The 125,442-nt window shown below is 44.3% G+C and overlaps 1 protein-coding gene across 1 annotated transcript; it reads left to right on the top strand.

The window, feature by feature from the left end:
- Positions 1-4,419: 4,419 nt before the first annotated feature.
- Positions 4,420-72,351, top strand: FRK (fyn related Src family tyrosine kinase). Its single transcript, XM_030199224.1, is given in 10 exon segments — positions 4,420-5,602; positions 40,848-40,969; positions 49,370-49,533; positions 50,942-51,110; positions 57,532-57,690; positions 68,494-68,675; positions 70,231-70,396; positions 71,658-71,734; positions 71,736-71,834; positions 71,837-72,351. Coding segments are annotated over 10 exon segments (1,581 nt in total). The 5' UTR covers positions 4,420-5,195; the 3' UTR covers positions 71,873-72,351.
- Positions 72,352-125,442: the final 53,091 nt, after the last annotated feature.

The following is a 125,442-nucleotide window of genomic DNA, read 5'->3' as shown; positions in this document are numbered from 1 at the left end:
CCGAGTGGGTGCACACCTGGGAAGCAGTGACCATCAAACGGTTTGGTTTGATATGACGGCTGAAGTGGAGGGCGGCCACTCTAAACTGAAAGTCCTGGATTTCAAGCGAGCTGACTTCAATAAAATGGGGAATACCTGAGGAAGGAGCTGATGGGCTGGGAGGACGTACGAGAAGTGGAAGGACAGTGGTCCAGGCTGAAAGAAGTAATAAATAGGGCCACAGACCGTTATGTAAGGAGAGTAAATATAAGCAAGAGAAAAAGGAAACCGATATGGTTCTCCAAGCAAGTGGCTGAGAAAATAAAGATTAAAGAGTTAGCGTTCCAGAAATATAGAAAATCTCAAGAAGAGGAACACAAGGAGGAATACCGGATGAAACTGAAAGAAGCCAAGAGAGAGGTACATCTGACGAAGGCGCAAGCGGAAGAACAAATGGCTAGAAATGTAAGAACGGGAGACAAAAACTTCTTCAGGTATATTAGTGAAAGGAGAAAGACAAAAAAGGGAATTGTAAGACTAAAAGATACAGCGAAACGCTATGTAGATAATGATGAAGAAAAAGCCAATTTGCTAAATAGATACTTTTGTTCTGTTTTCACTGAAGAAAATCCTGGAGAAGGACCGCGAGGGACTGGCAAATGTACACTTGAGAATGGAGTGGATAAAGCACCATTCACGGAAGACAGTGTGTATCAACAACTTGGACAGCTAAAGGTGGACAAAGCCATGGGACCGGACGGGATCCACCCCAGAATACTGAGGGAGCTCAGAGAGGTTCTGGCAGGTCCTCTTAAAGATTTGTTTAATAAATCCTTGGAGACGGGAGAGGTTCCGAGGGATTGGAGAACAGCGGAGGTGGTCCCTCTTCACAAAAGTGATGATAGGGAAGAAGCTGAAAACTACAGGCCAGTAAGCCTCACTTCGGTTATTGGAAAAGTAATGGAAACGATGCTGAAGGAAAGGATAGTGAATTTCCTGGAAGCCAATAAGTTGCAAGATCCGAGACAACATTGTTTCACCAAAGGGAAATCGTGCCAAACGAATCTCATTGAATTCTTTGACTGGGTGACAGGAGAATTAAATCAAGGATGTGCTATGGACGTAATCTACTTAGATTTCAGCAAGGCTTTTGACACGGTTCCCCACAGGAGGCTCTTGAATAAACTAGACAGGCTGAAGATAGGACACGAAGTGGTGAACTGGATTAGGAACTGGTTGACGGGCAGACGCCAGAGGGTGGTGGTAAATGGAGTTCGCTCGGAGGAGGGAAAGGTGAGTAGTGGAGTGCCTCAGGGATCGGTGCTGGGGCCGATTCTGTTCAATATATTTGTGAGTGACATTACCGAAGGGTTACAAGGTAAAGTTTGCCTTTTTGCGGATGACACCAAGATTTGCAACAGAGTGGACACCCCGGAGGGAGTAGAAAACATGAAAAAAGATCTGAAGAAGCTGGAAGAATGGTCTAACGTTTGGCAATTAAAATTCAATGCGAAGAAATGCAAAGTGATGCACTTAGGGAGTAGAAATCCAAGGGAGACGTATGTGTTAGGCGGGGAGAGTCTGATAGACACGGACGGGGAGAGGGATCTTGGGGTGATAGTATCTGAGGACCTGAAGGCGACGAAACAGTGCAACAAGGTTGTGGCCGCAGCTAGAAGATTGCTAGGCTGTATAGAGAGAGGTGTGACCAGCAGAAAAAAGGAGGTTTTAATGCCCCTGTATAAGACGTTGGTGAGGCCCCACCTGGAGTATTGTGATCAGTTTTGGAGGCCGTACCTTGCGAAGGATGTTAAAAAAATGGAAGCGGTGCAAAGAAAAGCTACGAGAATGGTATGGGATTTGCGTTCCAAGACGTATGAAGAGAGACTTGCTGACCTGAACATGTATACCCTGGAGGAAAGGAGGAACAGGGGTGATATGATACAGACGTTCAAATATTTGAAAGGTATTAATCCGCAAACGAATCTTTTCCGGAGATGGGAAGGCGGTAAAACGAGAGGACATGAAATGAGATTGAAGGGGGGGGCAGACTCAGGAAAGATGTCAGGAAGTATTTTTTCACGGAGAGGGTGGTGGATGCTTGGAATGCCCTCCCGCGGGAGGTGGTGGAGATGAAAACGGTAACGGAATTCAAACATGCGTGGGATATGCATAAAGGAATCCTGTGCAGAAGGAATGGATCCTCAGAACCTTAGCTAAAATTGGGTGGCGGAGCAGGTGGGGGGAAGAGGGGTTGGTGGTTGGGAGGTGTGGATAGTGGAGGGCAGACTTATACGGTCTGTGCCAGAGCCGGTGATGGGAGACGGAACTGGTGGTTGGGAGGCGGGGAATACTGCTGGGCAGACTTATACGGTCTGTGCCCTGAAAAAGAGAGGTACAAATCAAGGTAAGGTTTACACATATGAGTTTATCTTGGGCAGACTGGATGGACCGTGTAGGTCTTTTTCTGCCGTCATCTACTATGTTACTATGTTTATGTTAGAAATAGAGAAGTCCGAGGAGAAAAGTGAGTGGAGAGAAGGGGAGTCCTCAGGATCTTGAAAGAGAAATATACTAGTCACCAGTGAGGACACCAGTGAGGAAGAAGCAAACGATAGTCCTTGAAGAAGGAGAGAAGATGTCACAAGGAAATGATCCAATTAAAGAAAGGAAAAAGAGCAAGAACTAGTGACAGTAAAAGATGTAGAACGTGACAGAAGAAGGTCAAGAGTATGGCCACCCACATGCATTGGGGAATGAACAGACTGTGCAAGATCAAGATCAGAAAGAAAAAACTGGAAAGTAGATGTATAAGGGTGATGAGGAAACTCCATGTGGAATTTGAAATCACCAATTATAAGAAGATTAGGAAAGCTAATAGTAGCATCCGCTAGGGATTGCGTTAAAAGGACTCAATTATGAGAAGACAATGGCATTCAATATTGGGGCCTAATCATTGACCGCCGCTTGCTAAATATTGACTGGCCAATTGTTTGGCAGCCTGTGAGATTCTTGCTCAGAGACTAAAGGGTTGCTCATGTGTCCTCTAGACCCAGGCATCCTGCAGTAAATGCTGAGTGGCAAAGGAGAGGTTGAGGACCAGAAGCAACCCTACATTAAAGTCATTGATTGGGGTTCATTTAAAAAAAAAATGGCCATTGGGAATATGGAGGTGGGGAAGACCAGTGGAACCTTACATTAAAAATTAGGCTTGAGGAGTTTGTGTGTGTGTGTGTGTGTGTGTGTGTGTCTGCCGGGGGGGGGGAGGGGGGTCAGTTGAGAGGGGCTTTGGTTTCAAAAATAGGAATCGCAGAAATATAAAAAATTTCTAATTATCATGGCTTAGGTGGGGGGTAGGGAGAGACACACTTTTTTTTCATATGGCTCGGGTGTTGGGGGTGGGGTGGTGAAAGCTATTATTTTTATATTGGAACCCCTTTAACTTCCTCCCTAAAGCATCAGTTTACACATTCAGGGGCTCAGTGCTCCCAGGGGAAAGTTAACAATACCTGTTGCTTTATTCTTTCTGCATAATAATGAGCTGCTTTGTATGCTTTTGAGGTTTATTTATTTATTGCATTTGTATCCCACATTTTCCCACCTCTTTGCAGGCTCAATGTGGCTTACAATACATCATGAGTAGTGAAAAGTATATAAGAAGATTGACATTTGGTATTGCAAAAGGATCTTGGGTAACATGATAATGATAAAACATGATAGTAGTGTAACAAGTAAATATTGTAAGACAATTCTGAATATGTGTGTAGGAGTTCACATTTATTGATCTTTGTGGTATGCCTTGTTAAAGAGATGGGTCTTCAGTAGTTTGCGGAAGTTGGTTAGTTCGTAGATCGTTTTTAGGTTGCGCGGTAATGCGTTCCATAACTGTGTGCTCAGGTAGGTAAAGTTAGACGCATGCATTAGTTTGTATTTTAGGCCTTTGCAGTTGGGGAAGTGCAGATTAAGGAATGTGCGGGATGATCTTTTAGGTTATTATTATTTAATCTGCATTGTAGTTAAACACATTCGTGCCATAATCCATCTTAGTGAACAGGCTCAGTAAGCTTGTGCTGGGGTGAAGAGAGGGTGAAGTGACTTGCCCAAGGCGACAAGAAGTGTCAGTGTCTTGTTGGTGTCTCTTAAGCACGGAAAAGGACCTTTCTCTGTATCTGTACAGTGCCGTGTACACTGTGGTGCTCTACACAGAAAGGAAGAAGCTTTGCATTGGTGTAATAATGAGTAAAAGTCACTTTACCAGAAGGATTCCTCTTCTACCCTGTCATCAACAGCTCTCTCAGTGCCAAGAGACTGTCAGGTTTCTGCCAGGTGAGGCCAGAGGGTAAACACTTCCATCTAATCACTGCGAAGGGAGTTACAAAGTACAAAGAGGAATGTAAACCAGGAAGTTAAAGAAGCATACAATCAGTGCCTGCTTGTCCTTCCTGTACTAAAACAAACCACAGCTCTCAGGATTAGCAAGGCAGGACTGACAGCTCCTCCAGGACTGAGGAGACAGAGGGCACCTGAGACTGTAGCAGACACCGGCCCTTCAGGACTGAAGAGGGGGAGAGAGAGGACCTGAGACGAGACTCACCAGCCCTTCAGGACTGAAGAAAGGGAGAGAGAGAACCTGAGAGGAGAGACTCACCAGTCCTTCAGGACTGAAGAGAGGGAGAGTGACAGGACCTGAGAGGAGAGACTCACCAGCCCTTCAGGACTGAAGAGAGGGAGAGTGACAGGACCTGAGAGGAGAGACTCACCAGCCCTTCAGGACTGAAGAGAGACAGGATTTGAGATGGACCTCTCAGAACTTCGTCAGACTGGGCACCTTTCAATCCTCAGAAGATAAAGGGGGGATAGTCCTCAGAGCTAAGAGGGGGAACAGACTCCCTCAGCATTCAGGAGACTGTCCAATCCACCTGGGATTTTCTATATTGTGTCTTTTGCTGTAGATAAAGGAACTGATCCAAGAGGTGATGTTTCTCTTCACCTTCAGTCATGTCCTGCAATGAAAATCTTACTAGGACTGAGTTTTAGACTACAAATATATCAGTTTTCTTAGACTGTCAGTGCTGATCTCTCCTTAGTTATCCTGTCCAACAGCAAGAAGCTTCAGACATCTCCTGAGAAGATCAAAAGCATCTTCCCACAGACAGCACAAGAGGGGAAAGAAAGGATACATGTGAAAAGAGGCTTCCTGGGAAGGAGACCGAAGGATGGGGAACTACTGCCAGAAGCACTGTGGGACCCTACAGCCCTATGTGCCTTGCTGCTACCCCTCCACCTCCGAGGATAAGAGAACCTCTTACATTGCTGACAGCATCGTCATCAGTAACCCGATGGTGCAGCCTCCGGTTAACCTGCAACCATCTCAGCCGGTGGCCCGTGCCCCGGCCCAGAGAGCATCACTGTCTTCCAAGTTCTATGTGGCGCTCTACGATTACCAGGCCCGCACTACTGAGGATCTGAGCTTCAAGGCTGGAGAACTGCTGGAGGTGATTAATGGAGAAGACACCCAGCACTCGGGCTGGTGGCATGCCAGAGCCCTGGGATCTGCACACAGAAAGGAGGGCTACATCCCCAGCAACTTCGTGGCCCCCTTTAAGAGCATCGAAGCAGAACCGTAAGTTTCTTTCTATGGTGCAGGTCTGAAGGGAATGAATGAACAGATCCTCTTACTGGGTGGGGGCAGGGGGGGAAGAAATGAAAAGTGTTAAAGAAGATCTGGATGCATTATACTGTATTGGGTCCTGTGCTGGGTATTACAGGAGGGGGTCTGAAAGCTGTGGGCTCCAGGTCCTGTGCTATACACTGTCTATACTGTGCCAGAGGTGAAGGTGAGGACTGAGAGCTTTGGGTGCTGGGTCCCATGCCAGGTGCTGTCTATATGGTGTTGAGGGAGGGGGGTAAATAACTTTTGGTGTCTGAGAAAGAAAACGCTCAACGATATCCCTATTAATGAGCAAGTGAAATGGAGACGCAAACCCAAGAACTGTTCCAGCTGTTAGGGCTGAGCCGCTGAAGAGTGATATCTCCGGCTACCAGTGAATTTCAGTTTGGAAACAAGAGGCTGAAAAGCATAAATTGGAAGTTTCCTAGTTCAAGAGTTATTGACAAGGAATGGGAATAATATAAAAAGAAAATCTTTCCATTGGACTAACATTGCATTTTTTAAACTAGCTTTTGAGAGTTAAAACCTCCTTCCTCAGATCAAAAGACAACAGTGAAATACAGAACTGAATGCTAAAAGCCTTCCGGTGACAGTCCTTATCCCCCTGAGACAGTCATTGGAGGGCTTTTATCATTCACTTATATATTCTGGGATTATCATTTATTTTTTGTTGCATTTGTACCCCGCACTTTCCCACTCATGGCAGGCTCAATGCAGCAGGCAATGGAGGGTTAAGTGACTTGCCCAGAGTCACAAGGAGCTGCCTGTGCCAGGAATCAAACTCAGTTCCTCAGTTCCCCAGGACCAAAGTCCACCACCCTAACCACTAGGCCACTTCTCCACATCCTTTGCTAATCCTGTCCTGATCAGAGGAATAAGGTTTTAGACTCTGAAATCTAGTCAAAAATATGTATGAAGATAAGTCTACTGAAAGATATCACTTTATTTTCCATTTATTTTTATTTATTAACCTGTTCGGGGCATTTGCATGGGAACCTCAGTACTTTTTCCAAAGCAAGAGAAAAAACAACTCACTTCCTGTTATTTTAGCTTTCTTAGATCCAGGTCTCCTGCCGTCCTAAAGAAATCTTTCCACACGGAGAAACCAGCATCTAATTCTGTTTCTATGCCTACTTTCTCATGAATGCAGGCTTGAAGGAAGTCCAGTGACTTCTCCAGGGTACAAGTCCGCTTTTAAGCTCTCCAAAGACGCGGGAGTAATATAGTAACATAACATCTTAGTTTACAAAATGACGACAGATAAAGACCTGACCAGTCCATCCAGTCTGCCCAGCAGTCACACTCATGATTAAACCAACAATCCAAGAATGTAACTAACAACATTTTACTTGCTAAATACTTCCCGTCTCCCACTGAGATGCACAGCACTCACACTCCTACGCGCAATATGAATGTGGTATAAAATACGACAGACTCGATCCTGCTCTATCTTTGCCGTTTTCCGGACACTGATCTTAAAATTACTGGAGCTGCCATGGAAGCTCAGTGCAGCCCATCCTGATCTGTCCTTGCCATATACAGGACACAGACCGTAGAAATCTCCTTCCCATGGTAACATTGCCATGAGGGCCTTTAAGGCAGCCTCTGATCCTGTCTGTCTGTAACACTGTCCACCCCTTTGTTTGTTTGATGCTGAGTACAATGATTTTGTTGTTGCTAACATGTAACATTGGAACCATGTTCCTTTGGTTTGATACTAGGAATTCTACCTGCTGTGATAACCGCTTAGATATTCTATTGATGATTGTATATCAGATAAAGTGACCCCCAGGCTTACTACATGACATACAGTATTGCGTTAGCTATTGATTAGATATTGTAAAACACATTGAGTTCTATATAGCCCACACTGAAAATCCATTGCATTGCTGCTCCTTCTTATACTGTGCTGTTACATAACTGAGGTAAGGTTTTCCACTTACCAGACCTTAACTGTAAAAACTATGGTGCAGTTGGTACAAAGGCAGTGTGGTAAACGTTGAAGGACGATGAGGCGACACAAGCAATGAGGGCCCTAGTGCTGCAATAAGAAAGAAGGCAGCTGCTGCACTGAACTCACCTCCAAACATTACCCCTCATTCCGTTCCCCCCTATCATCCTCAATCTGCTCCTCCCCTGATCAGTTCCCCCCCTCCTCAATCAGCAATCCTGGATCAGACAATCAAACCCCCTAAGGTTAACCTCCCACAAAATAACCCCCTGGGTTCACCCCAACTAGACCCCCCCCCTCCGAGAAGTCAGGAAAGAGCAGCTCCCTGAGTCACCCGCCCTCCCCCACACTTACACAAGAGTTTCCTTGGTAGTGTAGTGGAGAAGCTTTGGGGTGATCCCCCCCCCCTCTGTTATGCCCCTCAAACAAATGGATTCAAAATGGTACCCATGACCCTTAATGTCATTGTACTACCACAAGGGGGCATTACTCCATATAAGGATTATCAATAGAAATCAAACAAAATAAAACATGGAAAAGAAAATAAGATGATACCTTTTTTATTGGACATAACTTAATACATGAGGAAGAAGGGCAACCTTCGAAAGCTAATCAAGAAATGTATTAAGTTATGTCCAATAAAAAAGGTATCATCTTATTTTCTTTTCCATGTTTTATTTTGTTTGATTTCTATTGATAACCTTTAAGAGAGGACTAACATGGCTACCACACCTCTCTCCATATAAGGAGCAATTAACATAGTAACATAGTAGATGACGGCAGAAAAAGACCTGCACGGTCCATCCAGTCTGCCCAACAAGATAAATTCATATGTGCTACTTTTTTATTTGTACTGTCCTCTTCAGGGCACAGACTCTATAAGTCTGCCCAGCACTATCCCCACCTCCCAACTACCAGTTATTTATTAGATGTTATTTATTTATCACACATTATATACAGGTATTTTGTTCCTAAAACACTCACAATCTAAGTTTTTTGTACCTGGGGCAATGGAAGAATAAGTGAATTGCCCAAGATCACAAGGATCTGCACTGGGAACTGAACCCAATTCACCTGGTTCTCAGCCTGCTGCATGAACCATAGGCTACTCCTCCACTCCTGAAAAAAAAAAATCACCCATGGCAGTGTGAAGCAATGTAGGTATTAATATTCTGATTATATAATGATATGCACAATATGTAGGATAACCATAAAGCCTACTGAGATCATGATTACTGACAAATCATTTTTTTCAGGCTTATACGTATAGAAATATTTTGCTGATACATTTGTTGAGACTAATGTTGAGCCATATAGTACATAAGTGTTGCCATACTGGGACAGACCAAAGGTCCATCAAGCCCAGCATCCTGTTTCCAACAGCGGCCAATCCAGGTCACAATATACCTGGCAAGATCCCCCAAAAGTACAAAACATTTTATATTGCTTATCCCCAGACCAAGACAATTCAGGAATTTACAATTATAAAGCTAAAACGACTCAGCAACCATTGATGTTTGTTCGAAGCTGGTATCGGCATTGAGCCAGTATCGGCTTCGAGGAATCATATTGTTGAGCAGTGCATCTTGCATTGCTCCAGTAGCCTCGGCATCGTGGAGTTATCATGTTGTTGAGCAGTGCATTCTGCATGGCTCCAGTAGGCTCATGTCATGGTTGGCGCCGGACTTAGTGATTATTGTAGGAGGAACCGGATTCTGAACCTCGGGCGTTAGAGCAGAAGGGTAAACAATCAGTAAGTGGCACTGTCACTTTAAAAGGTGAACTCCAAAAGTCTTTGATGTTTGCTCGAAGTCAGTATCGGCATCGAGCTGGTTAGTCTGCTGGGTCCCTGCAGTACTATCAGAGCCCACAGAAGCATCCGATTTTCACTGTCTTTCGGGAATACCCTGATCCTGTCCCCCGGGCATAGCAGCAGGGGAGAATACAGAATCTGCAGGCATATCAGTGATGTCGAGCACTACAACCTGCATGGCTCCAGTAGCCTCCATGTCGATGGCGTGCACGGCGCCGGACATACTGTATATTGCATGAAAAACCTGATCCTGACCCCCAGGCGTTAAGAGCGAGAGGGTGAACAGAATCGGTAGAGTGGCAAAGCCAGTGCAGGAGGAACCTAATCCTGACCCCCAGGCATTACAGCGGGGGGGGGGGGGGGGGGGGGGGGAGGGGTTAACACAATGTTTTACATTCATTAGTTTAATAGGATATTTAAAAAGTAAAAAAAGATAGGTACTCAAAAGAACGGTTCATGGTAGCATCGAGGACAATACATTCCAGCAACAGCACCATGGGATTGCTTTAGATTGTAAGCTCTCTTGAGCAGGGACTGTCCTCCCCATGTTTAAACTTGTACAGCGCTGCGTAACCCTGGCAGCGCTATAGAAATGCTAAGTAGTAGTAGTAGTAGATATGGACTACCAGTGGTGGAAGGAGTAAAACATCTTTTGAGAAATGAATGGAAGGCAGCCTCTATGAAAGAACTTTAAAGCTGGAGTATGAGGTCAACAGTGGGGTAGTGGATGAGGATTTGCAGTTATCGTTGTACTGCAGTAGGAAGGTATTTTTATTGTATTAGGCAGGATACATTGAAATGTTTGGATGTGTGTGTTTTTTATAGCTGATTTATCTTTGGAATTTGATTTAAAACATTTTGATATAAAGTGCAATTTAGTGATAGTTGTTGAATGATTTATAAGTGTGATACAATTTACAACTATAAGTGTTTTTTTTTACCCAGTGTTGTGATTTGCATTTCATTTTCTGGAGAGGAACCTTTCGTAAGCGGTGAAAAGTTGTAAAGTTTGAAATGAAGTCCAATTATAGGAAGTTGTGGGCTCAGAGATAGATTCCACCTTATGTGTTTACACTTTTGTGGACTGAGGTAACTTATGACAAGCTTATGCAAAATAATACAGCACATTTGTCTAATCTCCACAGTTCATATCATGACTCTCAACCTTAAATTCCTTTCATTCCACATCCCAGAGTAATGTGTTTCTCTTCTCCCACAGTAAAAACATCGATACCGGGATTTCTCCCATTACTCAGCAGCAGACAAATTAGAATGATACATAAATAAATACAAACATTCATTAATTACATCCTAAGAAAGCAAACTGCTAACCACACCCAAGCGATTGGCACAATGCAGATGCGACTCCTGCAGGCTTTCAGACCGCTCACCTCTGAGTTGCTCACTGATACTATCATGCCACCCAGAGGACAAGGCCTAATGAAATGTGAGTCTGGTGCATGTGGCACATGGACTAGAGGTACAGTCAATACTCTAGAATCTTCTACCGCACATCCACTGTGACACCTGTTTGGAAATGCGATTTTTAAAATCCCAGCAAACTTCCATTTCAATTTGCCATTTCTAGTCTGCTTAACCCTCAAGGAACATAAGAATAACCATACTGGGTCAGACCAATGGTTCATTTAGCCCAGTATCCTGTTTCCAACAGTGGATGAGCCAGGTCACAAGTACCTGGCAGAAACCCAAATAGTAGCAACATTTCATGCTACCAATCCCGGGACAAGCAGTGGATTCTCCCATGTATATCTCAATAGCAGACTATGGACTTTTCCTCCAGGAACTTGTCCAAACCTTTTTCAAACCCAGATATGCTGACCGCTGTTACCACATCCTCTTGCAGCGAGTTCCAGAGTAGAGAATGACACGGGGACCTATGGTAACCAGGAGGGGATGGGGACACGGACAGATCCCAAGGAAGTACTAAAATAAGGGCCATAATGCAGTTTTGTGCATTTCTCAACAAATTTAGTTCTGCAAACAAACATAGGTAATGAGCTGCATTACATAATTATCATCTACACTGCCTAATTTTGTATAGATTTTGCATTGCACTTTAAAAGTGGGACAACTTCCCTATGAGGAAAAGCTAAAGTGGCTAGGGCTCGGGAGATATGATAGAGGTCTATAAAATAATGAGTGGAGTTGAACGGATAGACGTGAATCGCTTGCTTACTCTTTCCAGAAATACTAGGACTAGGGGGAATGCAATGAAGCTACAGAGTAGTAAATTTAAAACGAATCGGAGAAATTTTTTCTTCACTCAACACATAATTAAACTCTGGAATTTGTTGCCAGAGAATGTGGTAAAAGCAGTTAGCTTAGCAGGGTTTAAAAAGGTTTGGATAATTTCCTGAAAGAAAAGTCCATAAGCCATTATTAAAATAGACTTGGGGAAAATCTGTTGCTTATTTCTAGAATAAGCAGCATAAAATCTGTTTTGCTGTTCTGGGATCTTGCCAGGTACTTGTGACCTGGATTGGCCACTGTTGGAAACAGGATGCTGGGCTTGATGGACCTTCGGTCTGTCCCAGTATGGCAATACTTATGTTTTTATGTTCTTAAGTTACTTTATCCATAGAGACTGCAAATAGCTCACGGGAAAATTAGGAAAAAGCAAAATTAGGCAGGTTATCAGGTGATAACAATTGGAAGAAAAAGTCTAGTGGGCAAATTCATTAACAGCCATGAGCCAGACAGACTTGGGAAGGTCACATCTTATTGCCAGGAGCCAGAGGTGAATCGACTGGTTAACACCTTCCACGGACCTTCAGTCTTTGCCTGCATGACTTATGCTTCATATCTATAAGTGGAAAAGAAGTGAAGGGAACAGCAGAGACTATTTGTAAAAGAATGTAAACACCTGTGAGTAGCTGAGGTTTGGTGTTCCTGTCTTTCTCTGTAATAGCATCCACGTGAAGCAGCTGTGGGATGATGGAAGGCTTGTGAAATCCAGGCTTTGAGCAAATAGATACGTGTGATCTGTTATTGAAATTGTTTAAGCCGGGTGACTCCCAGCAAACTGAGCAGCAACCGGCTCCTCTAATAGACCGGCCTTTCCAGTCACCATTAGCTAAAAATAGCTGAGCACTCCAGGAGCAAGGAGAAGACAACCCTGATCTCCTCTCTCATTATTCTGCTAATTGAGGTCAAATCTCTAGGGCTGTGCTGGTGCTCTAGGTGATGGAGCAATTGGGGGTCACAGTGCACAGATATCTTCCTGGTGTCAGTTCACTTTCAGAAACTTCATGTGCCTGGCTGTGTGCACCTGCTGCTCCCCTGGCACAGGGCGAGGGATTACAGAAGGGAGTGTACAGTCTTGCGTAAACTGCTGTAAAACTGTATTTAAACAGTAAACTTCCTTTACTGTTTAAATGCTTGGGTGCATAAAGAGCGGCATGACCAGCAGGAAAAAGGAGGTGAGAGTGCCGTTGTATAAGTCTCTGGTGAGGCCTCATTTGGAGTACTGCGTGCAGTTCTGGAGATCACACCTATGGAAAGATATAAACAGGATGGAGTCGGTCCAGAGGGCTGCTATGAAATTAGTAAGTGGTCTTGAACGCAAAAATGATAGGGACAGGCTTATGAACCTCAACATGTATACGCTGGGAGAGAGGAGACATGATAGAAACGTTTAAATATCTCAAGGGCATTTATGTACAGGAAGAGAGCCTTTTTCAAATGAAGGAGAGCTCTGGAATGAGGGGGCATATGACAAAGTTAAGAGAGAATAGGCTTAGGAGGAGTAACCTAAGGACGTATTATTTCACAGAAAGGATGGTGGAGTTGTGGAATAGCCTCCCGGTGGAGGTGGTGGAGTCGAGGACTGTTCCAGAATTTAAAAAGGCATGCGATAAGCATGTGGGATCGCTTAGGAACAGGAAGCATTAGGGGTTACAAAGGATGGGCAGACTGGATGGGTCACATGGCCTTTATCTGCCATCATGTTTCCCTGTTTGCCTCTTATAAGCTGGGGGGGGGGGGGGGGGTGGAGAACAGACAGAAGAGGCGTAAGACTTGCACTTATGCATATATTAAGTAAACGCACAGATTTCTAATAGTCGCAGGTGATTGGACCTGCCAGGCATTCCCTGCATTAAATGAATGCTAAATGCATCTCTCTGCCCTTCCTGCCTTTGTAAAATTACTCTACATCGAACAAAAGACAAAGAACAGCCTCCCTGGACACTTCGTGTTCTGCTGTTTCACTTCTGTATTCACTCACTGATGCGCTGGTATATTTTGGCTCACACCTCTTTCGACTGTAGTGCAAGGCAAGCTACATTCAGGTACAACAGGAATTTCCCTGTCCCGGGAGGACTCATAGTCAAGAAGAGGAGCCAGTTCTGCATGTAAATTATACAATAGAGTACGTATCATTGGTGCCACTGAATCCAACTTTCACAATTGAGTGCTGGAGCGATTCTATAAGATATGTGGCCAAATCGCTTAATACGTAAGTGAAGGAGGAGCAGTATGGGTGGGTTATGGGCATGTCATGGGCGTGTCTCGGAGATATACTAAGTTCTGTGCATTGCAGGGCAATATTAGGCACTCAAAGTGCCACTGACTTGATGTAACTTTTCATGAGCCAACGCCAACTCACAGTCATTTCTGTAAGTTTGTACCCGAGACGCTGGAGGGTTCCATGACTTCCCATGATCACAAGGAGCCACAATGGGGTTTGAACTGGGCTTCTCTGGTTCTTGTTCTGCTGCCCTAAGCTTTACTCCCTCCACTCCTGCATTTCTATGCAATGTGACAAGACCTGAGTTGGATCAGCACATTTGCAAAATGGAGCCAGTTGATAAGGAAGGAATATTCCCTCCAGTAGTGACCGAATTCTGCTCTTTGAAGGTTGTACAGACAGAGAGTTCCAGGTTATAGAAGTTGAGATATAAGCAGGTACCTTTTGGAAGCCTTCAGCCCCATTTAGAAGAGAATAGTAGATTTCCAGATACATAGAAGAGTGGCAAGTGCAGAGACTTAAAGGAAGCATATTGTGGCCATGGTTTGGATGGTCGTTCAGGACTCAGTTTCAGAACAGCAAAACCATGTCAACAGTGGATCAAAGATGCCGATGCTATACCTATCTCAGTAAGGTAACATAGCACCCAGAGCCAAACCCAGCTCTGCACAACTACTCTAGAGAAGGTGTTGATGTGAGTATGTGCTCTAGTCATCATTCACTCAGCTGTGCCCTGAGATGCCAACCTCTACCCCACCAACACCTGTGGACAGTGTCTGAAAAAGTAACAGATATAAATATGTACTTTTCATGCTTGTACATGTCTGTGCGATTTCAGAAGAGCCCCACTCCATGTGTAAAACAAGACGCCCTTTCTAGTCCCAATTCACTCTCAAGCAGACACTGTGGGGGAAAACTCTACAAACTCATTATAGTCTACTCAGACTTGATTGGCATCTTTCTGGAGTTGGGGCTCAGAATATTCCTCCTGCAACATCTCTGTCTTTCTTCTTTTTGGAAGGCCGTCTTGAATGGAAAAGAAATGGGCCTAGAGGTATAGACTTGGATTCTAATCTTCACAGAGATTCTGGAGGACTAACTAGCTAAATCTACTGTCGCATCAGGAGTCCCTCTTTAGTGGGCTGTGACTGTATGAACAGAGGTCCATTTTGCAGTTCTGATCTCATGGGTTACTAACATCACCATAGCTCTGACCTTCTGACCTATGACATAACCCTCAGGCGTCAAACCTGCCTGGGCATAAGTGAAGCAAATGCAGCCTGCTAGCCAATTGCTAGGGTCAAAAGAAGCAAAAGGTTGAGTGAACTTTCTAAGGATTTTAGTCCATTGAAATAGAAGGTCAAAGCGCTTTTGCAACGCAATGTATTCAATGCAGTTTTTACCTTTGTGGGCATGAGGCCTAAGAAAAATATTGGTAGGATGATGGGTTGGTTGAGAGGAAACTCAACTATGACCTTTGTAAAGAACTTAGGATGAATGTGCAGAACCACTGTGACGTAAAATGTAGTCTAAGGCGGATTAGTTACAAAGAACCTGGAGCTCACTCAGTCTGTGGACTACAGTTACCACCACCAAAAGCACTTCAGTTAAGTATTAAGTGGGTTAAGTGGCTCAAGACAATGTTGAGGTCCCATCACACTGCAGGAGGCTCGATGGGAGTCTTCAACAGAAGTAAATGCAAATAAAGAAAACAAAGGCTGTACAGGGTTGGGGGGTTACCTTTTACATGATGGCGATTCTAAGGAGTAGCCTAATGAGGTTGGCTTTCAAATCTGACTCAGACAGATATAGAAAGTATTCAAGCAGTTGTTATGGGACAGAAGAAAAGGTTTATGGCCTTCCTCTCACAGTCAAAAGAGCAACGGGACTTGTGATCGTATGTAATGATCATAAAGTGGCCAAGCAGGTAGAAAAGGCGTCAGTGAACGCTAGAAGGATGCTTGGGTGCATAGGGAGAGGAATGTCCAGTAGCAAAAAGGAGGTGATGATACCCCTGTATAAGACTCTGATGAGACCTTATTTAGAATACTGTGTAGAATTCTAGAGATGCACCTTCAAAAAGATATAAATAGGATGGAGTAGGTCCAAAGGGTGGCTACTAAAATGGTCAGTGGTCTTTGTCATAAAGCGCATAGTGACCCACTTTGTATACTTTAGAAGAAAGGCGGGAGAGGAAAGCTATAATACAGGCACTTAAATACCTATGCGGCATAAATGCACTGAGGTAAGTCTTTTTCAGTTGAAAGGAAGCTCTGGAATGAGGGGGCTTAGGATGAAGGTGAAAGGGGATAGAAGTAACCTGAGGAAATACTTTTTCATGGAAAGGGTGGTGCATTCGTGGAACGGTCTCCCAGTGGAAACAGTATCTGAATTCCAAAGAGCTTGAGACAAGTACAAAGAATCACTAAGGGAGAGGAAGAAATGGGCATACTGGATAAACCATATAATCTTTATCTGGGGTAAAGGGTTGTAGATTTGATAAACTCCCTTTCTGTGATACAACCAAGGCAGTTTTACATTTGCCTTCATTTTTCTGTGGTTCTTCTATAGTTTGGTGAGAGATATGATGTCACGGAGCTTGTGCGAGGCCTGTGTATACCTCTGTGCAATACGTGCTCAAGGTCCATTGAGATTATCTTTTTTTGAGACATGCCAGGGGAGTTGTATGCATCGTTGAAGTCATGTGGCCTAACATCCTCAACAAGTTCCATGTTGATGTCTGCTGACTCATCTGAATTTTTTTCCTCTACAGACATTAGATTGAAGATTCTTTGTTGTGGCAAAAAGGCTTTTGTATGAGTCACTTCTAGCAGAGCTTCTATGAATTCCAATTGTTGTGACATGTTCAGCTGAGACTTCTGGTAGTTTATGTTAAACCCTAGTAACTCCAGCACCCAGAAGGTTATGCACATTGGTTCTTCTGTTTATTTTTGAGATGTGGTCTTGAATAGCCAATAATTCAAATAGAAAAAAATTGCACCCCCAGTCTGCATAAGAACTTACTAGGTAAGAACAATGGTTCATCTAGCCCAGTATTCTGCTTCCAACAGTGGCTGATCAAGGTCACAAGTACCTGGCAGAAACCCAAATAGTAGCAACATTCCATGTAGAACCCCAAAGAGTAGCAACATTCTGGAATCCTAAAGAGTAACAAGATTCCATGCAGAATCTCAAAGGATAGCAACATTCCATGTAGAACCCCAAAGAACAGCAACATTCTGGAATCCGAAAGATTAATACGATTCCATGCAAGATCTCAAAGAATAGCAACATTCCATGCTAACAATCCCAGGGCAAACAGTGGTTTCCTCCGTGCCTATCTCAATAACAGACTATGGACTTTTCCTCCAGAAACTTGTCCAAACCTTTTTTTAAACCCAGATTCACTAACTGCTGTTATTACATCCTCTGGCAGTGATTTCAGAGCTTAACTATTTTTTGAGTGAGCAAATATTTCCCCCTATTCTTTTTAAAAGTATTACCATACAATTTCATTGAATGTCCCCTAGTCCCCCTATATTGATATACTGCTATGAACAAAAGGCATTTTTTGAATACCCAAGGAGCTGACACAAGGCCAAGGACAGAATGGGGCTCATTTTCAAAGAACCTAGACTTACCAAGTTCCATAGGTTACTATCGTAACTTTGTAATAGTGGTAGTGGTGTTTCCCTGTGATGAATTTGTGACTGGGATGTATCTAAGAACATAAGCATCGCCATGCTGGGACAGACCGAAGGTCCATCAAACCCAGTATCCTGTTTCACAAGTACCTGGAAAGATCCCACAAGCTGCTTATTCTAGAAATAACATAGTAAATGATGGAAGATAAAGAACTGGGTGGTTCATTCCATCTGACAAACAAGGCAGATCCCTGTTTAAAACGCTAAGATTATTTAAATTTTGCATTGATTCCATCCTCTTCCCCTACAGGGATCCTCTGTGTTTATTCCACATTTTAAAATTCTGTCACTGTTTCTGCTCCTACCACCTCCACTTGGAGAGGATTCCAGGCATCCACCTCCTTCACCCTGTAACCTCAATTCATATTCTCTACTTCCACTGTTTCCCCGTCTCTGAAAATAAAAGATTAGTTTGTATACTAATACCGTTCAAGAATTTAAATGACTGCATCGTAGAATAGACATATTCAGGTCTTTAAGTTCTTTTCCATATATTTTTTGGTACAAACCCTACACCATTTTTGTCACCTTCCTCTGAACTGCTTTAAGACTTTTTATGGTCTTGGTGAGATAGGACCTCCCACGCTGTACACAGTACTCCAAGTGGGGCCTCACCAATGACCAGTAACGAGGCATCAACACTTCCTTTTTTTCTGCTGGTTAGTTCTCTTGGTATTGCAGCCTAGCATCCTTCTTCATTTGGCCACAGCCTCGTCACATTGTTTCACCATCCTCAGATACTACCACCTCAGTGCTCCCATTTCCATGCCTATCAGCCTTTCTCCTTCAATTGCATTCAGTTGCTTTGAATTTCTACTCTCCAAGTACATCACTTTGCATTTTGTTGCATTAAATTTTAACTGCCAAGGATTAGACCATTCTTCCAGTATTTGTAGATCACTTCTCATGTTCTCGGCACCCTACTACTATTTAGCATTTCTATAGCGCTACAAAGCGTACGCAGCACTGCACAAACATAGAAGAAAGACAGTCCCTGCTCAAAGAGTTTACAATCTAGTAGACAAGAAATAAAGCAAACAAATCAATTAATGTGTAGAGGAAAGAGGAGAGGAGGGTAGGTGGAGGCGAGTGGATACAAGTGGTTACGAGTCAAAAGCAATGTTAAAGAGGTGGGCTTTCAATCTAGATTTAAAGATGGTCAAGGATGGGGCAAGACGTAGGGGCTCAGGAAGTCTATTCCAGGCATAGGGCGCAGCAAGACAGAAGGAGCGAAGTCTGGAGTTGGCAGTAGTGGAGAAGGGAACAGATAAGAAGGATTTATCCAGGGAACGGAGTGTGGAGAGATACTGGGGAGCAGCAGAGCGAGTACATTAATAGGTTAGTAGAAGAAGTTTGAACAGGATGCGAAAACGGATAGGGAGCCAGTGAAGCGACATGAGGAGAGAGGTAGTATGAGTAAAGCGACCCTGGCGGAAGACGAGACGGGCAGCACAGTTTTGAACCGACTGGAGAGGGGAGAGGTGACTAAGTGGAAGGCCAGCAAGAAGCAGATTGCAGTAGTCCAAATGAGAGGTGACAAGGGTGTGGATGCGGGTTTTGGTAGAGTGCTCAGAAAGAAAGGGGCGGATTTTATGGATGTTGTAAAGAAAGAAATGACAGGTCTTGGCGGTCTGCTGGATATGAGCAGAGAAGGAGAGAGAAGAGTCAAAGATAACCCCAAGGTTTCGAGCTGAAGAGACAGGGAGAATGAGAGAGCCATCAACAGAAATAGAAAACGGGGGGAGCGGGGAGGTGGGATTTCGGGGGGGGGGGGGGAATGAGAAGCTTGGTTTTGGTCATATTTAATTTCAGGTGGCGTTGAGACATCCAGACAGCAATGTCAGATAAGCACGCTGAAACTTTGGTTTGGATGCAAGGTGAGATATCAGGGGTAGAAAGGTAGATTTGGGAGTCATCAGCATAGAGATGGTAGGAAAAGCCATGGGATGAGATTAATGAACCAAGGGAAGAAGTGTAGATAGAAAAGAGGAGGGGACTAAGAACAGAACCCTGAGGTACGCCGACAGGCAGAGGGATAGAAGTAGAAGAGGATCCACCAGAGTGAACACTAAAGGTGCAGAGGGAGAGGTAGGAAGAGAACCAGGAAAGCCCTGGAATCCAAGTGAGGACAGGGTATCGAGAAGTATGCTGTGATCGACAGTGTCAAAAGCAGCGGAAAGATCAAGAAGAATGAGGATGGAATATTGACCTCTGGATTTAGCCAGTAATAGGTCATTGGAGACTTTAGTAAGCACAGTTTTGGTTGCGTGGAGAGGGCGAAAACCAGATTGTAGTGGGTCAAGAATAGCATGCCCACTGTATTACAAATCTTGGTGTCATCTGCAAAAAGACAATCTTTTCCTTCCAACCAATGTGGACAGTAGTGCATGTATGTGAGATAGTTTACACATGCACATTGGTGCATGCAAACAAAATGGCTTATGCATGCATAATACACATGCACAGTGGTGCATGCATGCAACATGGTTTACACATGCACAGTAATGTGTTCATGTGAGATGGTTTACACATGTGCAGTGGTGCATGCATGAAAGATGCTTTACACATGCACAGTGGTGTGTGAGCATGTGGGATGATTTACACATGTACAGTGGTATGTGTATGTGAGATGGTTTAAGCATGCACAATGGTGACTGCAAGATGGTTTAGACATGCACAGTGGTGTGTGCATGCGATACGGTTTACATATACGCAATGATGCATGCATGCAAGATGGTTTTCACATGCACAGTGTTGTGTCTGTGTGAAATGGTTTACGCATGTGCAGTGATGCGTGTGAGATGGTTTACACATGTGCATTGGTGCATGCATGAAAGATGCTTTACACATGCACAGTGGTGTGTGAGCGTGTGGGATGATTTACACATGCTGTTTATAGTGAAGTCTTAGGGAAGGCCATAATATGGTCCTCCCCTAATGACTACCCAGTCACAGAGAAGGCCGTAACATTCTTCCCTCTTATCCTTCCACTTATAAGGAATATAATAATTTGGACAGGTGAGGCAATAGGGTTTCTGTCTCCCAACACTTACCCCAAGATACAGTGGACCAGCCATTCCCAAAATATAGTGTGACAGAATAGACAGAAAGAAATTAGAGAAGACAGAGACTATGTTTCATCTAAAGGAAAAGTCTTTATTACTTACCAATTATAGATGATAACAAGGCAATAAGGCAATAAGGCAATAAAGCAATTAGGCAAAATAAGTCAGGCGAAGTAATTAGAGTAATCAGAATAATCAAGTAATAACAAAGCAATCAAATCAGGTAACAGCAATTTGTTACGAGAGGGAGACCTCTGTGATGAAGAATCACTCGGTTGATCATCTCAGCCCTCCCGACTAGATATAACACAACAGTGCCTTATATACAGTAGATTGGGCATCAATCCCCTCCCAATTTGCAATTTCAGCTAATTTCTGTCTTACTTTATTGTTCCATAGGTAAGAGATCTTGTAAATGGGCATCAGTGAAACTGAGAATGTTATGTCACGGTGAATGGGACATCTTGCCTTACAGATAAAACCCAGAAACAAAAAGGCATATATGAGATTGTTTACACATGCGAAGTGCTGCATTGTGTTAGATGGTTTAAGCATGTGCAATGGGGACTGCAAGATGGTTTACACATGCACAGTGATGTGTCTGTGTGAAATGGTTTACGCATGTGCAGTGATGCATGTGAGAAGGTTTAGACATGTGCATTGGTGCATGCATGTGAGATGGTTTACACGTGCATAGTGGTGTGTGCATGCAACATGGTTTACACATGTGCAATGGTGTGTGAATGTGAGATGGAGATGTTTACACAAGCACAGTGGTGCATGCATGTTAGATGGTTTACACACACTATGCATATTTATCAGATTGTTTACACATATGCAGTGGTTCATGCATGTGAGATGGTTAACACATGTGCAGGGGTGCATAAGTGCGAGATGGTTTATACATGTGCAATTCTGCATGCATGTGAGATGCATTACATAAGCGCCATGGTGCGTGCATCTGAGATGGTTTACATATGCACAGTGGTGCTAGCATATTATATAGTTAACACATGCGCAATGGTGCATGAAAGTGAGATGGTTTACACATGTACAATGATGCGTGCCTGCTAGATGGTTTACACATACTCCATGGTACATGCAGGTGAGATGGTTTACATGTGCAGTAGTGTGTGCATGTGAGATGGTTTACACATGTGCAGTGGTGCACATATATTAGATGGTTTACATACATGCAATGGTGCAGACATGTGAGATGGTTTACACATGCGCAGTGGTGCATGCATATGTACATAAGTATTGCCACACTGGGACAGACCAAAGGTCCATCAAGCCCAACATCCTGTTTCCAACAGCGGCCAATCTAGGTCACAAATACCTGGCAACATCCTAAAAAAGTTCAATACATTTTATGCTGCTTATCCCAGAAATAAGCAGTGGATTTTCCCCAAGTCATTTTAATAATGGTCTATGGACTTTTCCTTTAGGAAGCTGTCCAAACATTTTTTAAACCCTGCTAAGCTAATCACCTTTACCACATTCTCTGGCAACAAATTCCAGAGTTTAATTACATGTTGAGTGAAGAAAACTTTTCTCCGATTCGTTTTATATTTACTACATTGTGGCTTCATCGCATGCCCCCTAGTCCAAGTATTTTTGGAAAGCGTGAACAGAGGCTTCACATCTACCCGTTCAACTCCACTCATTATTTTATAGACCTCTATCATATCCCCCCTCAGCCGCCTTTTCTCCAAGCTGAAGAGCCCTAGCCACTTTAGCCTTTCCTCATAGAGAAGTCGTCCCACTCCCTTTATCATTTTCGTCGCCCTTCTCTGCACTTTTTCTAATTCCACTATATCTGGGATAAGCAGTAAAAAATGTTTTTTACTTTTTTGGGATCTTGCCAGGTATTTGTGACCTGGATTGGCCACTGTTGGAAACAGGATGCTGGGCTTGATGGACCTTTGATCTGTCCCAGTATGGCAATAATGTACTTATATATATGAGTTTCTAATTTCTTCAGGAGTCTTTCATGAGGTACTTTCTCAATCGCCTTTTGAAAATCCAGATACACATGTGCAATGGTGCATGCATGTGAGATGGTTTACATGTGAGCAGTGGCGCGTGCATGTTACATGTAAAATTTACCCCCTAAATTCTCACAAACACCTCATCTGATTACCCTGGAAATCAAGACACATAGGGGCTGATATTTAGTGAGAGCTATCCAGGTCGGAGCGACTCCTATCCACTCGATCCAGATCTGTATTTTCAGTGCCACTATATGGGGCATGTTGGAGGCCCGGGGAATTTTGTCCCCCCTGCCCCCCCTCTCGGCGGCTATGAGTAAGAGAGTAGGAAGAATTAGAAAGTAAGGTGATTGATTTGAAGAAAGTTGCACATGAGGTCAGAGAGATGGTTAAATATTATCTCAGCTAGTTAGGGTTACCATATGGCTCCAGAAAAAGGAGGACGGATTGAGCCAGCCGGGTTTTACTTCCATTGCTTTGAAAGCAATGGAAGTAAAACCCGGCTGGCTCAATTACTTCCATTGAAAGCAATGGAAGTAAAACCCGGCTGGCTCAATTACTTCCATTGAAAGCAATGGAAGTAAAACCCAGCTGGCTTAATCCGTCCTCCTTTTTCTGGAGCCATATGGTAACCCTAGGCATGTGGGGCAGAGTTTCTACTTCTCAGGTAACTGCCCTGATAAAGTTAGGATAGCAAGAAGGCTGTCCTGAACTTCATCTAGTTACTAATCAGTGGCTGAGTTATATCCAGCAGTGAGTATCCGTCTATACAATAAGCACCGTGACTACAAGCCATTGTGGCTGAATATGGAGGGTAGGGGGGGATGGAATTGTTAATAAATATAAAAACATAGACAAAATAAAATAATGGCACCTGAGGTTGTGCAAAAAAAGAGCAAGGAAACCAGCACTGGCCCCTTGAAGTCTGATTCCCACTGCAGCTCCTTGTGACTCTGGGCAAGTCACTTAACCTCCATTGCCCCAGGTACAAAATAAGTACCTGAATATATGTAAACCACTTTGAATGTAGTTGCAAAAACCTCAGAAAGGCAGTATATCAAGTTCCATTTCCCCTTTCCCCCTTTCCCCCTTTCCCTTATGACATCACAATATCAGAAGTGAGCCAAGTATTGGGCAATCAAGCCATTGTGACATCACTGATGAGGTTGGCTCTTATTGGTGGAATGAGTGGAGGCGTAGCCTAGTGGTTAGTGCAATGGACTTTAAGCCATTGTGACATCACTGATGAGGTTTGCTCTTATTGGTGGAATGAGTGGAGGAGTAGCCTAGTGGTTAGTGCAGTGGACTTTGATCCTGGGGAACTGGGTTCGATTCCCACTGCAGCTCCTTGTGACTCTGGGTGAGTCACTTAACCCTGCATTGCCCCTGGTACAAAATAAGTACCTGAACACATGTAAACCGCTTTGAATGTAGTTGCAAAAACCTCAGAAAGGCAGTATATCAAGTTCCATTTCCCTTCCCTTTCCCTTCCAGCACCATGTCCCTCACCATTCCCTGTGTTCCAGTTCCCAAACCCAGAACTACAATGTTGTGCAGTAATTTGAAGGGGGGGGGGGGGGAGAGGGTATGAGTACAGTTACTGTTCTTAAACCCTACCCCCCCCCCCCCCACACTTCTCACAGACCTCACTGGCCCTCCTCCTCTCTTGGGTCCAGTGGAACAGCCCTTTCTCAACATCTGCACCATTTCACACAGTCTCTGTTTTAAGCCCCCAGTGATGCATTTACCGCACTCATGTAAGCTCCTGACAGCTCAGTGGAAAACCTGGGCTGGATTACAAAAGAGGGCCTGATTCTAGACCAGGAACTTTCTCCCTGTTAAACTTTGCTGTATTTATTATCTGCATTCAGTAGTTATTATGCTTGGAAACTTTTTCTGAACAATGCATACTCCCTTCTGGCCTCACCCTCTTGATACTATTATGTGTAGTGATACCAGAAGGTTATACGACTTTGGACTTTGATATCTTGAGACACAATAGAACAATATTAAAGTAGAGGAGTGGCCTAGTGGTTACAGCAGCAAGCTACAACCCAAGAAAATCTGAGTTCAAACCCCTCATCTGACTATTGTGATCTGATTGATTTATTAGGAGTTATTTACCACCTTTTTGAAGGAATTCTCCCAAGGTACTGAGCTCATCTTTATCTGGACAAGCCCATCACTCAATCCTCAGTTGCCTCCAGGGTCGGGAAAATACTTATTCTACCTGAATGTTACTCACCTTTCCAAAAGAGAAGAATCCAGTGTGTATTTTTTGTTTGGTATTTTTTATTTTGATTGTTATGAGGGTCATTACCATTGGTAAATCTTGATTTACATATGGAAAAGGGTCTTTAAGGAAACTGATGAACCACATAAAGATATGCGCAGTGGCTGGAAGGCTTGTACTGTCATGCCATGCATGTGTAGATATGTTCCAGGATTGTACCGTGGGCAGAGTCACATGTTAATCAACGTACCTTATCTGCTTCTTCTCCCAAATGGGTGTATATGTTAGGAATTATTAGGAATGAATGGAAAAGAAAAATGAAGACGTTATAATGCCTTTGTATCGCTCCATGGTGCGACTGCACCTCAAATATTGTGTACAATTCTGGTCACCGCATCTCAAAAAAGATATAATGGAATTTGAAAAGAGCAATGAAAATGATAAAGGGGATGGGACGACTTCCCTATGAGGAAAGGCTAAGGCAGCTAGGGTTCTTCAGCTTGCAGAAAAGTCAACTGAGGGGAGATTATAATAGAGGTACATAAAATAATGAGTAGAGTGGAACGGGTAGACATGAATCGCTTGTTTGCTCTTTCCAAAAATACGCCTTTTTGAAGGAATTCACTCAAGGCAGTGTACAGTAAGAATAGATCAAACATGAGCAATCGGCAATTACAGCAGTAAAAATATTCAAATAATACAAAGGAAATTGGATATTTTGCCAGAAGGATAATATAAATTGGACACTAATAATTTTGGAGAAATCTCACAGACTGTGAAAACTTCAAGAGATTGTACCTTCGTTGGAACAAATTTGGATGTTTTGAGCTAAGTAAAGTTCACTTCCTGTTAGAAATAGGAATCCATTCATTAGTAAGGATGGAAGTTTGAGCAATTTTGGGAACGTTATGAGACTTTTTGTTCTATATTGAGGTGTCTTTACTTCAAGGAAGGTTTTTTCTTTTGAATGAAGATTTCAGTCCAGTGAGTGACGATTAATTAGTGTTTGGCTAGGTGATTTATATTCATAGCGTGATTTAGTGTCATGGGTATTTAGATCTGTATCTTGTTAAATTTTGTTATCCTCCCTTCCGTTTTTTAAACACAGATTTTTCTCCCATTTCTTCATAAATTTTGAAATATTTTGGGAGTTTTTCTCTGTGTTTTTTTTTCGGAAGGTGGTGGAAGCCAGTGATGGTAATATTTATGGTGGAGCATAAAAGTCAGGCTCCCTGATATACTGAGGCTATTTTTTAAAATTTGGATATACTCTATTTTTCAGATCTGAATCCCCACTGTGACACTATATTTGAGTGATGTGTTTGATAGTTTCTTTATAATATACTACTTACAATGTCAATACAATACGTAAAAGAACATTTTAATTGACAGCGAAGGGTAAAGCAAAGATGGAACATATAGACAGGTAAGAGAGTATGAAGAGTTAGAAAGTAAGGTGATTCATGTTTATAGTGGAGTCCGTTCCCTCCCCCCCTCCCCATTAACTACCTAGTCCACAGGGAAGAGCTATAATATATGGGAATTCCTTCTCTGATATATTTCTACTTACCATAGGAAATATGCCATTTGGAAATGAGGGGCAAATAGGGTTTCTGCCTCCTTACACCCACCCCAAGATACAGTGGACAGAGAAGACAGAAAAGACAGAAGCTATTTTCTTTTTAGAGGGATAGTCGTTATTCCAATATAGATGATAACAAAGCAATCAGGCAATAAAGCAATTAGGCAATAAAGCAATTGGGCAAAGTAATCAGGCAGAGTAATCAGGCTAAGTAATTAGGTAAAGCAATCAGACCATAACAATTATGAGAGGAACAGATATCACTGTGGTAAATATGTACTCAGTTGATTATCTCCGCCTCTGTCTAATACAATACAGCAGTGCCTTATATACAACTAGCCGTTAAGCCCGTTAAAACGGGCGAGTTTTTTAAATTTCACCTCCATGTGTAGCAAGTCTGCTCTGTCCCCTGTCCTCCCCCCATGTCCAGCAACCCTCCTCTGTCCTCTTCCCTCACCCCATGTCAAGCCACAGTCCTCTGTTCCCTGCCCTCCCAAAGAGACAGTGAGTGTGAGAGTGAGCAGCTAGTGTGTGTGTGCTTGGGTGTCTCTGTGTGTGTGTGTGTGTGTGTGTATGTGTGTGTGTGTGTGAGTGAGTGAGTGAGTGAGAGAGAGTGTGTGAGTGAGTGAGAGAGAGTGCTTGTGAGCTGTTAGTACTCCCTGTCTCAGTGGAGGTTCAGTGTCTCCTTGTAGTCAGCTGTTGGAGCTGTGTGTCAGTGGAGGTTCAGGGTCTCCTTGTAGTCAGTTGTTGGAGCTGTGTGGCAGTGGAGGTTCAGTGTCTCCTTGTAGTCAGTTGTTGGAGCTGTGTGTCAGTGGAGGTTCAGTGTCTCCTTGTAGTCAGTTGTTGGAGCTGTGTGGCAGTGGAGGTTCAGTGTCTCCTTGTAGTCAGTTGTTGGAGCTGTGTGGCAGTGGAGGTTCAGTGTCTCCTTGTAGTCAGTTGTTGGAGCTGTGTGGCAGTGGAGGTTCAGTGTCTCCTTGTTGTCAGTTGTTGGAGCTGTGTGTCAGTGGAGGTTCAGTGTCTCCTTGTAGTCAGTTGTTGGAGCTGTGTGGCAGTGGAGGTTCAGTGTCTCCTTGTACTCAGTTGTTGGAGCTGTGTGGCAGTGGAGGTTCAGTGTCTCCTTGTACTCAGTTGTTGGAGCTGTGTGGCAGTGGAGGTTCAGTGTCTCCTTGTACTCAGTTGTTGGAGCTGTGTGTCAGTGGAGGTTCAGTGTCTCCTTGTAGTCAGTTGTTGGAGATGTGTGGCAGTGGAGGTTCAGTGTCTCCTTGTAGTCAGTTGTTGGAGCTGTGTGGCAGTGGAGGTTCAGTGTCTCCTTGTAGTCAGTTGTTAGAGCTGTGTGGCAGTGGAGGTTCAGTGTCTCCTTGTACTCAGTTGTTGGAGCTGTGTGGCAGTGGAGGTTCAGTGTCTCCTTGTACTCAGTTGTTGGAGCTGTGTGGCAGTGGAGGTTCAGTGTCTCCTTGTAGTCAGTTGTTGGAGCTGTGTGGCAGTGGAGGTTCAGTGTCTCCTTGTAGTCAGTTGTTGGAGCTGTGTGGCAGTGGAGGTTCAGTGTCTCCTTGTACTCAGTTGTTGGAGCTGTGTGGCAGTGGAGGTTCAGTGTCTCTTTGTAGTCAGTTGTTGGAGCTGTGTGTCAGTGGAGGTTCAGTGTCTCCTTCTAGTCAGTTGTTGGAGCTGTGTGGCAGTGGAGGTTCAGTGTCTCCTTGTAGTCAGTTGTTGGAGCTGTGTGGCAGTGGAGGTTCAGTGTCTCCTCGTAGTCAGTTGTTGGAGCTGTGTGGCAGTGGAGGTTCAGTGTCTCCTTGTAGTCAGTTGTTGGAGCTGTGTGGCAGTGGAGGTTCAGTGTCTCCTGGTAGTCAGTTGTTGGAGCTGTGTGGCAGTGGAGGTTCAGTGTCTCCTCGTAGTCAGTTGTTGGAGCTGTGTGGCAGTGGAGGTTCAGTGTCTCCTTGTAGTCAGTTGTTGGAGCTGTGTGGCAGTGGAGGTTCAGTGTCTCCTTGTAGTCAGTTGTTGGAGCTGTGTGGCAGTGGAGGTTCAGTGTCTCCTTGTACTCAGTTGTTGGAGCTGTGTGGCAGTGGAGGTTCAGTGTCTCCTTGTAGTCAGTTGTTGGAGCTGTGTGGCAGTGGAGGTTCAGTGTCTCCTTGTACTCAGTTGTTGGAGCTGTGTGGCAGTGGAGGTTCAGTGTCTCCTTGTAGTCAGTTGTTGGAGCTGTGTGTCAGTGGAGGTTCAGTGTCTCCTTGTAGTCAGTTGTTGGAGCTGTGTGGCAGTGGAGGTTCAGTGTCTCTTTGTAGTCAGTTGTTGGAGCTGTGTGTCAGTGGAGGTTCAGTGTCTCCTTCTAGTCAGTTGTTGGAGCTGTGTGGCAGTGGAGGTTCAGTGTCTCCTTCTAGTCAGTTGTTGGAGCTGTGTGGCAGTGGAGGTTCAGTGTCTCCTCGTAGTCAGTTGTTGGAGCTGTGTGGCAGTGGAGGTTCAGTGTCTCCTTGTAGTCAGTTGTTGGAGCTGTGTGGCAGTGGAGGTTCAGTGTCTCCTGGTAGTCAGTTGTTGGAGCTGTGTGGCAGTGGAGGTTCAGTGTCTCCTCGTAGTCAGTTGTTGGAGCTGTGTGGCAGTGGAGGTTCAGTGTCTCCTGGTAGTCAGTTGTTGGAGCTGTGTGGCAGTGGAGGTTCAGTGTCTCCTCGTAGTCAGTTGTTGGAGCTGTGTGGCAGTGGAGGTTCAGTGTCTCCTGGTAGTCAGTTGTTGGAGCTGTGTGGCAGTGGAGGTTCAGTGTCTCCTCGTAGTCAGTTGTTGGAGCTGTGTGGCAGTGGATGTTCAGTGTCTCCTTTTAGGCAGTTGTTAGAGCAGTTTGAAACGCAGGCTCATTTTTCAATCGTGTGCCGGTCTCCCTCCCCCCTTCCCCCCTCCCCGCATACATGTTGTTGTTCCGCTCCTTCTGCTGACTCCTGCTGTTCAGTGAGCCAAAGGGGCGGGACAGCTATGTCTTTGCTTCATGCTGCAAAGCAGGACTTGTGTGTGTGTGTGCTGTGAGTGAATGTACCTGTTTACCTTTTTCTGTTGGCCCCAGAACGTTTTTTGATCCCTGCTTGGTTTCTGCTGCGGGTTTTTTTAGTTGCCTCGGCCACTTCGTCGTTCCTGCTGTGCCCTTGTACATGGTGGTTCTCTTCTCCATCCTCCCTCCCCAGGGTTGCCAGGTGGAAATTTTTTTTCCAGCCCACTGGAGCCCAAAAAACAGCCCAAAAACCGCCCAAACACAAACCCCGCCCCTGACACCCCCACCCCCGCGTCATCACCCCCGCCCCCGCCGTCATAAACCCCGCCCCCGCCGTCACCGGCCCCGCCTCCCACGTCACCGGCCCCGCCTCCCCGTCATCGGCCCCGCCTCTTACATCATCGGCCCCGCCTCCCCGTCATCGGCCCCGCCTCCCCGTCATCGGCCCCGCCTCCCACGTCATCGGCCCCGCCTCCCACGTCACTAACCCCGCCCAAAACGTCATTAACCCCACCCAAAAACGTCACTAACCCCGCCCCCCCGCGGCCGAAAAAACCGCCCGAAGCACAAAAACCAGCCCAAAAAACCGCAACCCGCCGCGGGCAAAAATTTCCCGCGGCGGGTCGCGGAAAACCGCCCAATTGGGCGGTAAAACCGCCCACCTGGCAACACTGTCCCTCCCTCCCTCCCCCATTGATGTCCACGCCCCCTCCTTCCCTCCCTATTGGCTGCATTACGTCCTCCTTCAATTTCCACGCCCCCTCCCCTCCATATTGGCTGCATTATGTCCTCCTCCGATTTCCACGCCTCCCTCCCCTCCCTATTGGCTGCATTACGTCCTCCTCCGATTTCCACGCCCCCTCCCTATTGGCTGCATTACATCTTCCTCCGTTTTCCACGCCCCCTCCCCTCCCTATTGGCTGCATTACGTCCTCCTCCAATTTCCACGCCCCCTCCTTCCCTCCCTATTGGCTGCATTATGTCCTCCTTCGTTTTCCACGCCCCCTCCCCTCCCTATTAGCTGCATTACGTCCTCTTCCGTTTTCCACGCCCCCTCCCCTCCCTATTGGCTGCATTATGTCCTCCTCCGATTTCCACGCCCCCTCCTCCCCTCCCTATTGGCTGCATTACGTCCTCCTTCATTTTCCACGCCCCCTCCCCTCCCTATTGGCTGCATTATGTCCTCCTCCGATTTCCACGCCCCTCCCCTCCCTATTGGCTGCATTACGTCCTCCTCCAATTTCCACGCCCCCTCCTTCCCTCCCTATTGGCTGCATTACGTTCGGTACAGGAGCTGCTGGTGGAGGCGGGGTTTGGAGTGTTGCTCCTTGAATGTTCGGTCTCTACTGCGCATTTGCGGGTGAGTACGGTCACTCGCAATTTATATGTTTGATGGACTGAGCATCAATCCAGTGGCGTAGCCAGAAGGCAATTTTTGGGTGGGCCAACAGGTCAGATGGGTGGGCACCAGGGTTGCCAACTTTTTTTGAAATTGAAAAACTTGCCACCTGATACCCCACCCCATGCTCCAGCTCTACCCCACTCCCAATAACTTCAATAAGGGTAGCAGTGCAGGCTTCAGGGGGAAGTACAAGAGATTGCACTCTTCCGCCTCCATTGAGCCTCGGGTTCCTAACACACATACTTAGCCTGTATAGCAAGACCAAACACTTTTCAACATATCTTTCCAGTTACACGCTATAGAAATAATCTCAGAAAGTATAGTCTAGTATTAAAGGCAAATAAATTCTGTATCCACAGAACCCCCTGTCCCTCCCCCAATGGGTACAGAGCAGAGTTAGGACATTTCCCCATAAAACTCACCGTAATCTCAACAGCCGCCATATGGTAAATAAAACAATCTTTAAAACAAAATGTCACTCATAACCTAGAGCAAATTTACAATGCCAGCACTAACTTCCAAAAGAAGGATCCTACCTATGAAAAAGGAATTGCCCTACATATTACAGTGGGGCCGTAAAATATTAATACATAAGTACATAAGAAATGCCACACTGGGAAAAGACCAAGGGTCCATCGAGCCCAGCATCCTGTCCACGACAGCGGCCAATCCAGGCCAAGGGCAAAGGGTCCATCGAGCCCAGCGTCCTGTCCTCAACAGCGGCCAATCCAGGCCAAGGGCAAAGGGTCCATCGAGCCCAGCGTCCTGTCCACAACAGCGGCCAATCCAGGCCAAGGGCACCTGGCAAGCTTCCCAAACGTACAAACATTCTATACATGTTATTCCTGGGATTGTGGATTTTTCCCAAGTCCATTTAGTAGCGGTTTATGGACTTGTCCTTTAGAAAACCGTCTAACCCCTTTTTAAACTCTGCCAAGCTAACTGCCTTCACCACATTCTCCGGCAACGAATTCCAGAGTTTAATTATGCGTTGGGTGAAGAAAACGTTTCTCCTATTTGTTTTAAATTTACTACACTGTAGTTTAATCGCATCTATTGGGAAAACTAAACAAACCAAACTTACTACAGAAGGCTACATAGATAATTCATGCTAACAGAATACCTCGATCACACACACATGAATAAAAATGCCAAATATAGAATAATTGACTAAAAATTATAAAGATAAATATAACCAAAACCCCAAAAAGCCAGACCTTGCATGTAATACAATACCAGAGATACAGAAAGAAATGCATTTCCTCCTGTGCAAAATATAAGCATAGTATGTGACAGGGATGGTGTTGGAGTGCAACTAGAGCAATTGCTCTTGGTCCCCTGGCCAGAGAGAGCCACAAGCATGATGGAAGTTGAAGGCAGTGCAGTCTGGTGATGGGCTTTGGGGTTCCCTCCAAAATTTATGGCCTGGGCTCCAGCCATGTCTAACACCAGCTCTGGCAAGATGTACATTCCAAATGTGACATATTCTAATCACAAAATTGAAAATTAATTTTTCTACCTTTTGATGTCTGGCTATTTTATTTTTCAAATCAGCTTGGTTCTAGTCGCTGGTTTCTGCTTTCTTCTGTCTTAATTCACTTACCAGGGTCTCCTGTCTATCTGTCATTTCTTCTCTCTCCATGTCCACCATCCTTCTCCCATCTCTGTGTCTCTAGTCTATAGTTCCTTGTCCAGTATCTCCACTATGTTCAAATTCCTGCATGCATCACCCCTTGTGTCCCTATGCCCTCACGTGTCCAGTATCTCCCTTTTGAGTTCCTATTGTCCCCTATGTGTAGTATGTCTCCCCTGTGACCATATACCCCTCCCTCCCAGTGTCCAGCATAGTCTCTCTATTCCCATATCCTCCCCTCTCTGTCAGGCATTACCCTTCTGTGTTCATATGCCATTCCAATACAGCATCTCACGTCTGTTTCTGTATCTCCCCTTTCTTCCTCACTCACACCAATGTCTCTCTCTCCTCTCCGATCCCACCTATCCAGCTACTCTGCTTCTCTCTTCCAGGTTTTGGCTCTTTCTCCCACTGTGGGTTAAACAATTTGTCTCCCTCTTCCTTCATCCCCTTGATCCGTCATCTCTGTCCTTTCCCTCTAATCTCTCCTCCTGGTACAGCACCTCTCTCCCTTCCCTCAAGCCTCCCCTGCAGGCCTTCCCTCCAGCCTCTAGCCCCCCTTCCCACAGGTCCAGCACCTCTCTCCCTTCCTTCCAGCTTGCCCCCCTTGGAGGTCTAACAACTCTCTTCCTTTCCTCCAGCCCCCAGCCTCTCTCCCATTCAGGTCCAGCACCTCTCTCCCTTGCCTTTTTCCCTTGCCTCCAGCCAGCCCCCCCCCCCCCATTGCAGGTCTAGAACCTCCCTTCCTTCCAGCTAGCCACCACCCCCTTTGCAGATCCAAAACTCTCTCCCTTCCTTCCAGCCAGCAACCTCTCCCCTTGCAGGTCCCAAACCTGACTCCCTTCCCTCTAGCCAGCCACCCCCCCTTGCAGGTCCAGAATCACTCTACCTTTTCTCCAGCCAACCCCTCCCCCCTTTGAAGGTCCAGAACTTCTCCCATCCCTTCCCTATGGCCTCAAGCCCCCCCCCCACACACACACGCAGGTGAAGCCACTGTCTCCCAGCCTGTCCCTCTCCCACCCTGCAGTTAGAGCCACTCACTCCTTTTTCCTCCCACTCATTCCTTTTTCCTCCCTCACTCTCGCTTTGCTGCTTCTAGCTTAAATTAAGCGCACCGTTTGACAGTGATTCACAGATGAAGACCTACTTCAGGGCCTTCCCTCCGCCGTGATCCGCTCTCTTCAGCGCAACTTCCTGTTTCCGAGAGGGCAGATCGCGGCAGAAGGAAGGCTCCGGAGTATTTCTCAGCGAATCACTGCTGGTCGCGCCCTTAATTTAAACTAGACGCTTTATGGCAGGGGTGAGGGAGGGAAAAGAAGATTCATCTCAGCCACAGAGGAAGGCTCCAGACTTGTTCTCTGTGAAACGCTGCCGGCCGGCGCCCTTAAACTAGATGCTTTGTGGTGGGGGTGAGGGAGGGAAAAGAAGACTCAGCCACAACTGAAGTTGCGATCCATTATTTTTGGGTGGGCCTTGGGTAGAAATGGGTGGGCCTGGGCCCACCCTTGGCTACGCCCCCTGCACCAATCCCCCTCCCATTCAGTCTACAACTTGCAATTTCAGCTACTTTTTGTCTCACTCTATTGTTTACATAGAATGCATCACAGTATTTGAGTGTTCTGGAACACAGAACACAATATCTGAATGTTTATGAAACACAGCAGCTTATAATAAGTCCAAGGTTCTTTTACAAGAGATTGTAGTCGCCATTTTGTTATAGGAATTTTCCTAGGACCTAGGTCTTATTATTGCTTTGACTAGTAACCTCAACACATCTTCACGTTCAAACTGTGTATAGAAAGATAGCGTCCTTGTGGTGTAGAGACAGTGGCACCAGCTCTATTAGCTCTGTCAGGGAGGGGAAGAGTGCTCCTTGCAGAGTCAGCTTGACCTTCAAAGCTTTTACAGAAAGTACAGAGAAATGCAGCTTTCAGGCATCTCTAAGTCTTAACATTTAGCTATGCAGTTCATAGGTCATAACTAACTTGTCAGTGGTCAGAAAAGTGCAAATCAATTCATTCATTTAAAGAAAGTTGCACATGAGGTCAGAGTCCATTCAAAACTCTGCTGCACGTCTTATCTTCCACCAGAACCGGTACACTCATATCACCCCTCTCCTCAAGTCACTTCACTGGCTTCCGATCAGGTACCGCATACAGTTTAAGCTTCTCCTTTTAACCTACAAATGCACTCGATCTACAGCCCCTCCCTACCTCTCTACCCTCATCTCGCCTTACATTCCTACCCGTAACCTCCGTTCTCAAGACAAATCTCTCCTGTCGGTACCCTTCTCCACCACCGCCAACTCCAGGCTCCGCCCTTTCTGCCTCGCCTCACCCCATACCTGGAATAAAACTCCCTGAACCCATACGCCAGGCCCCCTCCCTGCCCATCTTCAAAGCCTTGCTAAAAGCCCACCTCTTCAATGTCGCCTTCGGCACCTAACCATCATACCTCTATTCAGGAAGTCTAGACTGCCCCTACTTGACATTTCGCCCATTAGATTGTAAGCTCCTTGGAGCAGGGACTGTCCTTTTTGTTAATCTGTACAGCACTGCGTAACCCCAGTAGCGCTCTAGAAATGTTAAGTAGTAGTAGTAGATGGTTAAATATTATCTCAGCTAGGGTAGGAGTGGATAAACATGTCCCGCTGCAGTATGTGCAGCCCAAGTCAATCCTTGTATGTGTGAGTGAGACTAACAAGTTTGTTAGTTCTTCCATTAAAGGCTTGGTTGAAGAGCCAAGCTTTCACCTGCTTCCTGAAGTAAAGGTAGTCTTGTGTTAAGCGGAACCTTTCAGGCAATGCATTCCAGAGTGTGGGGGCTACTCAGGAGAAGGCTCGCTTGCAGGTATCACATCATGTAATGTCTTTTGGAGAAGGTGTGGTTAGTGATGGTCCTTGAGAGGACCTTAGTGTCCTTGAAGGTGTGTAGAGGATCATCCCATTCTTCAGGTACTCAGGACCATTTCCTTTAAGGGCCTTAAAGATCAGAAATAGAGTTTTAAATTTAGCCATATATTGTACTGGTAGCCAATATGTATACCTTAGAGGAAAGGAAGGAGGAAGGGATATGATACAGATATTTTCATACTTAAAAGGGATTAATATGCAAATTAAACTTTTTTTTTAGAGACAGGGAAGCAGTAGAACTAGAGGTCACGAGTTGAGGTTGCAGGGTGGGAGATTTAGGAGCAACGTTAGGAAATGTCCTCTTGCGGGAGGAGGTTGATATGATAAAAATGGTGACAGAATTTAAGAATGTGTGGGATAAACACATAGAAACACTATATAGGAAAAGGATGGAATCCAGTTAAAGGAAAATTTAAATGACCTCATAACTGTAGTGAGCTTTGACGGAAGCTCACTACAGTTGGGAAGTAAAATCAATGTCGGGGAGACTTTTAGGGTCTGGGTCTTATAAATAGCAAAAATAGATCAGGATCAAGACTGGAGTGGACTTCAACGACAACTCCAGTAGTTGGGAAGGAAGACTGGTGTTGGAAAGACTTCTACGGTCTGTGCCCCAAAATTGACAGGGAGAAAGAGAGATTTTCAAAGGACACACAAATCGGGAGATGGCCGGCGATCTCCTGAACCTGGCCAAAATGGTATAATCGAAAGCTGAATTTGGCCGGTGCCAACTGCTTTCCATCGCAGAGCCGGCCAAACTTCAAGAGGGCGTGTCGGTAGGGTAGCGAAGGCGGGACGGGGGCGTGGTCATGAAATGGCCGGCTTCGCCTGATAATGGAAAAAAGAAAGCTGGCCCTGACGAGCATTTCGTCGGCTTCATTTGGTCCCTTTTTTTTCAGGACCAAGCTTCAAAAAGGTGCCCCAACTGACCACCGGAGGGAATCAGGGATGATCCCCCCTTACGCCCCCAGTGGTCACCAACCCCCTCCCACCCAAAAAAAAAAAAGAAAAATATTTTTTTGCCAGCCTCTATGCCAGCCTGAAATGTCATACCCAGCTTCCTGACAGCAGTAAGCAGATCCATGGAGCAGTTTTTTGTGGGTGCAGTGCACTTCAGGCAGGTGGACCCAGGCCCATCCTCCTCCTACCTGTTACATTTGTGGTGGTAAATGGGAGCCCTCCAAACCTCCCCCCCAAAACCCACTGCACCCACATGTAGGTGCCCCCTTCACTCATAAGGGCTATGGTAACGGTGTAGAGTTGTGGGGAGTGGGTTTTGGGGGATTTGGGAGGCTCAGCACACAAGGTAAGGGAGGTATGCACCTGAGAGCAATTTTGAAGTCCACTGCAGTGCCCCCTAGGGTGCCGGGTTGGTGTCCTGGCATGTGAGGGGGACCAGTGCACTACAAATGCTGGCCCCTCCCACGACCAAATGCCTTGGATTTGTCCGGGTTTGAGATGACCGGCATCGGTTTCCATTATCGGCGAAAACCGATGCCGGCCATCTGAAATCCAGCCATCTCTGACATTTGGCCGGCCCCAACCGTATTATCAAAATGAAAGATGGGCGGCCATCATTTTCGATAATACGGTTCAGGACTGCTCTTTGTGGCGCTGGCCATATAGATGGCCGGCGCCGTTCGATTATGCCCCTCCACGTATACCAGTGTTTAATCATGAAGAAGTACTGTGCGGAGTGCCAGATTCAAATCTGGCCCCCTTGTTGGGCAGACTGGATGGACCATGCAGGTCTTTTTCTGCAATCATGTTTTATGTTGGTGAAGATGAAAATGGTAACGGAATTCAAAAATGCGTGGGATAAACATAAAGGAATCCTGTTCAGAAGGAATGAATCCTCAGAAGCTTAGTGGAGACTGGGTGGCAGCACCGGTGGTTGGGAGGTGGGGCAAGTACTGGGCAGACTTCTACAGTCTATGCCCCGAAAATGGCAAGGATAAATCAAGGTCAGGTATACATATAAAGTAGCACATATGAGTTTATCTTGTTGGGCAGACTGGATGGACCATACAGGTCTTTATCTGCTGTCATCTACTATGTTATTATGTATGTTACTGTGTTGTGCCCCCTACTGAAAAGAGCTCCTGTATGCAGTACAAGCTCAGAAACTTCTGACCAGTTTCTAACATTCCTTTCCTGGCAAAACGGACAGTCTGTATTCAACTCAGTGACTGGCTAATTGAAAATAATTGGCTAGACCCATGTCAATCTGGCTTCAGACCTGGGTACTGACCAGAGACAGTTCTTGTGTCCCTTCTTGATCTGCACAGAAACCATGACAAACAGCACATCATTATCTTGGGCGCTGAACGTCAAGCTCCATCTCTGGCCGTCTTCAAATCTAAGCTAAAAGCCCACCTTTTTGATGCTGCTTTTAACCCTTATTCATTTGTTCAGAACCCTTATTTTATCATCTTCACTTTAATATTCCCTTATCTCTTGTTTGTCCTGTTTGTCTGTCCTAATTAGATTGTAAGTTCTGTAGAGCAGGGACTGTCTCTTCATGTTCAAGTGTACAGTGCTGCGTACGTCTAGTAGTGCTTTAGAAATGATAAGTAGTAGTAGTAGTCTTTGGGATTCCGGAATCTTGCTACTCTTTGGGATTCCGGAATCTTGCTACTCTTTGTCCTTATCCCTTATTTGTCCTGTTTGTCTGTCCTAATTAGATTGTAAGCTCTGTCGAGCAGGGACTGTCTCTTCATGTTTATTTATTTATTTATTTATTTGTTTGTTTGTTGCATTTGTATCCCACATTTTCCCACCTATTTGCAGACTCAATGTGGCTTACAATAATACATCATAGCAAGTGGCAATCAAGGTAGATAAACAATTGGTTACATAAAGAACAGGTGTAACATAATGGGTATAATCAATTCAAAAAAACATATCAAAAACAATTAGATTATCAAGTAATTGGTGATGTGTTAGAGTTCCTATTGTTGATCACTATGGTAAGTCTTGTTAAAAAGAAAAGTTTTTAGTGATTTTCAAAAGTTGATGAGGCCATGAATAGATTTCAGATGACGTGGCAATCCATTCCACAGCTGTGCGCTAATGTAGGAAAAGCAGGACGCATGTACTAGTTTGTATTTTAGGCCTTTACAGCTAAGGAAGTGAAGTCCCAGGAATGTGCGTGCTGATCTTTTAGCGTTCCTGGGTGGTAAATCAATAAGGTCTGACATGTATGCCGGATCGTTTCCATGAATGACCTTAAGAACCAGAGTGCAAACTTTGAAAACAGAACGTTCCTTAACTGGGAGCCAGTGGAGCTTGTTCAAGTGTACAGCGCTGCGTACGTCTAGTAGCGCTTTAGAAATGATAAGTAGTAGTAGCAGTGAACTGTGAGAACCCACAGGGATCCATACTGTCTCCCATTTCATTCAATATGTACCTCAAGCCTCTGGCTGAGCTGCTTCGGTCAATGGACATCAAATTCTACATCTATGCTGATGATGTGCAACTACTCATACCCATTGAACCAGATCTACCCACAGCTCTGAGTAAACTGAATGCCTGCCTAACCCCTAACTGCAACTCAGGAATGGGCAAACAACAACAAACTCCGCCTGAACCCAAGCAAAACAGAGATTCTTTGGGTACCAAACACAAGTGATCAGACTTCAAAATATCATTTGGGTATTTTTATTGATTTTTGTACATCTTATTTAGAGGTCTTAATGTACGTGATTCATGAACTTTTGCAGATTATAGGGCTGGGACTTGTGGAGAAAAAAGGATTGGATAGGGGAGTATCGAGAACAGGTTGGTTGCAATGTGTATGAATGTATTTTGTGCAATTTTACGAAGGTTCATCTCATGCTTCGATTTATTAGTGCTTCTATGTCACATTGTACAACCATGTCATTACAAAGTTGCTTACATAGTTTAGGGAAAGATATACAGGTTATATCATCTTGAGAAACATATGCTAGGTTGATAGATCGATCCTATAGAATTTGTTTAAGTACAAAGGTTATTGTATACACAAGATTATTATATCCTAATATAGCTTTGAGGGAAATTACAAACTTGGTAGTTTTGAAAGAGATATACAAGGATTAATAGATCCAAGGTGGAAAATAAGGACAGTGTGTAGGGTGATGGGTGGAATAGATATAAGATATATGAGGGGGTTTATAGAACCCTTAAGAACAGTCCCTTAGACAGTCCCTTAGACAGCCTGACCGGGAGGAGAGGTGGAGCCTAGACCAGGAAGTATATAAATTGGGGCTGACTGAGGTTAAGAAGGCCCAGAGAGAAGAAGGAATCAAAGCCCCAGTGTATGTCACCACCACCTATGGCTGAAGTAGTTCGCTTTCGCTGTTTGAGACTGACAAGCCTTGCTCTGAGGTCCTAGTACTCGGAGAAGAACCAAGAAAGACTCCCAGACAGTGTTTGGGGCAGGACTGCCCTACCAGCCACAGACTGTGTTCAGGCCTTGCCAGCCTGAGGCCTTCTTAAGACTGCTTATTGAACTACAGAGGCATTCTATCTTTTATTTCTGGTCCTGTGACGTAACAGGCCTCAGGATTCAATTAAATAAACACTTGTTTTCATTTATATCCCTTTGTCACAGGCCCACTCTCAACCAGTGGCGTAGCTACGTGGGGCCATGGGGACCCGGGCCCCTGGTTTTGCTGGCGGGGGTCCCCAACCTCCGCCAGCTGAAGCCTTGTCCAGCGCCGGTCTTTGGTGCCACCGCGTTGCCTGCCCTGCTCTGTCTTCCCCTCACGTCCGGCATGCTCCCTTTAGTGAAACTGAGCATGCTCACTGCCACTAAAAGGCATATGCAGGGCGTGAGTGGAAGAGAGAGCAGGGCAGGCAATGCGGCGGTGGCGCTGGAGACCGACGCTGGACAAGGCTTCAGCTGGCGGGGGTTGGGGACTCCCGCCAGCCAAAGTATTTGCTGCGGCAGTGGGTGTGGAGTGACAGGGCAGTGAGGTGGCAGGGGGGGGGAGCAGCGGCGAGGCGGCAGCAGGGTGGCAGACCAAAATGGGCCTCCCCACCTCAGCTCTGGCCCTCTCCCACCGTGAGGTCTGCTCTCAACCCTCACTTGGGGCATCAAAAGATGGTTCAAACAAGGCTATGCTTGGTACTGGATGTGAAAGCAATGGTCGTATGTGAAGAGGGGGGTCTGGGAGACATACAGTAGTGGAAATATTGGAATGTAAACCAATATCCAAGTGTAATATTGCTGATCCCTTTAATCTGCAACAAGCTCTGAACCTCTCAAGGTGTGATATAAGCCCCTGACAAAGCAAAGTAAAAAGATTTGAGTTGATGGTTTAACCGTTCTCTGTTAGGTATATCGTAAAGTTGTTAGTCTTTGTCAGAAGTGAAGATAATCTATTATGATATGTCTAGAAATAATGCGATAGTTCAAATATAATAGGAAGAAATAAACCTGAAATGATAACACAACTTTGTGAATTTTATCCAGATGGTTCTTTCGGGATCTGAAGCGAATGGATGCTGAGAAGCAGCTGCTTTATCCTGGAGTAGAAGCTGGAGCCTTTTTGATTCGAGACAGTGAAACTCAGAGAGGAGATTATTCACTATCAGGTATTAATACTCTGTTGTTGAATGAATAGTATGTTACCAAGGAGAGCCAGGGAAGGGATTACTCACTGGTACTAATATTCTCTTGTGAGGAAGCAGTATATTGCAATGGACAAGGAGGGGATTTCTCACTGTTAGGTATTAATACTCTGTTGTGAGGGAGAAGTTTATAACAAAGGAGAGCAAGTGAAAGGATTACTCAGTGTCAGGTATTTATACTCTATTGGGAGGGAGTAGTATATTATGAAGGAGATCCAGTGAGAGGATTAGCCACTGTTAAGTATTAATACTCTGTTGTGAGGGAGCAGTATTTTATAAAGGAGAAACAGTGAGAGTATTACTCATTGTCAGGTATTAATACTCTGTTGTGAGGGAGGATCATATTATGAAGGAGAGCCAGTGAGGGGATTATTCACTGACAGGTATTAATACTCTGTTGTGAGGGAGCATTATATTATGAAGGAGAGCCAGTGAGGGGATTATTCACTGTCAGGTATTAATACTCTGTTGTGAGGGAGGATTATATTATGAAGGAGAGCCAGTGAGGGGATTATTCACTGACAGGTATTAATACTCTGTTGTGAGGGAGCATTATATTATGAAGGAGAGCCAGTGAGGGGATTATTCACTGTCAGATATTAATACTCTGTTGTGAGGGAGGATTATATTATGAAGGAGAGCCAGTGAGGGGATTATTCACTGACAGGTATTAATACTCTGTTGTGAGGGAGCATTATATTATGAAAAATGAGCCAGCGGTTGAAATGGCAGGAGAGGCTCTTACTACCACTATTAATCATTTCTATAGCTCTGCTGGACGTACGCAGTGCTGTACATGTCATATGCAGGTACTTTCTCTGTCCCCAGAGGGCTCACAATCTACGTGTTTGTACCTGGGGCAATGGAGGGTTAAGTGACTTGCCCAGTTCACAAGGAGCTGCAGTGGGAATTGAACCCAGGTCATGAGGCTCCAAGCCCACTGCACTAACCATTAGGCTACTCCTCTGCTCTTGGCTGTTTTTTGGAAAACTTTTTAATCATCATCTTTATTTGGATGTCACATCGTTACAGCGAAGAAACACTTTCCAGAACAGTACACCGTTCAACAAAAAGACATTAATCATTGTGTCTCCCACACTACAACCCCAGTAGTGATACATAACATACCCAAGGGCATTATTCATCATCTTGTCAAAACTCAAGAGACACCCATCACATTTTATCATATATATCCCCCCCCTTATCTCCCTCCCCCCACCCTCCCATTTCCTAGCCCCAAAACAGAAGAACAAAAAAATCGTATTACCATAGTAATCATTAGGAGGATGTAAATATATATCAAGTCCCATTAATTTAATTTATACCAGGTGCTGTACTAAATTCAGAAAGATCATAATACAAAATAAGCACTCAATATGTAGAGAACCCCTCCAACATACCCCTTATACAGTCAAAAGCAAGCTACGTTTCTTGTCGGTAAGTATAGACCAATAAGGTTCCCATACATCCTGTACAAGTTTCCACTGAGACTCAGGTCTATTACCCACTAGCTTACGTTTGAAGAGAGACATATCAAACAACAATGTACGCCATACTGATCTGGGGGATTCTGTGCATTCACCACTGGGTCAGGATGATCTTTTTGGCCAAAAGTATGGCTTTTGCCAGAAAACAAGCTCTGCGCATCCGACTCCACCTGCAATTGTGTCCCATCTCGAAATAGAAAACCCACAGAATTTAGCACAATCTTCCTTCCCAAACATCGGGACATAAAACTTCTTACCCCCTCCCAAAAGACCTGAGTCTTTGCACAAGTCCAGAACATATGACCTAACGTAGCCCCATCCTTCCCACATTTGGGACACCTGCCTCATTCAGCCACCCGGGCTTTAAACGCCCTCCAAGGAGCAATATATGTACGTAATAGAAATTTATATTCCTGCTGTCTATGAAGCATATTTATAGAAATTTTAGCAATAGTATTAAGAAAGTTCTGAAGCACTGTTATTGAAACACTACAATTCAATTCCCCCGACCAAGCCTCCGCCACACTCTGCAAAGAGAGGCCAGGTTGAGTATCATAGAGGTCCCTTAGATATCGGCTGAGGCGAGGGTGCTCCGGCTGTTCCAATCTCAAACACAACGTAACCTGTTGGGCAAAGGAAGCCCCAAGGGTGGTCACCGGCAAGGAGGAAATATAGTGCCTCATCTGCAAAAACATGAAAATATCAGAGTCCACCGGTCCATATCTCTCTCTCAAAGTAGAGAAGGGAAGCAGATATTACTGTTGGCCCATTCCAACTCTTTGTAAGATTTGCCAAAAGTTTACCAGGTTTATTTCCAAATCTAAAAAGATGGAACTTATAAAAAGCGTTTTTCTGGGCCTGCTCTTGAAAGAGGTTGTTCAGAGCTACAGTATCTATGTTTGCTCTAAAGAGTGCCTACATGCCCCAGTTGGATGTGTCCGCATCTGTCTCTTTAGCATTCAAATTCTCCTCTCTAAATCAACCATACGACTAGCGTGTTGTTTTTTCTGCTTGATAACAAAAGATATAATGTCCCCTCTAATCACTGCCTTTCCTGCTTCCCACATCAAAGCTGGATCTGAAACATGGTCTTTATTATTACTTAGAAAATTCCTCCCACTTTTGGGTGAGGTATGGTCTAAAGACTAGGTTTGTGTAAAGATGAGCCGGAAATCGCCACCTGCCTCTCTTCCCTTCCCTTGGATCCCCTAGATCTACAATTATATGGATAGGTGAATGGTCTGAAATCACTAAGGGTCCAATTTCCACCCCCTCTTTCTTATGGAACATATCCTTAGTAACAAACATATAGTCTATTCGGGACTGTGTTGCGTGGGCCCTGGAGATATGCGTATAATCTCTCGCTTGTGGATGTAACATTCTCTGTGGGTCCACCAAGTCCAGACTATGCAAAAAGACCCCAAGACCTTCTGTAGATCTAGGCCTGGCTCTCTGCATCCCAGCACTAGTATCTAGATGTGAATACAAGATAGCATTGAAGTCACCTAAACGAATTTTAGGCCCAGCAATATCGGACAATTTTGCTATTATATTGCTAAGAAAACTTTTTTGTACAACATTGGGTACATATACTAAAACCAACGTAATATTAAAGTGATTGAGATTCCCCTCCACTATGATAAACCTCCCCTCTGTGTCCTTAGTGACCCAATGGTGAATGAAGGGCACCGATTTGTGAATCAAGAGAGCTCTACCCCCGCTTTATTTTATTTTCCCACGTCCATTCAATAACATTCTATGGCCTTTTCCTCCAGGAAGCCGTCCAACCCTTTTTTAAAGTCTGCTAAGTCAACCGCCTTAACCACTTTTTCCGGCAACGAATTCCACAGTCTAACTACGCGCTGAGTAAAGAAAAATTTTCTCTTTTTAGTTTATCAATAGAAATCAAACAAAATAAAACATGGAAAAGAAAATAAGATGATACCTTTTTTATTGGACATAACTTAATACATTTCTTGATTAGCTTTCGAAGGTTGCCCTTCTTCCTCAGATCGGAAATAAGCAAATGTGCTAGCTGACAGTGTATATAAGTGAAAACATTCAAGCATTACTATGACAGTCTGACAGGGTGGGAGGATGGGGGTGGGTCGGAGGTATGCACGGGGACATCAAAGCATATCATTGATATTCTAACAGGATGGGTGTGGATAGGTGAGGGGTGGGGTGATCAACAGAGACATACAGCTTTATGGAACCCCAGATCCATGTTAAGTCCTTTCTGTTGGGTGTTAAAATATTCAATCATTCTGACTTCAAAGGTCTTACGTTCTTGTATGGTTTTAAAGTTACCTTTCAGGATTCTCACTGTGAAGTCACTGGTACAGTGTCCTGGTCCTGTAAAATGCTGACCAACAGGCGTGGGAACCCTACTGGCACCAGTATTCCAGGAATAACATGTATAGAATGTTTGTACGTTTGGGAAGCTTGCCAGGTGCCCTTGGCCTGGATTGGCCGCTGTCGTGGACAAGATGCTGGGCTCGATGGACCCTTGGTCTTTTCCCAGTATGGCATTACTTATGTACTTATGTACTTATGTCTATGTAAATTGAATCTTGTCTTAAGCATCTGGCCTGTTTCTCCAATATAGCATCCTTCGTTACATTTTTTACACTGAATGATATATACCACATTGGAAGATGAGCAAGTGAAAGATCCCTTTATGTTGAATATCTTTCCTTTGTGGATGACTGTGGGGTCCTGTGAAATATTTTGGCATAGTTTGCAACTGGATAAATTACAGGGAAGTGTGCCCTTCTGTTCCTTTTCAGTCTGTGATGGAAGTTTACTTCTGATTAGCTTGTGTTTTAAGTTGGGTGGCTGTCGGAAGGCCAGTACTGGTGGGGATGGGAATATCTCTTTCAGTAATTCATCCTCCTGGAGTATAGGTTGTAGATCTCTTATGATTTTCCTCAGTTTTTCCAGCTCTGGATTGTATGTCACTACAAGGGGGATTCTGTCTGTGGATTTTTTTCTCCTTGTACTGTAGCAGATTCTCCCTGGGTGTTTTGATGGAGGAGGCAATATTCTTGGAGATTATTTTGGGGTTGTAGCCTTTCTGTTTGAAGGATGCAGTCAGGCTTTTAAGGTGTCTGTGTCTGTCTCTGTCCCCTGGGTCAGAGCAGATACGGTGGTATCTTGTGGCTTGGCTGTAAATGATGGATCTTTTTGTATGTGAAGGATGGAAGCTGGAGTTGTGGAAGTAGCTGCATCTGTCTGTGGGTTTCTTGTATATAGATGTTTGTATACAGCCATCACTGATTGAGACCGTGGTGTCCAAAAAATTGACTTTTTCTGGGGAGTAGCCAATTTTGAATCTGATTGTAGGATGGTATGTATTGAAGGCAGAATAAAATTGTTTCAGAGTTTCTTCACCCTCCGTCCAAATCATAAAAATCTTATTAGTTTGAAACTTACCACACTGCAGCTTCATCGCATGCCCCCTTGTCCTAGTATTTTTGGAAAGCGTAAACAGACGCTCCACATCTACCCGTTCAACTCCACTCATGATTTTATAGACCTCTATCATATCTCCCCTCAGCCGCCTTTTCTCCAAGCTGAAGAGCCCCAGCCTCTTCAGCCTATCCTGATAGGGAAGCCGTCCCTTCCCCTGTATCATCTTTGTTGCCTTTCTCTGCACCTTTTCTAAGTCCTGCATCATTCTATATTTCCTTAAAATTTGTTCTTTATGCGCAAAATTCAGAATCCGTGGCACCACCCCTTCCACAAGTCTTCCCACACGGTGTGTGCGTTCTATCTGGATAGGCCCCATTTTTCTAGGAGCTGCTTAAGATCCTTTTCCTTCACAGCCTCAGGCAGCCCCATCACTCTGATATTGTTGGGGCGTGACCTATTTTCCAAATCATCCAGTTTGTTAGTACACCCTGCCACTTCTTTCCGGAATCTCCCTGTACACCATCTTCCGTGGCGCTGATTCTGGATTCTAGCTCAGTCACTCGTATGTTAAAGTCAGCCATCTAGTCTTGAACCTAGTGCTGATACCACTGCTGTAGAGAGTTTTTCAGTGAGCGCGTCAGAAATCGCGTGGGCTTCCGCTTGCTCATCCGCCATCCCGTTTTCACACACTGAAACGGAGCGAGCCTTAGCGCCATCCTTTTTAGCGCTTTTTGAAGTCATTTCTACCCCAGTTTTCAGAAGAAATTTGTCAATAAGTAGTGGGGCACTGCGTCAGTGGCATTCCTAGGGGGGCTGACACCCGGGGTGGATCGCCGATGCGCCCCGCCCCCCGGGTGCAGCGCCCCCCCCCGGCGAAAGGACACCCCCCCCCACGAAGGACCCCCCCTGGGTGCATGCCGCTGGTGGGGTGCCGCGTGTGCCTGTCCTTCGTTTGTTCCATGCTCCCGCTCTGCCCCGGAACAGGAAGTAACCTGTTCTGGGGCAGAGGGAGCATGGAACGAACGACGGACAGGCGCACGCGGCGTGCACCCGGGGCGGACCACACCCACCGCCCCCCCTAGGAACGCCACTGCACTGCGTCCTTCACCAGGAAAGGAAAAAATAATCATAGCACAGTGATGCTCTGAATGAAAGGGGGGTCGAGGAGCTTGAAGAGAACACAGCCTCCTAGCTCAGCTGCATCACGTGACCTCCGCTCTGGCTGTTTAAACAGCTTGTACAGGGCTATCAGGGATTTAACCGGGGAGTGACAAACTGGCTCGTTTGTTTGGTGAGGAGCAGAAACCTAGCTGGTTTTCAGTATCATCTTTACACTGATGACTCCCAGATCTATCTCTCCACACCAGAAATCTCAGCCGAAATCCAGACCAAAGTATCAGCCTGCCTGTCTGACATTGCTGCCTGGATGTCTCAGCGCCATCTAAAACTAAACATGACCAAGACTGAGCTTCTCATCTTTCCCCCCTAAACCAACCTCTCCTCCTCTCCCATTCTCTATTTCTGTGGATAACACTCTTATCCTTCCTGTCTCATCAGCTGGTAACCTTGGGGTCATCTTCGACTCCTCCCTCTCCTTCTCTGCACATATTCAACAGACTGCTAAAATCTGTAGTTTCTTTCTCTATAATATTAGCAAAATTTGCCCTTTCCTTTCTGAGCACACTACCAGACCCCTCATCCACGCTCTTATCACCTCTCACTTAGACTATTGCAACTTGCTTCTCACAGGTCTCCCACTTAGCCATCTCTCTCCTCTTCAATCTGTTCAAAATTCTGCTGCATGACTAATATTCCGCCAGGGTCGTTATGCTCATATTAGCCCTCTCCTCAAGTCACTTCACTGGCTTCCTATCCGTTTCCACATACAGTTCAAACTTCTTTTATTGACCTATAAGTGCATTCACTCTGCAGCTCCTCAGTACCTCTCCACTCTCATCTCTCCCTACACTCCTCCCCGGGAACTCAGTTCACTGGGTAAATCTCTCTTATCTGCACCCTTCTCCTCCACTGCTTACTCCAGACTCCGTTCCTTTTATCTTGCTGCACCATATGCCTGGAATAGACTTCCTGAGCTGGTACGTCAAGCTCCATCTCTGGTCGTCTTCAAATCTAAGCTAAAAGCCCACCTTTTTGATGCTGCTTTTAACTCCTAACCCTTGTTCAGAACCCTTATTTTATCATCCTCACTGTAATATTCCCTTATCTCTTGTTTGTCCTGTTTGTCTGTCCTAATTAGATTGTAAGCTCTGTGGAGCAGGAACTGTCTCTTACATGTTCAGTGTACAGCGCTGCGTAAGTGTAGTAGTGCTATAGAAATTATAAGTAGTAGTAGTCTTTGGGATTCCGGAATCTTGCTACTTTTTGGGATTCCACATAGAATCTTGCTACTCCTTGGGATTCTGGAATCTTGCTACTCTTTGGGATTCCACACAGAATCTTGCTAATCCTTGGGATTCCGGAATCTTGCTACTCCTTGGGATTCCGGAATCTTGCTACCCTTTGTCCTTATCCCTTATTTGTCCTGTTTGTCTGTCCTAATTAGATTGTAGCGCTTTAGAAATTATAAGTAGTAGCAGAGAGTTTCAGCCAGCTGATCAATCGCTTAAAGTTAGGACTGAAAAAAGGTTAAATTTTCTTTTCGTGGCAAAGTGGCCTTAGCACACTTATATAGGCCTTTCCCATGCACTGAGGCCCCTTTATACCCAGTTAGTAAAAGGACCCTTATTTTAGGAGCATAAATTTAGAGGCTCAGCTTCTTGTGAATTCTGGGTCCTCTGTTTCTTTAGTTCTTCATGTTGTTTACAGGTCCTCTTGTTTTGCTTTGCAGATGACATGATCAATAATACAATGCTATTGTTGAAATGGTGCACCGCACTGCTCACTATTGCTCCATTATTGTGAATAATGTGCATTAATAAGCACTAGTGCACCCTGTTAGTGCTACAAGACATATGCAGTGTACAGTTGAACATGAAGATACAGTCCCTGCTCCACTGAGCTTACAATCTAATTAGGACAGACAAACAGGACAAATAAGAGATAAGGGAATTATTAAGGTGGGAATGATAAAAATACGGGTATTGAACAAGTTAGTAAGGGTTAGGAGTTAAAAGCAACATTAAAAAGGTGGGCTTTTAGCCTAGATTTGAAGACAGCCAGAGATGGAGCTTGACAGAGTATTAAACGACTTTCTATGCTGTCATTCCTGGGTAGATCAAAGTGATGTACAGACTAATAAAACAGACCATCATTGAAAGGTAAGAGACAGAGACAAAAGCAAACTGCTGAACACATTAATTTACAACCTAATACATTTAATCAAAAGAGGCAAACTGACCAATCTAGTTGTCTGAAGCCGTTTTAGTCATAGCTGGGACTACAGTACACGTCCCTGAATACACGCCTCGTGCATTACGATAACACACTCAGTTTTGTTTTTCAGTGTTTGATGGGACATCTGTGAAGCACTACAGAATCAAACGGCTGGACACTGGAGAGTACTTTGTGGCCAGAAAGAAAACGTTCCTCGATGTCACTGCTTTGGTCGAATATTACAAGAGGTACCAAGATGGACTGTGCGTAAGACTGGGACAGCCGTGTGAAAAGGTAACACTAAAGTGCATTTGTTTAGTCTCTGCTACTTGATGAGTGAAAGCAAAGATACTTACCTGTAGCAGATGTTCTCCGAGGACAGCAGGCTGATTATTCTCACACATGGGTCGATGTCCGCGTCGGCCCAGGAACCGGCATTTTGCCATAGCAAAGTTAAAAAACTTAGCTAGAGTCTTCTGGAGTACGTGCAGCGTACACCGCGCATGTGTGGACTCACTTCCCGCCCACCACGCGAGCGCGTACCTCAGCTAAATCAAAAAGCATAACAAATAACCATAACTCCAAGGGTAGGTGGGAGGGAATGTGAGAATAACCAGCCTGCTGTCCTTGGCTCCAGGTTTTTTTTGTTCTTAATTTTTAGGAAAATATTCTCTTGTTCTTTTATGTGTCTATAATCACCACACCTACCCACATAATGAGAGAAACCATATCTCTCCTATTAGTTACTCTGGACACATGGGGGCGCTAAAGAGAAAGCAAGACATTGCTGATCTGCTCTCTGTTCCCCCTGCTGGTTGCATCTGGCAAAGGGATTTTGTTTGTGCAGAACAACTTTAAGCATATGTCATGCAAAGACTTTCACATGTATCTCAGAAGCCAACCAGTGTTGTCGAGGGATTTCTACTCGTCTGATCAATGCACATAGGCTCAGACTCAGTCAAACCAGGGGCGTATCTGCGTGGGGCCACAGGGGCCTGGGCCCCCGCAGATTTCGCCCTGGCCCCCCTCCCGCCGCCAGCCCTCCCCACTGCCGTGGCCGACGTGCTGGAGTTGAGTGGCTGAATCCAGTTCGGAGTCTGACGTCGTGAACGTCGCACGACGTCAGACTCCGAACTGGATTCAGCCGCTCAACTCTAGCACGTCGGCCATGGCGGACGAAGAACTTGAAAGACGTCACCTCGGGGTTGTCTGGCGGGGGTTGGGGTCCCCCGCCAGCTGAAGAAATATTTTTAAAGGCGCAGGAGGAAGCAGACCTCGGCGCAAAAGTAAGAAATGGCAGCGGGGGAGGGCTGGCGGCGGGAGGGGGGGGTGGAGAGAGTCGTTGGTGGCGGTGGGGGGGGGGGGTCCGGTAATGGCGGCGGGGGGGGGGGGGGGTCGGTGGCGGCAGGGTCTAAAATGTGCCTCCTCCCTCTGGCTCTGGCCCCCCCTACCGCCGGAGGCCAGATACGCCTCTGAGTCAAACATACCCGGAAGTTTGTGAAAAGTAGATTATTATCTACTGCTGTACTGTAAGTCAGTTACTGTTTGATGGGTGTAGCAACAATTTTTATTTTTTGTGTCTCTTTTTTTTTTTTTTGCTAGTATAATAACCTTAGTATTGTGACCCTTATCAAAAAGGAGAGAGTTACAGTAAGAATATTTTTATTGATTTTTTTTTTTACATTGTTTATTTTTAATACAGAAGGAAGTTCCGGAGCCTTTTGGCTTATCCTATAAAACACAAGATGAATGGGAAATTGATCGCAATTCTCTGAGGTTGCTGAAGAAACTGGGATCAGGCCAGTTTGGTGATGTGTGGGAAGGAATGTGGAATAACACCACACCAGTTGCTATCAAAACATTAAAGCCAGGTTGGTCCTACCGTCACCAGAATGCTGCGAGGGTCATTGATCACCTTTACAGCCCGAGATACCCTTTAAATGAACACCAGGACACAAGAACTGCAGGTTTCAGGAGGAGGAGAAACTTTGCAGTGCACATTTCTCTTGTTAACGTGTCTTGAAAAACTCACTGAACTAAGGGGTCCATGCAGTAAAGCTTGCGCTAGCGCAGCTTAAAGAGACATCTTACGATAAAATCCCACCTGCTATAAGGAATCCCTGAATTATCTAGCGAGGCATGTCTGGGGTGTGGAGAGTGGGCCTGAGAGCACAAATCAGCACAGCCGTGTTACCACATGCTAACTGATTAGTACGTCAGCCCTCGCCACCTCTGAAATGGGTGATGGTAAGGGTTCACACGCTAATTTTTATAGATGGCAATTAATTGGGGAAAATGGAACATTTTTCTTCACTCAACGTGTAATCAAACTCTGGAATTCATTGCAGAGAATGTGCCATTTTTGCGCGGGAAAAGGCTGCTTGGGGAAGGGGAACTTCAGCACTTCCCGCCCCAGCGTTCAAACACGCCACCACACAGAATCCCACTGAGGAGCATCTGCTACCTCAGCGGGAACAGCTTTCAAATGCCAGCGTTGCCCACATTAAAGCACGGTACCCCCGTGCCGAAAAGAGAAAGGCAGGGACTCACCGAACAGCAGGTGTCTCCAGAAGAGAAGCAGAGTCCCACAGACGCAGCAGCCTGCTGCCTAACCGGCAAACAGACAGAGCACAGCACTAAGACAGGGAAACCCTGTACTGCACGGTCTTGTCAGAAATCTTCAGTTTCTTCTGTTTGTTTGGGTTTTTTTACTGGTGAGGAAGGCTAGAGCTCTAAAGACCGGGAGGCAAGGGGGGAAAGGGTGAAGCAGGGACCCAGAAGACTGAGTATGCTCCCAAAGTCGGCACCTCCAGCCAGACACCCCTAAACTCAATTGGCCCACAGGACCCAGGAGTATCCCCAACAGACAAATCCAGGAGCTGCTGAAGTGCCGTCCACCAGCTGCTGGAGATAGAGATGTACTGAGGTGAAGGAGGAGCTGGCCGTCTGGTATCACTGCCTTCAGCTTTGTAATCTCTATCTGCACTTGCTGGTAGATGGACACAACCCACCACCAGTTCTTGGATTCATCTGCTGCATACGCTAAGGAATTATAGATATTTGGGAATAGTAGGGTCATCGGAGTAGAAAAGCAACACTTCATCTAAAAGAACACATGGTCCAAGCTGGCCTGGTAGCCAACCCCCACTATGAAGCTATCTGGTCCATAACACCTTAGCTGTGGTTGCCTCTGACCTGTGCATCCCAGCTGCCTGGATCAGATAACCCAAGGAGATGGAAGTAGGGAAGAGATCAGAGGGTCTAGGGCACCAATGAATTTTGTAGGATTGTGGAGGGAGAGCCAAGGCTTTTTAGAAAAATATCTACCTTCTTGTCAGTATGTGAGCCAATCCCCACTAATGCACTGACAGGAATATATAGAAACTATTTCTCCCTCATTGAATAGTTCAAATGTTTTGTAGAGGTAGACATGAGAATGGTAGGGGAAGAAGAGAAAAGGTAGTTTATCTTCCTGAGAGACCCAGATTCAGTAGAATCACTAGCATTGATGATCAGAGACCTTGATCTCAGAACCCCTGTAGTCTATCAGCCAAGATATAGAAATATTTTTAAGAAGACACTGCCAGCAGCTATAAAAATTTAGAACATAGGAATAGCTATATTGGGTCAGACCAATGGTCCATCTAGCCCGGTATCCTGCTTCCAACAGTGGCCGATCCAGGTCACAGGTACCTGGCAGAAACCCAAATAGTAGCAACATTCTATGCTACCAATCCCAAGGACAGCCCTTGCTTCCCCAAGTCTGTCTCAATAGCAGACTATGGACTTTTCCTCCAGGAACTTGTCCAATACTTTTTAAAACCCAAATATGTTAACCAATTAACTATTCATTGAGTGAAAAAATATTTCTTCCTATTTGTTTCTAAAGTATTTCTACGTAACTTGCTTGAGCTTCCCCTAGTCTTTGTACTTTTTGAAAGCCTAAAACATCGCTTCATTTTCACCCATTCTACACCACTCAGGATTTTGTAGACCTTAATCATATCCTCCCTCTGCTGTATTCTTTCCAAGCTGAAGAACCCTAACTTCTTAACCCTTTCCTGGTATGAAAGGAGTTCCATCTCCTTTATCATGTTGGTCACCCTTCTTTGAACCCTTTCTAATGCTACAAATTTAAATCAACTCATTTGTCATTCCAATTTCCATATCATTTATAAATATGTTAAATAGCACTGGTCCCTGTACAGATCCCTGTGGCACTCCACTATTCACCTTCCTCCATTGAGAAAAATGGCCATTTAACCCTACCCTTTGTTTTCTGTCCAATGACCAATTCCTAATCTGCAGAAGGACATTGCCTTCTATCCCATGGCTTTTTAATTTTCTCAGGAGTCTCTCATGACAGACTTTGTCAAAAGCTTTCTGAAAATAGATACACTATGGGGCTCATTTTCAAAGCACTTAGACTCACATAGTTCCCTGTTTACTAAGCCGCGCTGAAAGCGGGCTAAAGGTTTAGCGTATGCTAATGATAGAGACACCCATTATATTCCTATGATTGTCTTAGCATTAATGCACGATAAAAGGTTTGCGCGCCTATAACATGGCTTAGTAAACAGGGCCCTATGTAACTTTCCTGCTTATTTTCGAACGAGAAGGCCGGCCATCTTCCGACACAAATCGGGAGATAGCCAGCTATCTCCTGAAGCCAGCCAAATCAGTATAATCGAAAGCCGATTTTGGCCGGCTTCAACTGGGAGGCTCAGCACACAAGGTAATGGAGGTATGCACCTAGGGGCTATTTTTCAAGTCCACTGCAGTGCCCCCTAGGGTGCCCGGTTGGTGTCCTGGCATGTGAGGGGGACCAGTACACTTCAAATGCTGGCTCCTCCCATGACTAAATGCCTTGGATTTGGCCAGGTTTGAGATGGCTGCCATTAGTTTCTATTATCGCTGAAAACCAATGCCGGCCATCTCTAAAGCCTGCCCAAATGTTGAGATTTGGCCGGCTCCGACCGTGTTATCGAAACGAAAGATGGCCGGCCATCTTGTTTCGATAATACGGTCGGGGATGCCGCTTTACGAGGCCGGCCTTGAAGATGGGCCTGCCCATATAGATGGCCTTTTGTAGCATTTATATCCCGCTCTTTCCCGCTCGATAGCAGGTTCAGTGCGGCTTACAGAGTTTGGTACAAAGTATCACACATACAATACGAAGTATGTAACAAAGTATCACAGAGACAGTGCAAAATATGTTACAATGTATCACAGAGGTAATACAAAGTATGGTACAATGTATCACAGAGATAACATACAGTGGTGGAAATAAGTATTTGATCCCTTGCTGATTTTGTAAGTTTGCCCACTGACAAAGACATGAGCAGCCCATAATTGAAGGGTAGGTTATTGGTAACAGTGAGAGATAGCACATCACAAATTAAATCCGGAAAATCACATTGTGGAAAGTATATGAATTTATTTGCATTCTGCAGAGGGAAATAAGTATTTGATCCCCCACCAACCAGTAAGAGATCTGGCCCCTACAGACCAGGTAGATGCTCCAAATCAACTCGTTACCTGCATGACAGACAGCTGTCGGCAATGGTCACCTGTATGAAAGACACCTGTCCACAGACTCAGTGAATCAGTCAGACTCTAACCTCTACAAAATGGCCAAGAGCAAGGAGCTGTCTAAGGATGTCAGGGACAAGATCATACACCTGCACAAGGCTGGAATGGGCTACAAAACCATCAGTAAGACGCTGGGCGAGAAGGAGACAACTGTTGGTGCCATAGTAAGAAAATGGAAGAAGTACAAAATGACTGTCAATCGACAAAGATCTGGGGCTCCACGCAAAATCTCACCTTGTGGGGTATCCTTGATCATGAGGAAGGTTAGAAATCAGCCTACAACTACAAGGGGGGAACTTGTCAATGATCTCAAGGCAGCTGGGACCACTGTCACCACGAAAACCATTGGTAACACATTACGACATAACGGATTGCAATCCTGCAGTGCCCGCAAGGTCCCCCTGCTCCGGAAGGCACATGTGACGGCCCGTCTGAAGTTTGCCAGTGAACACCTGGATGATGCCGAGAGTGATTGGGAGAAGGTGCTGTGGTCAGATGAGACAAAAATTGAGCTCTTGGCATGAACTCAACTCGCCGTGTTTGGAGGAAGAGAAATGCTGCCTATGACCCAAAGAACACCATCCCCACTGTCAAGCATGGAGGTGGAAATGTTATGTTTTGGGGGTGTTTCTCTGCTAAGGGCACAGGACTACTTCACCGCATCAATGGGAGAATGGATGGGGCCATGTACCGTACAATTCTGAGTGACAACCTCCTTCCCTCCGCCAGGGCCTTAAAAATGGGTCGTGGCTGGGTCTTCCAGCACGACAATGACCCAAAACATACAGCCAAGGCAACAAAGGAGTGGCTCAGGAAGAAGCACATTAGGGTCATGGAGTGGCCTAGCCAGTCACCAGACCTTAATCCCATTGAAAACTTATGGAGGGAGCTGAAGCTGCGAGTTGCCAAGCGACAGCCCAGAACTCTTAATGATTTAGAGATGATCTGCAAAGAGGAGTGGACCAAAATTCCTCCTGACATGTGTGCAAACCTCATCATCAACTACAGAAGACGTCTGACCGCTGTGCTTGCCAACAAGGGTTTTGCCACCAAGTATTAGGTCTTGTTTGCCAGAGGGATTAAATACTTATTTCCCTCTGCAGAATGCAAATAAATTCATATACTTTCCACAATGTGATTTTCCGGATTTAATTTGTGATGTGCTATCTCTCACTGTTACCAATAACCTACCCTTCAATTATGGGCTGCTCATGTCTTTGTCAGTGGGCAAACTTACAAAATCAGCAAGGGATCAAATACTTATTTCCACCACTGTAGCTATATAGAGTGGGACAATAGTAAAAGATGTGGGGAAAGAATTGGTGTGGGTAGTACTGGTGGTGTGGTCTAGGTTCGAGGATTAAGTTGGGTCGTTTTGGGTAGGGATATGCCCCTCTTTGTAAGTCTTAAGTGCTTTTAAAATATGCCTCCACGTCAACCGGCTCACCATTATCCATATGTTTTTTCACAACCTTCAAAGAAATGAAGCAAATTGGTGAGGCAAGACTTACCTGGCTGAACCCATGCTGACCCTGTCCCATTAAACCACGATTGTCTATGTGTTCTGTAATTTATTTTTTTGTAATGATTTCCACTATTTTGCCCAGCACTAAGGTTAGGCTTACAAGTCTGTAATTTCCAGGATCCTGGAATCCTTTTTAAAAATTGGTGTTACATGGCCACCTTCCAATCTTCAGTTCTGCAGATGATTTTAATGACAGGTTACAGATCACTAACAGCAGACCAGCAAATTCATGTCTGATACAAATTAACCGACTTCCGCAAACGATTGAAGACTTATCTCTTTGAGAAAATTTATTGCAAGGATCAAAACACATGAAGTCCATACACACTAATAGAAATGCATCAATACACTCTCTTCTGAATTCTCTTCCCCTGTATTCTCTCCACACCTAAAATCTACCCACAAATAAAGTTGTCATACCCTAACGCCCTCTTGCTATTATTCGATCATCCTATCATTTCCCCAATGTCACATTCAATAATTTCCATGCCCCAAAGATGTTTTGACTTGACTTTGTCTTCCATAACTCTTCACAATGTAACCTATAATCGCATTGTAAACAAACTGTATTTCCATCATTCACAATGTATGTAAGCCACACTGAGCCCGCAAATAGGTGGGAAAATGTGGGATACAAATGCAATAAATAATAAAAATAAAAATTCTTTCAGTACCCTGGGTTGTATACCATCTGTTCCAGGTTCTTGAGCAGTATTAGTAACTGGGCTGGTAATGTGAGGAGGGAACTCCCTCCCTCCCTCTTCTCAGTTTTCAGCATAGTTACAGTAGATAACCATCAATAATCCAAGAGAAAGTACAGAACAATTCCACAGGAACTGAGAATAGGAGAGAAAGAAAAAGGTCACCCACTGCTTTTTTTCTGGAAATTAATGACCCATACAACAATGTAGGCCTGTAATTTTATGCCAGTCACTTGGAGTCTTTTCTCCTTCCTCTTCATGTATCTTCTATTATATACAGCTAACACTGTCATTTTGGCAGTCCTGGTAGTCTGAGATGCGTCTGTTTCTCCACTGATGGAGTTACAAGCAGTCCCTTGCATCCTACTTTAGCTTACACAGTTTGATATCTCGCTTCACCAACAAGCCCGAAGTGAGTTACAGAAGAAAACAAGCACTAATTGTCCGGTTTGGTATTTGTTGTTCTCGTTACAGGGTCCATGGAACGCAAAGACTTCCTGAGAGAAGCACAGATCATGAAGAAACTCAGACATCCCAAACTTATCCAGCTCTATGCTGTCTGCAGTTTGGAGGATCCGATTTATATCATCACAGAGCTGATGCGCCATGGAAGCCTCCAGCAGTACCTGCAGAGTAAGTTAAAGGCTGAGGGGCTTCAGACCAAATTGCTCCGAGAAAGAAATTAATGACAAAAGGCAACGCTAAAAGTAGACCCAAGTTTATTTTAGTAGCAAGCTGTGGTCTCACCACAGACTGCATCTGCCCTCTATAACTATGGAAGCAGAAAGTATCCAGCTAAAATACAAAGAGGGTATTCCATGAAAATTATTGGAGTTTGGGACATCTTAGGATGTTTTCAGAGGAGTGGAATGTGAGTTCTTGAGTGCACTCCCCCTTCCCAGTATTCACCTTGATTTACAAAAGAGTTAGAACAAAACTGGACTGCAACACTTTGAAAAATGTCTGCCAGTGGGAGATAGAGGTATAGCCGAGCACATAGGAGTGGAGATTACAAGGAAAACCGTCAATGGACTGATGTCAACAGCATCAGCTTTTCTACCAGTAACATATCTCCCATTCAGTTTTCCAGTGACAACAATAACACTGATTTTGCAAACAGTGCATAGAAATCACTGCTAATGAAGACACAGACCTCAAAACAGAGTCCCTTGCGCTCACTAATGTGGATCTTCTAATAATAACCAAGATCAAAACAAAATATACATATCTACTATAATAAAACGCAGCCTCAACGTTCTGAGGACACTGACATCACTGAAGTCACTCACACACCGGTTCGTGGTTTCATGGTGGTGAAGCCACAACATCTTCATGCCCCGCCCTCGTGTCACACGTGATGACGTCAAGGGCGGAACATGAAAACAAATTAACGCACGGGGAGCAGTAGGGAAACATGCGGAGCGTGTTTCCCTACTCCTCCCCTTCCAACAAATCCCAGCCGCCGCCGCCGTGCACATGAGCCCGGCCCCTTTCACCACATAGCCCCGCCCCTTACAACTTACCCGCCCTGCCCACGGTAGCACACGCTTAACCTCACCAACCTCCCTCCCCCCCTGTCACCTCCCCTCCCCTTACGCGTGTCTCCCTGGTGGTCTAGAGGTACCTGTTCCGTGGGCCCAGGAAAGAAAGAGCCCCCTCTTTCCTCCGTAGTGGTGGCTTCCTTGCTGCATCGTGTGGAGTCCGGCTCTCGGCGTTTTGAAAATGGCAGCCAAGAGTTCAAGCTGCCTCGCGAGACTTCAACTCTCGGCGGCCATTTTGAAACGCCGAGAGCTAGACTCCCACACGATGCAGCAATGAAGCCACCACTACGGGAGGAAAGAGGGGGCTCTTTCCAGTGGCGTACCTAGGGTAGTTGACACCCGGGCTGGTCATTTTTTAACACCCCCCCTCTCCAAAATCTAGTACTAGGCATGCCAAGAATACAAAACACTCAGGACCTATAGAGCAATTCTAGCATACCATAAGCAGTAATTTCTACAAGTCACACAAGGAAAGGAAGCATCTTAAACCTACAGTGAGCAGTAGAACATCAATTCACCTATTGTAAAACGAAACCAGACAGAATATACAGATTGTCGATCCTGCACAGTCAATGCCAACTGAAAGCCATGTCTTTTTCACAAACACAGATACACCCTAATCCACTATAGAATAAGTAGTAATATTTAAACTTTCTATTTAGACAAAATTAACTGAACCCCAAGATGCCAGACTCTGCATACAATGCAACACCACAGAAACAGAAACTGTCCCCTAGTACTGTGCAAAATATAAAGACGCAGATGTAAATTTGAAAAAAACTAACAAATACCAATCACCACTTTACAAATTAACAAATAGAAATAAAACAAATATAGAAAGTAAAATAATACCATTTTATTGGACTAATACATTTAGCTTTCAGAGGCCAAAACATCCTTCCTCAGGTCAATACAGTATAGTGTTGTTACAATATCCTATCCGGACCTGAGGAAGGGGGTTTTGTTCTCCGAAAGTTAGCCAAATGTATTAAAATTAGTCCAATAAAAGATTACCTTGTTTACATGTTCTATTATAAACATTAACACAGCTACAATACTACTTATCCATAAAGCAAAAAAAATTAAAATATATATTTATTTACAGTTTGTTGTCTCTGGTTTCTGCTTTCCTCATCTTCTTTTCACTGTCTTCCTTCCATCCAGCATGTCTGTCTTCTCTCTCTGCCATCCATTGTCTGCCCTCTCTGCTGTCCCCTCCATCCCAATGTCTGCCCTCTCTCCCATCTACATCTGCCCTTCCATTCACTCTGCCCTTTCTATCGCTTCCATCCACTGTCTGCCTTTCTCTCTGTCCGCTCAATCCACCATTTGCCTTCCCTCTCCCATCCATCTAGGGTCTGCCCTCCCTCTCACTCCCCCTTCCATCCAGGATCTGTCCCCTCTCTGCCCCTTTTTTCCAGGCCCCTAGTTCCAGCCCCACTATCCCACCAGTCCCCAGTTTCAGCCCCAGTCCTTGTCTCCCACCAGTCCCGAGCTTTAGCCCCCAGCCACTTCTCCCTGTCCCCTTTTTAGCCCCCAGTTTCAACCCCAGCCCTTTTCTGTCACCAGTCCTGAGCTTCAGCCCAAGCCAACTTCTCGCCCTGTCTCCTTTTCAGCCCCCCAGTCCCCACAATTTCAGCCCCCCTGCTTAGCCTTTCAGCCCCCAGTCCCAGTACTAGCCCCCTTAGTCCCACCTACCCCTCCTTCAGCCCCAGTTTCAGCCACCTTCATCCACATGCCTTGCCCCCTCCTTTTTCAAGCCCGACCCATTCTCCCACCTGACCCAGGCATGCCCCATTTTCCATCATGACCCCTTCTCAGACCCAGTTCCAGCCCCCTTCTCCCATTTGAGAGCCCCTCCTCCTCTGGAGAAACCCTTCCCTCCTCCATCTGAGAACCCCTTCCCCACCCCTCTCCCATCTGAGAACCCCAGAACACCCCTCTCCTCTCCCATTTGAGACCATCCTCCCCACCCCAGTCCCCTTCTCCCCACCCCGTCCCCTTCTCCCATCTGGAAACCCACCTCCCCACCAGTCCCCTTCTCCCATCTGAAACCCCCTCCCCATCTAGAACCCCCAGAACACCCCTCTCCCATCTGAGAACCCCCTCTCCACCCCAGTCCCCCTTCTCCCATCTGGAAACCCCCTCCCCACCAGTCCCCTTTCTCCCATCTGAAAACCCCCTCCCCATCTAAGAACCCCCAGAACACCCCTCTTCCCATCTAAGAACCCCCTCCCCCCCAGTCCCCTTCTCCCATATAAAACCCCCTCCCTTCCCCATGTAGAACCCCTACAACAACCCCTCTCCCATTCTGAGACCCCCCTCCCCACTCATCCCCTTCTCCCATATGAAAACCCCCTCCCCATGTGGAGAACCCCCCACAATACCCCTCTCCCATCTGAGGACCCCGACCCCGACTCTCCTGCTCCCACCCTACCTTAAAAAAATTTTTTTGAAGCGTCGTTGCAGGCAGCGCCTCGCGTCTGGCCCTGCAGAGTAAATCTCTTCCCTTCGAAAGTTCGTCGTCGTCGGGCCTCACTATGTTCCATGCCCTCGCGGAAATGGAAGTTTCTTCAGAGGAGGGCGGGACATAGTGAGGCCCGACGACGACGAACTTCGAAGCGAAGAGATTACTTCTGCAGGGCAGACGCGAGGCGCTGCCTGCAACGACGCTTAAAAAATTTTTTTTTAAGGTAGGGTGGGAGCAGCGGGAGCGAAGCGGATCACCCCCCCACCCACTGACACCCGGGGCGGACCGCCCCCACCCCCCCCCTTGTACGCCACTGGCTATTTCTCTCCTGGGCCCACGGAACAGGTACCGTAAGGGAGGGGAAGGGAGTCCCGTGCCCACTAGCGCCCGTTTCATCGGCACCAGAGACGGGCCATTTTTACTAGTATATACATAAATAAAAATACCCTGAACTTTCTTCAAATTCATAATGACATTGAGAGAATGGAAGCAGTTCAGAAAAAGTAATTCAGAGGAATTTCCAGAAACTGAAATATTAAACATACCAGTTGAAATATAATGCATAGAACTACTGGAAATCAAGCATAAAGCAATAGGAAAACCCTCTCTCAACTCCCAGTGATGGTGCCCTGTTGTAGGACATAAGAATTGCCATATTGAGTCAGAGCAGTGGTCCACTAGCCAGTATCCTGCTTCCAACAGTGGCCAATCCAGGTCATAAGTACCTGCAGAATTTCAAAAAAATAACAAGATTCTAGGATCCCAAGGAGTAACAAGATCTAGAATCCTAAAGAGTAGCAAAACTCCGAAATCCCAAAAGTAATAAGATTCTAGGATCCCAAGGAGTAACAAGATCTAGAATCCTAAAGAGTAGCAAAACTCCGAAATCCCAAAAAGTAATAAGATTCTAGGATCCCAAGGAGTAACAAGATCTAGAATCCAAAAGAGTAGCAAGACTCCGAAATCCCAAAAAGTAATAAGATTATAGGATCCCAAGGAGTAACAAGATCTAGAATCCTAAAGAGTAGCAAAACTCTGAAATCCCAAAAAGTAATAAGATTCTAGGATCCCAAGGAGTAGCAAGATCTAGAATACAAAAGAGTAGCAAGACTCCGAAATCCCAAAAGTAATAAGATTCTAGGATCCCAAGGAGTAACAAGATCTAGAATCCTAAAGAGTAGCAAGACTCCGAAATCCCAAAAAGTAATAAGATTCTAGGATCCCAAGGAGTAACAAGATCTAGAATCCTAAAGAGTAGCAAAACTCCGAAATCCCAAAAAGTAATAAGATTTTAGGATCCTAAGGAGTAACAAGATCTAGAATCCAAAGAGTAGCAAGACTCCGAAATCCCAAAAGTAATAAGATTCTAGGATCCCAAGGAGTAACAAGATCTAGAATCCAAAAGAGTAGCAAGACTCCGAAATACCAAAAAGTAATAAGATTCTAGGATCCCAAGGAGTAACAAGATCTAGAATCCTAAAGAATAGCAAGACTCCGAAATCCCAAAAGTAATAAGATTCTAGGATCCCAAGGAGTAACAAGATCTAGAATCCTAAAGAGTAGCAAAAATCTGAAATCCCAAAAAGATAAGATTCTAGGATCCCAAGGAGTAACAAGATCTAGAATCCAAAAGAGTAGCAAGACTCCGAAATCCCAAAAAGTAATAAGATTCTAGGATCCCAAGGAGTAACAAGATCTAGAATCCTAAAGAATAGCAAGACTCCGAAATCCCCAAAAGTAATAAGATTCTAGGATCCCAAGGAGTAACAAGATCTAGAATCCTAAAGAGTAGCAAAACTCCGAAATCCCAAAAAGTAATGAGATTCTAGGATCCCAAGGAGTAACAAGATCTAGAATCCTAAAGAGTAGCAAAACTCTGAAATCCCAAAAAGTAATAAGATTCTAGGATCCCAATGAGTTGCAAGAATCCATGCTACTGATCTCAGGAATGGCTTTCCCCAGGTCACTATCCTTGCAGCCAAGTTTAGAGTATGTGTAGTCTGTGGGTAACCCAGTGACCGATTTAAGCTCCTAACTCTAAAGTGTGGTAAAATTTGGGCTCATCACATTTTGATTTAATGTGGCACTTTTCAGGGCTTTCTGGTTTTAATGTTATTAGCAGGTTGTGCACTAATGTTCCCATTAGCGCATGAGACCTGCAAATAATAATCGTGGAAGCTCTTACTACTACTACTCATCATTTCTACAGCGCTACAAGGCATACGCAGCGCTGTACACCATACACAAAAAAGTGAGTCCCTGCTCAAAGAACTACAATCTAGATAAGACAGGCAGACAGACAGAACAATTAAGGCTAAGGGGAATAAAGAGGTGAGTGATAAAAAGGACAGGGCAAGTGAGGGTTAGGAGTCAAAAGCAGTGTAAGAGGTGGGCTTTAAGTTTGGACTTGAAAACAGCCAAAGAAGGGGCTAGACGTACAGGCTAGGGAAGTCTATTCCAGGCGTGAGGTGCAGCAAGATAAAAGGAACGGAGTCTGGAATTAGCAGTAGAGGACAAGGGGACAGATAAGAGATACCTCCTATTTAGCAGGTTCTCAGTGCTCCTGTGTTAACCCTGCATTACCAATTAGTGTGCTGATCCTCATGCACTAGCTGGATAATGTGGGAGTACCTCTCTCCACCCAGTCTCTGCCCCTCTCATAAATATATGTTTTAAAATATGTAGTGTGCATGTAATCTTTCAATTTCATCTGGTATTCCTCTCTGTCTTCCTCTTCTTGAGTTTTTCTGTATTTCATGAACTCTTTTGCCTTTATTTTTTCTGCCACTTGCTTGGAGAATCATATCGGTTTCCTTGTAAGTACATAAGTATTGCCATACTGGGAAAGACCAAAGGTCCATCAAGCCCAGCATCCTGTTTCCAACAGTGGCCAATCCAGGTCACAAATGCCTGGCAAGATCCCAAAAAAGTTCAATACATTTTATGCTGCTTATCCCAGAAATAAGCAGTGGATTTTCCCAAGTCCATTTTAATAATGGTCTGTGGACTTTTCCTGGAGGAAGTTGGCGAAACCTTTTTAAAACCCCGCTAAGCTAACCGCCTTTACCACATTCTCTGGCAACGAATTCCAGAGTTTAATTACATGTTGAGTGAAGAAACATTTTCTCTGATTCTTTTTAAATTTACTACTTTGTAGCTTCATTGAATGCCCCCTAGTCCTAGTATTTTTGGAAACAGTAAACAGATGCTTCTTGTCTACCCTTTCCACTCCACTCATTATTTTATAGCCCTCTATCATATCTCCCTCAGTCATCTTTTCTCTAAGCTGAAGACCCTAAGCCACTTTAGCCTTTCCTCATAGGGAAGTCGACCCATCCACTTTATCATTTTTGTTGCCCTTCTCTGCACCTTCTAATTCAACTATATCTTTTTGAGATGTGGCGACTGGGGGGAAGGCCAACAGTCGCTCTAAAGCGCTGGTTGGATAAGGTATCTTTCAAAGATATCACCAAACAGGGAAGATAGGGTATCCTGATAGTGAGGTTGCAAAAGAGACCATAGTAGATCAGGTGTCCTTAAAAAAAATAAAACTCAGACAAAAGATTGCAAATTAATACTGTCAACATACTCTGAAATGTCTATATGCAAATGCCAGGAGCCTAAGAAATAAGATGGGAGAGTTAGAATATATTGCACTAAATGAAAAATTAGATATAATAGGCATCTCTGAGACCTGGTGGAAGGAGGATAACCAGTGGGACACTGTCATACCAGGGTACAAATTATATCGTAGTGATAGGGTGGATCGAATTGGTGGAGGGGTATCATTGTATATTAACGAGAGCCTTGAATCAAATTGAAAATTCTGCAGGAAACAAAACACTTCTTGGAATCACTGTGGATTGAAATTCCATGTGTAAAGGGGAAAAGGATAGTGATAGGAGTGTACTAACCTCCGCCTGGCCAGGATCAACAGACGGATGCAGAAATGTTAAAGGAAATTAGGGACGCAAACAAACTGGGCAACACAATAATAATGGGAGATTTCAATTACCTCGATATTGACTGGGTAAATATACATCGGGGCACGCTAGGGAGGTAAAATTCCTTGATGTAATCAAGGACAGCTTTATGGAGCAGCTGGTATAGGAGCAGACGAGAGAAGTAAAAATTCTAGACCTAGTCCTTAGTGGAGTGCATGATCTGGTGCGGGAGATAATGGTGCTGGGGCCGCTTGATAACAGTGATCATATGATCAGATTTGATATTAGCTTTGAAGTAAGTATACGTGGAGGGGCATAATCGAACGTGAACGCCATCTCCATGGGCGTCTATCTGAGAATGGGTACGTGAAGGGGCGGGACATACCGTATTTTCGGAATAAATGGGCGTCCATCTTTTTTCCAATAATACGGTTTGTGCCAGCCAAAAGCATCGGATTTGTGCGGATTTGAGCTGGGCGCTTTCGTTTTTCAGCGATAATGGAAACTGAAGGCGTCCAGCTCAAAAATGACCAAATCCAAGGCATTGGGTCATGGGAGGGGCCAGGATTCGTAGTGCACTGGTCCCCCTCACATGCCAGGACACCAACCAGGCACCCTAGGGGGCACTTGGAAAAATTAAAAAAAGTTAACTACCTCTGAAGTCCACAGCTTTCTACCCTTGGGTGCTGAGCCCCCCAAATCCCCCCAAAACCCACCCCACAACTCTACACCATTACTATAGCACTTATGGCTGAAGGAGGGCCCCTAGATGTGGGTACAGTGGGTTTTGGGGGCGGTTTGGAGGGCTCCCATTTACCACCACAAGTGTAACAGGTAGGGAGGGATGGGCCTGGGTCCATCTGGCTGACGTCCACTGCACCCACTAACAACTGCTCCAGGGACCTGCATACTGCTGTGATGGAGCTGGGTATGACATTTGAGGCTGGCATACAGGCTGGAAAAAAGGGTTTTAAAGTTGTTTTTTTTGGGTGGGAGGGGGTTAGTGACCACTGGGGGAGTCAGGGGTGGTCATCCCCGTTTACCTCTGGTGGTCATCTGGTCATTTAGGGCACTTTTTTGGGACTTGTTTGTGAAAAAAAAGGGTCCAAAAAAAGTGACCCAAATTTGCGCTAAAAACGCCTTTCTTTTTTCGATTATCGGCCGAGGACGCCCATCTCTCCTTGGCTGATAAACACGCCCCAGTCCCGCCTTCACCACGCCTCCGACATGTCCCTGTCAACTTTGGCCGTTTCCGCGACAGATTGCAGTTGAAGACGCCCAAAATCGGCTTTCAATTATACCGATTTGGGCGCCCACAGGAGAAAGACGCCCATCTCCTGATTTGGGTCGAAATATGGGCATCTTTCTCTTTTGAAAATAAGGCGGATAGGAAATCAAATACATTAGCGTTTAACTTTAAAAAGGAGACTATGATAAAATGAGAAGAACAGTGAAAAAAAACTTAGAGGAGCGGCTGCAAGGGTCAAAAATTTACATCAGGCGTGGATGCTGTTCAAAAACACCATCCTGGAAGTCCAGGCCAAATATATTCGCGCATTAAAAAAGGAAGACGGAAGACGAAACGACAACCGGCATGGTTAAAAAGTGAGGTGAAGGAAGCTATTAGAGCTAAAAGAAAATCCTTCAGAAAATGGAAGAAGGAACCTACTGAAAATAATAAGAAACAGCATAAGGAATGTCAAGTCAAATGCAAAGCGCTGATAAGGAAGGCTAAGAGGGTCTTTGAAAAAAAGATTGCGTTGGAGGCAAAATAGTAAAACATTTTTAGGTATATTAAAAGCAGGAAGCCAAAAACAATCGGTTGGACCTCTAGGTGACTGAGGAGTAAAAGGGGCTATCAGGGAAGACAAAACCGTAGTGGAGAGATTAAATGAATTCTTTGCTTCGGTCTTCACCGAGGAAGATTTGGGTGGGATACTGGTGCTGGAAATGGTATTCGAAGCTGATGAGTGGGAGAAATAATGAATTCTCTGTAAACCTGGAGGATGTAATGGGGCAATTCTACAAACTGAAGAGTAGCAAAGCCGCATTGAGCCTGCCATGAGTGGGAAAGCGCGGGATACAAATGTAACAAAAAAAAAAATAAAAAAAAAATCTCCTGGACCGGATGGTATTCATCCCAGAGTACTGATAGAACTGAAAAATGAGCTTGCGGAGCTATTAGAAATATGTAATTTATCCTTAAAATCGAGCGTGGTACCTGAAGATTAGAGGGTGGCCAATGTAACGCCGATTTTTAAAAAGGTCCCAGAGGAGATCCAGGAAATTATAGACCGGTGAGTCTGACATCGATGCCGGGCAAAATGGTAGAGACTATTATAAAGAACAAAATTACAGAGCATTCAAAAGCATGGATTAATGAGACAAAGTCGACATGGATTTAGTGAAGGGAAATCTTGCCTCACCAATCTACTACATTCTTTGAAGGGGTGAACAAACATGTGGATAAAGGTGAGCTGGTCGACATTGTGTATCTGGATTTTCAGAAGGTGTTTCACAAAGTACCTCATGAAAGACTCCAGAGGAAACTGGAGAGTCATGAGATAGGAGGTAGTGTTCTATTGTCGATGAAAAACTGGTTAAAAGATAGAAAACAGAGAGTAGGGTTAAATGGTCAGTATTCTCAATGGAGAAGGGTAGTTAGTGGGGTTCCCCAGGGGTCTGTGCTCAGACCGCTGCTTTTTAATATATTTATAAATGACCTAGAGATGGGAGTAACTAGTGAGGTAATTAAATTTGACGACACAAAGTTATTCAAAGTCGTTAAATCGCGGGAGGATTGTGAAAAATTACAAGAGGACCTTACAAGACTGGGAGACTGGGCGTCTAAATGGCAGATGTGAGCAAGTGCAAAGTGATGCATGTGGGAAAGAGGAACCCGAATTATAGCTATGTCATGCAAGGTTCCACATTAGGAGTCACAGACCAAGAAAGGGATCTAGGGGTCGTCGTTGATGATACATTGAAACCTTCTGCTCAGTGTGCTGCTGCGGCTAAGAAAGCAAATAGAATGTTAGGTATTATTAGGAAAGGAATGGAAAACAAAAATGGGGATGTTATAATGCTTTTGTATTGCTCCATGGTGCGACCGCACCTCGAATATTGAGTTCAATTCTGGTTGCCGCATCTCAAAAAAGATATAGTGGAATTAGAAAAGGTGCAGAGAAGGGCGACGAAAATGATAAAGGGGATGGAACGACTTCCCTATGAGGAAAGGCTAACGCAGCTCTTTAGTTTGGAGAAAAGGCGGCTGAGGGGAGATTTGATAGAGGTCTATAAAATAATGAGTGGAGTTGAACAGGTAGACATGAAGCGTCTGTTTACGTTTTCCAAAAATACTAGGACTAGGGAGCATGCAATGAAGCTACAAAGCAGTACATTTAAAATGAATTAAGCTAAAGACGAATGTCCATCTCTCGCATTAAACACAATTGCAGCTTTTCTCTTCTTCATTTTGCAGATGATGGAGGGGAAAGTATCAAGGTGCAGCAGCAGGTAGACATGGCTGCTCAGGTCGCTGCTGGAATGGCGTATTTGGAATCACAGAACTATGTCCATCGAGATCTGGCTGCCAGAAATGTTCTTGTGGGTGAACATAATGTTTACAAAGTGGCAGACTTTGGACTGACCAGAATTTTAAAGGTAATTAACAATGCAAATAAGCTATATGGTGGCCCATCAAACTGCAGGAGAGCATTTTAGAGTCGTATCACTTTTACACCCAGAATCATCAAAGTCTAGATAGCGACATGATTATAAGAATATTTAATTACATACAATATACTGGAACAAAGACAATTGGGTTTTAGAGCCATATTTGGCACATTTTTGACTGCAATATTAACTGAATTAAGAATGTTAATTGATAGGGAAATACAGTGCTGAGCAGATTTTTACGGCATGTATCCCGCAAATGACAAGATGGATTCAGAGAGGCTGCAGTGGGCTTTGACGGCAACTCAAGTAGTTGGAACATAAGGACAGAGCCAGACAAACTTCTATGGTCTATGTCCCAGAAACACCAAAGAAAGGACCATGATCAAGTATATAATATCACTTTCAGGGTTGATTTAATTTATTGAGATAAGAATAGTAGGAGTGGGGTTGAACTGGTTTACAGGATTCTGGAGAGTAGAAGGCTTCATGTAATTGGGAGAAACCAAATGATCATGAGAATAGCCTATGCAAGTAGGAGTCCCCCAAACCTCCTTATTATCACCATTTTATTTAATATCTTCGAGTAGTTTAGGCCAGAGATATACAAACACTTGTCCCTCACATTACAGCAATGTAGAGCGTGTGAATTTTGCAGCCAGGGTGAGGAGATTCTGGAATGATGCACACTTATCAGACATTTGAGTCAACATTGGATCATTTTGTGTACTTTCTTCCCGTCCCTTAGCCCTCACAGGGAGGGGGGGAACACAAGAAAAAAAAATAATAAGAAAGAGACTTAGACTCCGTTAGGCGCAACCAGTAATTTCTTATTGGTATCTCACAGAGCCAATACAAAAATAGTCCTCTCCCTGGAGCAGATTGTCAGTCCAGCAACGCGCATCCTGAAAGACAAGGACTGCTCAGCTAACACTGTCCAGGACATTACATATATTTACTGTCATATAAGTTTCACTTCCTAGAAATCATGGACATGTTAGGCTCACACTGTGTCCCCAGCCTGTCAGCAATTGCCAAGCTTACCTTATATGAACATAACATAGTAACATAGTAGATGACGGCAGAAAAAGACCTGCACGGTCCATCCAGTCTGCCCAACAAGACAACTCATGGTGCTAATTTTTGTGTATACTCTACTTTGATTTGTACCTATGCTCTTCAGGGCACAGACCGTATAAGTCTGCCCAAAGGTATGATCTTAGCTCCTGAGAAAACCACTGTATGTTGCAAAGATGCTAACTTCTTAGGCCAAGTTGTAAGAACCAAAGTGAGCAAAGTACAGGCCTCAGTAGCAGTAGTTAGCCCTTAGTAATAGGCCTAACATAGGAAGGAATATACAATTTCTTGAAGTCTAAGGATATTGCTAGAGATGCGGTGTAAGATGTCAGCAGATAATTAGAGAAATGATCTTATTTACGTCTAAGTAATGTGTAACGTTCCATGAACATGGTTTTCAATACTACATTCAGAATTTTGTCTGTTTAATGTGTAGAAGTCTTAAGTTTCTTCTCTTTTTTAACAGGTTGAAAATGAAAATGCTTATGAGCCGGTGGCTGATAAAAAGCTTCCCATTAAATGGACTGCACCTGAGGCTTTACAGTTCAATAAATTCAGTGTTAAATCTGACATTTGGTCATTTGGAGTGCTTCTGTATGAGATTGTGACATATGGAAAGATGCCGTACGTTGGTGAGTAAACCTTCTTTAAAGAAGAAACCAAATCACTGAACCAGAAATCAACAAAATTGGAGAAAATTGTGTCTCTTAAGTGTTTACTGTACAGTGCTGCGGATGTCTAGTAGTGCTATAGAAATGATAAGTAGTAGTAGTTGAGCAGGGACTGTCTCTTATATGTTTAGTGTAGAGCACTGTGTACATTTAGCAGCACTACAGAAATGATAAGTAGTAGTAGTTGAACAGAGAGTGTCTCTTACACATTCAGTGTACAGCGCTGCATATGTCTAGCAGTGCTATAGAAATGATAAGTAGTAGTAATTGAACAGGGAGTGCGTGTTACATGTTCAGTGTACAGCACTGCATATGTCTAGCAGCACTATAGAAATGATAAGTAGTAGTAGTAGTAGTAGTTGAGTAGGGACTGTCTCTTATATGTTTAGTGTAGTGTACATCTAGTAGCATTATAGAAATCTTAATTAGTAGTAGTTGAACAGGGACTGTATCTTACGTGTTTAGTGTGCAGCATTAAATATGTCTAGTAGCACTATAGAAATGATCAGTAGTAGTAGTTGAGCTGGGACTGTCTCTTAAACGTTCAGTGTACAGCGCTGCATATGTCTAGCAGCGCTATAGAAATGATAAGTAGTAGTAGTAGTAGTTGAGCTGGGACTGTGTGTTTAGTGTACAGGGCTCTGTACCTCTAGTAGTTCTATAGAAATAAGCAGTAGTAGTAGTAGTAGTAGTAGTACAGCAAGGACTGTGTCTTACATGTTTAGTGTGCAGCATTATATATGTCTAGTAGCACTATAGAAATGATCAGTAGTAGTAGTAGTAGTTGAGCTGGGACTGTCTCTTATGTGTTTAGTGTACAGGGCTCTGTACCTCTAGTAGCTCTAAAGAAATAAGCAGTAGTAGTAGTAGAGCAAGGACTGTGTCTTATATGTTTAGTGTACACTCTGGGTTATTACTTTCCTGAAACTTGGATACTGTGAACTGCAATGGCCAACACTGAATGGATAACTCAGTCCAGCCCTATGTCTTACACAGTGCCATGAACTCCTGCTGCTCCCAGTAATGGACACTGCACAATGGTCTGATTCAGTTTTAATTAACTAGTAAGCAGAGTCTCCCTGCAATGACTGAGGACAGTTTAGGTTAGAAGGTAAACACTCTGGATTCCTCAGGACATCAGCTGAGTGCAAGCATGATTCTTACTGCTGTCTTAGGGGATGATAGAGAAACTTTTCTCACCTAGTCTTCTCTCTTCCTATAGGTTTAACTGGAGCTCAAGTATTGCAAAAGCTTGAAAAGGGATACAGGATGCCACGACCACCAAATTGTCCCCTGGAATCTCTACCAGATCATGTTAGACTGCTGGAAAAAATCCCCAGAGGAGAGACCAACCTTTGAGACTCTGCGGTGGCAGTTCGATGACTTTTTTGAACAGAATCTGAATCCTATTTTGACTCAAATACATTTGTAGGATGAGCAGTGTGACACATATAATAATACACTATTCTTTGTCCCGTGCACCTGGCTGTGGAGATAATGTGAAATTAATCAGACTGTGAGGATCGAGAAGCAGTCATTTCAGTAGGGACATCTGCATGTCCAGGTATAAATGCTGCGTAGTCTCAGAAGGGATATGGCTGTTCCAGTGATGCAAATGTTTCTTTCTATTTATTAATTACTGGAGAGAAAGAAGAATGAATGGGCTGATCCAGCACTTTTTCCTTTCCTACGTCTGTCTGTTTACACACCCGCCTGCGGTTTCCGGGGTTTCTCACCACGCTCCATGGTGGTTCTCCTTATGAAGGATTCAAGTGCTGGCTGCAGGGCCTGTGCTCCCGATATGAGCTTAATCATGTGTGTCAGGATGAACATCATATTTAATTCCAACTGTACAGAGATTATTAATCAATATTTTCATATGAACATGAAACTGATTAAAATATTTTTCAAGCATACATGTGTGTGTTTATGCAGGTTTACAAGAATTAGCAGAAGTAACTCTAATGAGTGGTAACTCCCTTCATGGGTTGATGATATGAAAGATGGGAACCTCACAGTCCAGTTCACGTAGAAACCTAGAAAACCCATTATCCCAGATCCACGAAAGAGCTCAAGGAAGCTTAAGAAGACAGAGTTAAACTGGAAACAAATTCAGGATTTCTCAGCATCTCCTGGAACTCAGAGATCGACAATAAGCCCAGTGCAAAAAAAAAATCAGCACAGCTGAGCAAAGCCATACAAAATATGGACGTCCAACCCTGATTTCAGAAGGAGCAGGGACATCTATATCCAAAAAGATGGACATTGTTATTTACAACCTGTACTTGTCACATCCAAGTTACAGAAGGATGCTCAAATTGAGCAGCTTTCCACTGATGGCAAGTCACCTTCTTAATTCCCCAGTAGCTGCTGCCCCTCCCTCCCCCAAATATCCATCCAGTAAGCATTTTAGTTGGAGATTTGATCATTAGGCATGTAGATAGTGTCAGCAGGTCTCCCTTCCACTCTTCAGCCCGGGTCAACCCTGCTTAGTGGGAATGCTTCAATGCGGGCTCCTGTCCCCTCTGGCACCTGCTGCTTCTCAGCTCCTACATAGTAACATAGTAGATGACGGCAGAAAAAGACCTGCATGGTCCATCCAGTCTGCCCAACAAGATAAACTCATATGTGTATACCTTACCTTGATTTGTACCTGCCTTTTTCAGGGCACAGACCGTACAAGTCTGCCCAGCAGTATTTCCCGCCTCCCAAACCAGTCCCGCCTCCCATCACCGGCTCTGGCACGGACCGTATAAGTCTGCCCTCCACTATCCTCGCCTCCCAACCACCAACCTCTCTTCCCCACCTGCTCCGCTACCCAATTTCGGCTAAGCTTCTGAGGATCCATTCCTACTGCACAGGATTCCTTTATGTACATCCCACGCATGTTTGAATTCCGTTACCGTTTTCATCTCCACCACCTCCCGCGGGAGGGCATTCCAAGCATCCACCACCCTCTCCGTGAAAAAATACTTCCTGACATCTTTTTTGAGTCTGCCCCCCTTCAATCTCATTTCATGTCCTCTCGTTCTACCGCCTTCCCATCTCCGGAAAAGATTTTTTGCGGATTAATACCTTTCAAGTATTTGAACGTCTGTATCATATCACCCCTGTTCCTCCTTTCCTCCAGGGTATACATGTTCAGGTCAGCAAGTCTTTGTTCATACGTCTTGGAACGCAAATCCCATACCATTCTCGTAGCTTTTCTTTGCTGTCTTCCTCAGTTTCCGTGCTCCCTGAGGTTGCACTTAAGTGGTATTCCAACAAATGACCAGCAACTCCCATCATTTCATAAAAAGGATTTTTCTTTTATTTTCCACAGCTCAGTTATCACCATTTCTGCCTCATCTCAAGTCATTGACATTTGTTCACATTCACAATGCCCAACTGAGGTTCATCTCAAACCTTGCTGAATATAGTTCATTACACTTTAATGCCACCTTATCCCTCTTCAGGTAGCCAGTGGCGTAGACAGACTGCCAATTTTGGGTGGGCCTGAACCCAAAGTGGGTGGGCACAAACTTTGCTCTCTACCCCCCCCCCCCCCCAGCAAAATTTAGTCACACAGATGCATTTGTCACACAGGGTAAAGTGCTGCTTTTCCGTGCATCCAATTTCAGACAATTTATTTAATAGCCTAATCCTTTTCAGTGAGCTTTCAGAGGCCAAAACCTCCTGCCTCAGGTCAGTATAATGCTGTTACGGTATCCTCTCCTGACCTAAGGAAGGAAGTATTGGTCTCTGAAACTTTATTAACACCATATACTTTATCCTAAATTAAAAATACAATTATTTTCTTTACCTTTGTTGTATGGCCCAGGGGCGTAGCTACGGGTGGGCCTGGGTGGGCCCAGGCCCACCCAATTTCAGTCCAGGCCCGCCCAGCACCAGCGCCAGCTCCCATTGCCGGCCACTGCTGCTTTCCTGATGAGCAGCAGGGCCGGCGCTACAAAAAGAAGAAGCGCTCAGCTGACTGAGCTGAGCGCCAACGCGTTGCTAAGGACGAGAAAAATTTTTTTTAAAAATGCGGCACCGCAGGCAGCCTCGAAGCATTGGCTGCTGGCTCTGCAGGCTCCTCCCGTCTCTTACATCACTGCCCCTGTAGCGAAGCAGGGGCAGTGACGTAAGGGACGGAAGGAGCCTGCAGAGCCAGCAGCCAATGCTTCGAGGCTGCGTGCAGTGCCACGTTTTTTTTAAACATTTTTCTCGTTGGGTTAGCGTTGGCGCTCAGCTCAGTCAGCTGAGCGCTTCTTCTTTTTGTAGCGCTGGCCCTGCTGCTCATCAGGAAAAGCAGCAGTGGCCGGCAATGGGAGCTGGGGATGGTGGGCCTGAATGTGGGAGAGGGAAAATGGATGGCAGGATGGGGAGAAAGAGGGAAAATGGAAGGATGGGGAGAGAAAGAGGGAAAACAGATGGGAGGATGGCAGAGAAAGAGGGAAAACGGAAGGATGGGGAGAGAAAGAGGGAAAACAGATGGCAGGATGGGGAGAAAGAGGGAAAATGGAAGGATGGGGAGAGAAAGAGGGAAAACAGATGGGAGGATGCAGAGAAAGAGGGAAAACAGAAGGATGGGGAGAGAAAGAGGGAAAACAGATGGGAGGATGGCAGAGAAAGAGGGGAGATGGATGAAAGGATGCAGAGAAAAAGGGGAGAGATTGGAAGGATGTGGAGAGAGAAGGGACACTAAACAGAAAAGGTAGAGATAGACACTGGTTAGAAGGGGGAGAGAGACATTAGATGGAAGGATCAGGAGAGAGGGTAGATGGGTGGAAGGATGGGGAGAGAAAGAGGGAAGACGCTGGATGGAAGGGTAGGAGAAAGAGGTGACACTGGATGGAAGGATGCAGAAAGAAAGAGGGAGACTATTGGAAGGATGGGGAGAGAGAGGGAGACACTGGAAGGATGGGGAGAGAAAGAGAGAGGCTGCATGGAAAGGGGAGTAGTGAAAGATTGGAGAATAAGAGGAAGGGGCATGGGGAGAACAAGGGTGAGAAAAAGATGAAAAGCCATAAGTAGATGAAGGAAATTAAAGAATGGATAGTAAGAATGAATTAAATCTGGACACAGAGGAGGCAGAAAAATATTGAAGAAAGCAAAGAAAAAGGAGAGAAAATGACAAATGGCCAGGAAACCCTGGCAGAAGAGTTAAGCGAAAACGAAGGAAAGCAGAATCTAGAGACTGGGAGGGCATTCCAAGTATCCACCACTCTCTCCTGACATTTTTCTTGAGTCTGCCCCCTTCAATCTCATTTCATGTCCTCTTGTTCTACCGCCTTCCTATCTCCGGAAAAGGTTAGTTTGCGGATTAATACAACAGACCTGTAATGTGAGGCTGACACATTGGTCCAATCAACTGCAGAGTATCTGAAGGCTTCATTTCGTCTGATATGCATGGATATTTCAGTCCACCTGGGAAAGATGAAGCGAGAGTCTTCTGTCAGGGGACAGCTCCCAGAATCTGATGTGGTAGAATCAGACAGTAGAGAGAAGGATTGATGCTGGGAGACAGGGGGAAGGGTCTGCAGCTTATGTCACAGGCGCTACTGAATGCATCTCAGAGACAGTTTTTAAACAGTCGTTCCCAATGAAAGTGTAGCGCATGTTTCTAACGTAAGATATTCTGGAAGCTTAATGAAGGACTCAGAAATGTTTACCTAATAGATTTCTGACTCCCAAGGGCAAATCTTTACAGCAGTTCAGCAGGACAGGTTTAAAAAAAAGTTTTTAAATGATAGATGAACATTGGAGGCAGACCATTTGTTTTAATAATTGATAATTTTCCCAGATGCAACGGTTACTGCTTGCCCTCAGCAGTTCTGTTTGCAAATTTCTGCTGATATGATGTGCACATGGAGGTTAGAAATGAGATCTTCAGAGTCTCTTGATGTGTAACCCTAGGAATGGGCTGAGGCTCATGAGAACTGAACTCCTGAGAGACCTTTGCACTGTAGAGAAAAGGTCCTTTAGCTCCCTCCCCTCTCAGGTTAATGAGTTGATTAAATATTAAATGGTCTATGTCTCTTGAGCAATTCTCAGAGCTCAACTTTATCTGCCATTGGCCTGTCTCTGATTTCTGATAATAGCGGCAGCAAACTCAGAAATTGCAGTGATATAAAAAGCATTTATATTTGGTGGCTGAGAAATGGAGGGGAGGGAGAGAAAATAGAATATTTTAACCAGACATTCCTGTTCTTTTGAAAGTTATTATTTACATAATCAGTTCAGCCTAGGTGTGCAGCGGAGTTTGGAGCAAATTCTCAAAGTCGCCAGTAATCTGTGACCCTAAGGATTTCAATCTTTACCTTTTCCAAAACTCATAACTGTAAAAAGATGCCATTTAAGCAGTGCTAGTCAATAGCGCTGCCCTGGGGGGACCTTGAGGGTGGTCCTGTAGTAGTCTGTGATTTATTTATTTACTTGTTGCAGTGGAGTCAGAAAACACAGCACAGAGGACCACAAAGTTAGTCGGGGGGGGGGGGGGGGGGGTGTTACGCCCTTGAACATAACAATTAGGCATGAGTGTGTTCTTTTATTTTATATTTTAGTGCTTAACTGCATGAAACAGGGCAATTTTCTTTGCTAAATGATGAGAAAACTGTGCAATTAAGCTGAAAGCTTTTAACTAAGGTGTTGTTAGGACAGCAGAACAGCTGAGAAGGCCACTCACTGTTAATAGCTGGCAAATGCAAACCGGCTTTCTCTTATACTGTACCTTGGAAGCCTTTCTTAAAGGGTCTCTTACTTTAAACATAGGAGCATGCTTCGTCCTCCCCCTTCCCCCTGGCACTTCGTCCTCCCCCTTCCCCCTGGCAGTGGAGAAATGGCCTAATGGTTAGTGCAGCGGGCTTTGATCCTGGTGGCTTGGGTCAAATTCCCACTGCATCTCCTTGTAACCTTGGGCAACTGGTTTAATCCTCCATTGCCCCAGGTACAATAAACTTAGATGGTGAGCCTTCTAGGGACAGAGAAAGTCCCTGCATATAATGTGTACAGGGCTGCCCTCTAGGGACAGAGAAAGTACCTGCATATAATGTGTACAGTGCTGCCCTCTAGGGACAGAGAAAGTACCTGCATATAATGAGTACAGCACTGCCCTCTACAGACAGAGAAAGTACCTGCATATAATGTGTACAGCACTGCCCTCTAGGGACAGAGAAAGTACCTGCATATAATGTGGACAGCACTGCCCTCTAGGGACAGAGAAAGTACCTGCATATAATGTGGACAGAGCTGCCCTCTAGGGACAGAGAAAGTACCTGCATATAATGTGTACAGGGCTGCCCTCTAGGTACAGAGAAAGTACCTGCATATAATGTGTACAGTGCTGCATATATCTAATAGCACTATAGAAATGATTAGTAGTAGTAGCAGTACGATCCCTGGACCTACCTAAGTCAATCTCTGGTGATCAAGAGGGTCTGTGGCAGAAATAATTCTACTCATATGGAAGCATGCCCCCTAGTGGTAGTACCACAAGACTTCTATTAGGGGTAATTGGTGCCATTTTTGAATCCAGAACAGCTCCAGGATGGGACTAGAGGGGAAACATTCCCACCCTTGGTTACTAGGTTACCAGATTCCAGGGTAAGTCTGGAGGGAGGTCAAGGAGATGGAAGCAGAGTTGGGTTTCTACCCGGAGATGAAATTTGTGCTTATCAGCAAGATTATATGCTTTGGGATGGAGGATTGGACTGGGTAGGATATGTGCCTGGGGTTGGAAGGAATTTGGAGGATATATGCATTCAGGGGAATTCCGACAGGGGCGAGTATGTGCCTTATAGGGGAAGAGTGGATGAGAGGAGGGGTTATGTGTCATGGGGGAGTGTGGATTGGATGGGGGAAAGGTCAGCGATGTGCCTCTGCAATACTTTCTGTTGTTCATTGGGCACCACATTACATTTATTTATTTTATTTTCTGCATTTATATCCCACATTTTCCCACCTGTTTGCAGGTTCAATGTGGCTTAGAAATACCGTAGTGGCGATCGCCATTTCCGGAATAAGAAATACAGAAGAATGTTCCAATCAGAGTATATAGAGTACACAGTAAATTAGAAGAAAATCAGTAATCAATACATTTCAGGTGTTGAAATCAAGGGTGGTGAAAAGCGTTCAATAATGACAATGTAATAAAGTAACCAAAGTAAGAATAATTCAATGTTAACTAATTCTGGAACAGTCCTGATGCCATGTTTTTTAAGAAGGATCCTTTTGACAAGTAATGTTTGTACTCCTACAACATCTGAAAATGCATGTAACACGGTGTCTGTGCTTTGAATGTCTTCCCTATGCGATAAATGCAGGGCATACGCTTTGCCCCCCCCCCCCCCCCCCCTGCATTTACTGTGACTTAACTTTTGCACTTAAGGTAAAGGGTCCTGAAAAACAACAAAAAAGTGGTCAAAATAATTTAAAACATTGATAATCACAGAGTTCTTTGCTGTTCCCTCTTACAGTGTGAATGTAGACATTCTCTCACTGATACAAAGCCGGTAGACAAAAGACAGGAAGAGCACGAGTGTGAAGGAGAGGTGTGCGTGGGGATGGAGGCAATAGGAAACCTATGGAAATCCACAGGAATCCACGAGGATTGGGACAAAAAAATCATTACTACCGTAGGGACGAGAGGGGATGGGGACCAGTTATGTCCCCGTGCACACCTCAACTCAGAAATTTGACCCCAATAATAATTAAAAGAGGAGTTCGCCTTGATGAACACTGGCGCATGTGTTCAGCAAACTTTGGCAACAAGGGAAATCTCTGATAAACTGATGAGTATATTTGTCAATTTGTTTCGAACATTTTGGCAGATACCATCTCCACTGAGCTAGTCTCATCAATGCAGCTAATATGAAAGCCGGATTTTGAGAAGAGGTCTGGAGAGGTTGCACACGTCAATCTCAATCTCACACTCTCTCATGGACTCCAGTCATCAAAAACTGAAGCTAAGCGAGCTTTAACATTGTGGAAGGAGGTGGATACACTTACTAGGCGAACAAAAGTCAACTGTTCACTGAAGAAAACGCTCAAGCAGTGCGAGTCAACTTGGTGGAACAGCTTCTGCTGACATTGAAATCCGTGACAGAGAACATGGGGGAGCTGAGTATAATTGTCACAGAATCAGGCAGGGGCGTAGCCAGACAACAGATTTTGGGTGGGCCTAGACAAGAAGTGGGTGGGCACCAAGTGTTCTCCCCTTACCACCAAAAAAATATCTCAGCTGGCGTGAAAACGCTTCTTTCCACCTTAGCACTCTGCAGCAGGCACGTGCTGAAAACTGAGAATGCGCAGGTGCCGGTATCGTGGAGAGTAGCGTTTTTGTTACCATCAGGGGAAAGACTTCAGCTGGTGGAGTTTGGAATCCCCATCAGCTACTGCTAAACGTGTGTTACTGTTGGGTGGGCTTGAGCCCTAAGTGGGTGGGCCCTGGCCCACCCAGGCCCACCTGTGGCTACGCCACTGGAATCAGGTGCAAACAAGCAGTTCCTGACCAAACTGTCCGCAATTGATGACTCCTTGTTGGCAGAAGCTGTCATGGTGTTGGAACCATTTGACAGGGCTACAAAAGAACTGTTGACACATACTAACCCTTCACTACATCTGATGGTCCCAAGAAAATATCAGATAGATCAGAATCTGACAGTTGCAAGCTCAGACAGCCATATGATTGTATCCTTAAAGATCACCTGAATCACTAATTTGTAGTTAGAGACAGACTTATTTATTTGTAGCATTTGTACCCCACATTTTCCCACCGATTTGCAGGCTCAATGTGGCTTACATTTGCCGTAATGGCGGTTGCCATTTCCGGGTTACGAATGGTATTTCTTTAAGGTGCATACATATATGGTAACATACATGAAACATAATATATATGGAATAGTTCATGGTATATGCATATACCATGAGCATACATACATGGTGAAGAGGAATACATTACAGTATTGCATGAAGGTTTTTGAGTAATAAATTGGATTGTAACATATATTAGGTCATCGACTATAGGGAGTCCTTATTCGACATAAGGTATAAAGTGGTAGTGCTTGATCATTCATAGCAAAGTGGTTAAGCAGTCATGTGATAAAAATTCCTGAGTCCAAAGCTGAAGGGTCATTTAGATTTGATGATGCTGAAAAGTGGAATAGTGCCATAAACAGACCGTGAATACTGACAGCAGATCAAGCTGTAGTCAAGGTGCAGTCACTTGCCAAACCACCAAGAAAACCTCCAAAACGGGAAGAATCAGAGGCAGGTTTCTTTAAAGACACTTATTCAAGAGTCGGGAAACAGCATCAGTGACTGATGATATGGAGCTCGGCCAAGGTCTCCCCTCAGCTGTCTCTTCTCCAAGCTGAAGAGTCCTAGACGCTTCAGCCTTTCCTCATAGGGAAGTTGTCCCATCCCCTTTATCATTTTCGTCACACTTCTCTGCACCTTTTCTAATTCCACTATATCTTTTTTGAGATGCAGTGACCAGAATTGAACACAATATTCAAGGTGCGGTCGCACCATGGAGCTATACAAAGGCATTAAAACGTCCTCACTTTTGTTTTCCATTCCTTTCCTAATAATACCTAACATTCTATTTGCTTTCTTAGCCACCGCAGCACACTGAGCAGAGCATTTCAATGCATCATCAACAACGACGTGGAGATCCCTTTCTTGGTCCGTAACTCCTACCGTGGAACCTTGCATTACGTAACTGTAGTTTGGGTTCCTCTTTCCCATATGCATCACTTTGCACTTGCTCACATTAAACATCATCTGCCATTTAGACGCCCAGTCTCCCAGTCTTATAAGGTCCTCTTGTAATTTTTCACAATCCTCTCGTGATTTAACAACTTTGAATAGCTTTGTGTCGTCAGTAAATTTTATTACCTCACTAGTTACTCCTATCTCTAAATCATTTATAAATATTGTGATAAACACAGTGTCTGCCCTTACAGGAGGAGGCCGCCAGAGGGCGCTCTCCCACTGAAATCGGGAAAATGCCCATTCTGGTCACTAGAGGGAGCTCCAGGGATCGAGATGAGTATTGGCATATATGGGCCAGTAGAGGGAGCTCCAGAGAGATAGCTGGGGGAGTGAGAAGAGTCTTCTAGGCCAGATCTTTCTGGAACCAGAGGGGCGAGGTCTCAAGAGGTGGGGAGGTTAAGTGGACACCTCATAAATAGCTTCCTCTCAGTAGAGGGGAGAATTTGCCCGAAAGAGAGAAGTTTTGCCCAAGGGAGAGAAGATGGGAGCCTGGAGGCCAGAAGCCTGGACTGTATGATCCCGGTGCAGAGAAGATGAACTGTGTGTTCAAGGGACTGTGTGTCCCTAGTACGGGCAAGGTAAAGCAGGCTGCAGAAGCCTGGGGTTAGAAGTCCCCAAAATATTGTGATTGCTACTGAAGTGTTTAAAAGAACAAACAGCCGTGGGGTGGAGGATAGGACTGTACAGTCAATGTGAGTGAAGAAAGTCCTATCCAGGGGTGGTGGCTGTTTTACACTGAGACCCAGGTCTCCCACAGTAGATGGGCTCAGTGAGAGAATTTGTACTAAGATGACTAACGGCTGGAAAGAAGTGAGTTCCACAAGACTGCCGTATAGTTCAATAAATTGAATTTGCATTTTGATGACTATCTCATTTGCATGTATGTGAAGGCTGGAGAATCCTAGTTGAAGTTCCCGGAGAGTGCGAGGGGTCACAGCCCGTGAATCAGAGGGGTGACCGGGGCACACTGAACGGGACAGGGGAGGATTCCCAGCCGAAGGAAGACATGCCTGAGCAGTCACCCTGACTAAGGCAGAAGCCCCAGATATAGAGGTGGGTGCTTGCAAGTGACTAGGAGCAGACCAGCCAAAGTCCTGCTCAGGAGCCCCGGGCCAATGAGGCTGGGTAGAGAGCAGGAAGGGCACAAGGCTTTTACAGATTGCCCTGAAGCCAAGTACCAGGGAGCCTGAAGAGAGCTTAGTTGAAGAATATGCGGAGGTGGGGAAGATAAAGGAACCCCTTGTGTTTTGAACTGTTTGTTTCGGTGCTGTGCTTGCTGGACTTATTCTGAAGGGAGGGGGAAGATAAAGGAAACCCCCTGGTTTGAACTGTTTGCTTCTGTGCTGTTTTTGCTGGAGTTACTAGGAGTTACTAGGGATTTACCACCAAGTGAACTGCTTTGATTGGAAGTCGGTGGCTGAGCAGTTTGCCTGGCCAATTGCAATACATAGCTTGGCTTGGGGGACAAGGAAACTCCGAAGAGACTAGTAAGCGAGACCCCGGCCAGCAGAGGGCTGCATTTCTGCATCACCCAGCGGCCGGGAGCGTTACAATATGTTAAAAAGCAGTGGTTTTAGCACAAACCCCTGAGGAACCCCACTAACTACCCTTCTCCATTGAGAATACTGACCATTTAACCCCACTCTCTGTTTTCTATCCTTTAACCAGTTTTTAATCCACAAGAGGACACTACCTCCTATCTCATGACTCTCTAATTTCCTCTGGAGTCTTTCATGAGGTACTTTGTCAAACACCTTTTGAAAATCCAGATACACAATATCAACCGGCTCGCCTTTATCCACATGTTTGTTCACCCCTTCAAAGAAATGTAATAGATTGGTGAGGAAAGATTTCCTTTCACTAAATCCATGTTGGTTTTGTCTCATTAATCCATGCTTTTGAATATGCTCAGTAATTTTGTTCTTTATAATAGTCTCTACCATTTTGCCCGGCACCGACGTCAGACTCACCGGTTTATAATTTCCCAGATCCCCTCTGGAACCTTTTTTAAATATTGGCATTGCATGGGCTATTGGGCTACCCTCCAATCTTCTGGTACCACGCTTGATTTTAAAGATAATTTACATATTACTAATAATAATTCCGCCAGTTTGTTTTTCAATTCTATCAGTACTCTGGGATGAATACCATCCGTTCCAGGAGATTTGCTACTCTTCAATTTGTCAAATTGCCCCATTACATCCTCTAGGTTTATAGAGATTTCATTCAGTTTATGCGACTCGTCAGCTTCGAATACCGTTTCTGGCACTCCCAAATCTTCCTCGGTGAAGACCGAAGCAAAGAATTCATTTAATCTCTCTGCTGTGCTTGTGACCTGGATTGACCACTGTTGGATGCAGGATACTGGGGTAGATGGACCATTGGTTTATTTTTATGTTCTTATGAACCTGAGCATCAGGGAATGGTAATTTTTTCCATGGCACACTTAGTCAGGTCCTGAATCATGGTGGTGTACATAATACAGTGGTTGACATACACTGCCTTGCTTCTTGCAGTCCCACCTCTCACTCAGTATGAACTGCAAAGTCATGTATAGTATAAATCCTTTCAATCACACAGAGACTATCCTGCTTATTTTCGAACGAGAAGGCCAGCCATCTTCCGACACAAATCGGGAGATGGCCGGCCATCTCCTAAACCCGACCAAATCGGTATTATCGAAAGCCGATTTTGGCCGACTTCAACTGCTTTCCGTCGCAGAGCTGGCCAAACTTCAAGGGGGCGTGTCGGCAGGGTACAGAAGGCGGGACGGGGGCGTGGTTACGAGATGGCCGGCTTTGCCCGATAAAAGAAAAAAGAAAGCCGGCCCTAATGAGCATTTGGCCGACTTTACTTGGTCCCTTTTTGTTAACGACCAAGCCTCAAAAGGTGCCCCAACTGACCAGATGACCACCCGAAGGAATCAGGGATGACCTCCCCTGACTCCCCCAGTGGTCACCAACCCTCTCCCACCCAAAAAAAATTTAAAAAACATTTTTTTGCCAGCCTCTATGCCAGCCTCAAATGTCCAGCTCCATCACAGCAGTATGCAGGTTCCTGGAGCAGTTTTTAGTGGGTGCAGTGCACTTCAGGCAGGCGGACCCAGGCCCATCCCCCCCTTACCTGTTACACTTGTGGTGGTAAATGGGAGCCTTCCAACCCCCCAAAAAACCCACTGTACCCACATGTAGGTGCCCCCCTTCATTCCTAAGGTCTATGGTAGTGGTGTACAGTTGTAGGGAGTGGGTTTTGGGGGGGGGGGGTTGGGGGGCTCAGCACACAAGATAAGGGAGGTATGCACCTGGGAGCTATTTGTGAAGTCCACTACAGTGCCCCCTAGGGTGCCCGGTTAGTGTCCTGGTATGTGAGGGGGACCAGTGCACTACAAATGCTGGCTCCTCCCATGACCAAATGCCTTGGATTTGGCTAGGTTTGAGATGGCCGTCATTAGTTTCCATTATCGCTGAAAACCAATTCCGGCCATCTCTAAAGCCGGCCCAAATGTTGAGATTTGGCCAGCTCCAACCGTATTATCGAAACGAAAGATGGTCGGCCATCTTGTTTCGATAATACGGTCGGGACGCCGCTTTACGGGGCTGGCCTTGAAGATGGCCGCCCTTATAGATGGCTGGCCCCGTTCGATTATGCCCCTCCACATAACTTAAAATGTGTAACTTAAGAAAGATGATTATTACATTCAGTGCCAAAGTTTATCCTGTGACAGATCTTCTTCTGCTGGAAAAGATATCAGAGGGGAGAGCACAGACCAGACAGTGGTGACTTAATCACACTTTGAAATCACCTTCAAAACTTTTTGTAAAAATGACCAGAACTTCTTTTGTGGTACAGCTGAAATATTGGGCTTGGAGCACCAATTCTTGGCCACCCAGACTGATGCTGAATTGGCTAATGTGTGAAAGGAGTCAGACTGCAGACTGAAGACCTGTTTATCAGTGTCATGGCTTTCTTATTCCATTTCTTAAGAGATCTAATTTTCTTGGTAAAGTCCATCACTTCTGAGTAGGAATTTTTCATGTTGGGAGGTAAAGCTGTCTTCTGGAGATTAATACAATCCTGTTTCCTATATGCACACAATGATCTGGAGTCCCACTGTCAGCGAGGATTTTTGTCTTTCTGTTTCAAACATTACATTTTGAAGCTCAGACTCTAAAGGGGTGGAAATGATGAAGCAGCTTTGAGTACAGAATAAATTAATCCACTTTGATCAGCTGTAACAGTTTTCGCAGCTGTGGAAAAAAGTGGCCCAGCTGATTCACAGTGGAGACAAGGAATCAAATGCAAAACAGAAATGCAATTACTAGCATGACAGAGGTTAATGAGCAGGAGGATAAATTATCAGGGATTTTATACAAGGAAATTTGAGTATAACGAAATCAAAGCACAATGAGAACTGCTAGAAGGGTCCCCCTAGCTTTAGAGAGTATCTGGCTAGGAAGACGGGTCAGACTCTGGAGCCTGGCTGTGCTCCCAGCCGCCAGCAGCTGCCTTTAAATTGGAGGAATACTTTATGCCAAATTTTCAAGCCATTTATGGAAGTAGATAAGAGTTTACTTTGGTATATGGGCTGCCTGTAAATGGTTTTCTATTAATATAAGTAAAAGTAGAACTGAGGCTCTCTGTTTTGGGTAGGATTGAAAAATGAAGTGATGGAGTATGATCTTGCAAAGGGCTTCTGTGTGGGATAGAGGATGTCTGAGATCACAATATCCCAGGTATTTTACAGAAAGCTTGCTGCGTGTGGAGCTTTTTGTGCAATGTGTGGAAATACCAGTTTTAAGTCCTGGCATAACCAGCAGCAACAGCTATTTTAGTTAGAAACATGTTTTTAAAGAAGACTGGCCTCACTTCCGCAATGGAGGAGTAGCCGAATGGCCAGTGCAGCAGACAGAGATCCTCCAGAATTGGGTTCAATTCCCAGTGCAACAACTTGTGACTACTACTACTACTATTTAGCATTTCTATAGCGCTACAAGGCGTACGCAGTGCTGCACAAACATAGAAGAAAGACAGTCCCTGCTCAAAGAGCTTACAATCTAATAGACAAAAAATAAAGTAAGCAAATGGCCTAGTGGTTAGGGTGGTGGACTTTGGTCCTGGGGAACTGAGGAACTGAGTTCGATTTGCAGCACAGGCAGCTCCTTGTGACTCTGGGCAAGCCACTTAACCCTCCATTGCCCACCGCATTGAGCCTGCCATGAGTGGGAAAGTGTGGGGTACAAATGTAAATAAAAAAAAAAATAATGTGTACAGGAAGGAGGAGAGGAGGGTAGGTGGAGGCGAGTGGTTACAAGTGGTTACGAGTCAAAAGCAATGTTAAAGAGGTGGGCTTTCAGTCTAGATTTAAAGGTGGCCAAGGATGGGGCAAGACGTAGGGGCTCAGGAAGTTTATTCCAGGCATAGGGTGCAGCGAGACAGAAGGCACGAAGTCTGGAGTTGGCAGTAGTGGCGAAGGGAACAGATAAGAAGGATATATCCATGGAGCGGAGTGCACGGGAAGGGGTGTAGGGAAGGACAAGTGTGGAGAGATACTGGGGAGCAGCAGAGTGAGTACATTTATAGGTTAGTAGAAGAAGTTTGAACAGGATGCGAAAACGGATAGGGAGCCAGTGAAGGGTCTTGAGGAGAGGGGTAGTATGAGTAAAGCGACCCTGGTGGAAGATGAGACGGGCAGCAGAGTTTTGAACTGACTGGAGAGGGGAGAGGTGACTAAGTGGGAGGCCAGCAAGAAGCAGATTGCAGTAGTCTAAACGAGAGGTGACAAGGGTGTGGATGAGGGTTTTGGTAGAGTGCTCGGAAAGAAAGGGGCGGATTTTACGGATGTTGTAAAGAAAGAAATGACAGGTCTTGGTGGTCTGCTGGATGTGAGCAGAGAAGGAGAGAGAAGAGTCAAAGATGACCCCAAGGTTTCGAGCCGAGGAGACAGGGAGAATGAGAGAGCCATCAACAGAAATAGAAAATGGGGGGAGTGAGGAGGTGGGTTTGGGGGGAAAAATGAGAAGTTCGGTTTTGGTCATGTTTAATTTCAGGTGGCGTTGAGACATCCAGATAGCAATGTCAGACAAGCATGCTGAAACTTTGGTTTGGATGCAAGGTGAGATATCAGGGGTAGAAAGATAGATTTGGGAGTCATCAGCATAGAGATGGTAGGAAAAGCCATGGGATGAGATTAATGAACCAAGGGAAGAAGTGTAGATAGAAAAGAGGAGGGGACCAAGAACAGAACCCTGAGGTACGCCAACAGGCAGAGGGATAGAAGTAGAAGAGGATCCACCAGAGTGAACACTAAAGGTGCGGAGGGAGAGGTAGGAAGTGAACCATGAAAGGGCAGAGCCCTGGAATCCAAGTGAGGACAGGGTATTGAGAAGTATGCTGTGATCGACAGTGTCAAAAGCAGCGGAAAGATCAAGAAGAATGAGGATGGAATAGAGACCTCTGGATTTAGCCAGTAATAGGTAATTGGAGACTCTGGACTAGAGCAAGGGACAGGGACACAGCCCACAGAGACAGGGACATACCTTGTCCCCATGTTATTCTCTACCTTGAAGGCTGTTAATGAATTGGACAGTTATTTAAGTTCAAGTGATGCAGATGACAAAATTTTAATTTGGGGGGGAAAAACGAGCAAAAGTGCTGGCCCAAACTGGCAAAGCTTTCACTCCTCTGCCTTCCTGCCACCAGCACAGCTTCTGAGAACATTTTCTACAGCAGAAAAGATTGTGGAAGACCGGAGAGCTGGACTGAATCTTGAGATTGTTGCTGACTTATTCAGAGGAGGGAAATGTTTTGGCCAGTTCTGGTTTTAAACTTACATTCCAACTTCAGTAGTTGGAGAACATGACCAGCGCCGGGCAGACTTCTATGATCTGTGTCTTGAAAATAGTGAGTAGTCATACTGGGTCAGACCAATGGTCCATCTAGCCCAGTATTAGTGGCCAAGGCAGGTCACAAGTACCTGGCAGAAACCCATAAAGGAGTTTACAGTAGTCAGGGAAAGGGATTGGGACTTGATATACCACCTTTCTATGTTTTTTTCGGGGGGGGGGAGGGGTTGCAACTATTCAAAGCAGTTTATGTAGTATATACAGGTACTTATTTGTACGTTCAGTATTGGCAGCTGAGGATTCTGGGAGGCATTTCACTAGATTGGGACCCTTGAACTGTGCTCGTAAGTTAATGCCTCTTATAATGGAGTCTCCTAGTAGTAAGAGTTTTCTGCTTTGGGGATGTCTCTTGACTTGAGTTATTTTGCTTGCCTCTGGCTCCTACTCAGTACTTCTTTTCTGAGCTTCATAATGCTCCAGTCAAGCAAAGGAATTATACAGTCAGTATCCCTAACCACACCCTCTCCGAAGGAGATCACACGATGTGATACCCGGAAGCAAGCCGTCTATGGAATATTCCCCACATTCTGAAATGCACTCCTGGAAGGCTCTGCTTAACACAAGACTGTCTCTACTTCAGCAAGCAGGTGACAACTTGACTCTTCAACCAGGCCCTTAATCACATCGGTTGCACATATTATAGCAGGACATGTTTACACTCCTACCCTAGCTAAGATGATGTTCAAGCACCTTTCTCACCTCATTTGCAATGTTCTTTAAAGTAGTCCTTTATTTTCTTTCTCCTGTTACTCTATCGTATCCAAAATTCCAGGAATAACATGTATAGAATATTTGTACGTTTAAGATGCTTGCCAGGTGCCCTTGGCCTGGATTGGCCGCTGTCGGGGACAGGATGCTGGGCTCGATGGACTCTTGGTCTTTTCCCAGTGTGGCATTACTTATGTACTTATGTATCTATCTATATGTTTCATCTTTCCTTACACCCTATTCTGTCTATTAAAATGTTTTACTATGTATTGTGTTGGCATTGTAATGTAGCATAATATGCCATACTTTGTATTGTTGTTTGAGTATTTTTACTACTGTAATTGTCTATTGCTTAGGTTTGACTTATTCTTATTATGCACTGCCTTGAGTGAATTTCTTCAAAAAGGCGGTAAATAAATCCTAATAAATAGGGGCAAAGTTTGGGAAGGCGAATGCCTACCGTGACCCATCTATTCCTCTGTTGCTTTATTCTCTGTGGCAGTGCTGGTAGTAAATTGATTGGTTAGTCCCTGATGCTTCCTTAATTGCAGCCAATTCCTTCTTCAGTTTGTTGATTTCACCTTTCATTGGAGACAGGTGGGACAAGCTCTAAAGTTCCAGATGGTTTGTCTTAGGACTAAGGCACAACATATGTTGCATTGAATATATAAAGGAGGTGGGCCCTCCAGCTGAGAAGATTTTAGGGGAAATGGAATTGCCAGTGGTGGTGGAAGCTGTTAGTTCTTGCTTAACAGAACTAGAGGACGGTGCCATCGAATATTTGGAACAAGGTATTCCTTACCCTGCAAACTGAACTATTAAAGAGATAAGATAAAGGCCTGCTGTTTTGTTTAGAAGTTTTAATTTTTATTTTTCATTTGAGCAGTGTGGAAGAATCTTGTAAGGCTTTAATCTGAATACCAAGGGAACCAGGTTCAATTGCCACTGCAGCCTCAGTTACACGAACGGAGATGAGAGACTTGTGCTAGCAGGGTTTTTTTTTTTTTTTAGCATTTGTAAACTGCTAGTGCTGAGATTTTTACAGAAGCTTATGGACCACAGAAAACCTGATTATTAATGTTCAGCCCTTTTAAATGGATTGGAATGAATGCCATGCAGCTTAAACCAGAGCAAAGAACATCACTATGAGAAGACTCAGAACTCTTGAACCAAAATATTTAATGTAGTAATCAAACAAGGAAAAATAGCTTACAGTTCAGATGTTCTAGACAAGAGTTTTTGCCTTGCCTTGCAAACTGGAAGTCTGTTCTCAGCCAGCTCAATCTCCCTGCAAGAAAGAAGCGGAGAGTAATGTATATACTCACTGTTATGCTGGTAAAAGCTTGATAGTACCATAGTAGGTTGAAGGGTATCATACAGCAAAATTACAGTATAGGTAGATTCAAATTGCTGAGGAGAATGTTGCAGACTAACTCTTACAGACCCGATGGAGAGAGAAGGAGGGGAAACAAGCCCAGCATGCAAGAAGAATAAGGCAAGTCAACACGAAGATCCCCATAAGACACAGGGAGCCGGACATGTGCTCTGGAAATGTCTAATACAGAAAACTACAAGATTACAGGGATTTGTAGTTCAAGGGCACAACCTTAAATTAAAGGTACAGGCAATGAATCTGTTACAGAGAATGCTTAACATATATTTATAAATAACAAACAGCCTGCCTGCATGCATATGGAGGCAGAATGTTCCCCACCTGGTATCAGTAGATACAGAATGTAAAATGCAGTAATAATGCTGGATCTTGAAGGTTGACAACTCTCAAGTTCTCAGTCTCAAGTTCTCTGTCATTCAGGTGACTTCCCTTTTGCAGTCTCGCAGGAGCTGAAATGAGAGACAACACAAACAACATAAAAGAGAGAAAATGTCTGAGTCTCTGGAGTGGACAACAGTCCACAGAGTTCATATCTCTTCATGGTATATTATTTTTTATTTTTTATTTATTGCACTTGTATCCCAAAATTTCCCACCTATTTGCAGGCTCAATGTGGCTTACACAGATCTGTTATGGCATCGCCGCAACAGAGAAGGAGTACACTTGGTGTTACAAAGGGATAAAAGAAGAAAAGAGGATCAGGTTATGCAGTTATACAGTGACATTCTGAATAAAGGAGTGTAAGGGTTGTGTTCTAGTCAGGGGTGTGCTGGTAAATTTTTAACAGGCCCAGGGGTGGCCAGGGGGTGGGGGGGGGGGAGCAACACTTGCCTCTCTCTCCTCCCTCCCTTCGTGTGGGCACGCTAGGCATACCTTTGCTGGCAGCCAATAAATGGACTGCCACCACTCCCAACGCCTTGCTCTGAGCAGCATGCTGGAACTTCTCTCACATGCTCGAGAAGTCGCAGCCTGCTGCCTAGAGCTGGAAACAAGAAGTGGGGAGCAGCAGTAGTCTATTTACTTGGCTGGCAGGGCTCAGGATCCCCACCAGCAAAGTAAAAGAGAATTCAGCAGTGGGCCCAAGTCCACATTTTGGGAGCCAGTTGTTAAAGTAGCCATGGCGGGCCCTACTTTAACAACCGGCTCCCAAAATTCTTAAAAACAACCGGCTCTTGCAAGCCTGTGAGAGCCTGCTCCAGCACACCACTGGTTCTAGTCATTATGGGTTTTCGTGGTAGGCTTTGTTAAAGAGAGTGGTATCCCCTCTTGCGTTCAAAAGAAGATCAAGAAGGGTAGCGAGTATGGTCAGCGTTCGGAGTCACCACTGTTTAAATCCCCCCCCTTGTAGACCTCCTTCTGACTCTTTCCCACGGGGGGCTAAAGGTACTTATTTCATATAACAGGTTCTGTATAGTTTCTCTGACCTCCATTGTCACCCAATCACAAGGGGGTCTGTTCTGGGGTGACATTAGGAGCCGTAATTGAAAACTAATTCCCATAACTACTGCTTTCTATCTTTCTGGATCTAGGTATACTCTGGGCCATTTATGTTCCCATATAAGACCTATTAAAAATCTATCTAAGTTTCTCCAAAGACTGAGTGTCACTTGTATGTGATCTGCCTTGTAGGCTAAATAAATGTAAGGTAAAGAGAAGATAGAATCAATAAAATAGAGGCAGAGATAGGTTCAAATAGATAGGTACATTTTATTTCTTACCCAAAGACAAGTCTTCCAGTTGGTACAAATACAGACATCAAACAGATTCTGGGTTCATCTGCACAGGGCCCTGCCGTCTGAGAGAAGCGTTGGGGAAGACTCCGACACTAAGGCAAAATCTCCCCTCTTTTATACACAAACCTCTCCATAGAAGTAAATGGTGAGATACCTTGCTCTCAATTTCTGAGATGATACTTTCCCACGCGGTCTTATCAGCATGTTTTGGGAACAAGTTCTTTTTCTCATCTCACGGTCGAGATGCCAGTTTCACATCTCCCAATACTTTTCACACCATCTTATGAACTCTGTATGTCCTCTGTATTATTTTATACAAAAATTATAAGCTCCATTTTATTCATCTGATCCATCATTCTTTCATTACAAGTGCTGTATTTGATTTAAAAATTGTACCAATTTGTGGCAGGACTCATTGTTCAGACCTGCTTTTTTCAGATTCTCAAATATTAAATCATTTACTTGTTGTTTGGCCTAGTCAGTACTTTTTCAGTTGTTTTAGGCTGCATAGCTTTGGCCATCACTATTCCAGTGGTAGCCTTAAAGCCAGGCCATATATTAACAGGACCTACTACATTGAACGATATTACCATGTGTGTACAACTGATTGAAGATTGGATTATGGTCTACCGGCTTAAATTGAATCAAGATAAGACAAAGTTCTTGTGGTTGGGTCCATCTGATTCACCCAGGTTTCCACAGCATTTTACTATTGGGACAGATGCTTTCACCTTCAAATCTTGTTCTAGGATTTTGGGGGTGAAAGTAGATAGTTTTATGACTTTTGCTTCTCAAGTAAAATTGTTAATAAAAAAAAATCTTTTTACAAGCTGAAGAAATTGTGAATAATTCACAAGTATTTTGAGCCTGCAAAGTTTAGGCTGTTAATTCAGGCATTTTATCCAGAATAGACTATTGTAATGTTATCTACATTGGATGTTCCAAAACTCTGATTAAATGATTACAATTTAGAACACGGCAGCATGGCTGATATATTTGGCCCGCTGGTTTGATTCAGCCACACCGCTTCTAAAAGAATTGCTTTGGCTTCCTCTGGATGCTAGGGTACAGTTTAAGCTTTGTACTATCGTTTTTAAAATTGGGAATAATGAGGCCCCGTTGTATTTAAGTGATTTGATCACATTTTTACAAAGAGGTACTGTTTATAGAACTCAAAATCAAATGCTGTTATGTTTCCCTTCAGCAATGCAGGCTTAATTGCGGAGATCATTTGATTCTTCTCTTCATTATCAAGCTATATCGGTATAGAACTCGTTGCTTTTACAGATCCATGTACTTACAAATCTGGAATTTTGAAAAGCTCTTACAACTGCATTATTTAACACATAGGAGTGGATGAGTGGCCTAGTGGTTAGGGTGGTGGACTTTGGTCCTGAGGAGCTGAGTTCGATTCCCACTTCAGGCACAGGCAGCTCCTTGTGACTCTGGGCAAGTCACTTAACCCTCTGTTGCCCCATGTAAGCCGCATTCAGCCTGCCATGAGTGGGAAAGCGCAGGGTACAAATGTAACAAAAATAAAATAGATTCTATTGGAGATTCTACATGGAATGTTGCTACTACTGGAGATTCTACTTGGAATGTTGCTATTCCACTAGCAACATTCCATGTAGAAGGCTGCGCAGGCTTCTGTTTCTGTGAGTCTGACGTCCTGCACGTATGTGCAGGACGTCAGACTCATAGAAGCAGAAGCCTGCGCGGCCACATTGGTGATCTGCAAGGGCCGACTTCTACATGGAATGTTGCTAGTGGAATCAGGGCCGTGCCTAGGGTCTCCGGCGCCCCCCTGCAGTTGGCCTCTCCGGCGCCCCCCCCCCGAAAACGAGCGCTACACTACCCGCACTCTTCTCCCCAGATCCTTTTTTTTTTTTGTTTAAATTTACCTCTCCGGCGCGTGGCAGCGTTAGTGAGAAGGAGGCGGCGCTCCCCCGCCCCGACGTGTCTTGACTTCGCTGTGTCCCGCCTTCTTCTGACGTCAGAAATGACGTCAGAAGAAGGCGGAACCGAGCGAAGGAAAGACACGTCGGGGCGGCCGGGGGAGCGCCGCCTCCTTCTCACTTACGCTGCCGCGCGCCGGAGAGGTAAATTTAAACAAAAACAAAAAAAAGGATCTGGGGAGAAGAGAGCGAGGTAAGCATGGTGCGGCGGGGCGCCCCCCAGAGGATGGCGCCCTCCTGCCATGCTTACCTCGCTTACCGCATCGGCACGGCCCTGAGTGGAATAGCAACATTCCATGTATAATCTCAAATAGTAGCAACAGTGGAGGAGTGGCCTAGTGGTTAGGGTGATGGACTTTGGTACTGAGGAACTGAGTTCGATTCCCACTTCAGGCACAGTCAGCTCCTTGTGACTCTGGGCAAGTCACTTAACCCTCCATTGCCCCATGTAAGCCACATTGAGCCTGCCATGAGTGGGAAAGCGCAGGGTACAAATGTAACAAAAATAAAATAGATTCTATTGGAGATTCTACATGGAATGTTGCTACTTTTGGAGATTCTACATGGAATGTTGCTAGTGGAATAGAATCTCAAATAGTAGCAACAGTGTAGGAGTGACCTAGTGGTTAGGGTGGCGGACTTTGGTACTGAGGAACCGAGTTTGATTCCCACTTCAGGCACAGGCAGCTCCTTGTGACTCTGGGCAAGTCACTTAACCCTCCATTGCCCCATGTAAGCCACATTGACCCTGCCATGAGTGGGAAAGCGCGAGGTACAAATATAACAAAAAATAAAATAGATACTATTGGAGATTCTACATGGAATGTTGCTACTGTTGGAGATTCTACATGGAATGTTGCTATTCCACTAGCAACATTCCATGTAGAAGGCTGCGCAGGCTTCTGCTTCTGTGAGTCTGACATCCTGCAGGACGTCAGACTCACACAAACAGAAGCCTGCGCGGCCACATTAGTGATCTGCAAGGGCCGACTTCTAAATGGAATGTTGCTAGTGGAATAGCAACATTCCATGTAGAATCTTAAATAGTAGCAACAGTGGAGGAGTGGCCTAGGGTTAGGGTGGTGGACTTTGGTCCTGGGGAACTGAGTTTGATTCCCACTTCAGGCACAGGCAGCTCCTTGTGACTCTGGGCAAGTCACTTAACCCTCCATTGCCCCATGTAAGCCGCATTGAGCCTGCCATGAGTGGGAAAGCGCAGGGTACAAATGTAACAAAAATAAAATAGATACTATTGGAGATTCTACATGGAATGTTGCTACTATTGGAGATTCTACATGGAATGTTGCTATTCCACTAGCTGAAACCACTAGAATCTCCGATCTCAAAATCTTTGGTAATTACAATCAAGCTTTTCACATATCCAAAGAAAAGAACTAAGTGTGTGCAAACAGCATATTTAACAAAAACTTTTTATTATTTCTTTAATTGTTTTAATTGTTTTATATATATCTGTTTTTGTATATATGTATATAAATATACTATTCGGGAACCCTCGGACAATACCACTTTAAGGCAACTTCATTGTTTATTGCCAAGTGGCGTGGTCTCTCTTCATCGGGGAATCCCTTATTAAACCATTTATAAGTGCTGTTGCAAACACACTTCGCTAGTGCCCCAAAAGTGTACGTGCTCTAAATAAGAATAATAATAATGAAAAACTTAAACTTATCTTAGACGTTACTTAAGCGTTATCTTAGACGTTACTACATGTCTCTCGCTGTTGAAGTCCTCTTTGCGCAATTTAGGGGAAGCCAAAGTTTCCAACAGTGGCCAATCCAGAAACCCAAATAGTAGTAACATTCCATGCTACCAATCCTGAGGCAAGCAGTGGCTTCCCCCATGTCCATCTCAATAACAGACTATGGACCTTTCCTCCAGGAATTTGTCCAAACCTTTTTTAAACCCAGGTATATTAACTGTAACTACATCCTCCAGCAAAGAGTTCCAGTGTTTAACTATTTGTTGAGTGAAAAAATATTTCCTCCTATTTGTTTTAAAAGTATTTCCAGGTAAGTTCCTTCAGTGTCCCCTAGTCTTTGTACTTTTTGAAGGGGTTAACAAAATGTATTCACTTCTACTCGTTCTACACCACTCAGGATTTTGTAGACCTCAATCATATTTATTTATTTATTTAATTAATTGCATTTGTATCCCACATTTTCCCACCTATTTGCGGGCTCAGTGTGGCTTACAATACATTGTGAATGATGGAAATACAATTTGTTGCAATATGCTTATGGGTTACATTGTGAAGAGTTACTACTACTACTATTTAGCATTTCTATAGCGCTACAAGGCATACGCAGCGCTGCACAAACATAGAAGAAAGACAGTCCCTGCTCAAAGAGCTTACAATCTAATAGTGTGGGAAGATAGCTGTCTCATTTCCAAGCTGAAGAGCCCTAACCTCTTTAGCCTTTCCTCATATGGGAGGAGTTCCAGCACCTTTATAATTTTGGACACGCTTCTTTGAACCTTTTTTAATTCCGCTATATCTTTTTTTTTTTAGATACAGTGACCTCAACTGAACACAATACTCAAGGTGAAGTCGCACCATGGAGCAATACAAAGGCATTATAATATTCTTGGCCTTGTTTTGCATCCCTTTCCTAATAATTCCAGGCATCCTGTTTGCTTATTTGGCCGCCACTGCACACTGGACAGAAGATTTCAGCGTATTGCCTACAGTGACACCTAGATCTTTTTCTTGGGTACTGACTCCCAAGGTGGACCCTAGCATCAGGTAACTATGATTTGGATTATTCTTTTCAATGTGAATCACCTTTCATTTGTCCACATTAAGTTTCATTTGGATGTCCAGTCTCCTAGTTTCCTAAGGTCTTCCTTCAATTTTTCACAATCTGCTTGTGTTTTGACAAGTCTGAATAGTTTTGCGTAATCTGAAAATTTAATCACCTCACTCGTTGTTCCGAGTTCTAGATCATTTATAAATATGTTAAATAGCTCTGGTCCCAGTACAGATCCCTTGCGGCACTCCACTGTTCACCCTCCTCCATTGAGCAAAATGGCCATTTAACTCTGTTTTCTTCTCAATAACCAAGTCCTAATCCACAGAAGGACATTGCCTCCAAACCCATGACTCTTTAATTTTCTCATGAGCTTGTTTTTTCATATCTCTGTTCTAATTTTTGACATACAGACCATAGAAGTCTGCTTGGTATTTGCCTTACTTCCCAACTACTGGAATTGCTGTTGAAGCCCAACTCTGCCTCACCTTAATTTACCCTCCACAAGCAATTGAGTCACTACCTATGTCCATTTCTACCCTCTTTTACACCTCTCCTTTCTCACCCAGGCCATAGCCTTCTGTCCTTTTCAGCCTCCTTCCAATCCCTCCCAACAGCTCCTACAAACCATCTCCCCCCCCCCCTCCATATTTCTGCTCTCAGTCTCATAGCCCTTACCTGCTATTCATTGTCCTCCTAAACCCTGGCTAATTTCTTAGTCCCCTTTATCCCCCCCAGCTAATCTCCAAGTCCCCACCCTTCCAACCTACCCTGTCCCCAAGTCCTCACTCACAATTCCACAGAAGCCCTGAGTCCCCACTTACATTCCTACGCAGTTGAAGAATCTCTGCCTGAGTCTCCACTCTCCTGCATCCCCAGATCCTCCAAATCTTCCCTCTTGCCTCCTTCTCTCCTTCCCTAGCATTTAGTCATCTATTTCTTTCTCCAGTATTCTATAACTATGCCTTTTCTTCCATCCTTTTGCCACTTCCAAGGTTACCTCCACTGCTTCAGCTGCTTCTTTTCTACAGGTTGGGTTTCTGCTTCAAGCCTCCCTCTATCCATATTCCTTCAGGGAGGTTCAGAGAAGGAACTCAGTCCAGCTGGCCCAACACAGCACTTCCTGTTTTATAGAGGTGGAAGGAGGTGGATCAGGGCACATTTTAGTGTCTCCTGTCTCCCTGGCACAAGGAAATGCTGCACTTGCCTTCCTAACCTTGAATACCACATGAGATTCTTCAGGAACAACGGTTATGCACATTTCACTGTTATTATTTATTTATTATTTATGTATTTATTAGGATTTATTTACCGCCTTTTTGAAGGAATTCACTCAAGGCGGTGTACAGTAATAATAGAACAAACATGAGCAGTAGGCAATTAGAGCAGTAAAAATATTCAAAAACAATACAAAGTATGGCATGGTATACTATTTACAATGTCAACACAATACGTAATAGAACATTATAATTGGTAGTGAAGGGTAAGGCAAAGTTGTAACATATAGATGAGTAAGAAAGTAGGAAGAGTTAGAAAGTAAGGTGATTGATTTGAAGAAAGTTGCACGTGAGGTCAGAGAGATATTATCACAGCTAGGGTAGGAGTGGGTAGGATATTAAATATTATCACAGCTAGGGTAGGAGTGGATAAACATGTCCCGCTGCAGTATGTGCAGCCCAAGTCAATCCTTGTGTGTGTGAGTGAGACTAACAAGTTAGTTACTTCTTCCGTTAAAGGCTTGGTTGAAGAGCCAAGCTTTCACCTGTTTCCTGAAGTAGAGGTAGTCTTGTGTTAAGCGGAACCTTTCAGGCAATGCATTCCAGAGTGTGGGGGCTACTCTGGAGAAGACTTGCTTGTGGGTATCACATCGTGTCCTTGGCAGTGTGTGGAGGATCATCCTATTCTTCAGATACTCGGGTCCATTTCCTTTCAGGGCCTTGAAGATCAGACATAGAGTTTTAAATTTAGCCCTGTATTGTACTTTGTAGCCAATGAAGTTTTTGCAAAAATGGTGTGATGTGGTCACGTCGCTTGCAACCTTCTATGAGTCTTGCTGCTGCATTCTGAATCAACTGGAGCTGGTGCAGGCCCTTTGTAGTCAGACCATTGTATAGTGCATTGCAGTAATACAGTCTTGATGTTATCATGGCATACACAACTGGGCTAAGATTTACCTTCTCGATGTAAGGCGAGAGGCAGCATAGCTGTCGCAAATAGTAGAAGCAGCTCTTGAAGGTTGCTTTGATTTGGGGAATCAGAGTAAGTGTTGAATCTAACTATATTCCAAGGTTCCTGACTTGTGATTTGAGGGGGAGTTCATACTTCCCAAAAGGGATTTTGATGTCAGGTATGTATCCACTTGTGTTAGGGACCCAGAGAAGCTTGGTTTTACTTGGGTTCAGGCAAAGTTTGTTGTGTTTAGCCCATTCTTGAATTGATGTTAGACAAGTGATCAGTTTATTCAAGGCTGTAGGTAAGTCAGGTTCAATGGGTATGAGTAGCTGCACATCATCCGCATAGATCTAGAACTGAGGCTTCCTGGAGTTCAGAATGGCAGGTGCTAATCACTTGCCTGGCAGAGGATGCATGGTAACCATGACCATGATTTGCTTCAACCCTCAGGGCATTTAGCCACAAAGTAAAGCTTTTTCTGATGTTGACTCTCAGTGGGGGCAGAGAGGAGGTATATGTTTGGAGGAATAGACTGTGCCCACCACATTCACCTCAGGGGGATGGGACTTGATATACCACCTTTCTGTGGTTACAATCAAAGCGGTTTACATATTTATTTTATTTTTTTATTTTTGTACCCCACGCTCTCCCACTGATGGCAGGCTCAATGCGGCTTACATAGGGCAATGGAGGGTTAAGTGACTTGCCCAGAGTCACAAGGAGCTGCCTGTGCCTGAAGTGGGAATCAAACTCAGTTCCTCAGTTCCTCAGGACCAAAGTCCACCACCCTAACCACTAGGCCACTCCTCCACTCCACATAGTGTATATACAGGTACTTATTTGTACCTGGGGCAATGGAAGGTTAAGTGACTTGCCCAGAGTCAGAGGGAGCTGAAGTAGGAACTGAACCCAGTTCCCCAGGACCAAAGTCCGCTGTACTAACTACTAGGCTGCTCCTAAGAGTCAGGCAAAGGGGGAGCCATAGGATTCCTGGAAGTGTGTTGGGCTTGCCAACTTCAGAGGTATCTACAGATATTATTACTGAGGCTGTGTGTGCCACTCCCCTGCAAATCCTGCCTGTCTCAAATCATTGAATGGCCCAAACTGTGCTGCAGTTGTACAAAGAGTGAATTGGAAGAATAAGAGGGGTGCATGGGAGAGAAAGGGGGTGCTGGACAAGAAAAGGATGAGAGGAGCATGCTGGAGAGGAGGGGAAACAGGGGTTCTGCTACCACAGGATGCAGAAAAGGGCTGGTCCTGGCACTGTCTCTTCATCAGTCTTTTGAGAGAAAAGATAAGTGAGATCAAGTTCCACAAGTGAATGAAGGTGTTCACAGTAATAGAGAGAAGGGTGAATCAGGTGTCTATCCAGAGGGGTCCAGGATAGGAGAGAGGTTTGGACAAGTTCCTGGAGGAAAAGTCCATAGTCTGCTATTGAGACAGATATGGGGAAGCCACTGCTTGCCCTGGGATTGGTAGCATGGAATGTTGCTACTATTTGGGTTCCTGTCAGGTACTTGTGACCTGGATTGGCCACTGCTGGAAACAGGCTATTGGGCTAGATGGACCCTTGGTCTGACCCAGTATGGCTGTTCTTATGTAGAGAGCTGTTTAACCGGTGCTTTATCCAGACACTAGAGAATTCTGTTTGCTGATGTAGCTTCAATTTAGTGGAACATTCGGCGAGAGGCCTTGGAGCGGGTTCTGCCATTGGGGAAGGAGACTGGCAGTGATGCCCCTGAATCATGAACTGGTTTTGGGGCTTTGCTGCCGCCTTATGCTGATTCCAGTTTTCCTTTCTGAACAGAGCTTCCCACAGGCTCTCAGATTGCTTATGAATAAAGAATAATTACAGATAATGGCTCTGGCAGCATGAGCGGATTAAGGGATTCCAGAAAACAGTAATTGAAAAGCCTTTTCCACCTCTGGCCCATGGCTCCCAGATCTCAGGATTTCAGTGGTGCCTGGAAGACTCAGCTTACCTTGTTCCGCTTGGCTGTGTGTTTTGTGTCCACGTTTTCACAACATGTGGCTCTAGAGGGGCAATTGAGGATGCCAACCGGAGATGCTGCCACCTTCTCTTGGACAGAAATGAGGATGTGATTACATTTCTTTTCATTTCATACTTTGTTCTCTCTCATCACAGGGGCAACACTTTTTCTGATTTACTCTTACGTTCTTCTATTGTGGAAGCTTTTCCAGTTCTGTGTTTATCCCTGAATCTTTCTTACTTTCCATTCACTCTCCTAATATCCTGCCAAAAGCTCATTCACAGTGCATTTATATGAATTTTCATGACTTGATATGCCAAATACATAATTTGATTTATAAAAATAAAATATTAGTACATAAGTACATAAGTAGTGCCATACTGGGAAAGACCAAAGGTCCATCTAGCCCAGCATCCTGTCACCGACAGTGGCCAATCCAGGTCAAGGGCACCTGGCACGCTCCCCAAACGTAAAAACATTCCAGACAAGTTGTACCTAAAAATGAGGAATTTTTCCAGTCCATTTAATAGCGGTCTATGGACTTGTCCTTTAGGAATCTATCTAACCCCTTTTTAAACTCCGTCAAGCTAACCGCCCGTACCACGTTCTCCGGCAATGAATTCCAGAGTCTAATTACACGTTGGGTGAAGAAAAATTTTCTCCGATTCGTTTTAAATTTACCACACTGTAGCTTCAACTCATGCCCTCTAGTCCTAGTATTTTTGGATAGCGTGAACAGTCGCTTCACCTCCACCCGATCCATTCCACTCATTATTTTATACACTTCTATCATATCTCCCCTCAGCCGTCTCTTCTCCAAGCTGAAAAGCCCTAGCCTTCTCAGCCTCTCTTCATAGGAAAGTCGTCCCATCCCCACTATCATTTTCGTCGCCCTTCGCTGTACCTTTTCCAATTCTACTATATCTTTTTTGAGATACGGAGACCAGTACTGAACACAATACTCCAGGTGCGGTCGCACCATGGAGCGATACAACGGCATTATAACATCCGCACACCTGGACTCCATACCCTTCTTAATAACACCCAACATTCTATTCGCTTTCCTAGCCGCAGCAGCACACTGAGCAGAAGGTTTCAGCGTATCATCGACGACGACACCCAGATCCCTTTCTTGATCCGTAACTCCTAACGCGGAACCTTGCAAGACGTAGCTATAATTCGGGTTCCTCTTACCCACATGCATCACTTTGCACTTGTCAACATTGAACTTCATCTGCCACTTGCACGCCCATTCTCCCAGTCTCGCAAGGTCCTCCTGTAATCGTTCACATTCCTCCTGCGACTTGACGACCCTGAATAATTTTGTGTCATCGGCGAATTTAATTACCTCACTAGTTATTCCCATCTCTAGGTCATTTATAAATACATTAAAAAGCAACGGACCCAGCACAGACCCCTGCGGGACCCCACTAACTACCCTCCTCCACTGAGAATACTGGCCACGCAATCCTACTCTCTGCTTCCTATCTTTCAACCAGTTCTTAATCCATAATAATACCCTACCTCCGATTCCATGACTCTGCAATTTCTTCAGGAGTCTTTCGTGCGGCACTTTGTCAAACGCCTTCTGAAAATCCAGATATACAATATCAACCGGCTCCCCATTGTCCACATGTTTGCTTACCCCCTCAAAAAAATGCATTAGATTGGTGAGGCAAGACTTCCCTTCACTAAATCCGTGCTGACTTTGTCTCATCAGTCCATGTTTTTGTATATGCTCTGCAATTTTATTCTTAATAATAGCCTCCACCATCTTGCCCGGCACCGACGTCAGACTCACCGGTCTATAATTTCCCGGATCTCCTCTGGAACCCTTCTTAAAAATCGGAGTAACATTGGCTACCCTCCAGTCTTCCGGTATTACACTCGATTTTAGGGACAGATTGCATATTTCTAACAGTAGCTCCGCAAGTTCATTTTTTAGTTCTATTAATACTCTGGGATGAATACCATCAGGTCCCGGTGATTTACTACTCTTCAGCTTGCTGAACTGACCCATTACATCCTCCAAGGTTACAGAGAATTTGTTTAGTTTCTCCGATTCCCCCGCTTCAAATATTCTTTCCGGCACCGGTGTCCCCCCCAAATCCTCCTCGGTGAAGACCGAAGCAAAGAATTCGTTTAATTTCTCCGCTACGGCTTTGTCCTCCTTGATCGCCCCTTTAACACCATTTTCGTCCAGCGGCCCAACCGACTCTTTGGCCGGTTTCCTGCTTTTAATGTATCTAAAAAAGTTTTTACTATGTATTTTTGCTTCCAACGCTAATTTCTTCTCAAAGTCCTTTTTTGCCCTCCTTATCTCCGCTTTGCATTTGGCTTGGCATTCCTTATGATCTATCCTGTTACTTTCAGTTGGTTCTCTTCTCCACTTTCTGAAGGATTGTTTTTTGGCTCTAATGATTTCCTTTATCTTACTGTTTAGCCACGCCGGCTGACGTTTAGTCTTTTTTCCCTTTTTTCTAATACGTGGAATATATTTGTCCTGAACCTCCAGGATGGCGTTTTTAAACAGCATCCACGCCTGATGCAAGTTTTTTACTCTGCGAGCTGCTCCTTTCAGTCTTTTTTTCACCATTTTTCTCATTTTGTCGTAATCACCTTTTCTATAGTTAAACGCTAGCGTACTTGATTTCCTAGTTTCACTTCCTTCAATGCCAATATCAAAACCGATCATATTATGATCACTGTTATCAAGCGGCCCTCGTATCGTTACCCCCTGCACTAGATCATGAGCACCACTAAGGACTAAGTCTAGTATTTTTCCTTCTCTTGTCGGCTCCTGAACTAGCTGTTCCATGAAGCTGTCCTTGATTTCATCAAGAAATCTTATGTCCCTTGCGTGTACAGATGTTACATTACCCCAGTCTATATGCGGGTAATTGAAATCCCCCATTATTATTGTGTTGCCCAGTTTGTTTGCGTCCCTGATTTCCTTTAACATTTCCGCATCCGTCTGTTCGTCCTGGCCAGGCGGACGGTAGTACACTCCTATCACTATCCTTTTCCCCTTTGCACATGGAATTTCAATCCACAGTGATTCCAAGGAGTGTTTGCTTCCTGCAGAATTTTCAATCTATTTGATTCAAGGCTCTCGTTAATATACAATGCTACCCCTCCACCAATCCGATTCACCCTATCACTACGATATAATTTGTACCCCGGTATGACAGTGTCCCACTGGTTATCCTCCTTCCACCAGGTCTCAGAGATGCCTATTATATCTAATTTTTCATTTAGTGCAATATATTCTAACTCCCCCATCTTATTTCTTAGGCTCCTGGCATTCGCATATAGACATTTCAAACTATGTTTGTTGTTCCTAAGTACATCATGCTTAGTACTTGACAGTATTAATTGGCAATCTTTTGTCTGATTTTTATTGTTATTTAAAGATACCCGATCTACTACAATCTCTTTTGCAACCTCACTATCAGGATACTCTATCTTCCCTGTTATGGTGATATCTTTGAAAGATACCTTATCCCGAACCATGCTCTTTTGAGCGACTGTCGGCCTTCCCCCCATTTCTAGTTTAAAAGCTGCTCTATCTCCTTCTTAAACGCCGATGCCAGCAGCCTGGTCCCACTCTGGTTAAGATGGAGCCCATCCTTTCGGAATAGGCTCCCCCTTCCCCAGAATGTTGCCCAGTTCCTAACAAATCTAAAGCCCTCCTCCCTGCACCATCGTCTCATCCACGCATTGAGACTCTGGAGCTCTGCCTGTCTCTTGGGCCCTGCGCGTGGCACAGGTAGCATTTCAGAAAATGCTACCCTGGAGGATCTGGATTTCAGCTTTCTACCTAAGAGCCTAAATTTTGCTTCCAGAACCTCTCTCCCACATTTTCCTATGTCATTGGTACCCACATGTACCAAGACAGCGGACTCCTCCCCAGCACTATCTAGAATCCTATCTAGGTGACACGTGAGGTCCGCCACCTTCGCACCAGGCAGGCAAGTCACCAGGCGATCCTCACGTCCACCAGCCACCCAGCTATCTATATGCCTAATGATCGAATCACCAAGTACAACAGCTGTCCTAACCTTTCCCTCCCGGGCAACATTTGGAGATATATCCTCGGTGCGAAAGGATAATACATCCCCTGGTGGGCAGGTCCTGGCTACAGGAGTACTTCCTACTTCACCAGGGTGATGCTCTCCTTCTAGGAGACCTCCCTCCTCCAAGGTAAACTCATAGCATGGTCCTTGCCATTTTCAGGGCCTATACTGTATATATTTTTTTTTTCCTTCTCTCACTTTTTTCCTTGTCTCTTTTCATTCTCTCTTTGTCCTGTCTCTTTCTTTACTCTCTTGTCTCAGCCCCTCTGTCCATATAGCCCTTCTCCCGTTTCAAAACTGCCTATCAACTCCTCCATAAGAACATAAGAGTAGCCATACTGGGTCAGATCAACGGTCCATCTAGCCCAGTATCCTGTTTTCTAAACAGTGGCCAAGCCAGGTCACAAGTACCTGGCAGAAACCCAAATCGTGGCAAATCCCAGGGCAAGTAGTTGCTTCCCATGTCTGTCTCAATAGCAGACTATGGACTTTTCCTCCAGGAATTTGTCCAAACCTTTTTTAAACCCAGATACGCTAACCGCTATTACCACCTCCTCTGGCAAAGAGTTCGAGAGCTTAACTATTGGTTGAGTGAAAAAATATTTTCTCCTATTTGTTTTAAAAGTATTTCCATGCAACTTTTGCGAGTGTCCCCTAGTCTTTGTAGTTTTGGAATGAGTAAATTTTAATTTAACAGTGGATAGGTTACAATGCTTAAGCCTACCTATCCACTGCTACTCAATGGTACTTAACTGGACAGCACCATTACCCCATTACCCCAGGTCCACTCTGATGACCTGCCCTGGGCCTCCACTCCAGGTGCTGCATGTCTGGACAGAAATATAGAACTTATAGGAACCAGTAGATCTCCAAGTCAAAGAAAAGGATACATACATATTTTTAAATATAGAATAGATAGATGTCAAGAAATCTATTAAGAAAGAGGGACACAGGGAAGAGATCCAAAACAGAAATGTGAAAATATAAAAATTCAAAATAGCTTAGCTTTAGGCTTGCACCACTTTTCAAAAAGTTCAAACTCAGGAAACAGCCGCTCTCCTACAGACAGACTTACTAGGCACCAGGTAGAGGAGTGTGGTAGCCGTGTTAGTCCACTCTTAAGGTTATCAATAGAAATCAAACAAAATAAAACATGGAAAAGAAAATAAGATGATACCTTTTTTATTGGACATAACTTAATACATTTCTTGATTAGCTTTCGAAGGTTGCCCTTCTTCATCAGATCGGAAATAAGCAAATGTGCTAGCTGACAGTGTATATAAGTGAAAACATTCAAGCATTACTATGACAGTCTGACAGGGTGGGAGGATGGGGGTGGGTCGGAGGTATGCATGGGGACATCAAAGCATATCATTGATATTCTAACAGGGTGGGTGTGGATAGGTGAGGGGTGGGGTGATCAACAGAGAAATACTGCTTTTATGCTTTATAATGGGTTAGGAACCCTAGATCCTTGTTAAGTCCTTTCTGTTGGGTGTTAAAATATTCAATCATTCTGACTTCAAAGGTCTTACGTTCTTGTATGGTTTTAAAGTTACCTTTTAGGATTCTCACTGTGAAGTCACTGGTACAGTGTCCTGATCCTGTAAAATGCTGACCAACAGGCGTGGGAACCCTGCTGGCACCAGTATTGTTCATATGATGTCTATGTAAATTGAATCTTGTCTTAAGCATCTGGCCTGTTTCTCCAATATAGCATCCTTCGTTACATTTTTTACACTGAATGATATATACCACATTGGAAGATGAGCAAGTGAAAGATTCCTTTATGTTGAATATCTTTCCTTTGTGAATAACTGTGGGGTCCTGTGAAATATTTTGGCATAGTTTGCAACTGGATAAATTACAAGGAAGTGTGCCCTTCTGTTCCTTTTTAGTCTGTGATGGAAGTTTACTTCTGATTAGCTTGTGTTTTAAGTTGGGTGGCTGTCGGAAGGCCAGTACTGGTGGGGATGGGAATATCTCTTTCAGTAATTCATCCTCCTAGAGTATAGGTTGTAGATCTCTTATGATGAGGCACCAGGTACAAGGTACAATGGAGCCAAATTAAGTCTCAATCAACTCTGCAGTAGAAAAATTCAATAACAACAAAAAAAAGCCACAGATTTGGAAGTACAGCACCCTTATTAAACAATGAATGCAGCATAAAAGAAATAAAACACAGATGGACAAATTTAGAACTTATAGGGACCAGCAGAAGTTGTCTGCTTCCTTCATGTGGGGTTTGCAGACAGCATCTTTCACTTATGGTACACTGTGGTCAGACTGCCTTGTTGTAAATGACACAACGTCCTTGTGTTTCTTCTGTGTCTGACTGCTGATTAATATTTGCTGAGCCTGTTCTTGTCGTCCTTAAGGTGACACTCCTGGCAGACTCCTCTGCGTGCATCGGTCTGTCATTGACCATCGCTGTCTGCAGTAAGGTTTTGTGTGTGATGCAGAACTTTGAGCAATACGCTTCACCTCTATCGCAGATATGTCACTGCTCCTTGCACAGCTCCTTAATAACATTCATTTCAGGGACCAATGTTTTTCATTCTTGCAGAAGATTGTAAAATATAATGAAATGCCAAGAAGATGGAGTGAATGAAGTTCGTCAAACTGAAGTGATTCAAATCTGTTGAAAATTTCAGGGCTGCTGACAAGTCTGGGAACATTTTACTCAATCACCTCCTGGGAGGGAATCAATAACAAGGGTGGCATCGCCAGAGAAAGCTCCGGAAAGAGTACACTGCCCAGATAAGAAATGCGGCAGCTGAGGGAGATTTGGAGAGTTTTGCTTTTGGAAATTCAAGTGTGTCTATCTATTTTTAATGGAAAATCAAATCGAGGGCATGAATTGCCTGCACATAGCTTTAGTCTGGCAATTTTCAGTTCAACGAAAATTTTATTGTTTCAATAAGAATTATACAAGAGCATAAGAAACAACCAAAACAAAGGGAGGGGGGGCTTTAGTCAAACTGAGGTAAAAAAAAGTGGCCTTAGTACGTGCTTATGTGGCTAAAATGACCGAATTTCAGATTTTTAAAAACTTAATGGCCACTTGCTAATTTTCCCATTATAGTGTGACCCCTTTCCCCCACCTACTTTGCAAGGGCTTATGTGCTAAACCTGTGCTAATTGGTTAGTCTGTGGCAATGTAGTATCCTGCTTATTTTTGAAAGAGAAGGGCGGCCATCTTCCGACACAAATCGGGAGATGGCTGGCCTTCTCCCAAACCTGGCCAAATCAGTATAATCGAAAGCCAATTTTGGCCTGCTTCACCTGATTTCCATCGCAGGGCCGGCCAAAGTTCAAGGGGGCATGTCAGCAGGGTACTGAAGACAGGACGGGGGTGTGGTTAAGATATGGCCAGCTTCGGCCGATAATGGAAAAAAGAAGGCTGGCTCTGACGAGCACTTGGCCGGCTTTACTTGGTCCATTTATTTTTAGGACCAAACCTCAAAAAAGTACCCAAACTGACCAGATGACCACCGGAGGGAATCGGGGATCACCTCCCCTTACTCCCCCAGTGGTCACCAACCCCCTCCCACCCAAAAACACTAATTAAAAAACATTTTTTCCAGCCTCTATGCCAGCCTCAAATGTTATACCCACTTGTGGTGGTAAATGGGAGCCCTCCAAAACCCACCTGAAACCCACTGTACCCACATGTAGGTGCCCCCCGATACCCTTTAAGGGCTATGGTAGTGTTGTACAGTTGTGGGTAGTGGGTTTGGGGATTTTTGGGGGGCTCAGCACACAAGGTAAGGGAGCTATGCACCTGAGATCAATTTGTGAAGTCCATTGCAGTGCCCCCTAGGGTGCCCGGTTGGTGTCCTGGCATGTGAGGGGGACCAGTGCACTGTAAATGCTGGCTCCTCCCACGACCAAATGGCTTGGATTTGGCCGGGTTTGAGATGGCCGCCATTAGTTTCAATTATTGGCGAAAACCAATGGCGGCTATCTCTAATGCCAGTTATCTCTAAGGGTGGCCCAAATGTTGAGATTTGGCCGGCCCAGACCGTATTATCGAAATGAAAGATGGCCAGCCATCTTGTTTCAATAATACGGTTGGCTCCGCCGCTTCCCGGGGCTGTCCCCAGAGATGGCCACCCTTATAGATGGGCGCCCCCATTCGATTATGCCCCTCAAATGTTAACCAATCAGTGCAGAACATGTTGACCCTCCACCTCCAGGCCTGCCACCACCAGAATTACAGCAGGATGCCTGAGCACACCTCATGCTATGGGGTTATATTTGCTTCTTTTCTTACTTTTGAATTACACATTTCTCTTGTTTTCTGACACTGTCGCTTGTATTCTCTTTGGGGTTTTCTGAGTTTTAAAGCAATGCAAGCATTTATAATATCAAGCTTAGACTATTGTAATTCAGTTTTTGCAATTAGGATCTTTGCAGATCCTACAGAATACAGCTGTTTGTTTTCTATTTTGTGCTAAACGATTTGATCGTGTTACACCCTTCACTCGTTATACTGGCTGCCGATTTAAAATATTGTGTTTAGCCTTTAAGTCTTATCTTGGAGTTCCTTCTTATTTATTCAAATATGGTTCTTCCTTATACTCCGTCTCATACATTAAGGTCAGTGGATGATCATCATTTCATCCATCACCTAGGCTAGTCCATTAAAATAGTACTTGATCTTCTGCGTTTTTATTTTTGGCACCTACATAAGTACATAAGTAATGCCACACTGGGAAAAGACCAAGGGTCCATCGAGCCCAGCATCCTGTCCACGACAGCGGCCAATCCAGGCCAAGGGCACCTGGCGAGCTTCCCAAACGTACAAACATTCTATACATCTTATTCCTGGAATTGTGGATTTTTCCCAAGTCCATTTAGTAGTGGTTTATGAACTTGTCCTTTATGAAACCGTCTAACCCCTTTTAAAACTCTGCCAAGCTAACCGCCTTCACCACGTTCTCCGGCAACGAATTCCAGAGTTTAATTATGCGTTGGGTGAAGAAACATTTTCTCCGATTTGTTTTAAATTTACTACACTGTAGTTTCATCGCATGCCCCCTAGTCCTAGTATTTTTGGAAAGCGTGAACAGACACTTCACATCCACCTGTTCCACTCCACTCATTATTTTATATACCTCTATCATGTTCATGTCTCCCCTCAGCCGTCTCTTCTCCAAGCTGAAAAGCCTTAGCCTCCTTAGTCTTTCTTTATAGGGAAGTCGTCCCATCCCCGCTATCATTTTAGTCGCCCTTCGCTGCACCTTTTTCCAATTCCACTATATCTTTCTTAGATGTGGCGACCAGAATTGAACACAATACTCAAGGTGTGGTCGCACCATGGAGCGATATAATGGCATTATAACATTCTCACACCTGTTTTCCATACCTTTCCTAATAATACCCAACATTCTATTCGCTTTCCGAGCCGCAGCAGCACACTGAGCAGAAGTTTTCAGTGTATTATCGACGACGACACCCAGATCCCTTTCTTGGTCCGTGACTCCTAACGTGGAACCTTGCATGACGTAGCTATAATTCGGGTTCTTTTTTCCCACATGCATCACCTTGCACTTGCTCACATTAAACGTCATCTGCCATTTAGCCGCCCAGTCTCCCAGTCTCGTAAGGTCCTTCTGTAATTTTTCACAATCCTGTCGCAAGTTAATGACTTTGAATAACTTTGTGTCATCAGCAAATTTAATTACCTCGCTAGTTACTCCCATCTCTAAATCATTTATAAATACAGTATATTAAAAAGCAGCGGTTTTAGCACAGACCCCTGAGGAACCCCTAAGGACGCTCCACCTAAATTGTGGAGCGACCTTCAGAAGTATAACTTTCTTTTCCAAAATTCAAATTCCACCTTAAGACATATTTCCTCGAATTAGCTTATGGATCCCCCCCCTCCCCCCCCAAAGTATAAATGTGTGTAAAATTTTTAACTATTTTTGAAGCATCATTAGGCCTGTGGGATAAAGCTCAATCTGTCACTTTTGTCTGTTTTGCCTCCTCTGTCCCTTCAGTGTATGACTGACAACTCTCTCCTATTAAGACATGGTGTTCTTTTCCATGTAGGTATTCAATCCAGTGCCCTGGAATATCACGTAGCTTCCGAAGTATTGATCCACTCTAAATTGCTATCTGGTGTCTTGTAAGATGTCCAGCAGCCATCACGGTAAACTTTTAGAATCACTGGAAATAAGAGCTTTTCCTAGAGCATACTGGAGCGAAGGCCCAGCACTTAGGGGTCAGGGCTGCAGAATAATCCTGAAAAATGCTTCATAGCACACCTCGTCCTTGCGCTCCTTCTAATGTCTTAGGAACACAGCTTTCTGTGCATAATTATAAAATTTAGCCATGGATCACTGTCTCTCCTGCAACCAAGCCAATGAGCTTATTCCAACCAGATTGGAGTTGTCCCTTCACTGGCAGGAAGATAACAGTAATCCAGCATTCCAATGTTTCTAGGAGAGATCGGTCCACTACCAATTCCAGTATCAAGATGTGCCAGTTGAGTAGTTTCTGTCTCTGTTCCGTGCTCCAGATCTGAAACTCTGCATTCCAGTTTCTCTGTGCGCCTTGTAAGTTCTAAGTTGTGAGAGGCCCACAATCTACTCAGATAGTTGATTAAATCTAGAATCCACAGGTTTCACCACTGAGTCCATCAGTTCTGATATTACAGATTCCATGCCAAGCAGCTGTGAGGCCTGTGGCGAATTCACCATCTTGTCATCGGTCGTGCGGCTACAGTCTTTGTTCTTCTGAGCTTTAGTAGGCCATCAGAATTGAAGTTTTTGTCAAATATTTGTCCATATACAGGTTCCTGCACAGTATCAAAGTTTAATGTCAATAGGATGATAATAATGGGCTTATGCTGAGGGATCGTGGGAGGAGCCCAATGCAGTTCCTAGAAACACGCCTGGAGTCAATCACAGCATCAGGTTTCCTCCCAGACTGCTATTTATGTGGCCTTATTTTGTCACTTAGCTATAGGGCAGTGAATACTGCCAGCTGCTCCCTGACCCCACCCTCGGAATGCCCTCTCTAGCCGGCTTGAAAAATGGTTGGTCAGAGCTGATATTCAGTTGTACTGCCCAGTTAAATAGCAGCCAATATTGGTGGGCAGCCCTCAAAACCCAATTTAAGTGGGCCTCTCCTGCTGACAAATCATTTTGAATATTGACCAGATTTCTTTTTGACTACTGTTAAGGCTCAGTAGCACATTGCCATATTTTTCTACAGTCGAGCCTGTCTTTGTCTAGGCGAGAAACAACTCTCCTTTCAGTTTATACCCTTGATAATTATGGACTCATAGTTGTGGGGAGAACCGATGGAAATGTTTGTGCATACAGTACTGGATCTTCTTTTAAGGAACCATTTTTCCTAAGGCCACCTCTAGTGTGATTTCCAGATGACACTGTTGTCATCTTTTCATCCATGTGGAGGTAGAATTAGACCTCCAGGAAACGCTGAGCAAACATATTTCTTAGGTCATGAATTCCCTTCTAAATCCTGATCAGGTCCTTTTGGTTAGAAAATAATCTGTGCATGGTAGGAATGTTGTCCTGATGCCACCAGCCTTGCATTTCGAAGATGTTGACCCCTTTGCAGAACATCAAGTCTAGCATGTAACCATTTTCACGAGTTGGAGATCTGATCACCTGTGTGAATCCTAAAGCTGCCATTGTATCAAAGAAAGCAGTGGTGGTGGTGTCTGGAGTTACAATAGGTAGGTTAGTCTCCCAGTATCATTAATCAAGGGAACCTCGGGGTTACCTCTTTCAACAGGAGTTCTTGCAAGGTGCTTTGTAGACCACGAGTAACCACAGCTGTTCCTTATCTCCTAACTGGATTAGGAGGCATTCTGAATCAGGTGGGGGATGGTGACTTTATGCAATTTGATTCTTTTGATCAGAACTGTTACCCCCACCACCCACCTCTTGGTTCATGCTGGATAGTGAATCCTGTTGGGCATAGTTCAATCAATGGGAGTCCTCCACTTTCATTCAGCCAGATGTTATTTATTCCCAGGATACCTAGCTGGTATTCAGTGATGACATCATGAATTATAGGACATTTTTTATTGGCTGAGCCTAAAGCAAAGATATGAAGTCTGTAACCTAATCACCAAAGGCAGATCATTCAAAGTAAAACTGAAGAAACAGAAAAAGAAGCTTTCAATGTCTGCTACAGTTTAAACCTAACTGGGGAGTTGCTGTTGAAGATCTGCCCCGACCACCATGAAATTAACCAGTTAGTGCTGGGGCAGGCTGGTGGTGGATCGGGGTAACATAACATAACATAATATAACATTTATTCTTATAGCCTGCAATACCTCGCGGTTTGATGCGGATTACAAAAGAAAAAGAGACTGAACAATTCAGGAAATACAATATTATACAAATAGGAAAATGTGCCTATAACAATCAATTCTCATTAAAACCAATGACTTTAACAACCATCTAAAATGAATGTAACTTGAAGCTTGGGTTATTGAAGGAGAAATATCTTTTCCCAATTTAGCAGCTTGATAAGCTAATAATCAATCATTTTCTTCTAAAATTTACCCTTTAAAGGTGGGAAGGAAAACAATTTTTTTAAGTGAACATTACGCTCTGGATTTCACAGTACAAAACTATTTACCAAATATGAAGGCGCTAACCCAGACAATACCTTATACATCACACCAAACAATTTAAAATGTACCTGGGCTGCCAGCAGTAACCAATGAACTTTTGAATAATAAAATGTTAAGTGATCAGAACGTTTCAGAGAATAAATCAATCTCAACGCAGAATTCTGAATCACCTGCAGTTTTTACATTAATACTTAGGAACACCCCAAATAAATAATGTTACAATAATCTAGGGAGCTTAATAATAGAGTCTGGACCAACAACCGAAAATGGTAAACTTCAAAATATTTATGAATACATCATAATTTACGCATCAGGAAGAAAGCTTTCTGGATAACCTTATTAACGAAGCTCCAAGGTACCTGTTGAATCAAAAAACACCCCTAGAATCTTCACAGAAAGGGAGAAAACTTGAACGAGCATGGAAAAAGATAAAAGATGAACACACACTCAAGGCATGGAAACAGATACGAAGACAATACAAATACGCAATAAGACATTCCAAAAGGACATACTATAAAATTAAAATAGGGCCTGATCACAAAGACACGAAGAAACTACACTAACTCGTGAACAAACTACAAGACACTACGGTGGTCACTACAACCAATACAGACATTCCATCTGCAGACAAACTTGCTAAATATTTCAATGAAAAAATTACAAACCTACATAACAAGCTACCCCAGGGCAATACTGATATCAAAAACTTCATCAATAGCCTGGATCCAACCCCCAGAGAATACCCAGCTGACCGAACTTGGTCAAACTTCACTCTCCTTACCGCCGAAATAGTCACCCAGGCGATCAAAAGGTTCTCTAACACCTACTGTAAATTGGATACCTGCCCCAGCTACCTAATAAAATCCACCCCTGACCGCTTCATAACTGACCTCACATCCTACCTAAACTACACGCTTCAACAAGGCCTTTTCCCTAAGGAAAACGGGAACATTCTACTCACTCCAATACCGAAAAACACCAAGAAAAACACAAACGAAATCACCAACTACCGACCAGTAGCATCTATCCTACTGGTAATCAAATTGATGGAAAGCATGGTAACCAAGCAACTTACTGATTATCTAAACAAATTCTCAATATTACATGAATCACAATCAGGATTTTGCCCCCTCCATAGCACAGAAACAGTACTAATCACTCTCTTGGCGAAATTCAAGCAAGAAATAGCAACAGGCAAAAACATACTTCTCCTCCAATTCGACATGTCCAGTGCATTCGACATGGTAAACCATAATACACTACTAAGACTCCTAGACTACTTCGGGATCGGAGGAAATATATTTAGCTGGATCAAGGGTTTCCTAATCTCTAGAACAGTGAAATCAAATTCAAGCATATCATCACCGTGGAAAGCAGACTGCGGAGTACTTCAAGGATCACCACTATCACCGATCCTCTTCAACCTAATGATGACCCCACTAGCCAAGTCCTTATCCGACCAAGGTCTTAACCCTTTCATCTATGCGGATGATGTCACAATATACATTCCCTACAAACACGATCCGACAGAAATCACTAACAAAATTAAGCTCGGCTTGAACATCATGGACTCATGGGCTAATGCATTTCAACTAAAACTCAACACAAAAAAAAACACACTGCCTCATCCTCTTATCCCAATACGTGAACAACCCCATAAATATAAACACCCCAGACTACACCCTCCCCATCTCAGACAGCCTGAAACTCCTCAGCGTTACATTCGACCGTAACCTTACACTAGGGAGCCACGTGAAATCCACAACTAAGAAAATGTTCCACTCAATGTGAAAACTCAAACGCGTGAAACCATTCTTCCCGAGGGAAACATTCCGGAACCTGATACAATCAATGCTACTAAGCCACCTAGATTACAGCAATGGAATTATGCGGGATGCAAAGAACAACTCATAAAGAAACTTCAGACCGCTCAAAACACGGCAGCCAGACTTATATTTGGAAAAACGCGATTCGAAAGCACCAAGCTCCTCCGTGAAAAATTGCAGTGGCTCCCAATCAAAGAACTTATTGCATTCAAAATCTGCACCCTGGTTCATAAAATATCTACGGCGAGGCCCCGGGATACATGACAGACCTGATTGACCTACCAACTAGAAATACTTGGTGGAGGAGTGGCCTAGTGGTTAGGGTGGTGGACTTTGGTCCTGGGGAACTGAGGAACTGAGTTCGATTCCCACTTCAGGCACAGGCAGTTCCTTGTGACTCTGGGCAAGTCACTTAACCCTCCATTGCCCCATGTAAGCCGCATTGAGCCTGCCATGAGTGGGAAAGCGCAGGGTACAAATGTAACAAAAATAAAATAGATACTATTGGAGATTCTACATGGAATGTTGCTACTATTGGAGATTCTACGTGGAATGTTGCTACTCTTTGAGATTGTGTTGCCACTATTGGAGATTCTACATGGAATGTTGCTACTGTTGGAGATTCTACATGGAATGTTGCTACTATTTGAGGTTCTGTTGCTACCATTGGAGATTCCACATGGAATGTTGCTACTATTGGAGATTCTACATGGAATGTTGCTGCTATTGGAGATTCTACATGGAATGTTGCTACTCTTTGAGATTCTACACAGAATGTTGCTAGTGAAGGAGTGGCCTAGTGGTTAGGGTGGTGGACTTTGGTCCTGGGGAACTGAGGAACTGAGTTGGATTCCCACCATTTCAGGCACAGGCAGCTCCTTGTGACTCTGGGAAAGTCACTTAACCCTCCATTGCCCCATGTAAGCCGCATTGAGCCTGCCATGAGTGGGAAAGCGCGGGGTAAAAATGTAACAACAAAAAAAATCATCACGAACGTACCTAAACCTGCACTACCTAAGCTGCAAAGGACTCAAATACAAATCAACTTATGCATCCAGCTTTTCCTACATAAGCACAAAACTATGGAACGCACTACCAAAAGCTGTGAAAACAGCGTATAATCACCTAAACTTCCGGAAATCACTAAAAACTTACCTGTTCAAAAAGGCATACCCTACCGACCCTACTTAAATACCTGAACCCTGCAACACTATGAAACCAAAGAACGTAATGAACATAACGTAACTCTTCCTCTATATGATTCCCTAATATGCTGTTTTACTTGAAACTGGTTCTACCATAACATCACCGTGTAACTGTTTACACCGGAATTGGCGAATGCCTTTACGATACTATGTAAGCCACATTGAGCCTGCAAATAGGTGGGAAAATGTGAGATACAAATGTAACAAATAAATAAATAAAATTAATGTAAGATCCCTCAGGCTCCTTGGAGCCTGTAATCAACAACAACGTTGTCCTTTCCGTATTTAACTATTAGTTTGTGGACCGACATCCAACGTTCAACTGTACTAAATATTAATTGTATATTTGATAAAGAAAGTTTAGAAACTTCTAATTGAATAGAAAGGAGGACAGCAATATCATTTACATAACTAAATTATTTTTTCCCAAGGTTTTCTAAAAGCTACCCTAAGTTAACTGGGAAGCTGTTGAAGCACCTGGGTAACCCCCGGTTGGGCGACTCAGGCCTGGGTATTCAGTGCCACTGTCCAGACAGGGGCAGTACTGAGCATTCTATGTGTAGTCCTCCATTACAACGGGGATTACTTCATGTTCAAGTGTACAGCGCTATAGAAATGATAAGTACATAAGTACATAAGTAGTGCCATACTGGGAAAGACCAAAGGTCCATCTAGCCCAGCATCCTGTCACCGACAGTGGCCAATCCAGGTCAAGGGCACCTGGCACGCTCCCCAAACGTAAAAACATTCCAGACAAGTTATACCTAAAATGCGGAATTTTTCCAAGTCCATTTAATAGCGGTCTATGGACTTGTCCTTTAGGAATCTATCTAACCCCTTTTTAAACTCCGTCAAGCTAACCGCCCGTACCACGTTCTCCGGCAATGAATTCCAGAGTCTAATTACACGTTGGGTGAAGAAAAATTTTCTCCGATTCGTTTTAAATTTACCACACTGTAGCTTCAACTCATGCCCTCTAGTCCTAGTATTTTTGGATAGCGTGAACAGTCGCTTCACATCCACCCGATCCATTCCACTCATTATTTTATACACTTCTATCATATCTCCCCTCAGCCGTCTCTTCTCCAAGCTGAAAAGCCCTAGCCTTCTCAGCCTCTCTTCATAGGAAAGTCGTCCCATCCCCACTATCATTTTCATCGCCCTTCGCTGTACCTTTTCCAATTCTACTATATCTTTTTTGAGATACGGAGACCAGTACTGAACACAATACTCCAGGTGCGGTCGCACCATGGAGCGATACAACGGCATTATAACATCCGCACACCTGGACTCCATACCCTTCCTAATAACACCCAACATTCTATTCGCTTTCCTAGCCGCAGCAGCACACTGAGCAGAAGGTTTCAGCGTATCATCGACGACGACACCCAGATCCCTTTCTTGATCCGTAACTCCTAACGCGGAACCTTGCAAGACGTAGCTATAATTCGGGTTCCTCTTACCCACATGCATCACTTTGCACTTGTCAACATTGATAAGTAGTAGTAGTAGTAGTAGTGGAGCAGCCCCTTCCCGGAGTTACTAGGAGGAGGGAACTGGTTGTAAGGGGAAAGAGTGAAGCTTGGCCCTAAGGGGAGTGCTTATGGGAAAATGTTGAGGGACACACATGTCTCTGGCTATGAATGACAGTAGGGGTGTAGTTTAGAGTTGTTGCGGTTGGGGAAAACGCCAGGTCTTTGGTTGCCTCTGGAGGAGAGGGGGAGTCTTAGATGGGATTAATAAACTAAGGCTGGATGAAGGAGAGGTTTCTGCCAGTCTAAGCAGGAACCGTGAAGTGGAGGAGTGCTCCGAGTGGGAAGCAGAGGAACCCAGCCTGGGAGCAGGAACAGGGAAACAGCCTATTGAAGCCAAAGGAGGAGAGATGGGCAGACAAGGAGGTCTGGTCCAAAAGAAAGATCACTTGTGTTTCAGGCACAAATTTAGACTGTTTTGCCCAGAAAGGACGGGTTATGGACAGGAGAACCTGTAAATGTGTACATACTGCAAGATTTACAATTAAAGTGAACTAAAGGATTTAGCCGTATCCCTCAGCGTGGTTCTGACTTATTTGTACAGGGTTTCTCATTGGAGTAAGTTTGTTTGTTCTACTTTGAAAGGATCATTGCCTGCAGAATACTTGAGATCTGGATAAGATGTTTGTTGTAGAGTTTTCAGTAAAGTTCAAGTTTGGATTACAAAAACCCTAGACTGGAGTTTCTTTACTGTGTGAAAGTGAAAATTAAGAGAGTAAAAGAACCTGGTCACACCCTACGGCCTACTGGATTTTACCTGGCCCGGCCTGCATCCAGCTCAGAGTGTTGAGAGAGAGAAAGAAAACTGCTGGTTTGTGGCCCAGGTCCAGGGTGCCCGACCCTGAGAGCTAGTTGATACCTGAAGACGTTGGTGTGTGATTAGACCCGGGTTGCATGTGTCTAGCTAGCTCATACAACGCTAGCCGTCCCCATCTCCATATTATCTCGAGTCTTTAAAATCCTGTGTCTAATAGGCCAGTTCTGTTCACTAGATCCATTTAATCTCTAGAGGGAATGTTCAGCTGATAGGACTGTATCATTCCCAGGTGCATTACAAATAAAATATACTGGTCAATACTCAGAGTGGGGCTTTTTAAACAGTAGCTGTGGAAGTGATAAAATATCTGGCACTGAATATTTGGATAAGGCAGTCAGCAGTGACAGTGTTCAGTCTGCTAACCAGATAAGACGCAGAACTGCTCTAAATATTTACACACACGTAGACATAGGAGCCAAAGTTAGAGAATTGCTCGGTGTCTGCTTAGCATCATCTCAGTCCATATCCCCCAAAAGATCTCTTAGTTCTTCAAATGCAAATGTGTACGTCAAGGTCTGTCACGATGGTTATGGTGACGGCCACCAGTCCTTGTGCTGTTCCAAGACCACAGGTATCAGGCCAGAAGACTGTGCATTCTGTTTCAGGATTAGCAGTCGGAAAGTCCAGAGCTTCACCTGTGATAACCACCATCTCTCAGCGGTTGAGCCCCTGGGTTCTGGCTGCTGATAGGACTTTAGGAGAGTGGGCAGAACAGAAACCCAGAACTGGACTTAGCTTGGTGGAAACAAGAATCAGGAATAGAGCTAGCTTAACAGGATCAGGAATCAGGAACAGAGCTTTGGTGAGCAGAGGAATGAATGGAGCAGTGGCCGGTACTGGCTGTGGGATAAGAAGCTGCAACCGTAGATGGAGACAAAGTAAAGTCAAGTCTAAGTAGGTAGCTGGCAGAAGCAGTCAGGTCCAGGCTACAGGTTCAGGCAGGAGGCAAGCAGAAACAAAAAAAATGCACCAGAAACGGAATAATAGATGAGACCCCGAGCCACACCATCTCTTAAGAAGGTGAAGGCATCTGACATCAGCGAGGCAACACCCCCACCTGAGAGGAGCTGACCCTGGAAGCCAGGCGGGAAGGAGCCGAGTTAGTGCCGTGGTGGCTGGCCACGTGGCTGCACCAAACCCTGGGAGGCCAGAAGGAGAAACCAAGAGGCTGTGCTAGCATCGTGGTGGCTGCCCACGCCGCCGTGCCGGAACTTGCCCTCACCGTCGCAGTGGACCAGCCTGGGATCGTGACAGTGTGAACTCTTTCTAAAGAGGCATTTTTTACGGTTGCTCAAGCACTTCCATGCCTGTGAATCTACATTCAGTCATCATTTAGGAAGCCACTCGAACACTGTGGATATCACAGCATTATTATGAAGCAGAGACAATGATTTCTTTTAAGGCCTTGAAAGGACTGGTGGTTGACCTTATGTAATTTGGATTCCCTAACTATTTTTATCAGTTATTTAATATCTCTTTTACTTATTTTAAAATGTTATGCCCTTGTTTTGTAAATCATTTATTTAATAGGGTGGTGTAATGGGCGCTCACAATAAATAAAAGGGTAATTGAAAGGCATTATCCGAGGATGCTTCTGACTATCCCAGTCAGCTGTTATCCACATAAGTGCTTTTCAACACTGACTGGATAATTTCCTGAAATAATTCAAAATTCCCCTCAGTTTTTAAATCCCTGCTTCTGCTGCAGTGGATGTTTCTGATTGAAGAACAGATCTCTACATGTCTTTAAATTATAAACCAAGCTGTCCTTTTGTGTTTCCCACTTTTCACTCTCCGGTTCTGACGTTCATCTGAAGCAGATCAATTGGAGCTTGATCATTCCCAGGCAACTCCTACTGTAGTTGGGCCTGGGTTCAACATGGCTCCCTTAACCCCTACCAGTAATTTCATGGTGGTACCACCAGGACTCAAGCTGCCAAATAAATTACATTATTTGTTCAACAATCTGATGAAGAGAGAATAATTCTGAAAAGCTTGTTAAAAGTACATTAAGTTAATCACCTACAACTTTTATCTTCACATATCCAAGTGGACTAATACAGCAATCACATTTCTCTATATCACAGAAAAGACATGGATAATTTCTACACTGGAATCAATTTTAGTTGTAACACCCTAGGGAATTATGCATTAAAGAAATAAAAATTATGCAAAAGCAATTGCTATCATTTTTTTTACACAAAACATTAAATAGAACAGTTTTACAATATCCAAAGAAAAATGATCAGATACTGTAATTCATCACAACAATGGGTTCAAACGGCTGATGCCCTTGATTCCTATTCATCTTACATGTACACAAACACACACACACATGTAGACATGCACAAACATGTACAGATATACACATACATACAAATGCACACAAACACACACACATGCAGACATGCACAAACATGTACAGATATACACATACATACAAATGCACACATAAACACATTGCACATGCACACATACAGAAGCACACGTGTACACATACACAAACATGCTCATGTGCACACAGATATACACTTACACATGCAAATACACACATATGCACGTATATCCACACACAAACAAGTAGACATGTATTTACATACATAAGCATACATATGCTCATACAGATATACACATACACATGCATATACAAATATACACACATGCACATACATACACACACAGGCATATAGACACACACGCATACATAAGCACACAGATAAACACGTACAAATACACATGCACAAGAACACTCATACACATGCATGTACACATACACATGTCCACACACATGCACATGCATATACATGCACACACATACAAATACACATGCATATACATATGCATTAACATATACTCACACACACAGAAATACACATATATGCACACACAACACATGTGCACATATATTCATGCCCACACAGATTTACATATGCATATACACATATATATTATTTATTTGTTATTATTTCTTTGGATTTCGCTCACACCTTTTTCAGTAGTAGCTCAAGGTGAGTTACATTCAGGTCCACTGGGTATTTCCCTGTCCGTGGAGGTCTCACAATCTAATTTTGTAGCTGAAGCAATGGAGGGTTTAATGACTTGCCCAAGATCACAAAGAGCAGCAGGGGGATTTGAACCGGTCACCTCTGGATGTCTATTTGAACCTGGGTTCAAAATGGCTCCCTTAACCCCTACCAATAATTTCATGGTCCTACCACTAGGGATCAAACATTGTTGTAATGTATTACAGTGTCCGTTCATTTTTCTTTGAATATTGTAACACTTGTTCTACTTGACATGTTTTGTGCAAAAAAGGATAGCAATTGCTTCCACATAAATTTTATTTCTTTAATGCATAATTCCCCAGATTGTTACAACTAAAGTCGATTCCACACACCTGTGTAGAAATTATTCATAATATGCATTAACACACGCACACATACAGATATACACATGTACACACACACACAAACACACATGTAGACATGCACATAGATGCAAACATACACAAGCACACATAGATATTCACATACACATGCATATAAGCATAGATATGCATATACACATACAGAAATACATACACACATGCACACTCACATGACCACACACAGATATACACACGTACATGCATAGAAACATACGTATTGTGATAAGGCAGGTAAACATGACCCTAGACAGAAGCAGCCAACCCTAGAACTACCATACCCAGAATCCCTTGGGAGACTGAAAGAGAGGGGTGGACCCAAAAACCTGGAAGGGATCTCTAACCTTAGCAGGAATGGAAGCAACTCCAGGAAATGGGGGCCAGTTACTCCAGCTACCAGCAGAGGGAGCTGTAATCAAGAAGCTCAATTTCCGTGGTTGGGGAATCAATATATAATGCCTCCCAGCTGTGAGGAGGGGAGGGTGGATCTCCTGAAAGCTCTCAGAAGTATAGGAGAGGAGAAAGGCTGTGGAGAGCTAACGGAACCTATGGAGTATGTGGAGGAGGAAATGGACTTGCCTCCAGAACTCCCTTGCTTAGGGGAGCAAGCCAGCATGGACTGGGAAAATACAAAAGCCAACCTTGCCAGCACTTAAAGGCAGTTGTGGGAGGCCACAGGAGTTTGTTACTGTGGAGCGGGAGGTGAACTGTCAGCCCTGCTTGCTACAAGAAGAAAGGTGATGTGCTCATGGGTTATTTTGCTTTTGAACTGAACTTTGCTTAAGTTGTTGAACTGAACTTTAATGGGCCTTTTGAACTGAAGGGAGGGTTGGTGGTGGATTATGTTTTGTGGAACTGGGTCTGCATTAAAATATTTTTTTTGTTTAAACTGAGTCCGGCTTAAGGTGTGGGGCTGCACCAGAACCCTGCGCCCTGAACGGGGCTTTTGGTTACTACCCCAAACACAGAATCGGAGGACCCCTTTACAGTATGCATTAACACATACACACACATATATACACATTCATATACACAAGCACACACATATGTATACACATGCATATACACATACAAACGTGTGCACACACAGATTTAAACATACACATACATGTACACATGCACACACACATATTTACAAACATACACATTCACACAGATGTACACGTACATATGCATATACACACACACATACAGAAGCACACATATACACATGCACAGTTATACCCATACACATGCTTTTACAGATGCATCACATACATACACACACAGATATATGCACTTATATGCACGGAAAACATATAGATGTCCACATGAATGTCTAGACATACATGCACACACACAGAAACATGCACACATACATAAGTACATAAGCACATAAGCATCGCCATGCTGGGACAGACCAAGGGTCCATTGAGCCCAGCACCCTGTCTCCGACAGCGGCCAAAAGAACAAACAATTTGTCCCACCCATCCCAGAAATAGTGGATTTTTCCCACGTCCATTCAAAAACATTCTATGGCCTTTTCCTCCAGGAACCGTCCAACCCTTTTTAAAATTCTGCTAAGTCAACCGCCTTAACCACTTTTTCTGGCAACGAATTCCAGAGTGTGACTATGCATTGAGTGAAGAAAATTTTCCCCCGATTTGTTCTAAATTTACTACACTGCAGCTTCATCGCATGCCCTCTTGTCCTAGTATTTTCGGAAAGTGTAAACAGACGCTCCACATCGGCCCTTTCCATTCCACTCATTATCTTATAGACCTCTATCATATCTCCCCTCAGCCACCTTTTCTCCAAACTGAAGAGCCCCAGCCTCTTCAGCCTTTCCTCATAGGGAAGTATTCCCATCCCCTGTATCATCTTTGTTGCCCTTCTCTGCACCTTTTCTAATTTCACTATATCTTTTTTGAGATGCGGCGACCAGAATTGAATACAATACTCGAGGTGCGGTCGCACCATGGAGCGATACAATGGCAGAATAATATCCTCATTTTTGTTTTCCATCCATTTCCTAATAATACCCAACATTCTATTTGCTTTCCTAGACGCAGCAGCACATTGAGCAGAAGATCTCAACGTATCATCAATGATGACACCTAGATCCCTTTCTTGGTCCGTGACTTCTAACGCTGAACCCTGCATGACGTAGCTATAGTTTGGGTTCCTCTTTCCTACATGCATCACTTTGCACTTGTTCACATTAAACGTCATCTGCCATTTAGACGCCCAATCTCCCAGTCTCGTAAGGTCCTCTTGTAATTTTTCACAATCTTCCTGCGATTTGACGACTTTGAATAACTTTGTGTCATCAGCAGATTTGATTACCTCACTAGTTACCCCCATTTCTAGGTCATTTATAAATATGTTAAAAAGCAGAGGTCCCAGGACCGATCCCTGAGAGATCCCACTAACTACCCTTCTCCATTGCGAATACTGACCATTTAACCCTACTCTCTGTTTCCTATCTTTCAACCAGTTTTTAATCCACAGTAAGACACTACCTCTGATCCCATGTCCCTCTGATTTCCTCTGGAGTCTTTCATGAGGGACTTTATCAAACGCCTTCTGAAAATCTAGATACACAATATCAACCGGCTCACCTTTGTCCACATGTTTGCTTACCCCTTCAAAGAAATGCAACAGATTGGTGAGGCAAGATTTCCCTTCACTAAATTCATGTTGATTTTGTCTCATTAATCCATGCTTTTGAATATGCTCTGTAATTTTGTTCTTAATAATAATCTCTACCATTTTGCCCGGCACAGACATCAGACTCACCGGTCTATAATTTCCCGGGTCTCCTCTGGAACCTTTTTAAAATATCGGTGTTACATTGGCCACCCTCCAATCTTCCGGTACCACACTCGATTTTAAGGATAAATTACATATTACTAACAATAGCTCTGCAAGCTCATTTTTCAGTTCTATCCAGTCCAGGAGATTTGCTACTCTTCAGTTAATAGAACTGCCCCATTACATCCTCCAGGTTTACAGAGAATTCATTGTTTCTCCGACTCGTCAGTTTCGAATACCATTTCTGGCACCAGTATCCCACCCAAATCTTCCTCGGTGAAGACCGAAGCAAAGAATTCATTTAATCTCTCTACTATGGCTTTGTCTTCCCTGAT

Source organism: Microcaecilia unicolor, chromosome 3, assembly GCF_901765095.1.
Source record: "Microcaecilia unicolor chromosome 3, aMicUni1.1, whole genome shotgun sequence".
Taxonomy (NCBI): domain Eukaryota; kingdom Metazoa; phylum Chordata; class Amphibia; order Gymnophiona; family Siphonopidae; genus Microcaecilia; species Microcaecilia unicolor.
Note: the sequence above shows the minus strand (reverse complement) of the source record. Positions and strands in the feature narration are given on the sequence as shown.